The 144,179-nt window shown below is 34.8% G+C and overlaps 3 protein-coding genes across 3 annotated transcripts; all 3 read right to left on the minus strand.

Moving 5' to 3' along the window:
- Window positions 1–9,905: 9,905 nt before the first annotated feature.
- On the minus strand, window positions 9,906–15,987 carry DEFB110 (defensin beta 110). Its single transcript, XM_054492592.1, has 2 exons — window positions 15,952–15,987; window positions 9,906–10,058 (listed from the first exon to the last, which is right to left on the minus strand). Exons 1-2 carry the CDS (start codon window positions 15,985–15,987, stop codon window positions 9,906–9,908), a joined length of 189 nt encoding a protein of 62 aa, XP_054348567.1.
- A 3,610-nt stretch (window positions 15,988–19,597) lies between these two features.
- Window positions 19,598–22,761, minus strand: LOC129039558 (beta-defensin 110). Its single transcript, XM_054493447.1, has 2 exons — window positions 22,647–22,761; window positions 19,598–19,881 (listed from the first exon to the last, which is right to left on the minus strand). Exons 1-2 carry the CDS (start codon window positions 22,699–22,701, stop codon window positions 19,733–19,735), a joined length of 204 nt encoding a protein of 67 aa, XP_054349422.1. The 5' UTR covers window positions 22,702–22,761; the 3' UTR covers window positions 19,598–19,732.
- A 15,215-nt stretch (window positions 22,762–37,976) lies between these two features.
- On the minus strand, window positions 37,977–44,264 carry DEFB112 (defensin beta 112). The gene is made up of 2 exons (XM_054493446.2): window positions 44,210–44,264; window positions 37,977–38,203 (listed from the first exon to the last, which is right to left on the minus strand). Exons 1-2 carry the CDS (start codon window positions 44,262–44,264, stop codon window positions 37,977–37,979), a joined length of 282 nt encoding a protein of 93 aa, XP_054349421.2.
- Between the last annotated feature and the right edge of the window lie 99,915 nt (window positions 44,265–144,179).

Below are 144,179 nucleotides of genomic sequence, written 5' to 3' on the forward strand. Positions count from 1 at the left end.
CCAGCCTGGGTAATATAGCGAGACCCTGTCTCTAAAAAAAGAAAATAAATAGAGAAAAATAGCTTTAAAGTTAGAATGTCTATGTTAATGAGAGACAAAGTATATTTTCAAGCAAAGAATATCACTGGGAATAAAAAATGTCATTCATAATGACAAAGAAGTCAATTCATTAAGAGGAAATAAAAATCCAAGACACTTTGGGAGGCCGAGGCAGGCGCATCACGAGGTCAGGAAATCGAGACCATCCTGGCTAACACGGTGAAACCCCGTCTCTACTGAAAGTACAAAAAAGTAGCTGGGCGTGGTGGCGGGCGCCGGTAGTCCCAGCTATTCTGGAGGCTGAGGCAGGAGAATGGCCTGAACTAGGGAGGCGGAGCTTGCAGTGAGCCGAGATCGCGTCACTGCTCTCCAGCTTGGGAAACAGCGCAAGACTCTGTCTCAAAAAAAAAAAAAAAAAGATTCCAAGACACTTATGCATGTAATCACAGAGACTTAAAATACGTGAAGCAAATAACAATAGAACTAAAGAGAGAAATAAAAAATTTTAGTTATAATTAGTGATTTCAATATAGCATTATTAATTAATGAAACACATAGCAGTTTTAACTTAAAAACCCTCAACAACTTGACCTAAGTTGAATTTTTAAATCGTTCTAACCAATAGAGGCAGAATACATTTGCAATAGAACAGAAAATATTTACCTAGATAAACCATATTTTGGACAATAAAATATGTCTTAACAAATTTAAAAAACTGTCAGTATGTTCTCTGATAATAATGGAATTCAATAAATATCAATAAAAGAAATATTTAAAATGTGCATACCTGGGTGGAAAAATTCAAATATTTGAAAGCTAAATGGTGCATTGATAAACAACTCATGAGTCAATAAAGATGAAAAGGAAATTAGAAAATATTTGAAAATGAATAAAAATGAAAGAGTATATAAAAGTGCGTAATGCAGCTAAACAGTACTTAGAGAAAATTATATACCATTAAATGCCTTGATTAGAAAAAAAAGTCATAAATAAATGTCAGCTTCCATTTCAAGAAATTAGTGAAAGAAAAGCAAATAAAAACCAAATTTAGCAAAAGAAAGGAAATTATAAATAACATAGGTGAAATAAATAAAACAAAATCAAAAAAGAGCAAAATAAATAAAACAGAGTCATTAAGAAGATTAATAAATCCAATAAACCTCTATCAAGAATATTCAGGCACAAAAGAGAAAAGTATAGAAAAGTATTCCAAATTCTCGATGTTAAAAATATAAGAAGTTTCATCATTACAGATTCTACAAATAGTGAAAAAATGAGAAACATTATGAATATCTTTATAATAAATTTAAATATTAAAAGAAATGGACTTATTATTTGACAAAATAAAAACTACCAAAGCTCACTCCAAAAAACACAGAAAACAAAAAACAGGTAAACTGCAGCAACCGGAAGTCTATTAAATAAATTAAATTTGTAGTTAAAACCTTCTCCTAAACAGAACTCCAGGTGGTGTCAATAAGAAGTTCTACCAAACGTTTAATATGAAAATATTAATATATTATGACCAAGTGGAGTTTATCAGGAATACAGATTTGTCTACTATTTGAAAATCATTCAGTATAATTTACCACATTAACTGAATAAAATATATTTATATATATATAAAATAATCTTGATAGATACAGGAAAAAAAGGTTTTGAAAAAATCTAAAGCTGTTCCTGACAAAGTCGCTCAGGAAATATAAAATAGAAAACATTTCCTGTACCTGATAATTAGCATTTATAATAAAACAACAGTTAAACATCCTACTCAATGGTTAAAAAATGGAATGCATTCTTCCAAAGTTGAGGAACCAGGTAAGGATGTCCACTTTCATCACTCCTATTCAACATGGTAATGAAGGATTTTATTCAGGGTAATAAACACAAAAAAATACATAAAATATATCCAGATTGAAACAGAAAAAGTAATATTGTTTTCATTTGCACATTGCATCATCAAATATGTAGGAAATCCTATGATATTTATGAGAAAGTTACTAGAACAAATAATTGAATTTAGTTAGGTTGTAGGACACAAGATTAGTGTGCAAAAAAATTGTATTTCTGCATGTTAGAACCAATCAGAAATATCTTTAAAAGAACAGCACTACAGTAGCACTAAAATATAAAATAGGGATAAATATAATAAATGATGACTTGTACACTGAGAAGTATAGAACATTGCTGAGAGAAATTTTAAAAGACCTAAATAAATGGGAAGTTACACCAGGTTCATGGATTGAAAGTCTGATCTTTAAGATATCAATTTTCTACAAACTGATCTATAGAATCAATGCAAATCCCAATAAAAATCCCTACAAAATATTTGTAGAAATTGACCAGATGATTATTAAATTTATAGGGAAATATAGAGGACCAAGAATAGCTAAAGCAACTTTGAAATAGAAAAAAGTTGAAAGATTTACACTATTTGCTTCAGGATTTATTACAAGCCTTTCATAATCAAGAGAGTGTGTATTGACACAAACATAGAAAAATAGACCAATAAGCCTCTATATACATGCTCAATTTACTTTTGGCAAAGGTGCTAGGGCAATTCAAGGGAGAATGAATTCAACAAATGGTAGTGAAACTATTGGATATCCACATATATACTTTAGATCTCACATGATGCAAAAAAACTGATTCAAAACTTGTAATAGTTCTAAATGTAAAACCTACAATTACATAAAATGTCTAGAAGAAAACATAGAAAAAGAATTCATAATCTTGGATTAGGCAGACATTTAAATACTAAAAGCAAAACTTATGAAAGATAAATAAAATAATATTTGTACTTCTTCAAAATGAAGTACTTTTGTTCTCTATCAATTATTATGAGAATGAAAAGTAGATCAGAGATGAGGAGAAAATATTTACAAATTATATTCTTTATAAAAGATTTATTTAGAATACATAAAATTTTACACACTCGATAATAAAAATAACAATCCAATATAATAATGTGCAAGAAATTTAAATAGGCACTTCACAAAAGATATGTGGTAGCAAATAAACACATGAAAATGCTCAATATAATTATTCATTTGGTGCTACCAAATTAAAACAACAATCATATACCACTACACACCTATATACTATTAAATTAGCTAAGCATAATAATGTTTTCTGGGTTCAAATATCACGTCTAAAGATTCTGAGGTTATTGCTATAGTTGTTCCATTTTAATAATGTTTAAAGATTTACATTAAAAAGGATGGATATGGAAGAATTAAAGATTTTCAGGCTGCTGACAAAAAAACAGTCCTACATTTTTTATACCCACGATGATAAAGTAGTGAATGTTTCCTGTATTTTCTCTCCTTACCTAAATTTGTATTTTCCAATTTATCCCCATGTAACTCAGTCCTTTCCCTTTTAACACTTTGTTAACATTTCCAACAAAGAACAGCATAGTCTCTTAATGAATACATAAGGATGCAGAGAGCTGTTGGTAGGAATGTAAATTAGCACAGGCATTATGGAAAACAGCATGGAAGTTTCTCAAAAAACAAAACTAGATCCACCATATATTTCAGCATTTTCATTACTTGGCATATATCCCAAGGAAATAAAATCAATATGTTTAAGTGATATCTGCACACCCATGTTTATTGCAATGCTATTTAATATAGCCAAGATATAGAATCAACCTGGTGTCCATCATGGATGAATGAATAAAGAAAATGTGGCATATATACAAAAATGGAACAATATTAATCCATAAAACAGAATAAAATTATTTCATTTGCTACAACATGAATGAACTCGGGGGACATTATGTTAAATAAAATAAGACAGACACAGAAAAGCAAGCACCACGTGACTTCACTTGTATGTGAAATCTAGAAAAGTTAATTTCATAGAAGTAGAGAGTAGAATAGTGGTTTACCAGAGATTGGGAAGGAGAGTAAGGAAAAGGGGAATCAAGAGAGGTTGGTCAATGACTACAAAGTTATACAGAAGGAATAAATTTTGGTGTTATATAACTCAGTAGGGTAACTACAGCAAATAGCAATGTAGTGTTATATATCAAGATAGCTAGAAAATAATATTGTGAATGTTGTCACCACAAAGAAATGATAAATTTTTAAAGTGATGGATATAGTAATTACCCCAATTTGAACATTATTCTATGCACACATGCACTGAAAAATCACACTGTACACCATAAAAAGGTAAAATTATTATGTGTTGTGAATAAATAAAAGATAAATAAATAAAACTCCAGTCTATCACTTGGCACAGATAACAGATGAACATATTTCTTTTGCTTATACTGGGTTTCCTCTAATGATAACTGAAGAGATGGAGTATATGAAAATAGAACAAAATAGGAAATTGTAGCACAGCTTAAACTTTAAATATTAAATCTCTTTATTCATCCTACAACTTAGTTCCAGAAGGCAGTGAAATCAATCCCACATGGAATCTTCTCAAAAGAAAACTTGAATAATGGACAATTTATTCAAATCACTGTCTATTTCAAGATACTCTATTTTAACATTATATATGACCATTCCTCCTAAAAATGCCTTTCTTAATTCTAACCTTATTTCAAATATAGCTCTTTGAAAACCTATTTTTCCTTTTTTCTATATTATATGCTTAAATATGAATAGTCTTCAAACTGAGGTCTTTGATACATTATTATTTATATATGCATCCATCTATCTACTCACTCATTAAATAAAAATGTATCAAGTATTTAATCTTGGTTAAATGCTGGGCCAGGCTCTAGAGATATTTAATAAGCCAAACATAAATGGAAATACTATTTCTTCTCTGAAATCTTCCCTGATCATTCTAAGAAAAGTGATAATAACCTTCATTGTCTCCTCACAGCATTTATATGCATAACTCATCTGTATTTACAACATTCTACCATAAAGTGTATTTCTCCAAAAGTACTGTTAGTTCTGATTGATGTCAGAACCACACTGGGGATCACATTTCCTATATAAACCTTTCAAGCCCACAATCCCAATTTTTGTTCTTTTATTCATCAAAGTGAAAATTTCATTGGGCAAAAGCAAACAGTCAAGCAAGACTTTATGACTGTTGCAATAGAGGAGACAGACTGAACTTTCCTGAAATAAAAGGCAGGCAGGTTTTTCAGGGCTAGGGTCAGCTAATGGAAAAGTAGTGGAAGACATTGAGAAGAGGTTAATCAATGGGCTACATTGAACACATTGAGTTATTTCTGAATTCTCAAATTCTTTTTTTTGTGATTAGGCCATCTAATTGGTAATTAAAGTTAGTGCCCTTTGAAGTTAGACTCAGCCTCCCACAGAGACTGGGAGATAGTAGTGCTATATCCTTCAATGTGTACATGTCAAAATAATGGTCTCCAGGTCTTTGAGAAAGAAATTTCTTTGCTTGTAATACCGACAAGAGGCTGGGAGAAGTTTTACATGTATTTCAAAGCTAGGAAAAAAAATTACAATAGAGTTTTCTAAAGTAAATGCAATCAAGTAAAGTGAGATCAGGGATTCTATAGTCAGGAAGAAACCTGTCTAAAATTTAGTGAAAGCTGAGGGAGCATTAGGTAGTCTTGGTCGTATCCTTCAGTGGAGCAGTATACCAATCTTGGAAGCTGCAAGAAAATTAGGACTGTGTTGTCAATACAACACTACAATATCCTGTGTTCAAGGAATGTGTTAGGCTTTAAGAAAAGTGGTTATTAGAACATGTCCTTTTGAACAGTTAAAATTCCAGAGAGAGGGAGGGCGAACAGAAATGCTGTTACTATTTTTGTGGAAATTTCCATACACAAATTATAAACATGTAAGAGGAAAATGAGCTTTTGTTTCTGAATTTTAAACTTGAATTTTTATATTTCAGAATATTAGATGAGAAATAAGCACTGAATAAGTAGAAAAAAGACACATATGGTTGAGTTTTTATTAATTTAGACCAAAGAACACAAATCCATGAACTATAATATGCAGGAAGAGTTCGAATTGCTTTATCTAAAAGTATATTTTAACATTTTTTTCTTTTGTATGTATCCATTCCAAAGAAAGGGTCATGTGACTTGGCATCTTTCTTCTACTACTTGAGTATATTTTGTCAGTAATGTCAAGGAGGTGCTAATAGTTTGGCCCAAGTTCGGTAAAAAATTAAACAACCATAATTTCACATCAAAAATTTCAAAGGTTAAAAGCATTTCTAGGCAATGGTTAGCAAACTCTTCTATGCATTTTCATAAATTGAATAATAGGCTAAACATAGATTGCTGGGACTCATCTCCAGAGTTTTTGATTCGGTGAATCTGAGCCCTACCATGTGCATTTCTAACAAGTTCTCAGGTAATGCTAAGACTGCTGCTTCATGAATTACACTTTGCTCTTGAAAACGTGACTGACTCTATCTACATAGGGGTTAGCAAACATTTTCTCTAAAGGGCAATTGTTTCAGGTTTGCTGCCCAAGATGGAAAACTGGAAATAGGCACACAGACCAATGGAACAGAATAGAAAATCAGAAATAAACTCAAATATTTACAGAAAATTGATCTTCGACAAAGCAAACAAAAACATGAAGAGGAGAAAGCACATCCTTTTCAACAAATGGTGCTAGGATAATTGGCTAGCCACATGTAGGAGAATGAAACCGGACCCTCATCTCTTACCTTATACAAAAATCAGCTAAAGATGGATGAAAGACTTAAACCTAAGACCTGAAATTATAAAAATTCTAGATGATGGCCAGGCTTAGTGGCTCACGCCTGTAATCCCAGCACTTTGGCAGGCTGAGGCGTGTGGATCATCTGAGGTCAGGAGTTCAAGACCAGCCTGGCCAACATGGTGAAACCCCATCTTTACTAAAAATACAAAAATTAGCCAGGCATGGTGGCATGCACCTGTAATCCCAGCTACTCGGGAGGCTTAGGCAGGAGAATTTCTTGAACCCAGGAGGCGGAGGTTGCAGTGAGCTGAGATCACAACACTGCACTCCAGCATGAAAGACAGAGCAAGACTCTGTCTCAAAAAAAAAAAAAAAAAATCTAGAAGATAACATTGGAAAAACACTTCTAGTCATTTGCTTAGGCAATGATTTCATGACCAAGAACCCAAAAGCAAATGCAACAAAAACGAAGGTAATTAACTGGGACCTAATTAAACTAAAGAGCTTTTGCACAGCAAAAGGAACCTTCAGCAGAGTAAACAGACAACCAACAGAGTGGGAGAAAATCTTTCCAATCTATACATCTGACAAAGAACTAATACCCAGAATCTATAACTAAAACAAATTGGTAAGAAAAAAACAAACAATCCCATCAAAAAGTGGGCTAAGGACATGAGTAGACAATTCTCAAAAGAAGATAAACAAATGGTCAACAGACTTTTGAGAAAATGCTCAACATCACTAATTATCAGGGGAATGCAAATCAAAGCCACAGTGTGATACCACCTTACTCCTGCAAGAATGGCCATAATCAAAAAATCAAAAGACAGTAGATGTAGGTATGGATGCAGTGAACAGGGAACACTTCTACACTGCTGGTGGGAACGTAAACTAATACAACCACTATATAAAACAGTGTAGAGATTCCTTAAAGAATTAAAGTAGAACTACCATTTGATTCAGCAATCCCACTACTGGGTATCTACCCCGAGGAGAAGTGGTCATTATTCGAAAAAGATACTTGCACATGCATGTTTACAGCAGCACAATTCACAATTGCAAAATCATGGAACCAACCCAAATGCCCATTAATCAACGACTGGATAAAGAAACTATGATATATGTATCATATATATATCATCTATTATATTAAATAGATGATTATATATCATCTATTATATTAAATAGATGATTATATATCATCTATTATATTAAATAGATGATTATATATCATCTATTATATTAAATAGATGATTATATATCATCTATTATATTAAATAGATGATTATATATCATCTATTATATTAAATAGATGATTATATATCATCTATTATATTAAATAGATGATTATATATCATATATTGTATTAAATAGGTGATATATATGATATATCACATATTATATTAAATATATGTTATATTAAATATATGCTATATATCATATATTATATTAAATATAATATGAAACTGAAAAGTTTTGCCTCTCTGGGGCTTATTAAGAATAAAAAGAGTTCTATACTTGGTTAAATAGTGTTATCATCAAAGGGCAAGTAGTAAGAAAGATTATTGTACTTTCACAAAAACAGTAAGATTTTTCTGTAGAGCTGTCTATCCAGACATTTATTGCTTGTCTTGATTAGATGGAACCTTATATCTCTACATCTATGTACAAAAATAACTTAAATATTTCATTTAGAGTAATCTAGACAATTATAAGCACATGGTGCATGTCACAACATCAATAATATCTTGTTGAAATAAATAACATCACCCCATCTCTGACCTCCACGGCACTACTGCTGGAAACAAAAAAGCCAAAAAACAAAAAACCTTCCTTAGTGAGGATTTTGGGGGTAAATAATATTGTCCCCGGGGTGCCCAAGAAAGTCCTCATTTTTGCTACTACACAATCTCTGCTTTTCCTGTATCTTCATCTTTCCTAGGATTACTGTAACATTTCCCGTTTTCCATATGAACATCAGCTGCACAGCCATGAGAACTCTTTCTGAAAATTAAATCACTCCTACAAATATTCCTAACGTTATCCTCTTAGGTAAAACTAACTCAGCTAGATTTCCTGATGGATCTTAGAAACATGAGTTATTCTGAGTTACGAGTCAGGTTTACTCATCAGTTAACTGAGCTTTGTTACACAAAACTCTCCATAGTTATGGGATTCTAACTCTTGCCTCAACCAAATTGAAATTTCCTTCATTAGACACATTCTCTGAGGGTAAAAAATTGAGTTGGCCAGACACCAGCCCTACCCTGCTGAAACAAAGGTACCTATTCCTGAGTTTCCTTATGAGATTTTCTTCGAAAAAAGAATCACATGGCTAAAAGGGGCTCTGTATCTCAGATCTTGTTATTTATCCTTTTGCCGTGCTATGAATAGTGTTTAATTACTCTACAGAGAGAGCATTGTTAAATTGTATCATTTCAAAAGCATTGTAATTGGTTAAATGTATGCAAAAACACATCAGACAGGTCAAAATTGATAGCTGTCATATTTGTAAGAAACACATTTTCTGTTAAAGAAGAGTAGACGGCTTAGAGGGATTTTGGTGTGGAAACCAGGATATATGAAGATAACCATAATCCTCATAGTAAATCTGGCAATAAGGTCACATATACATACATATTTAGAGAGAGAGCAGAGTAACTCAGATAAGTAATATGAATGTCTCAGAGTCAAAGTGGAAATAATGAGATTATAAACATAATTAGAGTCTGTTTCCTTGTTTTGTTAATGTGTTCATCCATTTGAAATACAAATCATTCTCAGCAAACTATCGCAAGGACAAAAAACCAAACATCGCATGTTCTCACTCACAGGTGGGAATTGAACAACGAGAACACATGGACACAGGAAGCATCACACACCGGGGACTGTTGTGGGGTGGGGGGAGGGGGGAGGGGTAGCATTAGGAGATATACCTAATGCTAAATGACTAGTTAAGGATGCAGCACACCAACATGGCACATGTATACATATGTAACAAACCTGCACGTTGTGCACATGTACCCTAAAACTTAAAGTATAAAAAAAAAGAAATACAAAAATCCCAAAGGAATAAGTAGAGACTAAATTCATTGTATGTAAATAGATATATTTAGAATTTAAAAGTGTATATTTTCATTAAATGTTGCAAACATTTTTTTTTACCTACTCTTGAGTGAAAAGCATGCATCTCTGTTCCAGACTTGATCCTCAATAGTACTTCTTTTCCAGAGTTTATACGCAGCACTGACTTCTCCATTTAATGCAGTATCCATAATCATACTCAACATCATCACAAAACGTTTTACATATTCCTCTCACTTTTTCGCATCTTTCAAATCTATACTTTGGTTCAAAATTGCTTCTGGCTGCAATCAAGAAAAATATCTAAAGTTATTAGTCTATTATTGATTTGGGGGTTTTCTTGCTAAAGAAAAAAACTGTTCCTGTTATGAGATCATGTGTGTGCAAGTTGGAGAGAATGGAATGCCAAGTTGTTTTGTAGCAGAATTTATGAATCATTTCAGAAAATGACTGAGCTACTAACATTATACTTGTACAAAATGTCTATGTCCTTATCTTGCAGCTCACATCCATACTAAGCGTCAGCTGGCTCAGTCTATAGTAACAATGAGAAAGTGACACACAATTTGGTACTTAATTATATGTATTTTTGTCAGACATTTGTTGTGATACTTTGTTATTGCAGCCAAAAATCAGCCCTTCTGTAATAGTTATAATTTATTTTGATTCTTTATCTCTTTCCTATTTGAACATAGTGGTCACACAAATAGTAATCATAGAGAAACTAGAGAAGACTTCTAATGTACTAACTTCACTGATAGGGCAACTGATCGAGAAAACTAAAAACTAAAGTACTTTAGATCTACATAGAGAAACATAATTTTGTCATACACTGCCTATCTAGCAAAAAGTGGAGCCTCACATTAGTATTCTATTATAGTTTCTTGTGAACCATCTAAGACAATGAAAAGAAAGATGTTCTGAGATTCCAAAATCACAGTTTTATATTCATACATTAAACTATAGTAAATGGAGGCAAATTATTTTGTTACTTTAAACTTTTATTGTGCCTAATGATTCAACTGTACTCTGAAAATGCCTTTAGGGTAGAAAAGAGACTTTGGAGTCAGGCATATTTTTATTTTTCAATTTTATCAATGTACTTACCTATCTTTGATCAGTCATTCTACCTATCTGGATGATATAATATAATCAACATAATTGTCAGAAATATATTTTGAGTATTAAATTTTGTTATGTGTGCATATATGTGTCAAGAAAAAATGAGGCAAAATAATTTTGTTAAAATTTAGAGAATGAATTGAATTGAATTCAGATTTAAATTATGTAATATCTGTTAATAGAACCTAATTGTCTACATAGAATTGAATTGGAATTTAGAAAAATGTTTCATTTCAATTCAATGGTAAGCATTTATTTTAGTACCTAGTATTCACCAGGCATTAGGTTCCGAAGTAGAGAAAAACTGGAGAAGATCTCTAAAGCACTTACTTATTGCCCTTAATGAACTTGGTAGAAAATAATTAAACGTAAGGTGGAAGAGACTGTCAGGTGGATTTTGACATGTTAAAAAAATATATATATGTATATATATATACACATACATAGACATATATATAGACATATATATGACATGTAAATATATATATGATATGTAAATTATATATTTTTGATGTGTATATATATATATATTTTAGTGAATGGTAAACTAATTTATAATGACAGAATCCCTACCATTGGTGAATTTTAGTGAAATCTGAAGTCATTTCAGAGACATGTTTGATATAATTTAAAGTCAGGAAGGCAATGGCACATAATTGCATATACTTTTTGTAACTGTTGCTAGGATAGAAACTTTTTAAGCCAATCAACATTCCTGAGCCATTATATTTTGTCAACTCTAAAATCACCAAAGTCTATGGTGGTTTTTAAGATATATTCAAATTAGAAAAAAGTATAGACTTATAGAAATAATAGTAATATTTAAAATGTACTAATTTTGTTCTGACTTTCTAATTATGTTAAAGAATAAGAATGTTTTGAGTTATGAGGAAATTTATAGAACCATATAAAAACAAAAAGCATGCATTGTAAAATTGGTTCTATTGCTTATTATTTATTTGCAAATTATGGCTCACTATAGAATCAAAGGTTTGCCATGTGTAAATTATGAATGAAAATAACATCTCTTTGTATTGTTATGAAAATTGATACATATCAATTTATAATACATATAGATAAATATTGATATATATATCAATATATAAAAACAATTTTAAGGTGTTGAATGCTATACAAATATCATCCACAAGTGCATGAGTATTTATGTGATATGAAACTGGGTGATACATACCACATAAAAACAAATTGTTTGGAGGAAAGATGCATAGTATCTCTTTCACTCACTTATACTTCTGCACATTTTGTACATCACTGGATAAATTGAGCTCATGATAACTATTTTTCATAAAAAGAGACATTCAAATGCTAGTTTGGGGCATTAGTCAGAAGAATATATTCCAGAAGATTTCTGGGAGTCTCATCAAGAGTGAGGTACCACAAATAAAGCGGAGATATGCTGTGGACATCAACACAATCCTGCATGCACACAGATGAGGACAAATCTTTTTGAAAACTAGAGCTTAAAAGCGCAGTGGTCTCCGTGACTCAATGTTAGTTTTTCCAAATGGTATGTGGAGTTTTTCACTCTCCCAAGCGAAGTGTCTGGCATATATCTCTCCACCTCCTCACAAACAACATCTCTGAGGGTGACTGTTTCACCTACATCATGATGCTTCTGGAAATGTCATCCGTAAGTGCAGAGTTGAAAGTAGAGGGAGGCAGTGTTGAAAGTAAAAAGAGTTATGTTTTGGAGGATATTTGCTCTTACTGGATAGAAGTTGAAGTCAAGGCAGAAGCAAGGCCGTGGGTCAGTTGAAAGTTTGAAAAGGTATGATCTTTCAAAATCAGATAGAATTAAGTTTCATGACTGGATATTTTATTTGTCATTTTGCTATATAGGACAAACGATTTAGATCACTGGATTTCAGTTTCCTCATTAAACTGAGGTTTTATTGAAATTTCAAAAGATACAATGAGATAAAATATGCAGGCTGCGCTTACAGTGTTAAAAAATTAATAAGCCTTCAAAATCAGGTTATTCTCACTCCCTTTGTCTCTATTTGCCTTTTGGATTTCACACTAAAACCTTATAAAGCCTTACCATAAGTGGAGCACTGTTACTCACTGTTTATGCCCTGCTATCACATTGTTACTAGTGTTTAATTCCTGCTATGGCTTTTTGCTATAGTTTAACCACAAACTTCTCATCTTAAAGTTACAGTAGGCCAGGCCCACTATATACCTCATCCACTGATTTATTTCAGCACAAAGCAAAATGCTTGAAACAAAATACTCAATAAATAAGATAAATAACTGAAAAAAAAGAGTAAGCGAATACATATGTTATTACAGATAGGGACCTAATTCATATTATATAATAAAAAAGCTCTCTATGTTTTATTACATGTTATTCATCAGTTATTTCCTGTCAACTTAGCAAATGACTTAGGCCCTATATTTGCAGCTTCCTTAACTGAAAAATGCATTTAAGAATACTTCAGAGAGTTGTGTGGCAATCAAATTAGATAATACATAAGGAAAACTTGTTTGGCCCATAATTTTATGAAGTAAGTTTTCATTGTCACTGTAAATGAGTTATTTATAGATTTATGGAAGATTAAAATAACTTTTTCTTAATTTACATATTGTTCTCTACTTTTACTGTTAAATGAAGAGAATGCTCTCTTTGTGATTCATACAACACACATTTAGTCAGCAAATATGTTGTGCTTGGTCCTGTGCTAGGTGGGGACAAAAATAAATAAAATATTTAAGCTCTTCACCTTCAAAAGACGACTACTATTTGTTGGGAGATGATGACATAGATGAGAAAAAAAAATGCCGCACTTTTAAAGGCAATTCTGAGATATAAGCAAAATGTCCTTGCATCACAAAATAAAGAGTTGTAAACTCTTCCTGGAATAGTCTATTTTGACTATTACTATTTTAACTGCTACCACCACTGCCACTACTAATAGCTATGTTTTATTAAGTATTCCCTAGGTTTCAGATTCTTTTCTAAGTCAGTTATATTTATTTTCAGATTTACTCCTTCAATAACTCTTCCCATTTCATACATAAGGATAGTTGAATTCAACTCTGCCTAAGGTTTCAGAGGGAGTAGGAGAGCAAGTAGCAAACAAAGCTAGGTTTGTTGGACTCAAAAGCAATATATGCTTCATTGCTTCACTGAGGAGATGACATGTGGCTGGATCTTTAAAAGATAAAAGCATATTTTCCTGAAATTGTGGAGAAGGTCTTACAAGCAAAAAGATGTATCCTAAACATAGATACTGTGTTTTAAAGAATGTGTGATCTATGCAGAATGGTATGAACTTTTAGCACAATAGAAATTATATGGATGTGAACTTTAGAAAGTCAAACTGTTCACAGGTGGCAAAAGTCCCTACCAAACTAAGGAGTTGAATATTATCGTGAATGAAGTGGTAAAACTGATGAGATTTTAAGCATCTTTTCAATTTTTTTTCTCTTTTAAGGGCAGAAGTAGAGAAATTTTGTAGCAGGAAATCTATGTCGAAGTTTATTAAAACAGTTTCAATAAGAATGATTAATAAGATAATTAACAAAACTTGAGAATAAAGAGGAGAAAGTGAACCTAGAAGATATTTCTGAATGAGACGTAGCCCAATAGATAAGTTTTGGATTTGCAGGGAAAGGAAACTGGGACATAGAGAAGCAATGACCAGAAGTGTTTTAGCTTGTAAGACTGCGTGACTGATTACAAAATGACAATGTTTTGGCCTTTAGGATGTATGTTTGATATTGAAACAGAATAAAAGACATGGAACAGATTTTAGCCCTTGCGAGTAATATGAGTTCATTTTGGACAAATTATGATTAAAGAATTTGGAGGCTATCCAGTAGCTTCGCTAAGTAGTAATAAATACAGTTTTGTGGTTTAAGACGGAGGTTGAGAAAAAGACTTGACAGGAGAAGTCATTGGCGTTAACAAGATTATATAGAGAAAGCACATAAAAATAAGAGGAAAAGGGATTCAGGGACAACACATTGGAGGCCACTGACATTTAGAAGACTATCGAAAATAGATAATTCAATTAATAATTGTCAAAATAGCAGTCGATTCTAGCATGTGTTCAGAAGTCCAGCAAGATAAATAATTAAAATAAACCTTTGAGTTTGCTTTCGGAAAACATATATAACATGAGCAAGAAGAGTTTCAGTTAATTGGTGTGAGTGAATTTATGGTGAGAAGAGTGTAAAAGAGTTAATGAAGTGGAGACTATGGGTATAAGGTTCTTTTCAAGAAATTTGATGAAGAAGAGAATAAGGCAGATTAGAAAGTGGCTTGAAGAAAAATTAAGAACAAAGTAAGGGAGGATTTTTGTAAGATGAAAGAGACTTGAGAATATTTGTGTTTACTAATTAGAACCACATAAGGTTGGTAAAATTTTTAAGAATATTTGATTCACAAAATGGCAAAGTCATATGTGTTCAAATATATAAGAAGAAATGAAATATTCAACAAATGACGGGAAAAAGATGCTGGAAACAGGACAGTTGTGAAGAATACTTACAGCCTACTCAACTTACTCCTTGAAAACACCTTTACAAATTCTCAGCTCTCCTAGCAATTTCAAAACATCCTTCCTGTCTTCACTCTCAGCTAATGATCTTGCTCCCTTCAATTCAGTGATCCAATTGAAGATTCCTGAGACTCTCCACAGACTTTCAGCACAAAATTAACCTGCCAATCAGCATCTACATCTGTGTATTCTACCCCTCCTGCTTATGAATGAAGAAAGCATCCCCATGCTCTAATGCAGAGCTAATCCCTCAATCTCTGCATTAGATGTCATCTGTCTTCCTAGCTCAAAAGATTACTGTCTCCACTCTCATTTTCTGTCTCTTCTCTTAACCACTTGCTAAATCTACTTGATATGACAAACTTTACATGTCCAAAATTGGATCAATCGTCCAACCAGAATTTGTTACACCTAATATCCTTCCCATTTTAGTCAATGGCACAGCTCAATCTTTCCAATTGCTCAGACAAGAAATCTTGGAGTCATTCTTGATCCGTCTGTCTGCCATAGCCAAAATTTAATCCCTCATGAAATCTAGCTAACTCTACCTTTAACAGATCCAGAATTCTACATCCATTCCTCATTGTTTGTATTATTATGGACTTAGCTACTATAATTTACCACCTATATTATTTACTACTTATATTATTTTAATAACTTCGAGAGACCTTTAAAATATTCAAATGATGTCTCTCCACTGGCTAAAACCCTTTGAATTGCTCTCAAAATAAAAGTCAAGATCTTTTCTAGCTCCTAAAAATCCCTGGGTAATCAATTTGTCAAGATATTTTCTCTCCAACTTCATCTCCCAGGACTCACCTCCTCAGTTACTCTTTTCTAGCAATTCTTTCCTCCCAGGTGTTCCCCCACACATTCCAGGTGTGCTCTTATGAACACTTTTTTCAGCCTTTACAATAGGACTCTATGACAAATCATATTTAAAATTACTATAGCCCAGGATTGTGGGCCACTACACTCTACTTTGTTTCCTTTTCTCTAACACTTATTGCCTTCTAATATAATAGATAATTTGCTTATTTTATTGACTGTTTATATTTGTATCCACTCACTATACTATGAGCTCCATAAAAACAGACAACATTGTTAGTTTTGTTTTTTTATGTGTCCCAGTCATATTGTACTCTGACACATAGTAGGTGTTCAATAGATATTTATTGAATTGGTAAATAAATGAGGGAGAATATATTGAATGTAATCTAACCTGTGTATTATCCATATTACAAATTGACATTGATCTTTTTGGAAGAATATTCCATGCCTTATTCATTTGTGAACTCTATCAAATTGACTATTACTTAAAAATCAGTTTGTAGTCAATCAATATCAGTTACTTAAGCCAGGAGCTATAATTTTTCAATCTCCAAATCCAAAACCCATGACATTAAGCCTGGGAAGAAGTAATCCATTTATGAAAAGTTGCCTGAATAAGTACATTGCTAATTGGAATTAGATTTTGTTCCTGCTCAAGGATATTGAGGTAAAATAAATACTGATATAGGTTGGGTTTGAATATATGATATCAGGTAGGAGTCTAATTTCTCTCTTCCTAGTTGGTGTGAGAATTTGATGGTGATAAATCTAACTTCAATATAGTATTTTAATTGATTCGTATAGGTATTGAACTACCAAATAACAGCAAAAATTTCGAACACTTGGTGGCATCTATTTTATCAGAGTCACTGCTCAAGACTCACAAGAAACTAAATGTGAAGGAAAATACACAGTGTCATGAAAATTTGTATTGTGGGCCATAGGAGGGAAAAATATAAAACTTTAACTTTTTTAGAACGAATTAGTTTAACATTATCTAGTTCTTTTTTAAGTTCATACAATAAAAATTACAATGTATCAGCAAGAAAATCACCAGAAATATTTCCATTTTTAAGCATTTTTTGCCTTCCTTTTGTTAATAAATTGCAAACTTAGACAAATGCAAATTCTGGGGGCAGAATAATTAGTAACACCTTTATCTTTTTAAGGAAGCAGGCTGAAGAACTTCATCAAAAGGGTTTCTAGAGTTTTCAGTCTTTTTTTCACACAGAAAACACTTCAAAGATTTCCTCAGGAAAAAAAATATTAATTTTGAGGTTGATGCACGTAGGTTCACATTCTCCTTCAATTTGTCCCTTGAGCTGAAGGCAGAGGCTGGTGGATTAAATGTACTGAACACAAGTAAAGGCCATCTTAGAAATTTAGATGGTTTTCATGCTCTCTGTCAAGCACTGAAACATACAGGGTACACCAGGAGTTTTAGCACAGCCTAGTTTATGTGCAGAGATGCCTCACATGTTTTTTAGAAAGCCTCTCATCTTCTTGGTGGCCCCTAACAAACTCAACTCTTATTCTCCCATATTAATAGGATATTAGGCCTCTCAATTCTGCTTTAGATGTCTTGATGGAGAGAGGGCTCAGTCTCTACTTAGGTAAAATAAATAAAAATCAAACTTTCATAACTTTCATTTTAAACATTTATTTTTTACTAATCTTTTTTTTGATGTAGCTAATATATTCATTATCCAAAAGTTAGGCCAATTTTTCCTTCTGGAGCCAGCAATATATCACCTCTAGCCCATATATAATATATAAAAAATTTAAATAGATAACTATTTCTCATAAAACACAGAAAATGTAATTGGCCACCTGAAAATCTCACTGATTTTTTTATTGTTTCCATTTTCATTTTTAAATTTTTGTGAGAATGGGTGCTTGACTTTATAAATCAGTAGTTCTCAGTCAAGTGTAAATTTGTCCCCTCCCCCAAAGAGGATATTTGGCAATATAGGTAGACATTTTTGATTATCACAATTGGGAGAAAGTGTGCTATTCGCATCTAGTGGGTAGGAGTTAAGGATGCTGAAAAACATATAATGATCAGAATAGCTCCCACAACAAAGATTACCTGGACCAAAATATCAACAGTGTCAAGGTTGAGAGACCCTGTTATAAATAACTATTGTAAAGATACTTTTGAAGATATTTACATTGCAAGAAAACACACCGAACAATCAAAGACTATGTAAATTTTATCTGAGTGGAGAAAAAAAATTTTCCCCATTCATGGCTTGTTGTAGATAATGCTTAGTATAAGCGTACTTAAATCTCATATCTGCATTTGAAGAATAGAATGGATCCACAGAGAGGCCATAATAAAATATCAAGAGAGTAGGAAGCCCCTGGAATTTTTTGATTTATCATCTCCTTTTGAGTCTAAGTCTGACCTATATGTATGATTTAATACGTTTTATTTTTCTTTAGTTAATTTGCCAAAATATTGTTTAATTTTATTTTGAGGGGTATGAAGAGAGGATTCTATTTTATTATTATGTTGTGGTATTGACGGTGTTTCTTAAGAATTTTGAATTAATATGGATTGTTAAATTGTATTCCTAAACTCATAAAATAACAGAATTAGCTCTTCTAAATGGAAAACAAATGGTACAGATGCATCACTAACATGTTTTAGTGAGGAATACTGTGGATCCTCAGAGAAAGTAGTAGAGGAACTGAGGCAGAGTGAAATTGAAAAGTGAAGGTTATTGCTGCTTCCTTTTGTCAGGTATCTCCTCAGACATAGTCATCTCTCAGGACTGAATAGCTGCATTAAACTATTAGTCATAATTTTTGACTTCTTTGGTCTAAATTTTCAGTTATTTTCTCCTCTTCTTTCTGAAATTATTCTCCTTTCTTTTTACTACCTCTCTTATCTCTTGATACACATTTATCTTTACAAAATAATAAATATGAGTAGAAATTGGAGCTGGTTGTGATTCTTCTCTGGTCTTCCATTCTTATACTCGTGATCCTTTCACTTCAGCTCTGTCTCTCTCACAATAAAGATCTGCCCTCTTAATGTCCAGTCTCCCAAACCCAGTGGATTTATATATTTACATGGGGGTAATCTGTGGAACAGTATCTAATAAAATAACAGTGCATTTCTACTGGAAGCTTGTATCTTAGAGATATGCTTACCCAATTATTTGACCTAGGGTTTCTCACAACCTTACTTATGGCAACTAACACAAGGCACATAAAACTTGTGGAACTTGTGGAACATGGAGCACTGAAAACTTGAGGAACTTGCATAAAATAAGTCCCGCTACTTCTGGTACCAACAAATCAGGAGAAAAGCGTAATGTAAAGGCACCAGATATGAGCGTGACATATGATCACTTCTGAATGGTTCAACATTAAGTTTTATTTAGTTCTTGTGTATTATAGAGACACACAGGCCTTGAAGGATGTGCTGGGAAAACTTAATAACGCTGGTCCTCTCTTCTTGGAGCTTGTGACTCTTTTCTTCTGTCATCGTTACTGCTGCAAGCAGCAATGAGTTCCAGGTCTTATGCAGTAAGCAATCCTAATTTCATTTTCATGACACTGATTTTTACAACGACCATTACCCATTCTGCACTCTCTCCTCAAGTCCAAGCTACCATACTCAGGATATTTCTTTTTGGCTGTAAGAAGGGAAGAATGACTAAAATTAGCCATCTAGCTAAGACACATCCATGTTTTAAAAGGAGAAAGTCCATGAACCAAAAGATTATAGAATGAAAATATCCACCTACCTACGGAGGAAAGTTTAAGTGAATTTACTGTCCCTTGGTGCAAGCTACATTCTAGAAATATAAAGGGTCTTGGACCTAAGTTAGGTGTTTCCACTTTCTGTCTTACAAGAAACTGGGCAGTGACCCAAAGATGGTTCCCAAAATCAATGGAAAAAAAGTGACCATAATTTATCTTTTGGTCAGGCTCTCTCTCTACAATCATCTAATTGCATTTGAGCTGCCTGTTCTCTGCTCTCACTAACATTATTTAGACTGAATGTTGTGCTTTATGTATTCTTCTTCAAGAGATTTTCACTGTAGCTTGATTTTGCTTCTCTAAAATGTCAAGAGCTAGGCAACGCTAGCGAATTTGTCTAAATTCCTGCAACTCCCCTGAATATTTGGGGTTTATTTCCCCGAAGAAATCACCTAACTCAGACATGTGTCTAATAACAACATTGATAAAGAAAAATAAAGTGGAGTCATTGTTAACCATTACATGATTTCTAAAATTACCAGTGCTAGCTTTTTTTTTCTTTTACCACAAAGTTTCTGAAATACTTTACAAATAATTTCTGTCAATTACTGTTTGTGTTGTTAAACCTTTTGACTAGGAATCAATAAACTATTGTCAGGGAGTCAAATCTATCCTGCCATGTGTTTTTGGAAATAATTTTAGTGGCACACAGACACACCCATTTGCTAACACATTGTCTATAACTGCTTTTGCATTAAAATAATGCAGTTGAGATCATAGGGTTCATAAAACCTATAATATTTGTTGTCTCACTTATTTCTAGAAAAAGTGTGTTAACTCCTACTCTGGCTTTATATTTTCTCATCAATCATGAAAGAATGGGTGAGGGATTTGTAGCTGGGGTCACAAGAAGACATGTCCAGGAGAGCAAAACTGCAACTAAAATTTGCACAGTATAAGAAACACAAAATTTGACACGATACAAAAATAACTTTGTAATAGTCAAAGCTGTAAGAAAAGATATATGTTTTGTTTTTTTAGCTTAAAGATGGACTCTCACTAGAAGTTTCTCATTTAGAATTGAATATATTTAGGGGGTTTGAGGACATTGGTTTGATCGGCTATGTGATCTATTCCAAGTCAATTTTTTTTATTTTATATTTTAAATTGTACCAAGTCAAAATTTTTTTTATTTTGTATTTTAAATTGTACCCTGGACGATATGTTTTCAGAAGTCATTTGTTTTGTAGCCTTTATTTTTTTGTATACACATGAAATTCTTGACCAAAGGACAGATTTAATATTTTCACATATGAAAACAAATAAATTATGCCACTGTTTCCTGCTGTTAATTATTGTTTGGTCTTCTCAAGGGCCAGGCCTTTTGGCCTAGGCAGTCTGTCTGCAGTTCCAACAGCTGAAACCTGATGGTGAGTAGTAATACCTGTTAGCTAATACACAGACTCAGAGCTACATTATCTATGTCATTGGTATAGTGGCTATAAAACCAAGTCCTACTATTAATATTGGCTTTCTTCTCAATGTAACCAAAGCAATTCAGAGTATGAAGCAACTTAAAGAAACAAAAGCATAGAAGAGCATCTAGTTAATCTGCACAATTTAAATATTCACTTCTAAAGATCATTACTTATTCTACATTTTCTGAGGAGTTATTATTATCAAACCCATATGTGATTACCAGTGACAGACACCTGAATTACACTCACTTTTGGCAAGAGTTCTGTCACATTTGGCACTGTTGTCCATGATTGCACCTTGGACTGACCCCACCCCTTCTCTTATTCATTCTTTGTCTTATTTTACCTTTCTAAAACATTATTGTCTTCTTTCTCCTCATTCTGACCTCTACATGTGTTCTTCAGCTTGTGTCCTTGGCTTGCTAATCTCCTTTGCAAGCATTCATCTCCTCATTCAAATAGTATCAATTAAATATACTCCCTGTCAATTGGATGCCAAGCTCAACGGCATGGCATCTCACTCTAAGCAATATTGACCTTTTGAATAGGACAATTCTTTGCTCTAAGGGGCTGTTCCGTGCATTGTAGGTTATTTAGCAGCATCCTGGGCTCTATCTACAACTGGCACTGTGCCAGTAGTACAAGTTGTGATGAGCTAAAAGGTCTCTAGACATTGCCTGATGTTCCCTTGAGCACAAATTTACTCCTCTCTGAGAACCACTGGTCTAGTGATACTTTGATATTTCAATAATTATTATTTCTGCCCTCAAATACATTGTTCAAGTCCAATCTGTCTGAAATCTGTGATCATCACTTTCAACAAAGTAAAATCTCCCTTCATTTCTCTCTCACATCACTTTTTGTTATGATATTATTTTAGATTTACAGAAGAGTTGCAAAGTTGGTGGAAGCCGGCTTCCCCTTACGTTATATATTGCATAATCTTGGTAATGTTAATTAAGATTAACAAATTAATATTGATGTAATAGTATTTACTAAGCTATGCTTTATTCAGATTTTGCCAGTTTTCATACTTGTTGTTTTTGTCTGTTTTTCACTATTGTCTTTATTATCTGTTCTGGAGTCCAATCTAAAATACCACATTACATTTTTGTGAAATGATGTTTTAATCCCTATGTTATTATCATATTTTTATCAAGAAACAACTTATGTCTTCTCAGATTTGTTAGTATAAATCCCCACAAATATTTGCATATTACCTGGTAAAATTGTGACCCAAAAGAGCAGAAAAAAGAAAAAAAGTTGAATCTTCATGGTAGAGAGTTTCTTAAAAAAAAAGTGTCAACAGACCTCCTCTTTCAAGTCAGTTGTTTTGAAATAAGGAAACAGAGATCCCTTTTATTTATAGATTCTCCTGGGAAGTACTTTTAACTACTGAGGCTTATCGAGAGCAAGAACATTTGTATGCTTGGTTGAATAGTGCCACCCTCAAAGAACATGAACTCAAAAAGTATTATTAAATTTTTCTCATAAAAGTAAAACCTGCTGTGTAACCTTAACTAGACTTTCATGAAAACACAGTTTTTAAGAGACTTTTATTTATAGGGGTATGTGTTTGGATTGCTAAATGTTATAGTAATCAGCTCCTCTATTCTATGTTATATGTAATATTAAACATTATAATGCCTTAGTATAAAATTGTTGAATGCCTGAATCATAAAATTTTATGGAAAAAATTTTCGTTGAGATCAGTTTTGTTTTGCTGATAAAACAATGAGAACCAGGGAGATTAAATGACTTTATTTCAATTAATATAATACACAATTATTTAAATAATCAGTAAATTCTGGATTCACTAAAAATGTGAGAAATATTCTATATGTCTTTTTTTTTTTTTTTTTTTTTTTGAGACGGATCTGGCTCTGTCACCCAGGCGGGAGTGCAGTGGCACCATCTCAGCTCACTGCAACCTCTGCCTCCCAGGTTCAGGTGATTCTCTTGCCTCAGTCTCCTGAGTAGCTGGGATTACAGGTGCCTGCCACCACGCCTGACTAATTTTTGTATTTTTAGTAGAGATGGACTTTCACCATGTTGGTCAGGCTGGTCTCGAACTCCTGACCTCATGATCCACCTGCCTCGGCTTCCCAAAGTGCTGGGATTAAAGGCATGAACCACCATGCCCGGCCAAGTCTTTGTATGATTTATAAATTTTCTATAGTCATCTGATTTCAAAATTTCAGGTTCAATGTTTTAATTCTGTTTATGGAACTGAAAATTTCATATCTGATCTAAATTGCATGCTTACAAAAACTAGTATTTTGGATATGTGAGAAAGAGCTGGAAGTTTTGCCCAGGACTCAGAAGCTGATGCTATAAAGAAAAACAATTGGCCAGGTGTGGTGGCTCACACCTTAATTCCAGCACTTTGGGAGGCCGAGGTGGGTGAATCACCTGAGGTCAGGAGTTCTAGACCAGCCTGGCAAACAGGGTGAAACAACCCCATCTCTACTAAAAATACAAAAATTAGCTGGCCGTGGTGGCAGGCGCCTGTAATCCCAGCTACTTGGGAGTCCAAGGGAGAAGAATCGCTTGAACCTGGGAGGCAGAGGTTGCAATGAGCCGAGATCGTGCCATTGCACTCCAGCCTGGGGTACAAGAGCGAGTCTTCCTCTCAAAAAAAAAAAAAAAAAAAGAAAAAGAAAAAGAAATCAATTAATCAATTATTTCCTACCATATAGTTAAGATAATTTTTAAGACAGTGGTTCCTAAATTTTAGCTGCATCAGAATCCCCTAGAAAGCTTGCTAAAATCAGATTGCAGTGCAGTGTCCCACCCCCAGTATTTCCAATTTAGTAGAACTGGAATGGGGACTAAAATTTGCTTTTCTAACAAGATCATTGAATGCTAATGCTGCTGAAAGGGACCACATATTAGCCTAGGAAACCTAACTCACTCATTCTATAATATCTAAGAAAAATGTTTCACAGTCATAGAATCTGCAGCATACATTAATAAAGAATTAAAAGCTGCTTAGAGTTTCTAATCAAATATACTCATATTACTGGTGAGAAAAGTAAAATCAAGATAGATGAACTTATTTACCTAGTAATTGTTATCCTTTGCAACAAATGCTTCATATTATAAAATAAAAATAACAACTTTTGGATTAAATCAAATATGGGGAACTTGATTTATCTGTTTCCTTTTTGGGAAAGAAAAGAAAAATTGAGAATACAGCATTAGTTGATAGGAGGAAGACCACTTCAGTATATCACTATGCAACAATTACTCAACAAATATTATTGAGCACTAAAATTAAGAGTTCAGTTATTGATTTCAAATTGATTTTGAATTGATTTCATCTTGTTGCAGTCAGAAAACATACAGAAGACTAAGAAAAGATTCCTATGAATAGAAAGTACTCTATTGACATAGGTTAAAAAGAAAAAAAAAAGACAACTGTATCTCTAATACAGAGCATTTATCCCTTACCAATTGGTCCAATTGATTTTGCTATTAGGATGGACAAATATATCCTATGCAAAAGAGAACTGGAGAGACTAAACTGACATAACAGAAAATAGACTTTAAAAAAAATTGTTACTAGAGACAAAGAACAACATTGTATAACAGTAAAATGGTCAATCCATCAAGAATATAGAGAAATTACAAACATTATGTACCTAACATAAAAGCTCTGAAATGCAAGAAGTAATACATGACAGAATTGAAACAAAAAATAGATAGACAATAAAAATAATACTTGAGGTCAATAATATACCACATTCAATAATGGATGCAAAAACTAGACAGACCAGTAAGGAAACAAAAAGTTCAGCAACCTTGTACACTAACTAGACCAATGGATACCTGTAGGACATTCCATCCATCAAAAGCAAAATACACATTCTTTTCAAATGAATATGGAACGTTCTCTAGGATAGTCATATATTAGGTCACAAAACAAGTGTCAATATATTTAAAACATTGAAATTATACAAGGTACCTTCTCTGACTACAATGGAATAAATTTAAAATCTGTAACTGAAGAAAAATAAAAAAAATACAGATAACTGAAAATTAAATAATACAATCTAAAATAATCACTGGTTCAAAAGTAAATCCAAAGATGAATTAGAATATGCTTAGTATGAATAATAACAAAACATAATGTGCCAAAACTTATGAGATACAGTGAATGCATATGAAAATGCAAGAAACCTAAATAGCAGAAATCATCTTGAAAAAGAACAAAATTGGAGGACTCACACTTCCTAATTTCAAAACTTACTATCAAGAAACTGAGGAAGGTTGGATGGAGCAAGATGGTGGAAGAGAAGGCTTCACTTATAGTCCCCTTACCACCCCCAACTGCAAGGGCACCAATTTAACAACTGTCTAAACAAAAAAGAACCTTCATAAATAAATCAGGTGAGCACTCACAGCACCTGGTTTTAATTTCATGCTGAAAGAGGCACTGGAAGAGGGTAGGAGAAACAGTCTTAAATCACAGATACCACCCCCCTTTTTCATCCCTTGACAGTAGCTGAGTGGTGCAAAGAAAGAATCATGTGTTTGAGAGAGGGAGAGAACAGCAATTGTGAGACACTGCATTGAACTCAGTGCTGCTCTGGCATAGCAGAAAGTAAAACTGGGTTGAACCCAGCTGATGCCCACTCATGGAAGGAGTATTGAAACCAGCCCTAGCCAGAAGGTAGAATTTGATTCTTGGCAAGCCTTGCCGCTATAGTCTAAAGTGACCTGGGCTCTGAATAAACTTGAAAGGCAGTCTAGGCCAAAAGGGCTGCAACTCCTACATGAGTCCTAGTGCTGAACTGGGCTCAGAGCCAGTGAATGTGAGGAACATGAGACCCACTGAGACACCAATTGAGGTGGCTAAGAGAATGCTGGCATCACCTCTCCCCTAACCCCAGGTTACATAGCACACGGATCCAATAGATACTTCCTTTCATGTGAGGGTAGGAGAGAGATGAGTAAGGAGGACATTGTCTTGCACAGTAGATACCAGCCCAACCACAGTAGGATAGGGAACCAGACTCATGAGGCCCCCTTTCCAGGCCCTAGCTCCTGAGTGACATTTCTAGACACACCTTGAGCTGGAAGTGAACCCACTGCCTTGAAGGGAAATTACCTGAGGGCCTTGGGAGAGACTCTGAGATATGCTAGCTTCAAGTAAGACTTAGCACATTCCCAGCAGTGATGGCTATGGAGAGAGACTCCTTCTGCTTAAGAAAAGCAGAGAGAAAGGTAAAGCGTGCTTTGTCTTGCACCTTAGGTGCCAGCTCAGCTGCAAAGGGATAGAAAACCAAGCAGGCTCTTGGGGTCCCAGATTCTAGGCCTTGGCTCCTCGGTTGCATTTCTGGACAAGCTGTTGGCAAGAGGGAAGAGCGCTGTCCTGAACGGTGAGTCTCAGGCCTGGTGGCAATTACCACAACCTGACTAAAGAGCCCCTGGACTTTAAAGGAACATCCATGGTAGCTGTTAGTACTCCCTGTGGGCCTGTGGTAGTAGTGCCCATGGGATGAGGCTCCTCTGCCTGTTGAAAGGGGAGGAAGAATGGGAAGAGCTGTGTATTGGGGTTTCAGTGTCAGCTAAGCTGCAGTATAACAGAATACCAGGTAGACTTCTAAGGTTTTTGACTCCAGTCCCTGGCACTCAGATGGTACCTCTGGATACCTCCCCACATCAGGGCTTTAGGGAACTTGCCACCCTGAAGGGAAGGACACAAGCCTAACTGGCTTCACCACCTGCTGATTGTGGAGACCCAGGACCTTGAGTGAACATAGGTGGTAGCCAGATAGTGGTTACAGAGGACCCTGGGTAAGACCCAGTGCTATGCTAGCTTCAGGTCTGATCCAGTGAAGTCCCAGTGGTGGCGGCGGCAGGGGTGTTTGTGTCACCTCATCCCCAGCGACAGCTCAGAAAAGAGAGATGCTCCATTTGTTTGGGAGAAGGTAAGAGAAGAGAAGAAGAGTCTACTAGGTAATCCAGAGAATTATTCCAAATCTTTTCTAATACCATCAAGACATAGTACAATAAAATATAAATGAACAATGAGAACACATGGACACAGGAAGGGGAACATCACACTCTGGGGACTGTTGTAGGTTGGGGGAAGAGGGGAGGGATAGCATTAGGAGATATACCTAATGCTAAATGACGAGTTAATGGGTGCAGCACACCAGCATGGCACATGTATACGTATGTAACTAACCTGCACATTGTGCACATGTACCCTAAAACTTAAAGTATAATAAAAAAAAGAAAAAGAAATAACAAAAATTTAAAAGCAGGAGGATGAAGTTGGGGTGTAGAGTTTTAATTCATTTTATTTTTGCTTGTTTAGTTTTTTTTATGAAAACAGTGTTGTTACCAGCTTAAAATAATGGGTTATAAAATTGTATTTGCAATCCTCATGGTAACCTCAAATCAAAAACCATATAACAGAGGTACAAAAATAAAAATCAATAAATTAAATCATACCACCAGAAAATATCACCTCCACTAAAAGGAAGACAGGAAGAAAGGAAAGACCACAAAATAACCAGAAAACAAGTAGCAAAATAGCAGGAGTAAGTACTTACTTGTCTCCAATCAAAATACATAGAGCGGCTGAATTGATTAAAAAACAAACAAACAAACAAACAAACAAACAGGCCAAGCGTGGTGGCTTATGGGCTCATGCCTATAATCCCTACACTTTGGGGATTGCTTGAGGTCAGGAGTTTGAGACCAGCCTGGCCAACATGATGAAACCCCATCTCTACTAAAAATTCAAAAAAATTAGCCAGGTGTGATGGCAGGAGCCTTAGATACCAGCTCTTATTCCCAGCTACTCAGGAGTCTGAGGCAGGAGAATCGCTTGAACCCAGGAAGCAGAGGTTGCAGTGAGCTGAGATCGCGCCACTGCACTCCAGCCTGGACAACAAGAGTGAAATTCTGTCTCAAAACAAAAACAAAAACAAACAAAAAAACAAGACCCAATAATCTGTTTTCCACTATAAGCACACTTCATCTATAATGATACACATAGACTAAAAATAAACAGATGGGAAAATATATACCATGCCAATGAAAACCAAAAAAGACTGGGAATTGCTATACTTACATGAGCAAAAATAGATTTCAAGACCAAAACTGTATAAAGAGACAAAGAAGGTCATTATATAAGGATAAAGGGGTCAATTCAGCAAGAGAACATAATAATTGTAAATATGAACCCAAAACTGGAGACCCCACATATGAAGAAAATATTATTAGAGCTAAAGGGAGAGATAGGTCCCAGTGAAATAATAGCTGGGTACTTTAACACCACACATTCAGCAGTGGACAGATCTCCTGGACAGAAAATCAACAGATAAACATCAGATATAATCTGCACTATAGACAAAATGTATCTAATAGACATTTACAGAATATTTCCTCCAATGGAGGCAAAATACACATTCTTTTTGTAAGCACATGGATCATTCTCAAGGATAGATCGTATATTAGGTCACAAAAGAAGTCTTAAAACATTCAAAAAATTAAAATTATATCAAGTATCTTCTCTGACCACGATGGAATAAAACTAGAAATCAACAGCAGGAGGAATTTTGGAAATTATACAAACACATGGAAATTAAACAATATGCTCCTGAATGACCAGTGGGTCAGTGAAGAAATTAAGAAGAATATTGAAATTTTTCTTGAAACAAATGATAATGAAAACACAACATATCAAAACCTATGAGATACAGCAAAAGCAATACTAAGAGAGAATTTTATTGCTATAAGTGCTTACATCAAAAAGGTGGAGAAACTTCAAATAAACAACCTAACAATGCATCTTAAAGAACTAGAAAAGCAAAAGCAAACCAAACCCAAAATTAGTAGAAGATACAATAAAGATCAGATGAAAAATAAATGAAATAAAATACAAAAGATCAATGAAACAAAGAGTTGGTTTCTTCAAAGCTTACAAAAATTTGACAACTCTTTAGCCAAACTACGAAAAAAAGAGAGAACACCCAAACACATAAAATCAAAGATGAAAATGGAGACATTGCAATTGGTAGTGCAGAAATTCAAAGGATCATTAGTGGTTACTATAAGCAGCTATATGCCATTATATTGGGAAATCTAGAAAAATGAATAAATTTCTAGACACATATAACCTATCAAGATTGACCCAGGAAGAAATTCAAAACCTGAACAGACCACAGACAAGTAATGAGATCGAAGCCGTAATAAAAAGTCTCACAGCAAAGAAAAGCCCAGGACTCAATGGCTTCATTGCTGAATATTACAAAACATTTAAAGAAGAATTAATACCAATCCTACTCAAACTATTACAAAAAATAGAGGAGGAGGGATTACTTCCTAATCATTTTGTGAGGCCTGATACCAAAATCAAACAAAGACACAACAAATAAAGAAAACGATAGGCCAAGATCATTGATGAATATTGATGCAAAAATCCTCAACAAAATGCCAGCAAACTGAATTCAACAATGCATTAAAAAGATCTTTCATCATGACCAAGTGGGATTTATCCCTGGGATGCAAGTATGGTTTAACATACTTGAATCAATGAGTGTGATACATCATGTTAACAGAACAAAGGACAAAAATCATATGATAATTTCAATTGATGCTGAAAAAGCAATTGATAAAATTCAACATCTTTTTATGATAACAACCTTCAAAAAACTGTGTATACAAGGAACATACCTCAACATAATAAAAGCTATATTCAGCAGACCTACAGCTCTCATACTGAATCTTCCCCTAAGACAGGGAACACAACCAGGCGACTCATTTTCCCCACTGTTGTTCAACATAGTACTGAAGTCACACAAATAGTAATGAGACAAGAAAAAGAAATAAAGACCATCCAAATTGGAAAGGAAGAAGTCAAATTATCCTCTCCTTGTTTGCAGATGATATGATCTCATATTTGGAAAGTCCTGAAGACTCCACCAAAAAAACTTAGAACTGATATACAAATGCAGTAAAATTGCAAGATACAAAATCAGCACACGAAAATCAGTAGCATTTCTATACGCCAACCATGAACAATCTGAAAAAGAAATCAAGAAAGTAATTCAATTTACACAAACTACAAGTAAAATAAAATACCTAAGAATTAATGTGACCAAAACAGTAAAAGATCTCTACAACGAAAACTATAAAGCATTGAGGGAAGCAATTGAAAAAGACATAAAAACATGGAAAAATATTCCATGTTCATTGTTTGGAAGAATCAATATTTTTAACATGACCATGTTACCCAAAGAAACCTACAGATTCAATAGAATCCCTACCAAAATATCAATGACATTCTTCACAGAAATAGAAAAAAAAATCCTAAAATTCATATAGAACCACAACAGACCCAGAATAGCTAAAGCTATCCTAAGCAAAAGGAACAAAACTGGACGAATCATATAACCTGACTTCAAATTATACTACAGAGTGATGGTAACCAAAACAGCATTGTAATGGCATAACTGCATGTAGATCACTGGTACAGAATAGAAAACCCAAAGATGTATCCATACATCTACAGTGAACTCATTTTTGAAAAAGATTCCGAGAACATAATTGAGGAGAAGACAGTCCCTTTAATAAAACATGTTGGGGCCAGGCACTGTGGCTTGCGCCTGTAATCCTAGCACTTAGGGAGGCTGAAGTGGGTGAATCACTTGAGTTCAGGAGTTCAAGACCAGCTTGGCCAACATGGTGAAACCCCATCTCTACTAAAAATACAAAAAATTAGCCGGGTGTGGGGGTGCATGCCTGTAATTCCAGTTACTCAGGAGGCTGAGGCAGGAGAATAGCTTGAACCCAGGAGGCAGAGGTTGAAGTGAGCCAAGATTGTGCCACTGCACTGCAGGCTGAACCACAGAGCTAGACACCCCGCATGGACGTTTGAACTGGCAGGGGCATCTTCCCAGAGATTAGAGAGAGATGGGGCTTCAGCAGGCACCAAGCCAGGGACGTTTGTGTGCGGGAGAGCTCCGGTTGAGCTCCGCTATGGATGCCCATCCCAGGACTCTCTGTCACTCTGAGAGGCTCTGTCCTCAGCTAACCACAAGAACGGGAGATAGCAGAGCCAGTTTCCCCGCGGGAATGGGGCACGAAGGTCCTGCAAGGCACGCCTGCCTGCCAGTCCCTCCCAGGGCTCCCGTCTGGCCACCCCACAGAAGTATAGACACGGCGCATGCTCTACTGCCCGGCCTGGGTGCTTTGTTCCAACTGAAGGCATTCTGGCAGCCTGGAATCCTTTTGGATCCCCCAAAACACCCAGAACCCAACCCTGAGGGTCCAGAGAAGGGAGGAGCCACAAGCAAGTCCTGGTGTTTCAGGGCTGCAGCCTGCCGCTAATGAGTGCTGGGGATGTCTGCCAAGCACTGGAGCCAGGGAGAAGCTCACATACACAGAAAACTACGAGGGGTGAGTTACCCAAGTTCGCGGGCTGGTGTGAGGCTTGGGCATGGCTCCCTTCACTGGTCTGGTCTGGTAAGCGAGCGGCCTGTTTCCCTGCTGGACCTCTTCTATGGGCCAGCCCCTCAGCCTGAAACTCTAACAATAACATCAAGGACAACAAAAATGCAGGCATAGTGCCAGTGATCAGAGGTGGCTTCCTGAAGGCTGAGGAGTGGATCTGGTGAGTGTGTCATCTCTCTCCACTTGGCACCGCAAAGTGCAGCTGCAAATGCAAGGATACACAAAGCTGAGTGGCAGTCCGTCTACCGCCCATTGTTGTCAAGCACCATCTACAGGACGCAGCGCAAACTACAATAACAAAAAACTAATTCTTCCTTAGCAAAACCAAGGGCAAGAAATCAACAACAGAGACGCTAGACAAAGGCTTAATCCTCTGAAAACTTACAGAAATAAAGCCAACTCAATATATATTCAATTTACACAACAGCTGAAGGAAGACCAACTTCCCAGATAAGAAAGAATCAAAACAAGAACTGTGGCAATTCAAATAGCCAGTGTCTCCGTAACTCCAAAAGAACCCATTAGCTCCTCAGCGATGGTTCTTAACTAGGCTGAAACGAATGAAATAACAGACATAGAATTAAGAATATAGATGGAAAGGAAGCTCATGGAGATGCAGAAGAAAAGTTGAAGCCCAATCCAAGTAAGCCAAGCAATTCAGTAAAATGATTCAAGAGCTGAAAGATGAAGTAGCCATTTTAAGAAAGACCCAAACTGAACTTCTTCAGCTGAAAAATTTACAACAATTTCATAACACAATTGGTAATATTAACAGCAAAACAGACCACGCTGAGGAAAGAATCTCAAGCTCAAAAGCCAGTTCTTCGAATCAGTTGTCAGACGAAAATAAAGAAAAAAAGAATTTTTTTAAAATGAACAAAACCTTCAAGAAATACAGGATTATGTAGAGACCAAATCTATGACTTATTGGCATCCTTGAGAGACAAGGAGAGAGAATAAGCAACTTGGAAAGTATATTTGACGACATAATCCATTGAAATTTCCCTAATCTTGCTAGGGAGGTTGACATGCAAATTCAAGGAATACAAGAATCTCATTTGGATAGCATACAAGATGACCATCCCCAAGGCACATATTCATCAGATTCACCAAGGTCAACACAAAAGAAAAAATCTTAAAGGCAGCTACAGAGAGAGGTGAAGTTGCATACAGAGAGGACACCATCAGACTAGCAGCAGACCTCCCAGCAAAAACCTTACAAGCCAGAAGAGATGTGGATCATTTTCAGAAACCTTAAAGAAAAGAAATTTCAACTAAAAATTTCATACCCCACCAAACTAAGCTTCATAAGTAATGGAAAAATAAAACTCTTCTCAGATAAGCAAATGCTGAGGGAATTCATATCAACTAGAACAGCTTTCCAAAATGTCCTTAAGGGAATGCTAAACATGAAATTGAAAGAATGATGCCTGGTGACACAAATACTCACTTAAACACATAGCTTACAAGACATTATAAAGCAACTACACAACCAAGTCTACATAAAAATTAACTAACAGGATGATAGGTTCAAAATCTCACATATCAATACTAACCCTGAATGTAAATGGGCTAAACACCCCTCTTAAAAGAAACAGAATGGTAAGCAGGATAAAAAAACAAGACCCAACCATCTACCATCTTCAAGGGAGTAATGTCACATGTAATGATACCCAGAGGTTCAACGTAAAGGATTGAAGAAAGATTTATCATGCAAAATGGAAAAAAAAGCAGGAGTCACTATTCCTATGTCAGATAAAATGGACTTTAAATGTTTTACAATTAACAAAAACAAAGAAAAGGGTTAGATAATAATAAATGGTACAATTCAAAAAGAAGACTGAATTATCCTGAGTATGTACGCACGCAACATTGAAGCACCCACATTCATAAAACAAGTTATTCTTGACCTATGAAAAGATTTAGACAGCCACACAATAATAGTGGGAGGTGTCAACACCCCGCTGGCTGCAGTAGATAGAACGTGGAGGCAGAAAACTAACAAAGACACTCTGAATTCTAATGCAACACTTGCCCAATTGGACCTACAGACACCTACAGAACACCTAACTTAGCAACCACAGAATATGCATTCTTCTCATTTGCATACAGAACATATTCTGAGATTGACTACATGCTAAGTCATAAAGCAATTCTCAATAAATTAAAAAAAATCAAATCATACCAAACACAGTCTTGGATCACAGTGCAATTAAGTCAGAAACCAATTTCAAGAATATCTCCCAAGACTACAAAAATACTTAAAAATTAAAAGTCTTCCTCCTGAGTAACTCTTGGGTGAACATCAAAATAAGGACACTAAGAGGAAAGTTTGTAGCACTAAATACCTTCATCAGGAAATTAGAAATATCTCAAATTAACAATCTAATTTGCACCTAAAGGAACTAGAAAAAAAGAAGAAAGCAATTTATAAGCTAGCAGAATAAAAGAAACAACTAAAATTAGAGAAAAACTGAATGAAATTGAGACAGAAATCCATGCAAAAGAACAAGAGTTGGCTTTTCAAAAGAATAAACAAAATTGATAGAACCCCTAGCTAGATTAACAAAGAAAAATGAAGAGATGATCCAAATAACACAATCAGAAGTGACAAAGGCAATATTACGACTGATCCCACTGACAAACAAAAGATCCTGAGAGACTACTATGAACTCAATGCACACGAATTAGAAAATCTAGAGGAAAGGGATAAAATCCTGGATGCACACTATCTCCCAAGATTGAATCAGGAAGAGGGTGAAACCACGAATGTACCAATATCAACTTCTGAAACTGAATGGGTAACAAAGAAACTACCAACAAATAAAAGCCTTGGGTCAGATGGATTCACAGCTGAATTCTACCAGACATACAAAAAAGAATTGGTACCAATCATACTGAAACGATTTCAAAAAATCGAGGAGTAGGAGATTCTCCCTACCTCATGCTGTGAAGCCAGCATCAACCTGATACCAAAATCTGGCAGAGATAGAGTGAAACAAGAAAACTTCAGGCCAATGTCCCTGATGAACATAGACACAAAACTCCTCAACAAAATATTAATAAACCGAGTCCTGCAGCACATCAAAAATTAATATACCACTATCAAGTAGGCATTATTCCTGGGATGCAAGGCTGGTTCAACCTACATAAATTAATAAATATGATTCACCATATAAACAGAGTTAAAAGCAAAAGCCATACGATCATCTCAATAGTCATGAAAAAATCTTTGAAAAAAGCTAATTTATCATCTGTTACCTTTGCCTTAAATCAAACAGAGACACATGACATCAAATCTCCTATCTGCCCACATAGATCTCAGTTCATGGATAAGATAACAAACTCTCACCAAAGTACTCTATCACTTCCTTTTCCTTGGAGCCACAAGCTGTGTGCTGTCTCTCTCTAATTACAAAGTTCTAGTGCTCACTGCTGATCCTAAATTCACATTTCAGGAGTTCAGGCAACTGATACTCAGAGTTTGGAAAAAATATTTACAGGAACCAAAGAAAGTGGCCAACAATTATATTTCCCTTTGCTTTTTTTTCCCCCTTACTTTCTGTAGAGTAAAAGCCTCACAACTATAAAGGACATTAGTGAAAAATTCGGACAATTTGAATATGGGCTGTTTTAGATAATATCCCTTTAATTATTTATGTCTGTAATTTCTATCCACAATATTTTGTAGCTTGAGATGCCATTTTTGTTGGAATTATTTTTAAATATCTAATAATCTAAAATGTGTCATGTTTTAAAATTTTGTTTTCAATTTGATTCTAGTACCTAGAAATATAATTTACTTTTTGTATTGACTTTATTTAGTGACTTTGCTGAATTGATGTATTAATTCTATTAGTTTCTGGATATTAAAAAAATGTAGATATCTAATCATGTTACATGTGAATAATGACAGCTATATTTCCTCCTGTCGACTGCTCATACTATTTGTCCTATTCTTTACTTATAGCACTGGTGCAGTCCTCTAGTATAATGTTATGTGGAAGTATTGATAAATTAACAACATTCTTGATTTGTTTCTGAACTTGGGTGAAAGTGTTCAATAATCCACTGTAAAATATGGTGTTTGATCTTGCTTTTGGTATAGGTAAACATTATCAATTTAAAAATGATTCCTCTGTCCTCATTTTACTGATACTTTTATCATGAGTTAATGTTTTATAACTCCTACAAATCAACAGGAAAAAAAGATACAACCACTAAAAAAAAAAAAAAAAATGTCACCAAGACTCAAATACAAATTCACAAAAGAGCATTTCTAATGGCCAGTATCAACATCAATTATGGAGAAGTTATCAACATCATTAATGGAGAGGAAAAAGGAAATAAGACCAAAAGACCAAGATGATATGCATTTACACACACAACAGAAGGGCTAAAATTGGAAAAAATGTGGACCAGCTGGAACTGTGGTACACTTCTTATTGGAACTTAAATTGGCATAATCATTTTTTGCTGTCAATATCTCTAAAAGATAATAATATAAACAGTTTATGTTGAAACCTCTCTACTCCTAGGTATATAACCATTAATAATGAATGCACACATTAATACAATTATAGCAGCTTTATTCATAATTTTCATCTATCCTACCACAGATACATTAAATTATAGTATGGTATACTGTGAGACCCCTGAAGTGGGGTTCAGAGTTTGGATCATAAACCAAAATCACAAGATGAAAATAGGATTATTTAGCTCCAAATTGACACTGGTCAGAGAGCATAGTATTATACATATCAGGAATATCGTATATAATTTGGACACCCAGATGCATTTTCCTATGTGCCCAGGTACTGTGTACAGGATATGTTTTGGCTATAAGATTAACCAAAGCTGACATGTGTATATGTCACAGCAGCATAAGAAACCTACAAGGTACAAGTAGCCTCAACTTAAATACCTTGTTACCACATAATTTTAAGTGACTTACTCCCTTTTCTTCATGTGGCCTTAGTCCACAGGTTGTAAGTCACATAATAACCAAGCCTGCCAGCCAAGGACACAGCCTAGAGGACATTCTTTAAGTAATACTTAGCACATACCAAGCCCTGCAAAACCATCACCTATTTTTAGAGTTGATATTTCAAAATGTTTGAATAAGGGGAAAATTTTTAATCTAGGTGAGATATTAAGACCAACTGCTGACCCTTTCCCTCAAGGACATATTTTAGCCTTTGTTAACATATCCTTGCCACATAAATCCTGGGTATGACAAAAATTTCTGTAATAGAAATTATATGTGTGTGCATGCATACACACATATATATTTTGTTACATTATTTTTTAAAAACTTAAAATTTACTAAGACACCAATAAGTAGCATGATAAGAATCATCTGATAACATGCAGAAACATTAAAAACATGAAACAAAGCAAAACAAAGCAAAAAAGTTAATCATAATTTCACATTATTATTATTGACACAAGCTGCAGGGATTTACCATTCTTCTTTTTCTTCCTCAACCTAGTCTCCCTCTATTCTACCTTTTGAGATTATTTAGTCTCCCTGTATTCTACCTTTTGAGATTATTCTTGGAAAAAAAATCAGTTATTTTTATTTCATAATTCTTTCAAAAAAGAGAGAAAAAGTATAACCAGGAAGTATAAGCATTATGAGAAAGTTACGAGGATTTCATAATCATTCAAATTTCTTTCAACAATTTTTACTAGTTCAGGGATCACATCTCTTTCCAACTATGTCCCCACTCCTGAGTCTCCTCAAAGAATTCTTGATAATACCTCACTAATGACTCATAATATGCTTTTCACACTAAATAAGGAATTGGCCCCAGAATCTCACTAAACTTAGTGGTCCCATCATGGATTTTCTTCTCCACACTGCTTCTATTCCAGAGTTCAAATCCCTGCCTTGTATTCTGATTCTTTCTTCCAAGCAAGCACAATGTTTATAAATATTTCTGGCTGAAATATATTTTATTTAATTATTTATTCATTATAGGTATGCACGCATGGAAATTATAGGTCATTAATGAAGTGATGAAATAATGAGAAGACTTCGTTAAGATGTGTCATCTTCTTGTGGATGGATTTCTTCAATGATGTGAGTCTTTAGGGTACCATTCTTGAGTCCCTACTGAGTCCTCTGGGATCCAATTATTTGGGTTCGTAGGGTCACATTCTGTCACGCAGCAACGAGTTGTAGGTCTTGCACAGTATGAAATCCTAAATTCACTATCATCACATTGATTTTTACATCGACCTCCAATCGCTGTACATGCCTTCCACCTATTAAAGGTGATATGGTGCCCTTCACTTCTGGCTGAAAGAAGGCAAGAACAGCTGGAATTAGTAATCTAGGTGGGAACTCCCAAGATTTAAAAGAAGACACGGAAGTAATCACAGACAACAGAGGAGAAATAAAGGAAATGGATATTTGCTTTAATTTTTTTGTCCATATCAGAGCAGATCAAGGAAATCAACAAGTATACAGTTCCTAAACTAGAGGTTCCATTCCTATGCATTTTAAATAATTTTGTAGTGACTCAATAAGGGATTTCTGAAGTGCTTGCAATGTATTAATCTTCCTCTGTCTGTCTTGCTCATTGACTAGAACCATTGGATATGAGTGGGATGATCTCCACCCTCTCACTTATTATTCATTCTTAGTACTGTTCTGTGGTAAGTGTTCTCTTCCTTTTTAAGATTCCATGGTTCTTTTTAACCTGACTTGAGCAGTTCTAAAATATTGAAAGATACAATTTTATTTTCCTTAAATATCTCATCTCCTCTTGTATCTGCATCCTAGAGCCAAGCATAAGAGAAGTTTTGCTAAAAAAAAATAGACACTTTGGGGTGATTAGAATAAGGAAATAGTAAATAACCACAAGCTGTGGACATAGTGAACATTTTGGCAAGGCTCATAATTTTGTAGTTCTACTTTGCCATTTTTCTCTTTCATCCTGAAGTTTCCAATGCTGTAGAAAATTTTTAAAAATGTCTCTAATCTCACTTTACACCATAATTTCTTTGACTTTGTAACTTCCACAATTATAAGGAATGATGTATGTATCTAGATAGAAGGTCTCTCTGTCACTAACAGAAGTTCTGATCTGTAGTTGCAGGTATTCATTTATTCTCTGTATCTCCACAGATACATGGCACATATCACTGGAGAGCCAGGTTTTGAACCTATATAATAATTTTTAAATTAATTAAAAAGTTTAATAAAAATTCTGGAAGAGACTGTCTTAGGAAGTACATATCTACCATTACTCGACTAATATAAGCATGCATTGCTGGACATATTTCAGAAGGTGGATAAAAATGAGCAAGTCCTTATCACTGATGTCTATAAGTATGCTTTCATCTTAAAAACCTTTTTATTCTATAATTAACCATTTTTGTGTCCATCTTTATAAATAAAATACATATATATCATTTTATATAAAGTAGTAATATTACCCACAAATTTTGCAGCAAGAATTTAAAATAACTGAGGATTTTGAGACTACACTATCAGAGGATATTCCTTTTGACATACTCTGGATTTGCAGTGATGTGTACTCAGTTATCTAGGAGCCAGCACTTTACGCAGTTATCTTTGCTAATAATTGTATTTTATTTGCAAATAGTAAGAGTAATATGAATAATGGTAATAATAATATTTCAAGCCCATATTTACCCTGAGATATGAAAGGTACATTTCATAATTTGATTAACCTCAGCATAGTTCTGTTCACAAAGCAACATATCACAAAGGGTATTTCCTTCTGAGAGAAGGAACACAAAATATAAATGCAGAGCCTAATGTAGCACTGTAAATGAAATAGCCATGAGATTACTACCTACATCAAGAAACAAGATATTACTAGAAGCTTCACACCCTCATGCCACATCATAACCCCCTCCCTCTTCCCTAAGAGTAATCACTGTCTTGAATTAAACACTAACTTTCTTACTTTGCCTTATATTAATATTTGTATCCCTGAATTATGCATTTTTTACGCCTGCTTTTGAACATGTATACACATAAAAATATGTATAAATCTAGATATACGCACTATATATATATATATATACACATAAATAAATGTGTACATATGTGTATACAATCAGGGGTCACTTAGGGACAGGGATATGTTTTGAGAAATGTGCCATTAGGTGATTCAGTCCTTGTGCGAACACCATAAACTGTACTTACACAAATCTAGATGGTACAGCCTATCACATACTTAGGCTGTAAGGTATAGCCTATTACTCCTGGACTACAAAATGGCACATGTTACTGGACTGAATACTTTAGGCAACTGTAACATAATGGTAAGTGTTTATGTATCTAAACATAGACTGAAACACTGTTTTGCAGCACATGATTGTTTATACTGATAGTCCCCGAATTACAATAATTTGACTCAATTTTTCATCCTCAGAATGGTGCAAAAAAGACATACATTCAGTGGATACAATACTATAAGTAGTCATACAACAATTCTGTTTTATGCTTTCGGTACATTATCAAATACATTCCATGATATATTCAATAATTTATTATAAAACACTCTATGTTAGATGATTTTGCCCAATTGTAGGCTAATGTAAGTATTCTGAGCATGTTTCAGCTAAGGTAAGCTAAGCTATGATGTTCTGCCAGTTAGAGTGTATTAAATCCACTTTCAACTGATGATATTTTCAACTCAAAATGTCTTTATCAAGACATAATTCCATCGTAAATTGAGGAGCACTGCGTGTGTGTGTGTGTGTGTGTGTGTGTGTGTGTATCTTAGAGAGAATCATACAGTTTGTTTGTTTCTGGATTTTTAAATTTATATTCATATAATTCAACTTTGCAGTTGGATGTAGTTTGCAGTACTGATTTTCATTAATACATGGCATTCACTTTATTTATCCAATAAACTTTAGAAGATCATATAGGTTATTTGCTACAGGGAGAATTTGGCTGCTCTTAATATTCTTGTACTGTTTCTTGAAGCATATTTAATAATCTTCTGTTGGATAGATTTCAAATTTTGAATGTTCTGTTGAATGTATGGTGGTAGTTTATCATGGTTTAAATTAGCATTTTCTTGATTGCAAGTGAGGATGAGCACTTTAAAGAGGTTGTTTATCCACTCTTTCAAGTGGCTTAGGTCTTTTTTTCATATTTCTACTGAATTACCTAGCATTTTGTTATTTATTTATTAGAATTTTAAAATATATTCTAGATTTAAGCCCTTTGCTAGTTATATATGTAGCAATTTTTGTATTCTACTCTATGACTCTACTAAGCTGATATACAAGAACTGAAGGAAATTTTGCCATTGAAGTGATTGGTAAAGTGGTGTAATGGACAAGAGGGAAGAACTTTTAAAGGCTGTGGGTCCTAAAACATAGGCTTGGAATAAAGGCGAGCCTGGGGTTACACGAGCTGGCCAGGTACTGAGTGAACCTGGAGCCTGTATCCACCGATGCTGGCCTCAGGGCTGAGTCCACAGGTCCTTACCTGATGACTATGGCTGTGGAGCTCACCTTGTTCTTGGACAAGCCTGAAACCTGGGGGTCAGCTTGGTGCTGGGGGGAAATCCAGAGCCCAGGGACACTGGGGCCAGCCTAGCTCTAGAGAAACTCTGGAAACTGAATGTGATTATTGGGCCTAGCCTGAGTCTGTGGGGCTTGAACTAGCACTAGGGCTACTGGACAGGCCTGGAGGGGCAGTGAGCTGAGACTTGATGGGCTGGCCTAGAGCCAGAGGCTGTCAGATCCGGCCTGGTGCCAGAGCAGACTTGGAAGCTCAGTCTTCAGGTACTGTTCTGAAGTCTTGAGGCCATGGGGGCCTTCTCGGTGCTCGGTTCTACTTAGAAAGGGCATCCAGTGTTGGGTCCAAGGCTAAGTTCTATGGTCATTTCCCTCTCTTTCCTTCACAGGAAGGGTATCTGTCTCCAGGCTGTGCTGTCTAGGCTTGGGAGAGAGGTCCATGAGCAATGTGACACTGTCTTTCCTACCGTCTTTAATGTGTTTTTTCTTATTTCTGTAATCTACCCAAGTGCTGTAATCTCTCACCTGGTTTCCTTAGCTCTTGTGAAGGCATTTTCGTGCATGGATAATTGTTCAAATTAATGATTCTGTAAAGGAAGGAGCACTGAAAAGTCCCATTCCAACATCATGCTGACATCCAGTGAAACTTAGTCAAATAGAATTCTTTTAAAACTAAGTTCCCAGACCCTTATCTAGACTTTTGTTGCTCAATTGCCTTTTTGAGTTATCTTAATTAAACCACGCTTTAAAATAAACAGAACACCTTCATCATTCTTTTCATATAACAATATACTTTTTATATCAAAAAATATCGGTATTTTGAACAGTGGTGATTGATAAAAATAGTTTTGCCTTGGCTGGGCGTGGTGACTCACACCTGTAATCCTAGCATTTTGGGAGGCCGAGGCGGGTAGATAACCTGAGGTCAGAAGTTCACAACCAGCCTAGCCAACATGGTGAAACCCTGTCTCTACTAAAAATACAAAAAATTAGCCGGGTGTGGTGGTGGGAGCCTGTAATCCCAGCTACTCTGGAGGCTGAGGCAGGAGAATTGCTTGAACCTGGGAGACGGAGGTTGCAGTGAGCCAAGAGAGTGTCATTGCACTCCAGCCTGGGCAACAAGAGTGAAACTCTGTCTCAAAAAAAAAAAAAAAATTGCCAGCTGTTGGGTAGGACGGAAACTGAGACAACAGTATAACTCCTAAGCACAATTGCATTAAAACATTTAAAAAAGTAATAATGTTGCTGAAAGCAATGGTTAGAAAATCTTTCTTCATGGAAATGATAAAAGGGCATTTGTCTAGCCAGCATTTTATCAAAAAAATCAGCCTCTACAACCTTAAAATAAGATTTCTTTCTTGTTTTAAACATGAAATTCAGTCTTCATAAAGCTATGAGGTAAAAGACAAGAACATATAAGTAAACAGGGACTGAGGTAGAGAATATACTCAGAATATTTACTTCATTTCAGTCGAAAAGTATTGATTAAAATGTGCAAGACACAATTCTACTTATTTTATTTTACCTGTGCTGATTTTCTCTTTCCCATGTCGGGCCTTTTCAAATATTGTGGAAGACGTATTTGTCTTTGAGTACATTTTTTCAAGCTTCAGTCTACATATGGTTGTCAATAATTTCATAGGAGTGCTAAGAGGTTGGTAAGAGCTCACTGTAAAGTAAAAAAATTTCTTTAAAAGTAGAAGGAAAAATATTTTCAGAAATAAGGACACCAATGCAGTTGTCTCTATTTAATGGTCCTATATATTATAAAAGGTTTTACAAAATGATAAACATATAGTACACGTTTAAAAATCCAGTTAAATGAATAAATGACTTGGCTATTAATAAGTTCACCTTGCATGGCTATTGTTAGGAAAAATAAATTAATACAGGCAAAAGGCAGAACAAATGCTAGCTATTAAAATCATTATTAAGAAGAAAACCTGTCAGTGTTTATTGAAATCTGTATAATTCTTCGTATCTCAGAAAAATTCTAAATATAGAGGGAATTATAATGAGCATGCTTTAATTAATTTTTATAAAGAAGAAAAATTATTATCTGATTTAAATTAACTCCCTTGTTGGTTTACATTATTAATTGAAGTTCATAGCCTTGTCCCCTTTTGGTGAGAAATTATTAGCTAAAAAGCTATTTATGTTTAAATATTAGGGCAGAATAGCAGTAAAAGAATGAGTTACTACAGATTTATTTTAAGGTTACCTCCTCTGATCTCAATACTGACAGATATCTTGATAATCAGAGAAAGCAGCAAGATAAAGAAAAAGGAGAATTTAACTGGAAGTGAAGAGTAGACAAGTGCAGCTTGTCTCAATTGTTAATAAAATACAATCTGAAACTTTTAGCAAGACATTTTATCTGATTAACCTCTGCTATAAATATCGCTGTAGGGGTCAATGATTTCCAATCATAACTCATAACTTTCCCAGTTTTTTCTAATCTATTAATAGATCAAATTCAGTTAAATTTGAGTGTTGAATAAATACATATTTCATGGATCTGTGAAATCAATGTAGCATTATTTTCTTCTAATCATTTATGTATATGCATAAATGTGAATGTGTATTTTCATGTAATTAAGGTGAATTACAGCCTTTTCTAGAATGTTGTGTTTGAAAAATTATTCAAATATTTTTACCTGAGAACTGTGAATAAATGTAACATGGTGATGGTATTAATAAAATGATTTTATAATGTCAATTCTACTTTAAATATCCCAGCTCCCCTACTTTAATGCTGGCCCCTTGACCCCTCTAGCAATAATATTCATATTACCTGGTGGAATAAGGACTCCAAAAAGCAAAATACAGAAAAAGAGAAGGATCTTCATTGTAAATGATTTCTTGGTATAAAACAGTGTACGGATCATCTGTCTGACTCAGCTGTTGTTGAAACAAGGAAAAAAAACCCTTACATTTAAAGAATTCTTCTGCATAGTTTTGACTACTGAAGCTTATTAAGAGCAAGAACATTTCTATGCTTGGTGAATAGTGTCATATTCAAAGAGATAGTGACTAGAAAAAGCTGCATTGTCACACAAAAGTTACATCTGCTGATTTCTCTTGCAGTCAGTTTAAGAAACTTTAACAGTTACAAGAATATGGGTATAAATTGCTAAGTTACCAAGATCAGAAATAGTCCTGCAGCAATTCACTTGATACCCCAGGAGTACTAGCTTTATATAATTCCATTCACTATTTTAATGGCCCCAGTATTAACAATGAATCTCAATGTAACAAGAAATCCAAACCATAGAACTTTAAGACTGAAATTATCATATAGAATATTTAATTTTACATATAAAAATGTTGAGATCCAGATTTGTCAGGTAATTTTATAATCCATACTTTCTTTATTTAAATTATGTATGAACATAAATCATGACAGTATTCTGGTGTTTATGGATATTATCCTGTCAAGTTTAGCTGTACCAGGAAGAAAGTTCTGTCCCCTCAAGTGGGATTTGTGAATGTCAATGCAAAAACGTTCAATGTTATAAACCTAGAATGCATTTCTCTGTTTGTTTGTTGTTATTTTCTACATAGTGAGAAGTTATTTCTGAGTTAATTTGTAAGTTTTCCAAAGTCGACTACAGCAGATATATGATAAAGAGTTGATTTTGTTCCCCAGACCCCATAAGGAATAATGATCCATTGAATCTCTCTTACTATATACTCATAGAGAGCACTAAGAATCTGGGTGTAAAGAAGCCCCAGTTAATATTAGTTATCCTTATTTTACATTTATAAGAATGTTATTTACAAAGGTGTTGCAACTGAAACATGTACAAATAATCAGAATTGTGGCAAGGTTTCCTGGGCAAAGTGATAAAGAGATATGCTCAATAATTTTTCCCTTCTACAACCAAATTCTTCACTGATAAAATATGAATTAAAAGTAAAGGACTTGACTAGGTGCAGTGGCTCATGCCTGTAGTCTCAGCGCTTTTGGGGGACGAGACAGACATTGCACTTGAGCTCCAGAGTTCAAGACCAGCTTGGGCAACACGGTGAAACCCCATTTCTACAAAAATACAAAAATTAGCCAGGAGTGGTGACACACGCCTGTAGTCTCAGCTACACTGGGATGCTGTAGTGGGCAGATCTGAGCCCTGGGAGGTCGAGGCTGCAGTGAGCCATGATCATGCCACTGTACTCCAGCCTGGGTGACAGAGTGAAACACTGTCTCAAAAAAAAAAAAAAAGCTAAGAATTTATACTAAAAGCTAAGAACTTACTGGGGTTCACTGAATAGAGGATTTAACTATCATTTGACATAGTATAAGATTATTTCAACCATCCCTATGTAAGATTAATTGAACAGATATTAACAGATATTAATCAAACACCTACCATATGCCTGTTACTTTTCTAGTTGCTGTGGTACAACTGTGAAAAGGGTAGGGCATTTGATTGTTGTAGATGAGACAAAGCTCTAATTGGGCACTGAAACCAAAACCCAAATTTCATTAAAAATAATTTACATATTACTATGCTTTCTCTGTTATCAGAACTTCTGTGAATAAACACAAAGAAAGAACAGCAAAGAAGATAAATGTCTCATTGATTTTTTAGTTTTAGCTCTTTCCAAAGACATGACAAAGTTGCAATATTTCTGCCTTAATGCAAGGACTGAAGTCGTTTAGAAATTTTATTTTGAGTACTTATTTGTTAAATCCAAAGGGTGAAAAATCAAACAGCAATATGACAGCATTAAAGGTGATTCACTTAGGGGACTTTGTGACGCAGGTCTAATCCCATGGAGAATGTGGAAACTGCTCCTTTTTTTTGAACAGGTTAACATCAATCCTGTATTATAAATGTCCAACATATTAAACACATTCTACAAGATCTACACCACAAAACAAAAATAGAGTATGCCTTTCAACATTTGGTATTTGGACATGAGAATACATACAATTTAAATTGCTTTTTTTGAATATATTAAGAATTTAAATCACAAACAATAGAATTATGCGGGAGTACCTGGATTCACTGATCTCATGGCCACCTCCTAGTAACTGTAGATGTTTAGAAAACAGATAAATAAAACATTTTCACTGCCTTAAGAAACTCAAATTATTTTCAAAAAGACATGCAAATAAGTATATGAAAAATGAATAAAATAAATGCTATGAATGTTTTATGACAATAGTTCTCATGTGTTTTCTGAGTATAGTATTTTTTTAACTGAAGCACAAATAAATCTCAATACGTTCGAAGCTTGCATATTATAAGGTTTCTGAACCAGAAATTTTGTTGATCTAATAAGAAATCTTGTCCTGAGGAAACTAAAGCTAACACTAGTATGCTGGAGAAAATATTTTATCCTTCTTTATTTTCCCCTTACTGTCTAATTCTACATTTAGTTACACAATTAGTGAGTGACTTGGTTTCTACAAAATTTAGGTTTATCAAAAACCTCATCACCCTGGACAATAAAGACACACAAAATATACTTACCCTCTGCTGGTCAAGGAATAAGAAGAGTAACTCCCATTGGACCACTAAGGGTGCCTCTGCATGAACAAAATATCCCCAGTTGTTTTTTGATCCTAAGAAATTGTTATTTTTCACTGCCTAAGAAAAAAACTTTCAATTTTCCTAAATATTTTAGAGGAAAATATATAGAGAGGTTGAATGCATTTATGCTTATGTTCATATTCAAATGTCTTCTTCGTTAACTACATAGCCATTTTGCCTCCTTGTCATTTATCACCTAAATATCGGTAAGATAACTCTGCTTGAAAAGACATATCTAGACAGTCATCAAATATCCTTTTTCATTTTTAACCTAATTTTAGTGATCACTGTGAAGAGCATCAGCGCCACAGAATATACATTCATGAGTCACCAAGTCCTCTTTTCTCTCTGTTTGTTTTGCTCATTTATTGACTGAAACCAGGAGTGGAGTGAAATTTAGTAAACCTATATGTTAATTAAGCCTCAACAAGCAGATAGCAATGACATCCCTGCCATCTGTATAGCTTAATTTTTACGTACATATTAAATATAAATTTGTTGCTGTGTAGGCTCATAATTAAGAGATTGATCAAATCTGTTACCCCATTTTCTAACTTTATGTTAAAGTAATGAGTATATAGCACCTTTATCACTGCAAAGGCATTCACTTTTAGAGACTATTTTTTAAAAATAACATTTAATTTTGTTTTTTTTTGTGACGTAAGCTTTAATATTTTCATGAGAAATAAGAATAAAACTAAAAATATACTTTTGGGATAGAGTATTTGAAATCAATAACTATAAAACAGAGAAAAAAGAAAAAAATTTTCACTGTAAATAATTTATTTATCAGGTGTAAAGAACCCACTGATGATTTTTTTTGGTTCAGGTGTTGTTTAAGTAAGGATACAAAAGAATCCCCTCATTTATAGAATTTCCTTAGTAGTCTTGATATTGAGTCTATATTGGGTTGAATAATGCCAAATTCAAAGAACTGATGGCCAGAAAAGAAAAAAATGCATGGTCAGCAAAGAAAAAAATGCATTGTCACACAAAATATATCATCTATTTTTTATAAACTCAATGAAATCTTCTTGAAGAGAAACTTTACAGTTACAAGGATGTATGTTTAAATTCTTAAAACCTCAGTTTTAAAATTATGCTATAACAATTTGACCCTTGAGATTTGTTTAAATAAACCTGTCAATGCTGAATCTTGATGTGAAAAGATATCTGAGCCATAACAAATTAATTTGAAATATTGTAAAGAATACTAAGGTTTATAGATGAAGACATTGAAGCCCAAAGAGGTTAGGTTATATATTATGTATTATTTATAATTTATTAAAAATAGACTCACCAATAGTTATAACTCTGCCTAGCTACCCTTAGACTATTTTGATAAAAGTTCCTAAAGTAGGACTTATCACAATTCAGAAATATTTCACTTTTTTTAAACTAGAATCCATGAATTTGATTTTTTTCCTAAATTACTGTTATTTCTAATTTAGTGTGTAAAATTTGCATAATTTATTGCATATTTATCTTTATTCCTCAGTTACTGGTCGTGAAAACAGAAATTGATTAGTTCTTTTTCACAACACTTCAAGCGTGCCCAGGAAGTATGGAAAAGTAAGATCTTAGCTCATGTTTATATGCAGAGTAACAAGATTATTAATCGCATAATCATAATAATTTTAGAATGTATAAAGATTCCAGGCAGATCCCATCATAACTAGAGCGATTAAGTAATTATCTAGGAATTGCTTCCCTTCTAAATATTTTTTCCCTGTATAATCTAAGATGAAAAATATACTATTATACTACTTAAATTGAGTGCTAGGAGCTTGATTATGACATGTGCCCTTGCTGGGAAGAAAGAAATGAGAATTTTCTTATCAATTGACATGAGGAAGACCATTTCAGCCAGTCTCTAGGTAAAATTAATGTACCTGGGCCGGTTCATGGTTCACAGTAATCAACACAGAAAATTGAATTTTATTATTAATAAGAATGATTATCAATTTGGATCACCAAGCCCACAGGTAAATTCATTAAAATGTACTTTTGCCTCCAGAACTCCTACGGACAAGAAGAGCAGAAATGAAAACAAATTCATTGATTTTTTTCTCCTATTCCTTTCAAAGAGATAAAAAAAAAATGAGATTATTCATTTACTGAGAGGGCTGCAGCCATTTGAATATTTGCTTTGAACCAACATTTTCCAAACTGGAAAAGGGAAAATGGCAAAAACAAAACAAAACAAAACAAAAACAAACAAACAAACAAAAAACATAGTAGTGCTGATTCACTAAGATGCTTTTTGAACTAAGCCTAAATTCATAAAATACATGGAAATTATTTTCCAAACTGAACATGATTATAAAACTAGGACTATAATTAAATTTGAGGTTGTGATTTTTAACTCTGCAATAACGAGCCTTTTCTTTTTTTCTCAAGATAATAAACACAATCTTTAATTTACATTTTAATGCATAAATGGTAATTATTGTAAAATTACCATTTTTGTATCATTTCTTGAAAGTATGAATTAGAGACTTTGCTTTAGAAATGTTATTTTAACTACTATCCACAACAACTTTATAAGATGGATATTGTTTTCTCCCACTTACAGAGAGTAAATAACTTCCCAAGATCACATAGCAATTAAAAATCTAGAATTCTTACCCTGGTATAAGTAATCTTAAGTATATAATCATAGTCACTAAAGTTTCCTCAAGTCTTATTATTTCCTTTTTTTCTCTTTTCTCATCTGTAAGATATCGAATTGGAAACTTTTAGCAATTTTCAAACTTTGTAACTTATGGATTTTTTTGTAATAAAATTGATTATAAAAATTAAGCTGCAAGAGAAGAAGTTGTAGGTCTCTAAATCCCCTTATCCCTGTAGTAAACTGAAAACAATTTGGTAATAATTTTGGCTCCTATGGAAAACTCACTTTGAGAACTATTATACTAGTGTCTTTTGGGGGGCCTATCCATACCCGTCCTACAAGTTCTCTTGACATTTCTCATTTAAAACCTGTTTTCATCAAAGAAACTTGTAAATCTAGTGAAGAATTTTATAAATACCACTGGGTTGCTGGGGAGAAATTGGAGATTAAGGGTCATTTCTATTCTAGTAACTTACTACACAGATAAGAGACTATATAGACTCCTTATTTGAGGACATTACCAAGGTCACCTCAGAGACAAAAAAGCATATCTTATTTGCTCTTGACCTAGCAGAGAGAAAGGTCATGTTTTCCTGCATAAAGACTCTTGATCCAGATAGCTTTAGCATTTCTTCTCATCTTGACTAAACTTTATAGACGTCTCTTTTTGACTCTAGGCTCCCAACTTCCTTTTTCTTAGATCACTTTCTTTCAAAATGTATAATTAAAAATTTTCTCTCTACCTCTTTGAGATGTAAATATTTTCCCAGGCAATTGTCAGTTTTGCAACCCAAGAACGTCTTTCTCAAGGACATTCTCCATGAATAGATGATAGCCAGAGTTTGCTAGCCTTTTAAGTCCAACAGCATGAAAAAGTGGAAAAATAAATACGACCCAGATTTTGTGATTTAAATAGAGAAGATAATATTTTCGAGGAAATAGACAATAAAGAATAAGATATATGTATAAGGTGGTGGCAAGTACAAATTCCAAATGAAATGAAGATACTTGTCACTTCATGTAACTTCACAAAATCTGCAAATGCGAGAAAAGGAACTTTCCTTAGGAAGAGGCTGGGATAGTTATGATGTCATTTGGAGAAAAGAGAAAGATGTTGCAATAGTAAGGTAATTCAGAGAAAAGGAAACCAAATGAGAAGTTCAAAGTGAGAGAAACCTTGCCTAGAATTGATGCAGCAGAAAGAGGTATAATTTAAGCAACATTGAATTAATAATGTTTTCTTGTGATCCCCAAACTGGAAACTGCTCACACAGAGTATAAGGTGAAATTTGTAAGGTTGAGGACGCAAGAACATCCTGTAAGGTCAAGAACAGATGATGAAATTAATTAAAGATGGTAGTTCTTGCTGAACAGAACCTAACAGTTCAACCCAACAGCATGTTCTATTTCAATAAGTTGAAATAGAACAGTTTATTCTGAAACAGAATAAACTGTTCATTAAAATGCTGCACTCCCTTTGATCCAAATCTATGCTCCACTGATATTCTAAGTAGTGTTAGTCATTAGATTAGTGATAAAATTTTATTACATAATGGAAATGATGAAGCTTTGTCTTTCTATGAGACAAAAAGGAAAAAAAAGTCAAAGCAACTAGTTCACAAGGGAACAGAGGAAAATAGAAAACGTGAAAATTGGCTTGAAAAGGTCATGAAATATTTTCCTACTTACAGATTCCACTATTTATGTAAGGAGTGAGAGGAATTTGGTTCTAGAGTAAGGTAGGGAACAGAGTTGAAGATTTTTGTGTGTAGCTAAGATTTATCTGAGAACCTTCTTTGCTCTCCTCAGTCACCACTGCAACTCCTCTTAGCTCACAGTCACAAACACATGTGGGAGTAAAACTGTTCACCAGTATGAAGCCCCAGAATGTTAAGGTAGAAGCAGAAGAAACATAGCAAAGATCAATGGTTTTCTCTTTCACTATATCACTACGGCTCGAGAAGTGGTTTCTTCTTCATCCTTGTAAAAAGATATGCAACAAAGTCGTTTCTCTTTTCACCTAATATAGACTGCTCTCAGGAGTTTAATGAAAAGCCTTGATGACAATTATATTTTTCTTAGTTATACCACATTAAATGTTCACAAATTTACTCAATAATTGTGGCCCCCAGAACACAATCTGTTAAAAAATGTAGTAATCCTTTATACATATCGATGTTCTCACTGAAAGAGGGAAAGTTGGCTAGAAAGAGTTCTAATGTGTCTTCTATGCTCAAAACCTTTCTAAAATTTTTTTTAAAAGCCTTTATTGAACACCGATATGCTCAGTATTATACTAGACACTTTTTTTGGTCTATTTATTTTTCACCATAACCTTACTGGATGGTTAATGCTATATTTATTTTAAAGAACGGATAATTTAGATTCAGATAGACCATATTATTTGATAATAAATGTTATAATATAGCAACCAAAACATGTATAAGGTTTCAAACATGAAATAAGTTTCTTTATTGCTCATATGTCAAAATGGATAACACTGATCTGTATGAATCTCTCCTTCAAGCATTTATTCAGGGACCCAAGTGATGTTCCATCTTAGCATTCTGTCATCTTCAACATGTGGTTTTCAATGTCACTGAAAAAAGGGGAAGCAAAACAGAATCTTGCATTGAAGTATTTTATGAACTGGCTCTGAAAATTGTGCACATCATTTCTACCAGGATTTATTTTATTCACCAGTGTGAACTGGCCTTGGTTATATGGCCACTCTTAATTATAAGGTAGGCTGGAAAATGTAGTCTAGTTTCTATACCCTGTGCTCTCAGGAGAAAGAGAAAAAAAAATGCATCATTAAATAGCTAGCCAGTCTGACGTACAATATCTTTTTTCTATTCAATAAGTATCTATTTAAATTTTTGTCTCAAATGTAGAACAACCTCCCTCCCTCCTCAAAGGAGACAGTTAAAAACTCATTTCAATGAAACAACCATCTAAGAGTCCAGGATCTTCTGGTTTGGTGCAGTTCTTTCTCTCTCTTCATGATGTGATGTATTAAAACATGTAATCTTTCAGGATACATGTATAAGAATAATCAAAACAATATTGTTTGTAGTAGCATATCACTGAAAACAAAAGTTCACAGAGGAGGATGAATAAATTGTAGTCATTCAAATAATGATAAATTCATGATGAGAATGAATTAACTCCAGCTACATCCAAAAATATAGATGAATCAGAGAAAGATAATGCATATGACTATATATAATTTTAGAACTTTTTTGTGACAATATGAATACAATGTTATTTTCTCAGAAACTGGTATTACTTCTCTCTAGAAGAAACATCCTGTCTTAACTGATTACCTTCTCTGAAAAGTCCATTCTGAGTATAAACAGATTCTCTGAGCACAAATATGAATCGAGATATCTTCATAAGAAAGACAAAAAAATGTATTGCTCCCAGGAGCTGAGATATAAACAGCTAGAATATGAGTAGCAGTCTACATGTGCCACAGCGCGAAACTACCCTATGACCACTAAATATTAATTAAATTTACTATGTGTAAATAGTATTTAAATGCAAGTAGAAAATTTTGAGTAACCAGAGCAGGGAGTGAATTTTAAACCTCAGTTAAAGGCAGAGATGTAGATGGATGAGTACAAAGATAAAAAGAAGAATGGGATGCCAGTTGTAGAAGGGTTCTTGACTCTTACAAGACTATGGAGGCAGAGTTCAGGCTCATTTTAATCACATCATGGTTGGACAAGTAAATTCTGTAGAACTTGTGGGGCATGCTGATTGACACTTGAACACAGAGTATTTCGGAGGCAGTAGAGTAATTATTTATAGGAATATTTGAGGATGATATTCACCATATTTTACATGGATGGCACAGCCAGGCAGTGACCAGGCAGAATGAATTCTATCTCTGAGGCTGAAGGAGGGTACTGGCGGTTCCCCATATGCCAAGCATTACCCCTTTTGTTACTAGTTCCTGGGAAAGTCTGGACATTTCAGGAGAAGGATGATAATTCCATGGTGACAGTGAGTGTATTTGGAGAATTAGCACAGTGGTTATTTACCAACAACAATAAAAGGGTTTCAATATTTTAACAACCAAAATGGTTATATCTATGTGTACCAGTGGCATATAACCACTAGGCATTTTGATAATAAAAGAAGTTACAGGTGAGAAGCTGAAAATAAATAAGGGAAGAAAATAACTTTTATTCTGTTCCCTTAACAGTAACTCATATTCTCCTTGCTTGCAATTTACCATTGTAACTCCTGGGAATAAGTATAGTGTTTTCCACCTAAGGAAGGGGGAAATATGATATACAGAAGTATCTCATCCTGACAAGAAGAGAGAGAAATCCAGTTCCTGCTAGTTTCCCCCCAAAATATGGAAAAGCGACAAAAGAGGCAGTAGAAGAGAGATGCCTGTATCACAGACTTCCCTCCAGAGTCTCCAGTATGATCAGAGAGAACATGGGCGAGATGGATTGATAAGATAGATGATCAACAGCTTGGAAGTTTTACCCCCACTTCAATACTTAAGGAAGATATCCCACTCAGGATATCTTTGTACCAAACTGGGGTCAACCATAAACAAAGGAAAAAAAAAAACTGCCACATAGGCTAGTTAGGCGATGGGGAAGTAGACACAGCTTTCCCAGCCACTGCAGCTGCCATGGCAGTCTCAGCTGGGATGAGACCCAGAATTTTTCATATGCACTTGGGAATGTGGAGAGGGACATAGAAGTTAGCTAATAGTCTGAATGTGATGCTGCCAGAAAAATGTGACCCTTGTAGGAACAAATTGATCCTGAATTCACAGGCTGTCAGTGCCTGAGGTTAAAGAGATTTGCAGTTATATTTCCAAAGATCTATAGTGCCAAGGAGACCTGAGGTTGGTCCTAGGAAGTGGGAAGAACCACTCAGCTCCAAATGAGAAAAATAAACCACTAATGTAATAGTCATAAAATTAAGACGCAAAGTCCAAAAGGGAAAATAGACCAGGTAGGTGCAGAACATCACTATGGAGACCAGAGGGACAAGAAGATGGTACTGTGAATCCCAGGGCCACTCCTTTCCTAGGATATGGTCACATGAGCCCTCTTTCTCCATACAGACAGATACAATCTTTGTGTTGAGCAGAAGAAAAGAGTACCACTCTGAAAGACTAAGCATTTTCCTACTGAGATATTCTAAATTACTATCTAGGGCTGAGTTACCCAAAAGGATTGGTAGAGAATGGAGCTCCGCATTATTCAGTAGAATGATACTTTTAACATATGCTATATGAAATATAAAGAAAATATAATATATTTGTACATCTTAGTGCAATGTGAACAAATGTGTGACTTTACAAGACAATAACAAAGGCATATCAGTGAACTGTCAAAGCTCAGAAATTTGTAAACCTTCTGAAAAGTGCCTTGTTATCAAAAATAGCCTAAAAATCTTTGAGCTTCCACATGTTAAAACCTACTATGATTATTATATTCAAAATATTGGTAACAAATTTCAAAAAATAAAATATGCTTGCTTGTCCAAGAATATAGGCATTATATAATTTATTTTATTTTAATAATACAATTAATTTAAATATTTAATTGTAGTTAAAGAGAAAAATCTTAGCTAAGGAGAATATCATTTTCAAGTGAAATTTCTGCAAAATAATTTCATATTATACTGTTTTATGAGAATTTACAATGCTTAAATAATTTATTTTTATTTCATACTCGATAATGTTTTTTCTTTCAGTGTTTTAAACTATGTTCTTTGCTGTTTCCAATAATTGCCATCATATTTTGGTTTCACCAATCTTCTCTCTTTTATCTTTAATGCTACTTTCTCGTTTCAGTATAACGCCATTTTCTTCAAAGTAAGAAAATCAGAAAATGATGTATTTAGTGACTATTCTGGGTAAGGAAGTACAAAAAAAAAAAAAAAAGAGGAAGGACTTGAGATTCAAATTAAAAAAACCTAGACCAAACTCTACATCTAATCTGTTGATGTTATGAAATGTCAAAGAACTTTAAAATAATTGAGAACAACACTTAATTAATATTCAAGGAAAAGCCCCAGATTCTAAAAACAGTAGGGCTGAATCTTATCAGTTGCTGCATGGAACTACTTATTATTTCCCATATTTAAAAAACTGCAAAGAAAGGCTTTTCGAAATGTTACTTATCATTGAAAACTTGACATTTTAATTTGCGAGACCCTGATCATATATTTTAAACAAATTATATAGTTTTGTAAAGATATTAGAAACAAGGAGGGAAGACTTACTGGATTGCTCATCTAAACTCAAACACGGAGTAAATAAAGCTTTCTCTAACATCTTTGACTCAAAGAAATCCATTCACTGACAAATGAGTTATTTTCCCTTATTAATAGGGGTAGTATGCTAATAATGGCTTATGAACTAAAAACAATCTGCTCAAGACAAGTTTGAATATCTAGAGACTCATAATTGTTACATGAAATGAGAGTCAAGCTGTGTATGCCCTTTCTTTGTCAGAAAGGTCAAGTGTCTCGGCGCATTTAATTTAAAAAGAAAAAAAATCCACAAAACACAACAACACTATTTCACCAGTGGAAATAGCTCTGGAGTCTTCCATCAACTTCAAGAATTAGTTTCAAAGTGTTGTCTGCTTTCATTCAGTCAGCTATCAGCATGGAGCAGACCACCTGCTGTGAAATAAGGGGGTAGCGACCAACAGTTATTATCGCAGTAGCCATAAGTTTATTGCTTATTGGCACTAAACTTAAATCTTAGTAATTTTGAATTACTGAGTTAGCTTAGATTTATGGAGATGCACAATCATTTAGAATGGCATTCATTCCAGAAGGGTATATTATCTAAACCAATTTTCTTATAGTGATGCAATTGCAATACCACAGTTACGGTTGTATCAGCATTTCCATTATAAAGTCCTATTTTCAGGGTTTTATAATTTGACCATAAAAATTCTCTCCTTGTAGAAACTTGGCAAACAAGGTCTGAGGCATATAACTGAGTTGTTGTGGGTTTTTAAATTTTTTTACTGAAATTAAAAACACACATACATGTTTGATCTGTTCAGCCATTTTATACTTTAACTCTACAAACAACAACAAAAAATACACCAACTATAGTAGACATATGAAAATAATTGGGGAAAATAACAATTAACCAAATCACTAAGTTGGTGGAGATGATCAATTTTTATTAGTTACACATTAAGTTCCTGTGAGAGTGAAAAAAACAATTGTTTAGAAGTAGGTTTGGCAGTGCATGTGAAAGTCTCACCAATGTTAATAGCAAACCAATGACAATAGCAAACCAATGACTGAGGCAAGTCCTTAAATTTCAAGTCTTAAGTTTCTCATCTGTGAGGTAGAGATAATTACACATTCCCTTATAAAGTTATAAGAATCTTGTGAGCATCAATAACGAGTTTGAAAATTTTAAAGTGCTCTGTAATCATGCAATATTATTTTTTAGTTTATAAGGTTTTCTTCTAAATGTATAAATCTTATTGTCCACACTATTTATTTAGATTTGTTACACATTCATAGCTCTTCCCAAATATAAACTCCTGAAGTAGAGTGTCTCTATCTTTGTTCTCAATGTGGTACACAAATATATGTTGAATCCATAACTAATTTATATTTTCTTTCAAAATTAAAAGTGTTTGCCTGACTTTATTTTGCTATCAGCATTTCTAGTTGGAATTGGTCTACCCTAAAAACATGACAGTCGCCCTCTTGTGGTCGACAGAGAGTGTGCACATTGAGTGCCAAGGAAGGGCCAGAATCCTGCCTTTATGAACCAGATCCGTAAGAATTTATCTAATATATAGAGTATAGAAAAAAAACATAGGTCATGAAAAATATAAATTATTCAGTGTAAGGGACAGAGGGCATTTCTCAGCATTGTACCATGGTAAGTGATGAAGAACACAAACTCTGGCAACAGACTGTTTAGGTTCAACCCTGCCTCTACTACCTGAAAGCTTTCTCTAAATAAGGAAGATACCTAACAACTCTACAACGCAATTTTCCAACTATGATATTGGGAATCATTGTAGCAATGGCTTCTGATAGTTATTGTAATAATTACATGAGACAATCCGTGGATATTCTGGCTCATATTAGGTATTTAGAAAATGTAGCTATCTTTATGCTGTTCTTTCTGCGGTCCCATATGAATATAATATTCTTTCCGAAGTTGTTTTTAATGATAAGTAACCTCTTTAAAATTTTTCTTTGTTTCAATAAGCTTAAAGAAATATATTTTTTTTGTTGGTTGCGTCTTGCGTTAGTAAGGTAGTAATATATGATAAAACTTACTTTCAAAAAGTTATAATTAATCCTTTCACTTATGATATAAAAATAAAATAAAAAATCATGTGCCCTGGGTTAAGCACAATATACAGAAAAAACAAACTTAAAATTTATATGGAACTACAAAAAACCCAGAATAGCCAAAGCTATCCTGAGCAAAAAGAAGAAAACTGGAGAAACCACATCACCTGACTTCTAATTATGCTACAAAGCCATGCCAAAATAGCATGGTACTGGCATAGAAACAGTCACATAGCCCAGTGGAACAGAACGGAAAACCCCAAAATAAATTTATACATCTACAGTGAACTCATTTCCAGCAAAGGTGTCAAGAACATACATTGGGGAAAGGATAGTGTCTTCAATAAATGTTGCTGGGAAAACTGGATATCTATATTCAGAAGGATGAGACTACAACACTATCTCTCACCATATACAAAAATCACATTAAAGTGGATTAAAGACTTAAATCTAAGACCTCAACCTATGAAACTACTATGAGAACACATTAAGGAAACTCTCCAGTACTTTGGGCTGGTAAAATATTTGTTGAATAATGCCCCCGAAGCACAGGCAACCAAAGCAAATATAGACAAATGGGATCACGTCAAGTTAAAAAGCTTCTGCACTGCAAAGGTAACAATCCAAAAAGTGAAGAGGCAACCCACAGAATGGGAGAAAATATTCTCAAACTATCCATCTGACAGGGAATTAATAAGCAGAATGTGTAAGTAACTCAAACAACTCTGTAGGAAAAAATTCTAATAATCCAATTAAAAATGGGCAAAAGATCTAAAAAGACATTTCTCAGGAGAAAACATACAAATTGGCAAACAGGTGTATGAAAAGGTATTCAACATCATTGATCATCAGAGAAATGCAAATCAAAACTACAATGAGATATCTTCTTACCTCAGTCAAAATGGCTTATATGCAAAAGATAGACAATTACAAATGCTAGAGAGGATGTGGAGAACAGGGAACCCTTGTACACTGTTGGTGGAAATGTAAATTCTTACAACCACTATAGGCGACAGGCTGCAGAATCCTCAGAAGACTAAAAATAGAACTACTGTATGATCCAGCAATCCCACTGTTAGCCATCTAACCAAAAGAAAGGAAATCCTTATATTGAAGAGATATCTGTACTCCCGTGTTTATTGTAGCACTATTCACAATAGTCAAGATGTGGAAGCAACCTGTTTATCAACAGACGAATGGATAAATAAAATGTAGTACATAGACACAATGGAGTACTATTCAGCCATTAAAAAGAATGAGATTCTGTCATTTGCAACAACATTGCTGGAACTGGAGGAAATTATGTTAAGTGAAATAAGCCAGGCACAAAAAGACAAACTTCACATGTTCTCTCATTTACTTGTGGGAGCTAAAACAATTAAAACAACTGAACTCATGGATAACAGAAGGTAGAATAATGGTTATCAGAGGTCAGGAAATGTAGTGAAGTCAGAAAGTGGGGATAGTTAATTGGTACAAAAGTATAGTTAGATAGAATGAATAAGATCTAGTACTTGATAGCACAATAGGTGACTTCAGTCAACAACAATTTATTGTACATTTAAAAATAACTTAAAAAGTATAATTGGATTGTTTGTAACACAAAGAAAGAATAAATGCTTGAGGTGATGGATACCCAATCTATCCTGATGTGATTATTATGCATTGTATGCCTATATCAAAATATTCCATGTACCCCATATATATATATACCAACTATGTACCACAATAACCACAATGAATTGCTTGTAATTTTCTCAATAGCATTCTGAAATCTCTTATTTTTATGGATTCATACATACCTTTCTTTTGCCTAAGATAGCTCTTCCCTCTGGGCATATTTCTGTGTATTAGATGGCTGGATCAAGTATTTTAGGAAAGTATTTTACATTTGATTTATAACTTAAATATATGTGTGTGTGGATATATGCATGTGTACATACACATATATTACATTATGTAATGTATATATGTTATGTATTGTATATACATCCTACAGTTTGTACTGTTTCACTCTTTTCAATCTTAAATTCAAGTTAAAATGTTAAATGGTCATATGGAATTACAGAATTATAAAAACTCAAGTTCTCTTTCTTCATCTTTAAAAGTATTGTGTTAATATTGTTTATTTTAATTGTTTATACACAGGAATATCTTGCACGTTGGGGTTGGAGACAGTGACTGCATTTGAAACAAGCTCAGATGATTCGGAACTGTTATAAACTTAAAGTGTTTATTGAAGGACAAGTTTTAAATTGGATGAGCAGAAGCTTGAATAAAATTTAAAACAGAATCTGTAGCAACTGCTTAGAAAGTAGATCAACAAAAGATTTTTTCAGTAGGGATATTTCATCACTAACATTGTTTAGAATCACTGGCGCATGGTGATAATAGCAAACAGGTTGAGCTTTGTTGTTTTTAAACAATCTGCAGGCAATGCACCCTTTTATTGACTGCACTTTTAATAACCATCACCACCACTACATACTTGGCATTCTACTGCACTGCCACTCAATCTTTCTCTCTTCCTGCTTAATCCCATTACCTAACTTTTAGATTATTTCTATTATATCTAACTTCTACCAGTTTTTCATATCACTACTAATTCTTATAGAATTTTTCCCTAAACTGAACTCCCTGAATAATACTGAAATAGATGCCTGATATTATAAGCTCCCAGATTCCGGCATACTCTATATTTACATTACAAGTCATCCAGCCTCTTTGTAATAGTCCATTTCCTAGTTTATTTTTTCCATAACACTACAAATTCTATAAAGACTGGGACTATACATTGCTCTCAGAAGTAGACAACCACTAAAGAGTGTTGAATAACTAAAAACTTCAATTCTACTTCTCCGTCAAGTAGTCCAAATCCTAACAAGTGTAGACTGACTAGCTAGTTTTCCTCCAGCACGTCATCAGGATACATCTTTTATACTCTGTGTTTATGAAAAGCCCATTGAGGTCATATTATACTGACATTTTTTCTCTAGGCCATCCAACATAAGGATGCATCATCATGAGTAATACTAATCCATAGCTATTTGTCTATACCTGAGACCAATCTGAGGACACAGCAGAGGGAAAACTTGGGGCATCCATGCTAACAAAAGACATTTGTTCATGTTCCCTATTCAGTCAGTAACATGTTCCCTCTTTCTGCAACTGATTAAAAATTGTTGATACCAGAAGCTTTAGGTAAACTGTCTTCACCCATAGGAGATATTTTCAGAATCCCCTCATATTTCTTGTCTCCCCTGAGTATTCTCAAAGTATTATTTGCCCACCTCTGTTAAAGCTCTTACCACATTTTATGAAAAGTACCAGATTTTTTTCAGTCTCTCCCACTAAACCATAATCTCTTTCAGAGCATGGATCTATTTTTAATTCATGTTTGAAGTACAATCCTCTATTCAATGTCTTTTTATAACATATATTAAAAATATGACCAATGAATTTGAAAAAGCAGAGTGGAAGATCGTCCACCTATAATGTTAATTGAAGTGACCCACAGTGCACACTAAACTATTAGGTAGGCAGTAATCTAACCATTTTCTTTACATGCCCATAGCTCTCTCATCAAGGCACACCCCTGGAATACCGCTCTCAAGTCAACACTACTTTCAATAAACTCTTCTTTCATTTGCATAACTTTCTTCCTCCCTGCATTTGTATTCCATATACACAATGGAGGACTATTCAGCCATTAAAAAGAATGAGATTCTGTCATTTGGACCAAAATGGATGGAACTAGGGGACACATCCCATAGCAGGAAATTCTGTGGAACTCGGACACTGAGGGCTTTAGTTTTAAGAAGATGACCCTTGCAAGATGGAGACAAACAACATCCCAGAATAAATAAACCTCTTTTTAGATGAGTTATTCATTGTGGCCTCTTCTTACATCTATGATTAAATTCTTGGCTCAGAATGCCATAATTATCGGAGAAGACAATCCCTTTTCAATTATTAGCAAGTATCCTGTAGAATGGCAATAACATTTCTTATTTTCCTTCTTAGAAAACATTCTTACATAGAATTCACTCTGAAGTTATGACTTCAGAATTTACTCCATAGATAAATAGATTACTAGAGAAAAAAGTCCACATTTCTTTATAATTCATAGAAAATAATTCTTTTTTCTCTGGAGCCATAAAATACGTCTCAGCAAGTTTAACATATCTTTGAGCTTGGTTTCATATAGGAGACTTTCTGTTCTGTGTGTGTGAGAGGACCCAGAAAGTTGAGATGCTATTGAAGAGTAGAACATTTTCTAGTTGGTCTCCTGTATGCTTTGGAGGTTAGCACTTTCCTGGATCTGGATTTTTCTCCCCCAGCAAAGAATGAACCTTCTTTCTCACTGATTGACTATCATGAGTAGGGTTCTGTATCTGCCGTGAGCACATCCTAATGCAATGGACTATTTAGACATCTGATTTTTCCATTTGCAAACTCAAGGAGAGCTTGGGTAGACAGCATTTATTTCTTTTTTAGCATTAGAATCCAAAACAGTGTGAAAAACAATGGTTATCACTGTAATGTTTAACATCTATTGAACATTTGGAATGTGCAAGCAGTACACTACATGTTTTGTAGGCATTCCTCAGTACAATGTAGATGAGAACATTATGGCACAGAAATGTGCAGAAACTTTCCCAAGTTCACACAGCATGAGTGATGATACCTTGTTGAAACTCACTTAATTATACTCCGGAGCTCACCTAATATGCCTCCAACTCTACAGTGCCCTCTTCAGTATATGTTATATTTCTACTAGGTAAATGTAACTTTCTGAACAGTAATGCCCGCATCTTCACTTCCATGCCCCCCTGTAGCCCAGGGCCCATGATTTTTTATTTTATATTTATATTTTCTATTTTTTCTATTACCAATGTTATTGGTATTTTGATAGGTATTGCATCACATCTGTAGATTGCTTTGGGCAATTGAACATTTTGACAACACTGATTCTTCCAATCCATGAACATAAAAAATATATATTTTTTTCTGTGTGTATGTCCTCTTCAATCATTTGCATTGGTGTTTTATAGTTTTCATTGTAGAGCTCTTTCCCCTCTTTGGTTAAGTTCATTCCTGAGTATTTTATTTTATTTTATTTGTAGCTATTATAAATCGGATTACTTTCTTGATTTCTTTTTCAGATTGTTCATTGTTGGCATATAGAAATGCTACTGATTTTTTATGTTGATTTTGTATTCCTGCAACTTTACCGAATTTGTTTATCAGTTCTAATAGTTTTTTTTTTTTTTGGTGGAGTCTTTTGTTTATTTCAAATATAACATCATATCATCTGGAAACAAGGATAATTTGAGTTCTTCCTTTTGCATTTAGATGTCCTTATTTCTTTTTCTTTTCTGATTGCTGTAGCTAGGACTTCCTCGGAGCTATGTTTTGGACTTTGAACTTGATCTGGTGGATGGACAACTGAGAGCCACTGAAGTTTTTCAAAGTGTATTTAGCATGATAATTTTCAGTTTCTGGAGATAATTTATGACAACATTGTGAGAATGGGTCATAGGAGTAAAATACATGAGATCAGTCATTTCATTGAAAGAAAATGGTGTTCTGAGTTAAGATGGTAGATAAAAATATAGGTGAAGAAAGAGGAGATAAAGTACTGCTAGCATTTTGACTTGGACAACTGAGTGAGTCAAAAATCCTAGTTACTGGGTTTAGGAAAACACAAAGACAAGAGATTCAGGAGAACGGAGAATTTTGGTACATTGTGCTTAATCTGCCGCTGGGGTATAGAACCAGAGGTGTCTTAGAGGTAGCAACATGTATTGCCCAGAGGCTGAAGAAAGACCTAGACAGATACGTAGAATTTGGAATCTGAGAATAGAGATGGTTAGCTAGTTGAAGCTTTTTGACTGTGCACTCCCACTAGCAGTTCTATGTCCTCAATGCCTGGTGGCACACATCCTATCGCAATCACCACAACCTGCATCACCATCTTTTATTAACTCTATCTCCTTAGTCAGACTATTTAATTTTGCTGGGCTTTAATTATCTGTAACACAGCAAGTGCCATACATTAGGGGGAAAATATATTTTGAGAGTTCTTAAAATTGGTCCACATTTTTTGTTTCAACTATCTAATAAGCTGTGTGATGTTTTCCTAATTAGAAAGGTTTTTTTTCCTTAATTTTGGATTATTGACATCTTTAAGAATTTCTATTTAAAAGCAAATTGTATTAACCAGTAATAACAGTAAATAAGCAAATCATTCTCACCGTGTGCCAGACACTATCTGAAGCAATTTACATGTTTTAATCCATTCAATTTGTTATAAAACCCTCTAGGTAGGTACTATTGTTTCCACTCATTTAACAGATGAGGACACTGGGGAAAAAGGGTTGATATGGTTTGGCTCTGTTCCCACCCAGATCTCGAACTGTAGTTCCCATAATTCCCATATGTCATGGGAGAGACCAAGTAGGAGGTAATTGAATCATGAGGGCAGGTCTTCTCCCACACTATTCTCATGGTAGTGAATAAGTCTCACAAGATCTGATGGTTATATAAAGAGAAGTTCCACTGAACATGTTTTCTCTCTTGCCTGCCGCCATGTAAGATATGGCTTTGCTCCTCCTTGCCTTCCGCCATGATTGTGAGGCCTCCTCAGTCATGCTGAACTGTGAGTCAATTAAACCTCTTTCCTTTGTAAATTACCCAGTCTCAGGCATGTCTTTACAAGCAGTGTGAGAACAGACTAATATAAGAAGTTAAGAAAATTACTCAACATCCCACAGCTAGTGGCAGAAATTGAGCCCAGACAATCTAACTCCAAAGTCTGTGTTAATTATCATTAACCTATACTACTGTTAATTTCTTAACTTGGATGATTTGCTAATGAAGAATTGCTTTAGTGATGTTAGATTGTGTGATAAGTGCAATTGCTTATAGAGTAAAGGTTTTTCAGAATGGGATTCAGTGTGGGTGAACTTTCATAGGTTGGAAACAAAGGTGTAGCTTCTTAAGCTGTTTTTAATGCCCAGGTCAAGCACTGAGACAGGCACTCTGTTGACCTTCTTTGCCATTCAGATGTGGAAGAGGCCAGCACATGACTGATAGAGGGGATATAAATGGAGGTGTGGTAGTTACTAAAGCAGGGCCCATCAAAGACACTTTTCAGACACTTTATAACAGCACCTGTCTTTCCTCAGTTTTTTCGCACAACTACATGTTTATCCATCTGTATTTGTGCAGGAAAGTTATTAACAAGATGTAGTTCAAAATTCCTGATTAATTTGATGAAAAGTGAGAGAGTCTTCAGGTACAAATAATTAGTAAAGCATTTCAAATATTTTATAGTAACTTCTCCCTGCCTCCACTTGTTTTCATTTCACTCATTTTATCTTGATTCTGTTGTAACAGATGCCGATAGAGCTTTTGACACTGAGAATGCCAGATCCATCATTAACATGTTGCCAAACTGGGAAGGATTTACTAACAATGTGTTTTGCCTGCATCACTTCACTTCTTTTAATAGAGAAACTCATTTGAATAACATCTGAATAAAGGAGTTAATAATAGTAGCCTAAAAGCAGAAGCCAGATTGGAATAAGAAACAACTGACCAGAATCTTCACCCTGAATGAAAATTAAATGTCATTAGAGTAATTTTGAAGGCACAAAATAACCTGTCAATGCTTAACCTTTCTTCCAGCCTTTTCCCACTACCCTTCCTGCTACCATATTTTTAACATAGTGCTCACTGTTGCCCCTCTTGGCTTTACCTAGGATTTAAGAAAATATAGATTAGATTGACATTAAAGGAATTTTGAAGTATCAGCAAGAACATATTATTCTGAAATTTGTTACCAATTTTAATTCTTTCTAAATTATGTATCAATTAGTGCATGCCACTATTTTCACATATATGCAATAACAAAATTGATATAATGCATAAAGAAAATATTTTCCTCTTTTAAATTTCAAATATCTAAAAATGCTATAATGTTATATTACACTAATATGTGTTCATCTTTGTGTGTGTCTGAGAGAGCAGAGGGAGCTAGAAAGAACAAGAGAGAGAAGAGAGAAAATTGAATTATTGGTAGTATGGAATTCAGACTCATCTATTTATAATAGTATTACAAATTTGTTGTAAGAAAGGATGATTGCTTCATATGACAACAGTAAGATGAGCATGTCCCCATCTACAAAATATAAAGGGTAGAGAGCTCAAAAACAGATACGCATATGGGAGAAGCATTTGAAAAAGCTGTTTTATTTTATGGTTAGTTTACCTGAAGTAAACATATACGTTTTGTTTTTGCTATTGTTAATTGTTTCTGTAGTATTAAATATGAAATTGCTCATAAATTCTATGTGTACACTTTGGTGAATGTACCCATGTAACGAGTACCCACAACAAAATTAGAAAATTAGCAGCATCCCTGTCATTACCCATTACACCTTTTAAAAAGGTAAACATTATGGGACTTCAATTGCTATAAATGAGCTTTGTGGTTATTGAATTTCACATTAGAAGAAGCATATAGTATATAATATTTGGAATCTGGCTGCTTTTATTCAACGTCATATTTGTGAGATTCAACCACACAGTTTTACATAACAATAAGTTGTTCATTCATTTTCTCCTATGTATAACTATACCACCATTTACTTATCCATTTTAATGTTGAACAAAAATTGTATTTTTAAAGTATATAGCTATTGTAAATAGTGCTGCTATAAATATTTTGTATATGACTTTTGATCAACATATGTGGATTTTCTTAGGCATTTAATTTTTAAAAAGAGAGCTCCCACAAACCTAGAAAACCATTCATTGTTCCTAGACCTGTACTTGACTGGGAATCTCAAGTCACTGCGCATAAGCAAACATTTTATGTGTAATAGCCTATTTTTTTTTGTCATGGATTTGTTCATGTCAAAATTTCAAATTCTTCCTGGAAGCACTTCTACTTCTTATGTAAAGCTGCATTATTTTCCATGTTCTTCCATTTTCCTTGGAAAATGGCAAAAAATAAATTTTACTTAGTATAAAAACAGCCATTAAGTGAAATTTTTGACACGTCAAAATCAATAAATCAATATGTTTAAGAGTAGTTTGAAGAAAATTTGGAGACAAAACAGCAAAGAGTTAATAGTCATCTTCTTTAATTGCTATACTAAGCAACCAAAACAAAATTTAACTCCAAGACAGTTTTTATAAAAGAGGTTGTAACCTTCAGTAGTAATCCTTGCATTTATCTCTTTCTGTTTAGTTTTACCTGCCCTTTCACATGAGCTAGTGTTTCTTCAAGGTCTTCTCAGAAAAGCACTTTTACATTGTAAAGTCATCATTATATATATAAAAAAACCTTAAAGACTCCACCAAAATACTGTTAGAATTAATAAACAAATTCAGTAAAGTTGCAAGATATAAAGTCAACATACAAAAATCAGGATCATTTCAACAATGAACTATTTGAAAAAGAAATCTGTAAAACCATCCCATTTAAAATGGTTATGAAAAATTTAAATACTTTAGGAATAAATTTAACCAAGGAAGTTAAAGCCCTTTATGCTAACAACTGTAAGACATTGATGAAAAAAGCTGAAGAAGACACAGATAAACAGAAAGAAATCCCATGTTCCTGAATTAGAAAAATTAATATTGTTAAAATGTCTATACCCCCAAAAGCAATATACATATTCATTGTAATCCCTATGAAAATTTCAGTGACATATTTCAGAGAAAATATGACATATTTCAATGACATATTTCACAAAAAAAATTAAAAAATTCTAGAATTTATATGTAATCACAGAAGACCTCAAATAGCCAAATCAATCTTGTCCAAAAAGAACAAAGCTGAAAGTATCATACTACCTTACTTCAAAATATACTACAAAGTTACAATGATCAAAACATCATGGTACTGGCATAAAAACAGGCACATAGACTAATAGAGCAGAATTGAGAGCCCAGAAATAAATTAATATACTTACAGCCAATTGACTTTTGACAAAGTTTTCTAGAACACCATGGGGAAAGGACAGTCTCTTCAATAAATGGCATTGGGACAAATGGATATCTGCATTGGAAATTTTAATTAAAAGCCTCAAGTCACACCATATACAAAACTTAATTCACAATCAACTTAAAACTTAAACCTAAGACCTGAAACAGTAAAACTACTAGAACAAAGCATAAAAGAAAAGCTCCAAGACATTAGTCTGGGCACTGATTTTTTTGGGATATGAACTGAAATGTACAGGAGAGAAAAGCAGAAATGGATCAATGGGATTACGTCAAACTAAAAAGCTTCTGCATAGCAAAAGGAAATAATTGACAGAATAAAGATATAATCTATGGAATCAGAGACTGATGCCATGCACACATCCCAAGGCTATATCAAAGTCTTATTAATTAATTGCATAATTAAAGTCCATGAGGGCAGCTGGAAAGGCCTCCAAAATGGCACTTCCAAAATGGCTTGAGAGACCAAAATAAAGGAGACTTGCTGGGGTTTTTAATTGTGAGTAGAAGCTGACATTTGGGTGAGGGTTTCCACGCATGGGCAGTGGCTGACATGGTCTGAATTTCTCACTGTTGTAAAAGTGGACATTACCCTGGCTTTTTCATCAGCTTGTCCAGATGTGAGTCACAAGGGGAAGGAGCAGATGTGAGGTTTAAAATATGTCAGCAGCCAAAATTTTAAAAATGGAGTCAGATGACATATGACACGCACATTCTGTAAGCCAGGCATGCATAGTCACTTAGGATATATAAATGGACAAAACAGACACCTAATGTCGCTGAGATTTCAATTCTATTTAGGGAAGACAGTAAATGCACAACACATATAATACACGAGTGAAGCAAATAGTATGAGAGATTCAGATGTGTGATGTGGAAAACAAAGGAGTAGACTAGAGGAAGGAGGTTCAGAGATGCAGAGTATGGGGAAGAGTGCCATTTTAAATAGGATTGTCAGGTTGGGCCTCTGAGAAGGGGACGTTAAGCAAGTACTTGAAGCAGATATGAAGATGTTAGCCACACAGAACCCTGAAGGTGGAAGGGACAGCCACTGCAAAGACCCTAAGGAAGCAAGGTACCTGCTGGAATGTCTGAGAAACTGCAAGGAGGCAGGTGTGAAGGAGGGTAGTGAGGGAGGGGAGGAGAAGCAGGAAGAGATGAGGTCATAGAGCTGAAAGGGACACAGACTATAAAAGGTATTACAGACTATTGCAAGAAATTCCAGTGAGATGGGGAGCAGTGAGAGAGGCTGAGCATAGGTGTGGCATGAGCTAATTTATCTTATAAAGAGATCCCTTTAGGTGCTGCATTGAAGATACTAGAAGGGAAAGGGGAAACCCTCCGAGTTAGGAGGCTCCAGTTAGGAGGCTATTATTGCAATCAAGGTGAGAAAAGATTTTGACTCAGACCAGAGTGTAAAGAATAGTATATGGATTTTAGCATATACTTTGAGAGTAAAGTCAACAGGATTTACTGTCAGATTGGATGTGAATGTGAAAGGAAGTTAGGGGTCAAGGAAGACTCCAATGCTTTCGGCTTAGGCAACTATGGGCACCCGGTGCAGGTGAAACAGATTTTTATAAAAACACATGAATTAAGCCAAGTTTCTGCCTTCCAGCACTCTGTTCAAGGCACAATTCTATAGAAGATTATAATGGTAATTAACAGTGGAGAGCACTTTTCGATGTGTATATTTTCTGTTGAGGTCTGTTTATCTCCCATAGCTCTGTAGTACAACTGTGGTCATAAAGACTGACTGAATGCTGTTGAACATATGAAGTCATTTAATACATATATGTGTTGGTGGGAGTATATATTTGTTTAATCACTTTGGAAAATTATTTGGCCATCTATATTAAACTTGGATATAATGTAAAAAAAAAAGAAGATTATAATGGTATTATAGGTAAGGTGGAAACATACCTTAAAATATAAATAAGCAATGAATTGAGACACAATTGAGGCAAAATAGGTAATGATTCAGCATATAAACACTAGTGTCAACTTCTTGGTTTCAAATCCAGACTCTGCCTCTATATTTCAAAGTGATTTTCAGCAAATCAGTCACTTTTTTCATACCCACGTTTCCTCTTATACAAAATGAAAATGAGCATATATATGTATTATGGATAGGATGTTGGAGTGTAGAGATCATGGACTTTAGCTTTTAAGTTAATTTGAGTCCTTGCTAAATTCCTTAATAAATTATAATGCTATCTTCACCTCTTTAATCTCAATTTCTTTCTTTGAAAAACAAGAAAAATAATACCTAACTTGTGTACTTTGTAAGGGTTAGAAAGTTCTATATTTGGCACAAATTAGATATCAATTTATTGGAAACGAATTATTACTTGCCATTTTTCTTCATTGAAATATTTATTTTTCCTCTTCAAAAGTGACTTAAATAAGCTTACAGATTTCCATTCCATCTCCTTTTTCTTCTTACTTCTATTAACAAGTGTACATAGAACAGAATGGTCTTCAGAAAGCAGCATTATCCTTGAGATAGTGGAAAGATGGTAAAATAGAAACTAACTGTTTAAACTACTTTTTCTTTGTTTCTGCTTCAAAACAGCCTAATAATTATACCATCTCAACTAGGAAATGTTGTGAATTAGATAAAGTTTATGTTTAATTTTCTTCCAATCACTTTTATTCTACCATGTTTCTACTTTCTGTCAGTTTTTCCATCCCTAATAAATCCTCAACTTGAAGTCTTCAAAATAACATAAGTAAATAATAATTCACATGTAGTGGATTAAATCATAGTGAATATGCAACACTCATCAGTTCATTCTCCATGTATTGAAGGTCTTTGCAAATTAAATAGTGAAAACTTCACTGTGTAAGCTGAGGCTGCCTTCTGTGTGGAGTACTATTAGACTAGTCTGCCCCACATGGTGGTAATGAATACCCATACATAGTGGTTGAAGTCCCTGGTTTCAGATGCTTCTAACACTAAAAAGGGAGCATTTTATTTCAGGATATTGATACATATGTTAAGTTTTCAGCTGCAAACTATGATAAAATTCATATTAAACCATGTTCTCTATGCAGGGCACCTAATATTAAGCATTAACATGTGTAAATATATTACTAAAATAAGTTTGAAAATATATATACATAATAGTTAGCCATAGTCACAATAAGGTATTCGGTTACACAACCAATCTTCTGAAGTCCAACATTTTTTAATGTTCCAACATCCTTATAAGAAAAGGTTTGATGCTAACCACTGAACATCCCTGTGGTAGAGATTCGTGTTTTGCATCAGCTATCTTGCATCTTGAGAGGTCTGTACATACCAGTTAGATAAAGTGCTGAAATTGTTGCTTTCTGTCTTCCTTTTAAATGTGAAAGTATCTGTAAAATACTGTTTATTACCTGCCTATTGTCTTTGCCTATATTTCTAATGGGGCAACAGGAAGACTTAAATCTCCCTAAATTCATAAGAGAAACTTACCTTTGGTAAAATGCTCATTTTGCAAATACAGCAACAAAGGATTTTAGACTATCACTGTATTTTTATGCTAAACTAATAAGCAAGCAAATGACATGAAAAACAATCAAAAAACAAAACAAAAATTAAATAAAGTTCTGTTAATTCTATAAGAAACTTTTATTATTCAGACTATTTTATTTATTATTTGCAACTCATTCTGGTACGCATCATTCATTCATTTTTCATCAAAACTTGATTGCCCACATATTTTTATTTTAGGTACTACGAACTTGGAGATGGATATGGACCCTGACAGTTAACTTTTTTTTTTTTTTTTTTTTGAGATAGAATCTCACTCTCTCACAGACTGGAGGGCAGTGGTGCCATCTCTGCTCACTGCAACCTCTGCCTCCTGGGTCCAAGTGATTCTCATGCCTCAGCCTCCTGAGTAGCTGGGATTACAGGCATGTGCCACCACAACGGGCTAGATTTTTGTATTTTTAGTAGAGACGGGGATTTCACCATGTTGGCCAGGCTGGTCTCGAACACCTGACCTCGTGATCCTCTCGCCTCGGCCTCCTAAAGTGCTGGGATTACAGGCGTGAGCCACTGTGCCTGGCCGATACTTTACTCTTGTCAGCAATTTTTTGAAACAATTGGGATTAAAAATTCCTGATGTCTGTCCCATTAGATGTCACTGTTATATAGCTTTGTGCTTAATCCAAGCCTCAAAGCTTCATTGGTATGTATTGTGCAACAAGATAAATAAGTAAATAAACAAACAAATAAATAAATGAAAGATGTAATTCCTGCCCTAAAGTTGCTTAAAATATCATAAATGTATGGATGCAAGTATCTGAGAAAAGCCTGATTAGAAAATAAAGTTACCAAATAATATATTAATAGGCAACAGGAAAAACATCCTACTTTACTGAAATTTATTTCCACCTTGATTTGGTAATTCATTCATTCATTTACTCAGCCCACATCTCAGGCTTATACTGTGGTCTAAGGGATGCGCTTCACATCGGAGTATAGAAATAAATGAAGTTTTATTTATTTCTATATAGCAAGGGTTGTCGATAATCAAATAATCACTCTGCAATATGATAAACATGAGAGAGAAGTGTAGACAAATGTAACAGATTTTAGGAGAAAGAATAATTCCATCTAAAGTATTGTATAAGATTTAATATAGGGTACTTTGAAGGACAAGTAGCAAGGACAGGACTAGGGTGAAGGAATTGAGGCATTATCCTTGAGTGCAAAATTTAAGGTGGTCTCAAAAATCGTTAAGTAAGATAAATAATATTTTAGTAAGATATTTGTAAAAACCAAGTTGGCAAACCATGGACCATGGGCTAGCCACTTATTTTTGTCAGTAAAGTTTTATTGGGGTTTCACCAAATGAGGATAGGAGGTAAAGTTTTTCTGGGACAGGAAATAGCATGAGAAAACACTTGAAGTTTTGAAAATGATATGTGACATATCTAAGAATAACAACTAGCCCTGTGAGATTTTAAAGAATACTTGAATGGAAGTGGCTTTGTTTTGTTTTAATGTGGTGTTTTGGATTATAGAGTCATTTTATCTTCTTTTAAAGTTTCCATTTTGCAGGAAGTAATTAATTGAATGTATTGACTTTGAACTGCTTGTGATTTGTTTGAAGACTTGATAGACCTGTAATAATATCTGTTAAATTGAATCTTTTCCTTACCATTTTAAGAAAGTTAGAAGGAACAAGAAATAGAGAGGGTAGGGGGATATTGAAAAAAAATGTAGAATAAAAAAGATAAGGACTTAGAAACACATTTTCTTCTATGCAATGTTGCTGGTCTGTTACATGTGAAACAAGAATAGGTGTAAATAAGTAGAAGATTTGTAGAACCCATATATGTACAGAGTAGTAAGGTAGTGTGTAATAAGAGCAAAACTACATGGGGAAATATTTGTTTTCTTTTAAGAAATAAAATTCTATATATACTTTAAAAGAAAATATCTATGTTATGCCATGATTTTACAGATTGAATAAAGTCATATACTGTGGAAAAGTGGAGAGTATTAAATACCCAAAGGACTATAAATCATGCTGCTATAAAGACGCATGCACACGTATGTTTATTGCGGCATTATTCACAATAGCAAAGACTTGGAACCAACCCAAATGTCCAACAATGATAGACTGGATTAAGAAAATGTGGCACATATACACCATGGAATACTATGCAGCCATAAAAAATGATGAGTTCACATCCTTTGTAGGGACATGGATGAAATTGGAAATCATCATTCTCAGTAAACTATCGCAAGAACAAAAAACCAAACACCGCATATTCTCACTCATAGGTGGGAATTGAACAATGAGAACACATGGACCCAGGAAGGGGAACATCACACTTCGGGGACTGTTGTGGGGTGGGGGGAGGGGGGAGGGATAGCATTGGGAGATATACCTAATGCTAGATGACGAGTTGGTGGGTGCAGCGCACCAGCATGGCACATGTATACATATGTAACTTACCTGCACGTTGTGCACATGTACCATAGAGCCTAAAGTATAATAATAATAATAATAATAATAAAAAGAAAAAAATGCAAAACTTAAAAAAATAAAAATAAAAATAAAAAGGACAAATAAAAGATATATACAACAATAAGAAAAACAGACACAGAAATGTTCAAAAGGACAATGCTTACCAAAAGCAGTATACCTAGTTGTGTACCATATGAGGATCACAATGATAGTTTTTCTATTTTATGTAAATGATATCATACACATGTATATTTGAACTGCACGTACATCAAGATTTGATTACATCAGGGCTCAATTTTCAGCGTATTATTGGCTCTTCCATAAAGCTCACCATTAAACGTCAAGGTCAACAATGAATTCATTCATAATGTAGGAAACTCATGGACCCGAGGAAAAACCCTTAAGTACATAAGGACATGACAGCCTAAAATCCAGCTGGGACACCACTTAATGACCGTGTACTAAAGAACTCTAAGGATGTGTAGACCTCCCATCTGGCAACTTGGATCACAGATGCAATGCTGAATTAGAGTGGGTCAGGCATCTCAACTTACCTATTGTGTAGCTTTTGCTAAGTCTGCCTACGGCTGATACACTTTTCTTTAAAATAGAAGTAATTCTTACAAGCAACTTCAAAGCTATATCAAAGACACTAATGAATAAACTAGTAATTACCAAGCTCCATTATGTGCTGTCTCCATTCCCAGGAATTTACAATAAAAAAGTAAGTTGTCATCAAGTATGGCATCAAAACATAAAGTATAATCATATCAGGATAGTTCTTTTGCCCCCAGGTTCATCATTATTTTTAGTCACAGTCTTGACTGAGCAACCACTAAATATGAACCACCAAACTGAGAGAGGTGGAATAACAAAGCGAAAGATGCCTAGAGCAATACACGGATTTTAATTCTTTTTTTAAGCCTCCATCTCTCTAGTGTCCATCTGTGATAGATGGTTTGAGAGAAGACATCACAAAATGCAGCAACATAAACAAAAATGTGATGCTCAGTACCTGAACACATGTACTTGGCAGGGTCTTCCTCAACGAGAGCTTAAAGTACTTCTCAGAAATATGGCAATGGGTCATTTGGACAGAGTGGTCACTGTGACCATGTCTCGTGGCAATGTTCATTTTTCTTCATTTATGCAGAAGCTATCTGCCCTGGCTAATTATTTTGAGAGCCTGAATGTCCGTATAAACACTTACTTTTGCCATAATATTACAAAATTCCCTTAGCAGTTTATATTTTCCATATTCAGTTATATTTATTACCTTATGCCATGACAGCCTTATCATATCAGGAAGTTATCCACCATGATGATTGCAAACAAACTGACATGTCCAAAATGAAAGAAAAATAAATAAATATTGTTATGTCATTAGCAGGAAGTGAAAAACTTTCAGGTTCTAAGCACAGTCTGGCCAAACTATATTCAGCCAAGAATTATTCACTGCTTTGTATGCTGCTGCTCTCATAACCTCTGGATTTATCACGCCCTCCTCTCTCCTGCCTTAACGATGCCCCTCTCTTAAGATGTACAAATAGGAGATATATATATACAATATATTTTAGTTCATTCCTTCTTCCGTCAACTTCTCAAAAATGCTTGTACTAGTCTTTCTTGTTCAACCCTTTCACTTCTTCTGAACTCTTCCTTCAGTTTTGACCAAATCAAACTGATGGAATTTATTTTTGGATAAAGTTCCTTACTTTAGGAATTTCTTTCTGACCTACTGTGTTCCCTTATGAATTCTGAGTCCAGGTATTAATAAAGTTCCTGTCACTTTCTTCCGTTTATCATGCAGACCAGTGTCAACGTTAAGTATCTGTCACAGAATTTGAAAAACTGTGAGTCTGCTGAGACCTGCATTTAAAATGTTATGTAACAAAGATGGCATTACCAGTGCATCTTAGCATCTGCATCAGGGTATATTGTGGGTCAAATGCCCACTTCAGAGGTACCAGGAACTGAGAAAGAAAGGCATCAGAGTTCATATTATCTATTCTTGAAGAACTATTAATTCCCTCATTCATCCATTTCATTTAAATTTATTTATTTTAGTTATTGTTTCTCAGCCTGCTCATTTCTCTCTATTATCTACTAGAGTCTTAGAGCTGAGGCATTATACAGCATTCTTTCCAAGCCAGAGGAAAATCATTTAGTAAGGCTCTTTGCCCCAATAGTAAACAAAATTAAATTTACTCTGCACTCTCACCCATGGGAGATTGAGGTGCCAAAATAAAAGGAAATAGTCTGACAAAACCTGGGTACAAAGAATCTGATGCTAATTAAGGTAACAAATCACATAGTTGAATGTCATTTTTTTCAGGTAACCCTAGGTATACTGAATATACTTTCAAGACAAAATCCTGAAAGAAATAAAAGCATGTAAATAATTCCAGTCATACAAAATCAATGACAGAGAGACTATTTAAAAATCAAAGAATAATAAGGGAGCTTTTCAAAAACTCTTAAGGGTTATTTTTATTTTACAAAATATATAATTATGATAAATCTGGATTATGTTACATATTGAACATGCACTTTAGATGTGTAGGGAAAATATGGCTCCTGGAGAGAGGCCTGCTAACCTAACACCAACTCTGATAAAGACAAAAGAAAGAAAATCTACAAAGCACACTACGAAGAATTAAAAATAATATAGAGTTCTCATCCTTGTTGGGTTGCACTAAAAGACCAAAATATCCTAGCAAGCTTTTTAAGTATCATCGTATCATAGGTTATCTGTCAGCATTTGGTGTATAATAAACAGTCCTCAAACATAGCGGCTTAAAACAATAACTTATTTAGCTCACAGTTCTGGTAGGCAGTTCTGGTCTGGCCAAACTTATCTGATCTGAACATAACTAGTCAGTGAGTCTATAGGCAGCTGGTGTGCTTTCTAGGGCTGGAAGATTTCAAATGGCTTCCCTCCCATATGGGGAAGTTGGCTGATCATCAGCCAGGGCAGCAGAGGTAATTGGACCATGTGTTTTCAATTGTCTAGTAAGCTAGCCTCTATTTATTTATGTGGTAGCATTTTTTTCCCAAGACCAGCAAAAAAGGAAATTATAAAGCCTTTTGCTATTTAGGCTTAAAACTGACACAATCTCACTATTGCCAGTTTCCAATGATCATAACAATTCTCAAGGACTGCCTATATATGCTCACTGATTATGATCACTGCTCACTGACTGCAGCCTCGACATCCTCCCAGGCGCAATTCTCCCACCCCAGGTTTGTGCCACCATGACCAAGTAATTTTTTTTTTTTTTTTTTGTAGAGACAGGGGTCTCCTTATGCTGCCAAGGCTGGTCTTGAACTTCCTAAACTCAAGTAATCTATCCGCCTCGGCCTCCCAAAGTGCTAGGATTACAGGGAGGCCACCTTTCAATAATCTACCACATAGAGGATAGTAAAATAGAGCTCAGAATATCATAGGGTAAAATAAAAAGAAAAACAGAAAAACTCATCTGTTTACAAAACTATTTACACATATTTCTTAAGAAAGGTTTAGAATAACAGATAACTTTGGACTTAAAGCATAGCTTAGCTATTGCTATGACTATTAAGAAACTAATGAGTATAACAATTCTTTGTAAGTTGTATAGCGATCACCAACAGTAAGCTGGAATTATTATCATGTAAAAATCAGTAATGTGTCACAGTCACTTCCATGGCAATACTGAATAAATGAGGTACATAATTTGTGCATCTAACATACACCATATTCTGTGGTTTATACTGGGTCTGAAATGGTAAACAAAACAATCTCAGTTTCCATCCTTAGGAACTATACAGACTAATGGGTGAGATAGATAAAAAAAGAGGTAAATATTTATCTACCACCACCAATTACTAGTATGATGAAAACAAAGGGATCAGTTGTAGAAAATGAAAGGAAGGGGATCATGCCTGTTGACATAAGATGCTCAAGATGACATCTGTGAGGAAACCTCATGGTGGCCAAGGCTTAAATAAGGATCACAAATATAATTAACCCTACATGAAAATATTATGTTCATGTGAATATTAGACTTATAGGTACCCACAGAGATTATCTAGTCAACTCCCTTTCTTTACAGAAAAAAATAATTAGAATTCACAAAGGAGAAATTATTCATTCAAGTCTTCCCAAGTATTTGGGGAAGATTTGTGGCCAGATCTAATTCAGTATGTACCTTTATACCACTTTGTATTTTTTGTCAAGCTTATTCTTTTTTATTTCCAGCTTTTATTTTAACTTCTTGGGTACATGTGCAGGATGTGCAAGTTTGTTACACAGGTAAACATGTGCCATGGTGGTTTGCTGCACAGATCATGTCATCACCCGGGCAGTAAGCCCAGTGTCCATTAGCTCTTCTTCCTGATGCTCTCCCTCCTTCCACCCCAACCCTCTGACAGGCCCCACTGTGTGTTGTCCTCCCTGCCACCACCGTGTATCCATGTGTTCTCATCATTCAGCTCCCACTTATAAGTGAGAACACACAGTATTTGGTTTCCTGTTCCTGTGTTAGTTTGCTAAGGATAATGGCCCCCAGCTCCATCCATGTCGCTGCAAAGGACAGGATCGTGTTCCTTTTTATGGCTGAATAGTATTCCATGATGTATATGTACCACATTTTCTTCCTTCAGTCTATCACTGATGGGCATTTAGGTTGATTCTATGTCTTTTCTATTGTGAGTAGTGCTGCAATGAACATATGTGTGCATGTGTCTTTATAGTAGAATGATTTATATTCCTTTGGGTATATACCCAGTGATGGAATTGCTGGGTCAAATGATATTTCTGCCTCTAGGTCTTTAAGGAATTTCCACACTGTTTTCCACAATGGTTGAATTAATTTACACTTCCACCAACAGTGTATAAGCCTTCTTTTTCTCCATCAGCATCTGTTGTTTTTTGACTCTTTAGTAATAGCCAGTCTCATCAGTGTGAGATAGTATCTCCTTATAGTTTTGATCTGCATTTCTCTACTGATCAGTAATCTTGGGCTTTTTTTCATATGTCTGTTGGTCTCATACATCTCTTCTTTTGAGAAGTGTCTGTTCATGTCCTTTGCCCACTTTTTAATGGAACTGATTGTTTTTTATTGAAGCAACATACCTCAAAATAGTAAAAGTCATGTATGACAAACCCACAACCAATATCATACTGAATGGGCAAAAGCTGGAAGCATTCCCATTGAAAACTGGCACAAGACAAGGTTGCCCTCTCTCACCACTCATATTCAACATAGTATTGGAAGTTCTGGCCAGGACAATCAGGCAAGAGAAATAGATAAAGTATAATCAGATAGGAAGAGAGAAAGTCAAACTATCTTTGTTTGCAGATGACATGATTCTATATCTAGAAAACCATGTCATCTCAGCCCAAAAGCTTCTTAAGCTGATAAGCTACATCATCAAAGTCTCAAGATACAAAATTAATGTGCAAAAATTGCTAGCATTCCTACACATCAACAACAAGCAAGTTGAGAGCCAAATCACAAAGGAACTCCCATTCACAATTGCCCCAAAAAGAATAAAATACCTAGGAATACAGCTAACAAGGGAAGTGAAGGACCTCTTCAAGTAGAACTACAAACCACTGCTCAAAGAAATCAGAGAGGACACAAACAAATGGGAAAACATTCCATGCTCATGGATAGGAAGAATTAATATTGTGAAAATGGCCAGACTGCTCATAGCAATTTATAGATTCAAAACTATTCCCATTAAACTACCACTGACATTCTTCACAGAATTAGAAAAAAAACTGTTTTAAAATTCTTATGAAACAAACAAACAAAAAGACTGAATAGCCAAGGTAATCATAAGCAAAAAGAACAAAGCTGGAGGTATCATGCTACCCAACTTCAAACTACACTACAGGGCTACACTAACCAAAACAGAATGGTACTGGTACAAGAGCAGACACATAGACCAATGGAACAGAACAGAGAACCCAGAAATAAAACTGCATACCTACCAACCTGACAACAACAAGCAATGGGGAAAGGATTCCCTATTTAGTAAATGGTGCTGGGATACCTGGTTAGCCATACGCAGAAAATTAAAACTGGACCCCTTTGTTATACCATATACAAAATTAACTCAAGATGGATTAAAGACTTAAATGTGAAACCCAAAACTATAAAAACACTAGAAGAGAACCTAGGCAATACCATTCAGAACATAGGCATGGGCAAAAATTTTATGACAAAAGTAACAAAAGCAATTGCAATGAAAGCAAAAATTTACAAATGAGATCTAATTAAACTAAAGAGCTTCTGCACAGCAAAAGAAACTATCAACAGAGTACACAGATAACCTACAGAATAGGGAAACTTTTTGCAATCTATCTATCCAACAAAAGTCTTATATCCAGTATCTATAAGAAACTTAAACAAATTTATTATACAGAAACAAACAAACAACCCTCCCGTGCATTCTCACACTTTGTTTTCAAACACAGTTCTGCAAATGTTTTTGGTATCCACTTGTGAGTTCAAGAAATCTTGATACAACAGTAAGAACTATTGATTTTAAGGATGTTGCAGCCGATATCCCTCTTGGGACAAGTGCAGGCTAGTAACACGTGTCAGGGAAGTTTCAGAAAAGCACAGTAGTGAAATGATTTGGATCTAGGAGTCATTTTGACCTGGTTTAATCCAGCTCTGTTACTTAATAGCTGTGTGGTCCCAGGCCTCTTTGTGCTTCAGTTTCGTTATTTGTAAAATGCTGATGAAACTATTGGTACTTAATTCATATAATTGATTCAAGTATTAAATGTGTTAGTGATTGCAAAGCACTTAGAACATTTCATGGCATTTAGTATAGCCCCAATAAATGTCTGCAATTATTATACGAATATTTATTCATGAGGCTTGGGGCTGGACCACACCACCTTTTCATAACAAGCTTACTGGGCCTGGGCTGGTGGGTAGAGGGAAATAAATGAACTAATGGAGATATTAGAATTGAAAAAGTTCTGTCATTCCAAATAATAGAATACAGTAAATTGTCAAACATTTTCTCTTTGATATTCAGGGAGAGCAAGTGTAATTAAAAATAACGATAACATCCAAAATGCTTCTGTTTCACGGTTTTCTAGTTGAAAGTTCAGGAGCTGAGGATAAGAATTATGCTAATGAAGATTCTTCACTTTTTTTCATTTCCCGGTATCCCATCCTGTTTACTCTTCTGATTGCTGCAGGACATTCAGTGTGAGAAAAATAATTCTATAGATAAACTACCGACAAACCATCGATTTCAAAGCTCTTTAAGAACTGAGTGATTGATGCCTGTCATTAATTCATATCCTGATCACAATAAGGACGTTTTGGCTGCCATATGGAGTGTGGGTGGGGCTCAACAAATCCTCCCCACAGCACATACACTCAGAAGCTGCAAATGCCCTTCATGTATGCGAATGTTTGGGAGCTGTCACAAGTACATATTCAGACGTTATACTATTTTAGATTTATGTTAATATGCTACAGGGTTAACATGAGAAGTCAGGAAGTGTCATTTATATATGACTTTGGTAACAACTTCTATCACCCCACCACACGTCTTGTCACATTCCATGCTGTTCTGGAAGTGACTTATGTTGCCACCTGATCTTAACACTCCAAATTACCATCAGATTCCTCTTGTAGCATCCCCAACATCCCTTAATTTCTGAGTTGTGCAGTCCACGTCTGGTTAATCATAACATATATCTTCAAAAGCCTCGACTCAATTTTGATTACCATCTGCTGCATATTTGAATGTCATTCCGGTAATGGAGTGGCCAGACTGACATGTGTTATACTCAAACCTTCATGTCAAAGTGCAGAAGCTAGTTTTGATAAATTTAATTGAAAGGCATTCTTTTAAAGGGACATTACCCTTGACTACATATATGCATTATTTTAATTAGCATCTTTCTTTGTTCTTTTTAGTAGTTTTTATTTCTTCTCAAAACTCTTAAATGAATCATGCTCTCTTTATGAAATGTCTAGAGAGAAAAGATCTACAGTGGCAACATAAATGGTCATCTGTTACCCCTGGAAAGTTATGGAAGCATTATAGAAATGTAGAAAGCTTGAAAGGCTGGGAAACAAGATGCTTGAAGAAGATAATGAGATTTTTTACATTTATTTATCCCTTCACCCCCTCATACACACAAAATTCCAGGGTCATTTAGTTATTTGACATTGCAGTGTGTGGAGGAGAGGAAGATCCATTTTTTCTCTAAATTATTCTCATCTTAAAGGTATCACCTCTCACAGCTTGAATGGTTATTGTATCTACAGTAAAACAATAATTATTATCATTGTTATTTACGAAATGTGTCCCAGACTCTATTATACTTGCCATTGCTAGTCTCAGCATCAACCTGGCAAATAGAAAGCACTCAAACATGAGTTCTCCTGATCATCCTCCCCTAGGTTTCATTTAGGTACTACAAGGTATAGAGTACTGTGACGAGCCTGGGAGATCATATAGGAGGATACACAATCATTTCTATTCTTAAAGAATTCCTAATCCTAACTGAAAGGAGAAAATCAGTTCAAACACATTGAAAACAACAAAAGCTGTTCAGTGAACATTCAATCAGAAAACATTTATGAGTTTTATAATAGAGAATAAATAATAAATAAATGAATAGAGAACCTCCTCTAGCATCCCGTCATGAGTACTCTCAAAGGTTCCTTTTAGGGTTTTTCAATATCTCTATAACTCATATATATTTATTGAATGGCTATTATGTGCCAGGTCTCTGTGAAGAGTTCCAGCCCTTCCTAGCTTATGAGGAAGCCTTTACTTAGGGTGAAGTCACTCAGATCCTAGAACATGCTAAGCTCATCTAATAGGGACTGCCAATGACTCTCTTTTTTCATGAAGTACAGAGCCCCAAGAATAATTTACCTCAAACAATAATTTCCTTGGCCTCAAAAGATACTCGCACTATATGAAAATGTGTGATTTACTTGAGGTGAGAATTGAATATGATACATTTTTACAAATGACTTGATGTCATTTCCCTATTTTTATTTTTTTATCCCTTGATGTCTCTTCAAATGCTGATTCTTTAAGTCATAAAAGCTGGATTTCTATGTTCAAGGGCAAATCCAGCTACTCAGAATTTCCAGTGTTATGGAAAATAATTTTGATATGCTGCCTCAACTCTTATTTGGAAGAAGGTGTAGAAATATATTTTTGGCCTGTATTCAATCCCTGTGGCCTTGTCCATGCTGACAAGTTTGTATTCCAAATTTTTTGATTGGCCTCCTCTACCAGGATAGAAAGCTGAGATTGAATTAGCTGGAAAGTTACGTTAGTTTATTTGAGAGTGAAATTAATAAGGAAAGATTCAAGGATGACATTTTTGTATTTTAAAATTTAAAATTTCTGTTGCCTTTTTGGAATTGGGATAACTCTAGAGCTGAAATTTTCAGAATGCATTTAAATGCCTATCTAGCCATTAGCAAAATATTAGAACAAGGCTCATGACATGACTACTCTTGGATAGAGCGATCATCTACAGAAGCATGACATGGAAGCCAAATCAAATCCTTTTTGAAATAAGGAGGTTTGTTCACTAAAAATAAACATCCAAATTGTCATCTAGGTATACATTTAAAGAGTATAAAGGAAGTATGATTTTCTTGTAAATGTGATGCATTGCCAAAGTTCTAATCATAAACCCAAAACTTCTAGATTTATTTAAAATAAGTCCTAGTAAGTGAGTGAGGTTTGGCTTCAAAAGTATTGTGTTTTGAATTTATTATAATTAACCTCATTTTGTCATTTGTATGACACATTTTCCCAAAGGATATCAAGATATTAAAGCAAAACTTAGGAGTAATGGCAAAATAGCATGATAATTGGTGTTAAATAGATCATTTATAGAAGTTTTCTATCACAGTATGTCATCTCTCTCCAACTGCATTCCTTTTTTCCTTACTCCCAAATGATGCCAATTATCTAAAAATTTGAATAATAATTTGTTATGTTTCATTTGTCAGCTTATTAACTCAGTTCATCATCTCTTTTCCAACTCCTTTATCACATAGTTATCTTACATTCAGCTATACATTTAATCATAATATTATTATAGCCCATGAAGGTATTTATCAATGACTATTACTAAGTGAAATCTAAATACTAATTTGGCTTTTACAGATTCTTTAAATAGAATTTTGTGTTTTCTGTCCTCTTTTTAGCTTCTCAGAGAAAGTACATTTTTTTCTCATCTTTGTACTAATGTAAATTACTGTATCAATATATATGGCTTTTCCACGAGGTTTGGGAGAAAGTTTAGGGTCTTACTTTGCCTGTACTCCTTCTGATCACATTTCTGCCACTTCTCTTAGAGTTTGGCTTTGCCTATATAAAGTAATATTCTGTGTTTACAAAACATCCTTCCTTCAGAGGCTATTATTTAAAAAGATGTTTAATTCTCCCCAGTGACCTCTTGTAGGTTTGTTTCTCAGGTACACTTATCTTTAAATTGATTAATTGATTTATGTTTTTGAAAATAAGTGAATTTTTATTCAGTGCATTATATAGTAACAAGAAGTGATAGAAATGTAAAAAATCATTTGCCAAAGAGTATGTGAACAGTATAGTCATTTTTCTATTTCTACAGCAGGCCTATGGAAACATAACCTCATTTATCTACTTGGAATAAAAGCTTGGCCAGCCTACATAAAGTAGGCTTTTTTGGTGTCCCAACATTTATAGCCTATACAGATAATGAATGTTTTTCTGAGTGCCTAGGTGATAACCACTAATTTCCAGGTTACAAGTTCATCTATACAGTACCATGTATCCCAGAAAAGCCTATCAGTCCTGATTTCAAATATTCAGCCGCATCATATCCATAGCTTCGATTATACTTTATAAATATATTTACTTGTTTTGGAGTTGGAAAAGAATATAATCACAATGCAAGTGACTTTAAACTTGCAATATTCAAAGGTTAAGGTTTCTAGGAAAAAAACTTATGCATTGTTGTTTTGAAAAATCATGAGCAAGTTGAAAAAACTTCTCACTTCCAGTTTTAATTTTGGTTACTGTGTATTTTGGGTTCTCATAGGCATATTTCAAAGGAAGCTGGGATCATGTGAAATACCCATGGCAGCTGAGGATGCCAACCTAGGTCTAGTCATGGCACTAGAATGTACAGTGAGCATATTTGGAACACTTACTCAGCATTGGCTGCATGTCGGCAGTATCTTTTAGTGTAAGGCTGAGGATGAGTCTGATTGGGAAGAATTCTCATTATGCAGATGAGGAAATAAACATCAGAATGTGATAGAGTTAAGATTTTAATCCAGATTTATGTGATTCTAAAATTAGGACAATTATTCCTATACTTTAATGCCTCTTTTATCAGTTTCCTAGGGATGCTGTAACAAAGTACTAAAAATTTGATAGATTAAAACAGCAAAAAATTATTGTCTTGCAGTTTTATATGCTAGAATTCTGAAATCAAGGTGTTGGCTCAGTCATGCTTTCTCCAAAACCTGTAGGGGTCAGTCTTTCTTTGACTCTTCTGGCTTCTGGTTTTTGTCAGCAATCCCTGGACTTCTTTGGGTTATAGATGCAGCACTTCAATCTAAATGACCAGAGTTTATGTATTTTTTAATCTTCCAAAACACTTAACCTAAAACAAATTAGACGCTCCATACATACTCAGGTATTTGAATTGAATTGAATTGCATTACATTGAATTCTCACCGAGGGACAAAGTAGAACAATAGAACATTATGTAGGGATGCCCCCATTGACTTCTGCAGATGAATCCATTGGCTGTAATTTCTTGATGTAACACGTCTTAGAAAGTCTGGCTGAGTCTGTGATGAACAGGGAGTAATGCTACGTCTTCCACACTGAGCTAGAGGAAAATGTTGGCTATACAGTTTCATGAGATTAAGATAGTCCACTTGGCTCATGCTGGAGAAATCTTCAGTCATGATTTACTTAGAAATGAAGTTAAAATGCAGTATTAGTCTCAGTTCTCCCAAGAAACAGAATATATGGACACACACAATATGAAGAGATTTTCAAGAATTGGTTTATGTGCTACTAAAGGCTAAGAAGTCTCGTGATCTGTTGTCTGTGAGCTGGAGACTCAGGAGAGCTAGTATTCTAGTTACAGTCAGTGTTTAAAGGTTTAAGAACCAGAAAAACCTAAAGTGTAAGCTCCAGCGGGAGTATAGCAGATCTATGTCCCAGCTCAAAAAGAGTCATTCTCCCTTCTGTTTTTTTGTTTTATTCACATCCTCAAAATATTGGATTGTGCCAACCCCCATGAGAAAGGCCAATCTACTATACTCCATTTCCCAATTCAAAAAGATTAATCTCATCCAGGAATACTTTCACAGGCACACTGAGAAATAATGTTTAATCAAAATATCTGGGCATCCGATGGTGCAGTCATGTTGAGCATAAAATTAACCATTACAAATGCTTTTCCTGAATGTTAGTGAGAATGATTCTACATATTTAAACACTCTTTAAGAGGCACATTTCCCCTTCCATGATTGCACCCTACCCTCAATTGCGTAGGCCAATTGTAGGTGATTAGTGTTAGTGAAGGCAGAGAACCCTGTGTTGTCAAAAGAGGAAGCAATTCTGTTGGTGAATAGCAGTTTTCCCTAAATCATCCATAATGGTCACTGCACACCTCCCCATTTTCTTTCTCTTTATGTCCTCTGGGTTCCAAACTTGGCTTAGAGTTTTATTTCAGAAGTAAACGAGAGTTATAAGCAACATATCATAATCAAAAAAGCTGAAAGCTATGAAATTATACAAACTCATATTAGAATCCCAGGTTTACTTCTTATATCCTAGGAAGTCTGAGGGCTTGACCTCTATAAGCCATCAAGTTTCACTTGTAATATGAGGAGATTAATGCATTACACAAGGGTTATTTTGAGAAATAATTGAGATAATAAAATGAAGTATGCTTAGCATCACACAGCTAATGGGCTGTAGAGCTGAAATTTGAAATCGGGGATTGGTCTAAAACAAGGGCCAGCAAACCATAGCCTGCAGATCAAAGTCAACCTTCTACCTGCCTTTAGAAATAAAGTTTTATTATAATCATGCCCATCTTTAAAAGGGCATTACTTATATGTCTTTTGCAATGGCAGAGCTGAATAGTTGTACTGGAGACAAAAATCTAAAATATTTACTGTAGGCATGTCTTGTTTTATTGTACTTTGCTTTATGACACTTCACAGATATTGTGTCACTTACAAATTGAAGATATGTGACAATCCTGCATCAAGTAAGTCTATTACTACAATTTTTTAGGCAGCATGTGCTCGCTTTGTGCCTCTGTATCACATTTTGGTAATTCTCACTATATTTCAAACTTTGTCATTATTATTATATCTGTTATGGTGATCTGTGATCAGTGATCTTTGAAGTTAGTATTGTAATTGTTTTGGAGCACTGCAAATCACACACATATAAGAAAGCAAAGTTAATTGATAAATCTTGTGTGTGTTCTGACTGCTCCACTGACCAGCTACTCCCCAATCTCTCTCCCTGTCCTCAAGATTCCCTATTCCTTGATACATAACAACATTGAAATTAGGCCAATTAGTAGCCCTACAACAGCCTGTAAGTATTCAAGTAAAAGAAAGAATCAGATGTATCTTACTTTAAATCAAAAGCTAGAAATGATTAAGCTTTATTATGAGAAAGACATGTTGAAAGCCAAGCCAAGCCAAAAGCTAAGTATCCTTTGCCAAACAATTAGCCAAGCTGTAAACACAAAGGAAACATTCTTGAAGGAAATTGAAAGTGCTACTCCAGTGAACACACAAATGATAAAAAAGTGAAACAACCTTATTGCTGATGTGGAGAAAATTTGAGAGGTCTGGATCAAAGATCAAACCAGCCACAACATTACCTTAAGCCAAAGTCTATTCCCTAGCAAGGCCCCAACTGTCTTCAATTCTGTGAAGGCTAAGAGAGGAGAGGGAGTTGCAGAAGAAAAGCTGGAAGCTAGCAGAGGTTGGCTTATGAGGTTTAAGGAAAGGAGCCATCTTCATTAAAAGCACAAGGTGAAGCAGCAAGTGCTGAGGCAGAAGCTGCAGAAAGTTATCCAGAACATCTAGCTAAGATCATTGATGAAGGTAGCTGCACAAAAGAATAGGTTTTCAAAGTGTAAGAAGCAGCCTTATATCAGAAGACACCATCTAGGATTTTCATAGCTGGAGAAAAGAAGTCAATGCCTGGTTTCAGTGCTTCAATGAACATGCTAACTCTCCTGTTAGGAGTTAATGCAGCTGGTGACTTTAAGCTGAAGCCGACGCTCATTTACAATTCTGAAAATCTTAGAGTCCTTAAGAGTTATAATAAATCTGCTCTGCCTGTTCCCTATAAATAAAACAACAAGGCCTAGATGACAGCACATCTGTTTGTAGCATGGTTTGCTGAATATTTTAAGCCCACTGTTGAGACTGACTATTCAGAAAAAAAGATTCCTTTCAAAATATTGCTTCTCACTGACATGTACCTGGTCACCCAAGAGTGCTGATGGAGAGACACAAGGAGGTTAATATTGTTTTCATGACTACTGACACAGCATCTATTCTGTAGCCCATAGATCAAAGAGTAATTTTGACTTTCAAGCTTTATTATTTAATAAATACACTTCATAAGGCTATAGCTGCCATACTGCCATAAATAGTGATTTCTCTAGTGGATTGGGAAAAGGAAAATGAAAACCTTCTGGGAAGGATTCAGAAGGTCTACATGCCATTAAGACCATTCATAATTCATGGGAAAAGATCAAAATATCAACATTAAGAGGAGTTTGGAAGAAGTTGCTTTCAACCCTCATGGATGACTTTGAAGGATTCAGGACTTCACTGGAGGAAGTAATTGCAGATGCAGCGGAAATAGCAAGAGAACTAGAATTAAAAGCAAAGCTTTCTAATTCTCTTCTTAGAAGTGAAGATTTGACTGAATTGCCAGAATCTCAGGATAAAATGAAAAATTGAGGAGTTGCTTCTTATGGACGGGCAATGCAAGTGGTTTCTTGAGGTGGAATTTACTTTTGGTGAAGAGGCTGTGAACACTCCTGAAATAAGAACAAATGATTTAAAATATTTTGCAAACTCAGTTGATAAAGCAGTAGCAGGTTTCAAGAGTATGGACTCCAGTTTTGAAAGAAATTCCATTGTGGATGAAATGCTATCAAACAGCATCACGTGCTACAGAGAAATGTTTCATGAAGAGTTACTCCACATGGCAAACTTTATTGTTGCCTTTTTTTTAAAGAAATTGCCACAGCCACCACAACCTTTATCAGCTACCACCCTAATCAGTCAGGAGCCATTAACATCAAGATGAGACCCTCTACAAGTAAAAAGATGATAACTCACTGAAGGCTTCAATGATTGATAGCATTTTTAGCGATAGAATATTTTTAAATTAAGGTATACACACTGTTTTTTAGGCATAATGCTATTGCACACTTAATAGACTGAATACCATATAGTGTAAATACAACTTTTACATGCACTGGGAAACAAAAAAAAATTATGTGACTCACCTTATTACAATATTGCTTCATTCCAATATTTGCTTTATTGCAGTGGTCTAGAACTCAACCCACAATATTTCCAAGGTGTGCCTGTATTTGATTTATTGCATAACAAATTTGTCAGATCCTGGTCTAAAATATCACAATCTACTTCTGGAGTTACTTGTGGTAATGTTTGAATTTTTAAAAAATACATGAAAAAATAATATAAGGCTTTAAAGACATATAAAAATTAAACTAAAAGGCATAATAAAAAGTCTACCTATTTCAGTAAATTAGACAGTATCTGTTTTTGTTCATTTTCTATAATATAACTGGAAATCATATTTGGCAGCAATTCAAGTAAGTAATGCTACCAGATACATTCCATTTTTCTAGGAGATATCTATTCTAACAATAAATTATTTCAATATGTCCCTACTGGTATAAGGGTATACCACGTATGTATGTATACCACTGTGTGTTATGACATACTATCTAATAATAATACTTCTAATAATAGTTATATCATTATTAACAAGTTGTCACTCTTAGTTTGACAAGGATTGCTCTGTCAGGGACAGATGGACGATATTATTCAGCTAACCAATTGCTCTTTCTTTTTGTGCCATGTCTAAGACATATAGCATCCTGTGGAGGACTGGGCATTTCTAGTACAGCCAGCTACAATTTAACTACCTTCTAGTAATCTGAGCATTGTGTCTCATTAAAAAATATTTCAAAAAATGAGCCACCTGTAGAATTTATGAAGGATGTTCCTTTAAAACATGAATGTACTTTAAACTGCTCACATAAATAGTTTCTAACACATGTATCAGAATTAACAAGTTAAGGCTATCCCTGTAATAGTCCACTTTTGACAAAATCACTTGTGAAATAAAAAAAAGAAAAAGAAAAAACTCTACTTGCTGAGTTCCTGCAAAAGATACTGTTTAACTTGTCAGAATGATTTTTTAATCAAAATTCAAAATAATGGAATAAAAATTTAACAGCTTAAAGGTCAAAGTTAATGCATATCTTCAAATTTGCAACTGATTTACTTATAAGTAAAAACATCCACAAAGTTTAATTGATTTTCCACCTTATATACTGAGAAATAGTATTTTGTAGCTCTTGAATAATTCACAAGTTTGAATCCTAAGGCATACATATATATATGTGTGTGTGTGTATATATATGTGTGTGTGTGTGTGTGTGTGTATATATATATATATTTATATATATACTGTATTTATGCCTAATTATTCTGGCTGCAAAGGTCAAAAGGACAAAGTGGCCACAAGTTATAATGGGTTGGAGAATTTGGATGGAATGTGGATCTAAATTACTGTGTTACGTTACCTTGTTGAAATCTTGTTGCTAAAATTTTGCACTGCTAGGCAGTAAACCAGAAGAAAAAAAAAATAAATTGAGAAAGTGTTAATTTTTAAGCAAGTTTGACAAAGATTGAGTTTCATATGACAAATATTGTCAGCAAGACAGGATTCTGTCAGTGGAAGAAGTTTAAACATTAACAATTTCTGTCAGGCTGTTGACACAATCATGGCAGACATTTCCCAAGATGCCGAGATGACTGCTGGCATTTGTCAACAATCCTGTCATAGTGACAGCAATAAGACCATGTCTGGAAATGTGACAGTTTTGGCTTTGTGCTCCCCTGAGCAATAGCCCAGGTGTTCAGAGAAAGTGTGGGAAAACCCATATTTCTGCATTGTCATTCGAACACAGAAAACACAGGAGAAAAATGAGCTGTCACTCCAATTCCCATGATGCCTTGCTGCTTAGCATAACTCTACAGTGCGGCCCTGGGTCCACTGGTCCATATTCTGACAGATAATTAAGAAAGCAGCAGCTTTTTCTAGACGGCTCTTCCTCATGATTTGCATTTTAGCCAGAGGCGACCAGTTATAAAAAAAACATGATGGAAAGATGGTAAGAAGCCAATTAGATGGATGGATGGCTGACTGACAGCTCTCTGGTATTACGACTCCAGATTTCAGACTACATAGCCTGGCAGTTTTCTACAAGAACCAACTTTTTTGCAGGTTGGTAAAGCTGTTAAATGTGGAACTATATATAGCGCTATATAATTTTTGCAAAGTTGTACGTTTTCCTTAAATAAGCATGCATTCTTTTCAATCAGGGTTTGCATTAAACAAGTTTCAACAATTTAATCACAATTTGCATCACTAAATTTAGCAATATTAAAATTCTAGACAACTTGTAGGCACATTAGCTGTGCCAGTAGAGAAGTGATTAAAAAGCTGAGAACTACTTTGAGCCAGCAGAGATAAAGTGAGCTAATAATTACAATGTCTGTGCAAATATGCTTTGGAACTTTGAATTGTACATTGTTTGCTTTTAAGCAAATAAAAACATAGACCCTAAATTTCCTCTTCATCTTGAGATCTTGCACACATATATTTGGTTATTATCCCTGTTCAGGGTATAATATATGCTTGTGTTTCTGTTATTTTAGCTAATTTTGAAATTTTAAAAAAATAAACTGTTAGTGTCAAGCTTCCAGTTTGGCCGTGATATTCTATAGCTTCTAGCCAATAGGAGTCAACTCTTCACAATATTTTAAAATTTGGAAGCTTCACCAATGTTTCCTGTGTACTGCATGCCGTGTGTGTGTGTGTTGTGTGTGTGTGTGTGTATATATATACTTGTCAGATATATATATTAATATATATATCAGACACACACACAACACATACATTGTTAAAAGCAAACAATTTGCTATTAGTTTGGCATGTCTTCATTTGTAGTTTGAAATAAGAAATTTTTCTTTCAAATTGTAAAGATACCTCAGATTTTATTTTAATCTTGAAATATGAAGGGTAGGCAATTATTTCACTATATATTGAAGTTCTAGTAAAGAATATTAACCCAAAGCAGAAACATGAGCATATTCTCTTACTGTGGGTAATGAATCTTCTACAAACTGAGGATAATTATTAAACTAATGGTAGGTCTGAATGTTTTTAGTTGCTTAAAACTAAACAGTATACATTCAAAATTCCATGTATATCACTCAAACTACACTGATGTCAAAATCCACAACACACATAAAGCATGAGGGATAACCATTTCTTTTTGTTTTCTTTTAAAACTGTACTAATATTTGTCATTTTGCTCTGTTGAAATTAGATATGCTCAGTATACTAATAACAATTCTAAAAAAATTCTAACTGCACATACTTAAAAAGTTTAAACAATTACTCCTTTAAACAAGTTCAAAGGAGTAATTTTTCTCCCATAGACATAATACAATACAAGTAGAAATAGAAATCATCCTGAAGATTTTTTAAATGATTTTTAAGGAAATTTGTTTTTTTTCAATACCCAAAGCCCTTATACAATTAAAATACTTTTACTATTTAATATTTTACTTTTTCCTCATTTTCTATTTTAAGGGGAGAAATGCCGAATATAAAGTGTCCTAGCAAAGAAATTCTTTAAATAAGGAAAGTTAAAAAGCTTTGAAACATTTGCCTCTATGGTTGGATATTTATGCTTGGAGTCTAGCAGTTTTTTTTTTTTTTTAAATTTCCTCATGTCTTCTGCTTTCATCAACTCCTCATACTTTGCATTGAAATTTATTTCACTGTTGGATTGTCTTATTTATTGCACAATGGCAATACATTATATTTTCACAAGGTCTTGAGGAAGTTGTGGGTTTTTAGAAAAAAATAATTAGAATTGAAATTTGAGGAACTATGTATTGTATACAGATTTTAAAATAACAACTCCTTGCAAATTTTGTTTTGTTTCAAACTATGCATTAAGAGACAATTTTTGTTTAAGGGACAATCTGAAGAGCAATATTTGCTGAATTGAAATGGTTCTGAAAAAACTCATTTTGAAAGTATCATCACTATATCACTGTAGGTTAAAGAGACATGTTTCTAAATAAAAAACAGAGTGTGTCATCATCAAAACAAAACTACATCTCACCACAAAACTCATGAGGATGTGCCTGGAAAATGTAGTAGAATTCATTGGAGCCTATTGCTACCATCGTTTTCATATTAAACTTTGCAATTTGAGTGACTGGAATTTGAGCTTAAACAGTGAAGGAAAGCATATAGGCAAGTTTCTTACAAATTGTTTTTCTTCAGTATATCTATATTTCTAATGGAATATTTGGTTGAAGATTTCCTTTCCTAGTTTCAAAACAGAATTATTTTTGAGACACATTATGAAAATGGCTAATATTCTCTTCAGTGCATTTTATACTGCAAATTAAAAACTTAAGTAAAAAACATTTAAGATGCGAATGTTAAAAAATGAAGGAAAAGGTCATTTTCCTGAGGTTTTTTTTCTAGATAGTTTATAGAAATATAGCCTCATTTTATAATCCTATAAAAATCAAATTCTTCATTCAATATTTATAGGCACTTTCCCTAAGTAATATAACAATTGACCTCAAACATCTTTTAATATCTTTTAAACCATGCCATCAAAGAATAATATTGTTTAAGGAACATTTAAAAATCATGTCATTAAGGAATAATGTTGTTTATGTTGAATTGCTCTTTAGCACCTCATACACTTTTCTAACTTTGTAAACACCCAAATGACCCTGCAAACCACCAGTCATAACACACTGGTGAAATATTTGCCTCCTTTACTTATTGGATATAGAGCAGTTTCCAGGAGCCAAGGGATTACATAAAATCTGCTCACTTTCGCTGATTTGGAATGAAGTCTGGCAGTTCATTTACATGTTATTTTGAGAGAGAGAAAAAAAGAGAGAGCAGAGAGTATTCAAGAGACAGAGACACTGAGAGAAAAAGAAATCAGCAACAACTCTTTGTTATACTATGTTCATAAATTGTGCAGAATTTCATTTAAATGAATGGTTTGAATTATGTAAGAAATTCAACCAATAACAAGGCATAGATATAGAAACCACAAGCTTCCTAAAGACTGCAAATGTGTATTGATCCCAATAGTCAAACAAATCTTTCTCTCTTTCTCCCTACCCTCTGAGAGTCACTCTTAAATTTCATTTTAAGCACATTACTGCCTGTCTTGTGTAACAGCTATCTGTAAGCTTTTTAAAGGCAGGGGCTGAAGCTGACTTGTCTTTTTTGTTTTGCTGCACCAACAATATCAACTTATAGTAGAGTCTCAAAAGTGATTGAATTTAGTGTAGACTTTCACCTGGCTTTGCAGCCATTGGTTCTCATACCTGAGGCAGGTTAACAACCCAATTGACTAGTTAGTTCCGTGGGCCCAAGTTGTGACTGAGCCAGTCAGTTTTGTAATATTTCTCAAGCACAAGCCGAGCGAAGTTGAAGCACATGCCTTGGTTGCAAGATTGGATGAGCAATGATGCTCAAGACTGAAGGAGCAATCCATGTTCTAGTCATCATCATCACATCATTCGATCACTGTAATCTGTCATCTGTCTAAGGCTGACCATTGTTAAGCATCTATACTATAGAGAATAGTTCTTATACCTATGACTTGTTAACTAGTTAATGGGTTAGTTTCAAGGCAATAGTGACTTCCATAAGGAAAACTATCCTGTGTCTGTAGATAAACATGATAGAATATTGGTGATTTCTTACCATTTAACCCAATTTTATTGAGTTGATCCTTCAAACATCCTTGAGAAGTAAATATTTTAATCCTCATTTTGCATATTTGATATCCAAGGAGTTACGTGACTTTCTCTAGGTCTGATATCTAGTGTGTGGCAAAATAAAATTTGAACTGAAATCTTTCTGATTTTCAAACTTCTCTTCCTTTCATTGTGCCTGACTTTCTTAAAAATAATTAATATCATAATTGTTAGTATAAAAATAAGTTCCAGTTTTATTGTACGCATTTCTGGAGAAAAAAAACTTATGAATAAGAAATTAGTAGTGTTGTGTACCTTTGTACATGAGTAGCAACTTTATTTATTTTAATTATGTTATTCTCATGTTCTCAATACAAAACAAAAATTTTCTTATCATCTGCAGAGTTTTGACTTGCTAAGTAGGTAAAAATATTTGGACACTAATCTTGTTTATAAATTTAATTTAGGGAGGTAGAAGAATAAATGTAAGAGAATAAAATCATAAAGTCTTTACCTTTTTGGATCTCAGAATCTGTTAGAACAAAACACAAATAATTCTAATACAATACTTGATGCACACGTTATAATGTCTTTGTGCTCAATCTTGTTAAGTGATTACACTGACCAGGATAGGAAAGAGAACACTTAAGGTAAGAAGAACAGCATGAGCCTGAAATATGAGTGAGACTGTCAAATTATCACAAGCATCTAGAGCATAGGGTGAATGCTATGAGGGAGGCTTGTTGGGGGATGACTACGTTGAGAAATAATCCTGGAAAATCAGGCTAGGACAAAATAAAGGAGTCACTTTCTTACCAGACTAAGACGCTTACACTTACTTCTAATGGGAATTCATCTCCAAGCCTCACTAAGATGTGATCAGATTTGTGAATTGGGATAACTTTAAAAGCAAAATGGAGCAGGGATGGAAAGTAAAAAGTTTGGTGACAGAGAGACCAGTGTGGGGACTGTTTCAGTGACAGGAATGATGAGTAACTGAGCTAAGACTGTGACAGTGAATTATAGAGATGAAGGTTTTATTACGGCCAGCCCCGGTTGGTAGCATATCAAAAACACCTGAATTCTTTGCTGATAACAGCTTTACTTTCATTAGATTTAGGCCATAAATCTGCTGGTAATTGCCCAATTTGATTGTTAAGCATAGTTCTCTGTCATCAGTGAAGAGCTGGAGCAGAAGTAGAAAATGTTTAAGTATTTTCTTCTTCTAGGGAAACAGTTCATTACATTAATATTAATTTTTTTCTATTTTTATTTTTTCAACAGAAGGTCATACATATGCTATTTGAGAGTTCACAGCTAGCCCCTCACTACTCAAATTGTGGGTGTTATTACCAGACTGCGGGGATGCACAAGAATTGACTTGAGAAGCAAGGAGATTATTCATGCTCCTGCACACTCTGTTATCTCTGGGAGCTCTTAATCAATGCAGGGTGAGAGCCAGTTAGCGTGACTGAGGTTAGGGTAAACGGGCTGTTCAGGGAAAGAATTAAAATGTGATTATTATTCAAATTGGAATATAGAGAACATAATCCAAGATGGAAGAGAAGGAGAATAATAGAAATAAATAAAAATTTACCCACTGAATCACTTGCTCTATTGAATCTAGTCCTTGAAATTCCAAAGACATTATAATATGCTTTGACTAAAGGGAATGATTTGGGAGATATACACTCTATCTTTATTGGCTCCTGCAGATATGCTGAAATATAAATTATCACATGCTGGAAATGTCTACTAAATATACCTTGATATACAAATTAAATTCTCCTATAGAAAATTGTACTGTACTCAAAAACCTATATATGAATAAAAAAACTAAATTCTAAATAACAGTTGATGGTTCTGTGATTATGAAGAAAATAGATGGTGGGCCAAAATTCTAGTCATAAACACTAGAATTTAGGTTACAACTTTGGAGCTCATTAGGGCTTTAATAATGTAATTTACCTAAAAGATTTTGAAAATACTTTGCTAATATTTAAAATTGTGATTTCCTTATTTAATAATAATTTATTCTACAGCTAATTTGAAGAAGCGTTAGTCATAAATGTGTTTACTTTGTCTTGTTCTTGAAGATATTGCTGCTAATGTAAAAGACCAGTGATTTAAATTCATGTATGTCTTAGTTGTATGAACCATTTTACTTTATTTTTCTTAGATTGTGCCTATAAACTTCTATGTCTTGGTGAGCTTCTTTTTTTCCTAAAAATGTTACCTACCATGTGTTTTTATTCCATATTTTTATCATATAGTTTGACCTTTTCCTTCACAATCTAGTTTCTAGATAGTTATGTTCACTACTGAGATTTCAGCTGTCTCTGGCATATGGCCTTAATGTTTGATAACTTATAATCAGCAATTACTAGAACTGATAACAGACCATGGAAATTCAGATAAATCTTGGGGAATTATTTTTAAAAATACCTTGACATTCTCTCTCTGGATAGATGCATTCACATACATTGCTTTATCTTCTTTTCACTTCCAGATATCCGGGTCAGAGCAGATAAAATTCAAGCCGCCATGAACATACTGTGCTTTGCTGTGCTTCAGGGGAGAACTTCTAAACCACTTTATTCAGAACAGCAAAATACCTGTGGTTTAGGCTCATCAAACATTGTCTGTCTTTCTGCTCTTCTCTATCTAGAGATAATAGAGAAAGCTAGGCTACCACATAAACACTTCAACTTCAGGGAAATTGGAAGCTATGAAGTACTTCAAGCATTACAAATTCACCCCTTCTGTCTTGTTTTTCTATCTCCCTTCTTTTTTCCCTCCTTTATTGTCATCTGTCTTCAAATTTAAATCTTGAAAATTAAGGAATATTTACATTGATAGAAGTCTTTGAAAATATCATTTTTATTATTAAGAAGCAAAATATAATTTTGTACCTTTCAGTCAATATGAAATGGCCAATTATGTTTAATTTCACAAACTGAATAAACCACATATAAAAAGTGTGAACTATGAAAGGAGCATGGCATTTATCATTCATTTTTTGCAATGATTTAATTTAAAAGTAAAAGTATTGCCGTAAAATATATGATCTTTCAAAATGAATTAATTCACTTGACATTTTTGGTGTTGTTTGAAATTACTTTCAGGTGATGCTGTGATATTAACTATTACATGTTCTTTGATATATAACACAAGAGATCTTGAACTTATTTTCATGATACCTAGACAGACCCCTTTCTGTTCATGATGGCTAAAATATCAAGTTTTTTTCCCCACAGATCATTTAATTTTTTATATCATGAGTATATTACAATATTGCAGTTTTCATCAAACTTGAATAAAATTTTTACCCATTAAAAAATAACTAATTCTCAAAGATGTTCAATTTTAACATGAATCATTTTATTTTAATTAAATATGTGTAAACATAAAATTGGTACAAATTCTTTATGATGGATACTATTATACAACTCTAAAAGCCAAACAAATTTATATGTTAAATGCAAGTGAATTTACAAAAGAAAAAATAGAAACAAGAAAATTTATTTTATATGACTGAAGAAGTCACTTTTCTGCAAAACAATTGCTGCCAGCAATATGAATATAACACAGCTATCACACAAGATCATGCACTGAACCCTATGTGATAATGCAATTCTCCCACCACTTGCTTTCCATTTACATAAAAGCAACAATAACAACCAAAACTTCTAGTTCTTATCATGTGTCTTAACATTATTTCTCATTCATTTATTGTAACAAATCATTTGTGTATTAAATATTTTCTGTCCTATGCTTTCCTCATTAGCCCAAGGTCATTGATAAAGTATTCTTTTCCTCTTTGTGACCTTAAGCACAAATGAGAATACAGATACTGAAATTGCATGGCACTAGCAAATCATGAAGGGGCCATTAAAATGATCAAAAATGTAAACATTTTCTAGATTATAATTTTAAAAACTAAAACCCCCCAAAATATAAAATTTTGTTTAGGTTACTGATAGCTCCTAAGACACATTATTTGAACATCAGAGATATGTTTACTCTTATTTGAGAAATACTAGAGAGAGTTGACTGGTAGTAGGTTGATCGTTATAAAATCATTCCTTTTCTAATGTCCATATTTTTTCTTCAAAATGTTTATGAGATAAGGCACAAAATAAGAAACTTAACCAAAATTTTAGTTTAAGAATGACAATATTAAATGTTAAAATCCATGATTTTTGTAAATCTTCGTAATTCTGCTATACAGACTGAATTCTGTACTTTTAAGTTGACTTGAATGAAAAGTCAAAGACTTTTAAATAATTAAGTTATCTCATGCATTCAGTTAGCACACTCAATAACAAAAAATTGCACTGAATAACAAAAGAGGCATTCATTGATAAATACAAACTTTTGGGAAACCCAGAGTAAATATGAGTTAAATTGGATTTCCTAAACCTATTCTATTAATGTCTCAGCACAGGACCATAAGAATTCATCTTCTAAATGAGAACTGGAGCACATCCACCTCCAACACAGGGTGGGCTTCCTTTGAGTTAATGTTGTGATGCAGTTGGTAAAAGGATGAATGTGGGCTTAACTGGCTTTTCTAGATAGAGCACATTCCCAATCTGATCAGACAAGGTTCCTAGCTGTTACTGCTCAGGGCCTTTGCATTGGCTTTTACTTTTGTGTGGAATGCTCTTCCTCCAAATATCCAGAGCCCCTAAAAATGTTGTTTTCTCAATTATCAGCTCCTCAGAGATGCTTCCCTGAATTTCCTATGTAAAATAACACTACCTTTTTTACTTCTCTTTATTTATCTATTAGAGTCTGAAGATACAACAACATAGTCTCAACCGACCTTGAAGAGTCTTTTGGGAAAACAACTTCTTAAATACATAAAGTCAGTATACAAGCAGCACTCATATGACAAGATAAAGGCATCTTTAGGGTACTTTAGGAACTCAGAGCAAGAACCCATTGTGAAGGTTTGAAGAAGATTTTCTGAGAGAGATGGTGTTGATCTGGTTCATAAGAAATGGGTCATAGTCAAAGAACTAAAGTAAGAAGGGGTTTCAAGTCAGAATAAATATGAACGAATGAATGTATAGATTTGTAACACAGCCTGAGGAAATTACATTGATTGGAAAAGCACAAAGTTAGAAGGTAAGAAAGTTGGGAAATTACATTCCTGGATAGGTTTGAAAATACACGTGTAGATATGTTCCCCTTTTTTGGCAGTTGTCCAAACCTATAGCCCTTGCAAAAGCGGCACTCATCAGGGACCATTTTAAATTATGATGTAACTTTCATCTTCCCAGAGTTAGCTAGAAACAACTGATTGAATCAGGAGACACCAAGGAGCTCTCTCATTAGATAATGATTGACCAATCAGATTCTCATTCTTAGTAATTCAAACTGTAAGGTCTAGAAAGAGGTCAAAATTCATTTAGTGGCAGAGTTTGAATGTAGGTGATGGTAAAGCAAAGCCATTTACAAGCAGGCACCAAGGAGGGAATAAATTATGAGTCATAAAGGAGAATGGCAAGCAGTCATAAGAAGACAGAAGAAAAATAAGACAATGCAGAGAGAGGCAAATGGGAAGAGAGATATCAGTTTCCAATTTTCAATTTCTTACATCCAGTCTCTTTAGTTCTAGCTAATCTTTGCTTCTTGACCAGAGATACTCATTGGACTATAAGTTACCTTTTTCAAAGGGTATTTAATAAATGGAACTCCTTCTGTCCAGTTTTTATTGGATCCAAAGACAATAAGTACCGACCAGTGCTGCAATCCAAAGCTAGGGGAGAGACTGGACTTTCAAAGAGGTATTCAAAATCTGATTTTAGTCCTTAGCACCTCACATACTGTGAGTATGATGAAGTTGAAGAGAGGAATTTTTTTGAGAAACAGAGAGGATTATCAACGTATTGGAAGGGCTTTCTCTCCATGGAATAAGGATGGGACATGCCTCCTCCTCAACTAAAGTTTAGTGGAGTTTCAAATACCTTACCAGAAGAGCTTGATTTGTGTCCTCTTCAAGTCTGATGAACACAACCACCTGGTGTAAGAGTCATGTCTAAAAATTCTACAAATGAAAGTCATGAATGGAGCTGCCTTTTGTTGGTGAATAAAGAGGCCTCAAATGTCAAGTAGCTGTTCTTTCACCCAATGTTGGTCCAGAGTACCTGTCTGTCAGGGCCTGTTGTGGAAACTGTGCTAAGGTGTAGGTCTCAGGCGTAGATGTAGCACCATTGAAGAGAGATCATTCGGCACCTGAGGTGATGAAATTTCTCAGGACCTAAAGGAGGACCCACACACAGGTGAAGAGAGTCCTTACCAGCTGTCAGAAGGCTATTATGCATAAGTCTCTGTGGAGTTATAAGACAATTAGGAGATAGTTGATCAACTTTAAATAATTGCAATAGTCAGAACAAAGAAATGAGACATGATATCTGGATCAGCTGAGTACGATTTTTTTCTGTTTCTTATCCCTTTTCTCTTTCCAGCTCCAACCCTGGAGGGGTCAGAGGACTAACTGGGGCCAAAAGCCACTAGTGAGGCACCAAGAAGCACAAGCAAAGAAAGAAGGCAGATAACTCATCTATCTTCAACATGGTCTCCAGAATGAAAGAAGTTCAAAGTTTTGGCTTTTACTCAGGATTAGATTCTTCAGTTACTAAAATGAAGCTGTTATTGGGACTAAAAATTAACATTTGTTTTCTGCAACAGCAAAAAAGCTATAGATAGTAGTTAAAATTGTCCAGGATTCTTTGATCAAGTTCCTAGAAGCAGCGCTTAAGACAAGGTTCTTGTTTAAGTGATTTTTGATGAGATCTCTCGGAAGAAAGTGATTGGGGAAAATGGAATGGGGAAGCCAAAAGCTAAGCAGAGAATGATCTCTGCCGGAGAGCAAATTCAGTCTTCAGTCTGGTTCCACACGGAAATTCTGGAGCAAATCACAGCACAGCATTGGACTCACCTCCACCCACTTGTTGAATTCTATGGGGAGGTGGGCAGGGTGGGGGTGGGAGGTTTGCCATGCATGGCCTGCCGGGGTTAAGTGGCAGGTCTGTACGGGCACCGACAGAACCCATTATATGGGAATAGCGATAAGGAAGAATTTGTCTCACAGAATAAATTTGAACATAGAAAAAAGTAAAACTGCATTCTGGTCGAAGCTAACTAGCCTCATTCATGCAGTAACCATTTCAGTCACAATTACTCATCCTTAATTTATCTAATGTTGTAAGTTTCTATTCTTTAAAATCAAAGAAGATTGCCTGGACCAAAATTGGGACATTACATAAGGATCGTTCTATCTCCAGCAAATGGGTCTAGGGAAATCAGAAGATATTCTGTGCATATTGGTGCCACAAGTAAAAAGATGAATACAGATTAGAGTCACCTCCTATTGTCAAGCTCACTGTTTCTATAATCATAGTAATGAACTTGATATCTCAAAACTGATTTTTTAATTAGGAGAAGGACTAATCTAAGATTCATATGTTTGCCTTACAGATTTCGTATTTGTAAGCAATGAAAGAAGCAAAATATTTCAGAGATTATGATATGCTATCCTTCCACATCAAATTCACATTCCACAAATTTCAAGTTCCTATGAACATTGAATGATAGGATTCAATTGAGCCACTCTCTTGGGTAAAACCCCCATCTTCTAAAATTCACTCAGAGAGGTCATATTCTGGCTTAAATTTCAAAACATGTGGCATTTGCTATTTTCCCCTAGTCTAGAAAAGAGAGCTCCTCGAGGTTAACAAAGATTTCTAAAGTGTTTTATCTGTTAAGAGATTCTGCCTTAAACTAGGTACCCGGCTCCCCTGATAGAAACTTGTCATGGTGTCTAGTGCCACAATAGAAACATGTTTGTTTGTTTGTTTGTTTCATTTTGCCATGAAAAGCCAAGCAACTCACAATTCCCAAGCCACAATAATGTGTTATGAGAAGATAAATGAGAGTGATGAGAGACCCTGTATTTCGTCCTGGTTGCTAACACTATTGCAGGTGCTTTGTTGAACAAAGCTCTTAAGACAAAGCCATAGCACCAGTAGTAAGCAAAAGAGTCCAACACAAAGGTCAGGAATTGTCTGTCCATGGGACACAGGCCAGAGAGTGACTATTTTAGGCAGGAGAGCTCCTGCTACAGTTTCTTTTCACACTTTTATACAAACACTGGTGAGGGTACCTGAGCTTACATAGACAGTCTGAGTTCGAGATAAAAGTCATCCTGTTAAGAATATTTGGGCTCCAGCCTGGATCACAGAGAGTCCTCAGAGTGGCAAAAGAGGATCACACACAAATCTTAATTGGATGACCCGACTGAACAAGAAGAAATCCAGAGTTCTAAGAGCTCAGAGAAATAAGAAGGAAAAAGACCAAGGAGGCATTGAAATATGAAGATAAAATCAATACAGAATTGCCTAGGAAATCAATAAGAAGGATAAAGGATGTGCAGAAGATGTGAAATATGTGTTCTGTCTCCTGTACAAGTGAGAAATCTGGCAGCATGTTTTGAACGTGCTGCAATCCTGTAATTAAAGCTCAAGGGAGAACTGCAAAAGGGAATCTTAATAATCAAGTGAAAAGATGTCCTGGTAATAAGTGACTCCTTGTCAGGAAAACAGTTTCACAGGCAAATCTGAAGTTAAATATGAACTCATGTACATAATCAGAAAATAGATTGATAATTGTGTCAGTGTGTTTATGGTAGAGACTGGAGCTTCATTTTAGAACCGTAACCAAGTAGCAGCATCCATCTTTCAACAGGCCAAAGTTACTAGCTCGTACCATTACCACAATCCTGATAATCACAGCCTTGTCTCAAGGTATGCTTCAAAGTAACAGATTATCCCCTCTCAAATGCCCAGGTTTTCTGTCAAAGGACAGAAAGTCCCCAAGAGTCAGTCTCACAGTTAGATGCATTTATGAAAAGCTAAAGATGGATGTTTATACTTTCACATACCAGATATGAATAAAGCAATTAGAAGAAAAGCTTGGAAAAACCCTCAAAAAACAAACAAAATATCTTGGTGCTATGGAAGGAAAATACATATGATAATTGAAAACAGTAATACTAAGAATCATGTTTGATCACGTGAGAAGAATTTTGGGAGACCATTTGCTTAAGAAATGTTATGGTATTTTTATTATTCTCTCCTCATCTAAGCAGAGGTGAAGTATTTTACAAGTCCAAGGGAGATCATACATACCATAATCTTTGTGAAAGTCATTTTATCTCAAATTGTTCCCAGAGGTTTGTTTCACAAAGCCTACAATATAAGAATGGTTCCATTCCAGGATTTGTTCAATATGTACGCTTAATTATAATTAAGTTGTTTTGAACATAGGACTACAAAAAATATAGCAAGTTTTCTCATTTTTTAAAATAAAACAATCAGAACTTGTAGATTGAAATGATAGTTCTCTCCTTCAGAGGTCTTTCAAAAGCAATTCATAATTTTTTAAAAAATGCTACTGCTATTCCAGTTATTTTTGCATATCCTCAAATTGCCAATATTTTCCAAGGGGGATATTTTTATAGCTGATGACAAGCAAGAATTATTTGAGAAAAATTTTCATGTGTTGTAGATTCTAGAAAATGGCAGCAGAGGCATAACTTATTTAACTCAACCAATTCTCGTGTAAAAACAGGGAACTAATTAACAAAGTCCAAAACACGCAACAGGATTTACAACAAAACAAAGGTAACAGAGTATCCCCAAATGTGCCAAAGACACAAGTGCAGAGGAGAGAAAGTATGAACAGCCACAAGACCTTTATGATATCAGTGTCTGTGCTGAAGGAAGCACAGAAGGAACAGGCATCTGAGGATGCTAGAAAAGGAGAATCCTTAAGTAGACAATAGATATTTCCTGGATAATATGGAGGGCTACTGTGGAGATGTAGTCTGAAACTGAAGGAGGTTTTTGCTTTCTCCAATAGTGGGTGAATGCAAGGGGACCCATGGTAGGAAGGCCTGAAGGTGGCTGGAGCAATGTGGCCACAGTGAGCTTTAGATATAAAGTAGCCAAAACAAGGTTCTGAATGGAAAAGCAACTGCTGAGTGTCATCAAAATTGACTGGATCAATAATGATTAAAGAAAGAGAAGGTGCACATGAGTGTGGGGAAGATAAACAACCAGAATACGTCAAAGAGCACTGGGCCATAATTTTGAGCATTACCTAAAAACAACAGAAAAGAAGCTCTGTGAGGTTAACAAAGATTACCTGAAACCCGTTTTCTTCTAATTTTCTAATTTCAATAAAATAATGATAATAAAAGTGAGCAGCAAGAAAGCATTAAGATCAAATGCATTTCCTAGCTATAAGATATAAAAAATAACACTAAAAAGCAGAATAGCATTCCTATAAATGATATGAGCCCATCAGAAATACATGTCCACAAATACTTAGAAGGCATTCAATAATGTGGTGATCAAACTTAGGAAAAATTAGAAATTAAAAAAAAATTCCAAAATAATGACTAAATTAGAAAGATAACAAATGTGGCTAAAGCTAACAGGTAATGCCTAAAGGAAATACAATAGGAAAATAGAAAAATTTTCAAATAATAAAATAAACACATTTGGGAAAAAATGACACATATTAAACACAGGCACATAATATCCAACATATAGGAAGTGGGAATTCCTGAAAAAGAAAACCAAGCACAGAAAGAACCAATGCTAGAACATGCAATCTAAGAACAGTTTACCAAAGAAAACAAACAAAATGGAAAAGAAAGAAACCTCATATTGAAGATAACACTACACTGCAAAAAATGCCATGCTAAAGTGATCAACAATGAGACCCATTCTAATAAAACTGTTGCATTTTAAAGAAAGGAGAGAAATTCCTTTGGATATCTTTATAACAAAAAGAAGAATAGTACAAATAAAGGGAAGAAAAAATAGATTATCATCAGGTCTTTGTGGGGCTGTGGTGCTTTAGGCAATATATATATATATATATATATATACATACATACATGCAGTAATATATTTGAGTTACTAACGGAAAGAAAATGAAACAAGAATTTTACATCTAACGAATCTGTCCTTGAAGGATAAAGGGCACAAACTGCTATCTACATGTAAGGATTCAGTGAATGAGATTCATGTTCCTCAGGCTGTACTAGAAAACAAGTGTTAGACAAACAACAGAACTAGAAAGACACTGATAGAAGGACTGGGGCTAGCATTCAATATGTAGCTACTTACAAAATGAGACCAAATGAAGGTTTAGAAATTGGAGAGAATATTATGTGATCACCATATGCTCTGATAAAGAAGAAATGGTACAAAAGTAAACATGAGGAGAGCAGGGAGGGGAGGGCATTAGTAAAAAATGTACAAAACTCTTTTTGGCAATTGTATGGAAGATGATAGTATTACTATAATTATTCTTAGGTTGTTCCATACATAACGTGAAATAAAGAAAATTAGTAATTATGGAATATTCTATCATCACCTGTGTCTTTGAAAACCAGGATTCCTTATATGAAATAAAAGATATAATATGGATTCTGAATTTTAATTGAAAATATGAATGTGTGACATATTTTATCTTTAAACACCTCACAATTCTTTTCATTGGAAAGGCCTAGAAATAATCATCCATCCAATTATGCAGAGGGCATTTAGCATTACTCATAGCTAGACAGTGTTCTCAAAATACTTTTCCCATCAAGATAAATTAGAGTTTCTAGATAAATAACTGATTCCAGATTTTACATGGGAAATATATAAGATCTGACATACCAGGTAGCAAGGAACCCCTTGAAGACTATTATGACACGTTGAAAGAACTCAAAAGCCAGCTTGAAAAGGCTTCCATTACTCAAATGTGGGTCAATTTAAACTTCAACAAGAATACTCATTGCAATAAATTGCAATCTATAAGGTATGTTTATATTCATGAATGCAAAATATTATTATTTTTAAGAATAGTCACCTTCAGAAGTTGATACAGAGATCAATTTGTTTTCTTGAGAATTTGTAAATCAAGTTAAGGAATCAAGCATTTTTCTTGTCTTTCCAATAGGAATTGAAACACTGGGTAACCAAACAATAATTTAAGGGAATAATGTCTTTAATAAAGAGTTCTAGCCTAATAAGTGAAAATGAAAATAAAAGATATGACAAAATATCACAATTGTGCAACCCTCAGTGATTAATAGCTATAGGCAATAAACTGATGAAGAGCTGAAACATTATATAAAGACAGAAAACCAGGCAATATATGCTGCCTGATAACACACTACATGTATGGTCTTGCCAAAGGGATCAAAGCTGAATTTGATCAAACCTCTAGATTCCAATCTGCAGAAAATACAGAAGACGGATATGCTGATTTTCACCATTAAGCGTTGACAATTGGCAAAATGCAGAGTATGGGAAACTACGTATCAGATGGCCGATGTATGATGGATAAATTGTAATAAAAATAGAGGGATAAGGGGAAAATCTATAGAATTCAAAAAGACTGAAAAGACATATTGGATTTCAGAATGAGTAAGAATAAGCTATAGTTCTAGAGTTAGCATCAAAGTATGCACATTTTCAGGATAAATATAAAGAGACACAAGAAATGAATCTATGAAAGTCAGGAAAATAGTTTAATTTAGGGAAGGACTAGGTTCTAATTACCATTGGAAGTGCAAATAGGCTTTTGGAGTGGCTGGAAAAGTATTACTTCTTGATCTGAGTGTTCATTGCAAGAGTGCACATCTTAAAATAGGTTATACATGAGATGCATGTTTTTATTATATAATACATATTGTATCTATAATATATAATAATTAGCTACAGAATTGTCAGTGTAATTTTCTGTATCTGTATGTATTTTATGATAAAAATATTTTTAAGTGTTTTCTGTTAAAGGAGGTTTAAATAAAGTCATGTTGAATATTTTGAGGTTAAAAGTAAGTATAATAAAGTAATAACCCTGATATTTTGCATAACTCACTACCTGAGTGAAACAATTTCAAAAGAGTTCTACAAATGTTTGAGTAACGCTACCATTGTTCAAATAAAGGTATACCTTAAGTATATCTTAATATACTTTAAGCATATATAATATATTGTAAGCATAATCTTATATATGCTTATGTATACTTAATATACCTTAGTAGTGATTTTTAAGATAAAAGCTTCCGTTTAAGTGAATAATTTCCAGTACATTTTAAATTTCATTGTACTTGAATTACTTATGTATACATTTGTGATTGCGGGGATATCAAGTTGGTGAGGAATTGTGCAATATCACTCATCTATCTCCTTTACACAGAGTAGAATTATACGGAAATTTTTTCAAAGCAGTAATTTGACTTTTTTTCTTTCCCTTTCCTCATCTCCCTCATCTTTCTTTTTCCTGAGTCATCTCTTCTTCCTTTATACTCTATTAAAGTACCAGGAAGCTAAGAAAGTTAAAGCTTTACAGGCTCTACTTGCACAATCCACTCCCAAGCCTTGAGTTTTTTTTTCATTCCAAGAAATGTGTTTATACTGGCATGTTTTTGTAAAGTTTGAAAAAGTGAGAGATTTTGACCACAATTGGTCAAGATTGTCTTTCCCCTTGGTCAAATATTCTTCAATATCTTGTATTGAGTAGCTATAGCCATTTTTAGGATTCCGCCACAAGGAAACAGTTTAGGAATACTGCAGGTTAGATTAATGGGGCATATTTATTGGTTTACAGTTTCCTCCCTGGCTAGGTAAGTTATTTCTCCATGTCCTGGTAAGGAATAGCTTCCACCAGAAAAATGGTACCAGGAGTACCAGGAGTACTCCACTGTTCTGATTCATCACAGTACTGTGAAGAGGCAGGCCTCGAAGTCACACTATTCTGTGAATTTTCTTATAGCAATAAGCACTAAAAGTATATAGTGTGTAGGTGTGTGTGTATATATATGTATGTGTATATATATATGTATGTGTGTATATATATACACACACGCACAAATGTGTACATGTGTATATACAGTATATATACGTGTGTGCATATGTATATATGTGTACTATATAGTATATGGTGGAGAAATACAAATAGAGACTTCAGTTCTCATTCGTGCCTAGTCAAAATAAGAGAAATATTCTCAGTAATGCAGACATGGAATTATATATTCAACTTATTCCCTTTCATGAGAATCATACAAAATTTAATTTGTCAGAATTCCTGTATTCATGTATGTGGTATTAGTTTTCTAAAAAATATAGTCTGCTGTGATTTTCTCACTAAATAATTGTTTTTTATATCCAATATTGTATTCTAGATTTAATATTTTACCCTTTAAAACAGATTCCAAAATTGCTAGATTCAGGTCCCACGAAGCCTAGATCTGCCCCTCTACTCACTAGACATCAATTGGTGAATGGAAGGCATGTTAATTTTCTGTACTTACTTTATTCTTTATTGTTAATGAACAGAGGTTAAAAGGATAAATAGAGCTTTTTTTTTTTAATGACCTATGTTAATGCCTTTCCAGTCCTTCACTGGAATTCTACAAGCAATTATGTTCTACAGGCAAATATGTTCATATTCAGGCCAAGACTGACTTAATTTTTGCAAAGAAAGATTTGTTCCTTGATTACAAAGAATGTCATCTTTAAGTTGAAAAGGGCCATTGCCTGGAGTTCAGAAGTTTCTGCTCTACAGAAAAAAAAAAAAAAAAAAAAAAAAAAAAAGACAATGTTGGTTCATACAAACATGATCAGAGTTTGATAGACAGAATCATTTTTAGAGGTTTTTTTCATACCCGGTGCTATTCAATTGTCTCAAAAGTCTTGTGTGGTAGGTACCATCGTGCACACCTTTTAGATGAGAAAATAAGCTCTAGGAGGTTGTGCGTCTGCTACAAATTAGTGGCAAAGTCCATGTTTGAACCCAGGTTATCCTGACACCAAAGTCTGTGTGTTATTCTATGCTTCTGTAACTAATTGGCCAGTCATTTAACTCTCTGGTCTCAGTTTCGTTTCCTAATCTGGACAAACCAGATATTTGCCTAGAGAATCTTGCAACTCCTGGTATCTGTGATTCTATGAAACCAAGTTAAGCAAACTTTATAATATCCGTTGTTAGCTGATTCCCATGTCATACAACAGAAAATTCATCTCGATTTCCTTGTGCCTAATCTAAATTTGGAAATAATTAAAAATCCGTCTCCTCTCGATCTGTCCCTTGCAGAGGTGTGGAACAGCTAGTTTGTCACAATCTTGCATAATACCTTTCTGTTATGATGAGAGGAACAAAAGCAGTAGGGAAGGATGAGGGAAGCTCTTGAAGGAAATGTCTGGTAAGGAATGTGGACATGCTAAGGCTTCATCTCATATAAAATATTTAAGTAGGAGACTTGACCTCAACAAGCAATAGGAAAAAAATCCACAAAGATTTATTTATTTTCCTTGCCTCTCCCGATGAATGTTTAAATGACATATAGAGAGATGTAGGTAATATATAAGTAATGTTTTTAACTAGTTCATTTACAAGGCATGTGGAAAGAATATGGGTTTCTCCCTTTATCTGTGAAAAATCAGAAAGTGTTCTTGCCTATCTGGAAATAAGGATCTGGACCAGACAGACACTGAGGTTTGGGGGTGGTGTGGGGGCTTCCGCTATAGGGAGCTCTGGCCCTGTGATGTCTTAGTGGGCTATGGAGTGCTTTCAGGCTGCAGCTTCAGCTCTGCTGTTGTCATTATCACATCTGTTTCCGACTCTGTCTCTTTTGCCTTGTGGTGGGCTCTGCAACTGCTCTCGCTGCAGTTCCTTTGTTAGAGATTTGCCCTCTTGACACCTCTGAATGAAGAAGTTGCAGTACAAAAAGAAGATTGGTGACAGACCCTGCGATTGCATTCCCTGTAGTAGGTCTTGAAACCTTATCTACATGTCATCTGGCTAATCAGAAGTCCATGGTGAGATCTGTCAGAGATTTCTGTTTTAAAAAAGAAATTCAGACACTGTTGACAGGAGAATTGGAATGCTTTTGCCAGTCCTGTACCAGCACTGTCTATTATTATGCAAGTGCAAGCCTGAGGCTGTGGTGACAGAGGAACCTCAGGGTGGCCTCCTAAGGACATCAGCACAGGTGGGCAGAGCCCCTCCCCTCCCTCCACAACAACAGAAGCCAAACAAAGATGAACCCCTCACCAATAGCAAAAAGCAGAAGAGAGGTAAAAATAGAACAGCTGAACATCACTCTAAACTGGTTTGTAAGAGAATATAATGTTACTCATGAATTACACAATCAGTGAGACAGACAGTGTCAAATGGGGTAACTACATCTTCCGAAAGTGTTGGAAATTCATACATGTAACCAAACCAATACAATTCCCAAGCAGAAAATGCCCCTTTTACTTATGGAATTTGCAAAACCATGGAAATTAAGTAATTCACACCTACAATTCTTGGCCCTTAAAAGGCAACTCGATTCTTTGGAAATGCTTGGTTCTTTTTCTGTTAATAAAATACGAAGTGTAATGGCCTCGGAGTCAAACTTTATAAGAGATGAGAATCTAGACATTTATTAAACTCGTTGCCAAATCACTCCATGATTTTAAATAATTAATCATTGAAATTGCACAAGAGGAAGTAAATCTCAGTAGTTAAGACCACAGGCTTCAAGGCTGAATTGTTTGAGTTCAAATCCTGGCTCACAAGTTTTTGTCATCTTAGACAAGCTGCTTAGTTTCTTTCTGTATCTCTTTCCTCGTCAATAAAAGTGAAACAAGGATAATAATTTATGAAAATCATAGATTTATTAAGGGGATTAGAAGCATCAACACAAAGCGACACATAAGTATTTCATACATGCTGCAGCTATTGCTGTTTTTATTGTTATTGTAATCATATCAGTCATGATAGGCTATATTAAGCTATGTAACAACTATCCCCAATATCTCTAGCATTTAAATAAGAAAGGTTCATTTCTCACTCATGCTGTACTTCCATTTGCAGAAGAGCTGTATTTATCAGAGTCATTCATGGATCCTGGCTGATAGAGCAACCACTGTCTTGGAACTTGATGGTTGATGTACCAAAGAAAAGAGAACTCTGAAGTGTCTTGAGTCAACATTTAAGTACCCCAGCTCATAAAAATGCACATTACTTTTGCTCATAATGCATTTTCCAGAAGCAAGACACTTGATCCTATTAAATCACAGGTTAACAAAGAATGAGAAAGAACTACATTATTGTTACCTGGTGGACAATATTAATGCATAGCATTATTTTATTATTATTTTTTTATTAATAGTAGTAGTAATATATTTCAAGACACAAATGGCCTACTTATTAAAGTTTAATATTCCTAACAAGAGAAAATTTTGAAAAAAATTCTATACGTATGCATTTTATTCTCATCAATACAATATTTCATTGAGGACCAAATAATTTCCATTGAGCATGTGTATATAATACACTACTTGCTTTCACATGGCTTTTCACATAATTCTAACAACCCTAGAAGATAAGCACTTTTAGCCCAATCTTACAGATGAAGAAGCAGTGGCTAGAGAAGTTACATAACTTGGAATCAGCTCTACCTGATTCTGTGTGCAGAGTCTTTATGTTATGCCCCATTACACATTAAAAAGGTTAATCTAGTACGAATAAGCAAAAAATGAGGCCCTGGAGTCCCTATAAGAATTCCACCTAGACATAGACTGGCCTAAGAGAAAAGTAAGCTTTTATTCAGTGATTTTGTAAAATCTTAAACCACTTTTTTTGATTTTCTAGTAGTGGAAGCAGAAGTTTTGACTGGTTAGCAACACAGATATCTATTCAGCCTATTTTGGGATGATTACTCAATTTTAAGTTAAATAAAATACTTCATTCACATTATCCTGGTTTTCACACCTAAAGCAAAATTTGAACTTGGATCCTTAGCCACAAAAGGAGAGTAAGGCATATTAAAAAGTACTAGTCCAGTGTAGGTAGTTCCACCGGACATCAACCATCCTCATCTGCTCCTCCAGATGGGACCTCTTTAGAAAATGTATGGGCTAGACGGAATAATGGGATGGACTGGCAGAGCAGGGAATGCAGCAATTAAAGTACCATTCAGGAACAGTGATTTTAACAAAACTAACAAAAATATGAGAGGGGTTGGGAAACAGTACCTATCATTTTGTATTGGGCTAAAAAAGAATAGGAAAAGAAAGTGATTATTCCTCAATTACAAGCCTCTCATGGATTATTCAAGATAATTACTCAGCTAACTTTGGGAAACAACACGTGAGGCAAAAATTATTATGCTTTAAGGAAAGAGCAAGACCACCCCCTGGACTTTGCATTTCTGGATAGAAACCATATTCAAACCGAGAGATATTCATTTATCTTCTTCCTAACTTATGTTTAGCCCTAGGAATATAATGTTTGACAACACAGAGTGTCATTGTATCAGCTTTGCTCTAAATAAGAGTGTCTCTCTAGGAAGTTAGTTATGGAGCTCACCAGGGAGAATAATCGTATATTTTAACCTGTAATATCTCTTTCATTTGATCAATTTGATATACATGTATTAGAAAGAAAAAAAGATAAAAGAATAAACAAATGCAAGACTTCAATCTGGCATATATCTTTCTGGATGAGATTTACTCCTGCCTACCATTTCTAACTTCATTGCACCCAATTCTCTGCCTCACATGTAGATATTTGTGGTAACCCAAATGTACCCTAATTGATCATTCACATGTGAAAAATACAAACAAATCATTGTATGATGCTTAGACTTCTCCAGGTGCTTTATGCATATTATTTTATTCTCATAATAATAACCCTTTGCAATAGGTAATATTATTACCCCTATTTTGCAGATGAGAAAACTGAGGGCAAGTGGTGGTACATAACTTGTTTGAAGTCACACAGCTAGTAAGTAACAATCCAGAATTCAAACTGGGCAAATCTAGTTTCAGAGTCTATCCTCTTTACCTTACCTTATGCTTTTAAATTTGATAACATCTTTATCTGGAACACTTTCACCCTCTTATGTCTTGTCAGCTCATCATTCAAAACCTGACTTAGATTTCACCTGCTTAGGGAAATTGTCCTTGACCCTTCTCTGATCTTTGTTACCCAGCCATCCTTCACTAGGCTAGGCATCAATCCTCTGTGCCTAGGAGCCTAGGCATAATGCTATTGCAGTAGGGATCACAGTGTGTGTGATTCCCTTTTTAATTCCTCACCTCCTCCACTAGGCTGTGAAAGCTTGTATGCTGTGTACATTTCTACAACCTTATTACCAAGCCTGATGTATGGTACACAATAGGTGTGAAGTAAATATTTGTTGAATTAATTAATATGATGAATAGATTGAGGAAACATATATGGAGATTAGAGTTGCCTTTCACTTAAGTGGCCTGGTGATCTTTGAAATTCAGTTAAAATCAATTTGGGGTGCTTTTTAAATAAGCGCACCTCAGAGCTTCAAGTACCATACACAAAAATCAAATAAAGAATTCTGTTGACACGCAGGTGCTTCTCAGAGGAAAGTGAGCACTGCCTATTTTTAACTACTCTACCCTGTTTCCAACCTTAATCCACAAAGTGTCAAATTTCTATGTCTCTTTCTCTAAAAGGACAGCTACTCCTGGGATCTAAAGAATGCTCTTTTTAGTTTTTACAGAAAGAAAGAATATCAACAAAACAAAAGCAGATGTTTGTGCCAATATTACATTCAAGGAGAGGGCTTGAGAGACCTTTTTTTTTTCTTTTTTTCCAGATATGAGTGATTCATATCTCAACATCCTTAAAGGAATTCTTATTTCAAGTTTGAAATAAGAACCATCCTTTGTGTGGATTCAGATGACAGAAGTCAAGGTGATGGTTTTAGACTACATGACATTAAGTCAATAGCTTGTTTTGAAAACCATGCTGATGTCAATGGTTCCTTTATAGTAAGCAGGGGATCCAGTGTGAGTTGCTATAGAAGAGCCTGTTCTCTATGTGGCTGCTCCTGAAATGTCTCCTTCGGAAGTTTCTTCCCTTTAGTTCCCTACTGGGAGTGGGAAAGCCACAGTGTCCAGTAGTCCCAGGCTGGAGGCTTCTTCCTGCTTTTATTATGCAGGTGTCTTTGGAAAAAGCACAGGCTTCAGTGTCAAAGCTGCAAAACCCTGAGTTTGAATCCCACCTGAATGGTCTTCAGAAAAGCCTCCTTCCGTTCCTCATCCTCTTGTGCTCCTGCTCTTTCTCTTCCTCAGCTTCCTGCTTCATCACATGTATTAAGCCTCTAAAAATAGTGTTTTTTCCTATAAAATGAGAATCACAACATGTATCTCATAAGGTTGTTACAAGGATAAGAAACAATAAAAATATGTAAAGTGCCTGGCACAGTGTGGCATATGCACAAATGCAAAAAGTAACTTACAATTATCATCCACCCTGCATTGCCTGAAGTGCTAAAGATAGGGTGGCCAATATATCAAGGGATGCTGATTTTGTTCCGTTGGATGAATGTGGACTGGAATATTATTCTAACAGAAATCAGTGAGTTGGAATTGAGGGAAAAAAAATAATAATTAAAAAAAAGATTCATAATGCACCAAGCAGGCTGCAGGGCATTGTCTTGAAACTTCACATATCTGTAAGAAAAGACCAGAGAAACCCACCTGTACTCACAATTATAGTAAGAGAACATCCTTTTCTACCCTAGGTTAGTTTCAAGAGTTTTCATTCATTGCAAGGGAATACTTTTTCCTCTTTAATGGATTTAAAAATTTATATCCTGCCTAGGCATGATAGAGACTTTGTGAAATAAGCAGCATGTGGAACAATGAGAGAAAAGCTGGAAGATAAGCAAGGAAGAACATCTTCTGATTTTCATTTTAACAGTTTAATTCCATAGTCCGTTTTCTAACAGAACCAATAACTCTACCTTCCCCCAACCTTTTCTCTATCTTCCCCCATATTTATCTTTACCATGTTTGAGCTTGAAAAATTGAAGCAGTAACTATGAAAGTGATCATAATTTTTTGTACAGATCAGGTTACATTGGAAACCTATCATCTCAGAGTATACATAGAAGTCATTGGCCTCCTATGCTGCTCCTGTCCTCCCTCCCTTCTCTCTGTGTGGTAGGTGATTTCCTCGTCTAGGTGCCACCCTCTGCCAGTCTTTTGGGTTCTATGCCCTGGCACCTCTTCAAGATTCTTTCACAATCCAATTTCCTCCATCAACTATACTCTTCGGTTGATGTAAAACATGATTTAATCACTCCCCTATTAAAATAACAGAAGGACAGGGTGCTGTGGTGTGTGCCTGTAGTCCTAGGTACTCAGGAGGCTGAGATAGGAGGATCATTTGAGCCCAGGAGTGTGAGATTCATTTGACTTTTCACCTCCAACCTGTCCAGATTATGTCATAGTTCCTCAGGCTTGAATCCTAGTCCTTCTTACTTCCTATTCTGAGCTCTCTCCTTAGGAGACCTCATTAGTGTACACAGCCTTAAGTTTAAACTACATGGTAATGAATACCCAGTCAAGCCTACATTTCTCTGATTCCTAGATGCACAAAAATGTGACTCCCTTCCTGCTTCATAGCTCCACTTAGAGATCTCTAAAGTACTCACACTCAATTTTAAAGTACAAAGTTTATGTTCTTCTCCTGTCCACAGCATCTTCCATGGATTCTATCTCAGAGACGACATCACCAGGCACTGAAGAGTTGCCCTAAAGACCCTTTCACTCTTCCATACCAGGCCCTAAAAGGAGAGCATGCTAAATTGCTTTCCAACACATCCCCTTCTGGCCCTATGCTATCATCACCATAATCTAAACCATAATCATTTAATTTTGCTGTGCTACAGGAGAGTTTTAACTAGTCTCCCCTCTTGCTGTCTCTAGTCTGTTTTCCTTTTTTTCCCTCGAGAAAAACACCTTTCTCAAATATATTTATAAATACTGTCTACAGGTTGGATCATCAGGCATCTTATTTCTTCCATCTCTGTCTGCCCTTTTCCTGGGTAGACCAAGCATCTCAAGAAGGCTGAAATTACCTGCACATGAATTCTAACTCATTGACTTCTTTGGTAACAACAGATCATTTTGTTTGTTTAAAATTGGTTATATAATTCATATGAGGTAAAAGATTTATTACACATAGAAATTAGTAGATTTTTCTAAAAATGGAAGCAGATATCAATGTTTATAAAAATAATATACATTTTTGTTCTGTCCTGAGGATTACTTTTAGACTTTTCCAAGTATTATGCTAAATGAGTTGAAGCACTTCCATAGTTATTACTTTATCTTTAGTGCAAAATTTACTTTTTCCGTTTTCATCAGAAAATACATATTAAATGCTACACGCGAAATCTTTATTTTCTACACAAAGGGTCTTAAAAAATTGGTAGGTCAAACTTACCCATAATCAATTTACCTGAAAATTAGCCTGAGTGAGTGAAACAGGATTTGGATCACCAATTCACTTATTCTCAATTGTGAGCTTACTGAGTCCCATAATAGTCTGGGAGAATTGTATGGGGATAGTGATGGGAGATAGAATGCTAGAAAATCAGACAAGAAAGGAATATGACATAGATACCATACACGATCTACTTGGAAGACAAAAACATACATATAAGAAATATTCATCTAATTATAGATAGACAGACACTTGAAGGAAGGAACAGAGTTTAATGCCCAAGTGGATGATGTCAGATAAACACAGCTTTATATTTCAGTGGAGGGAGAAAATAGAGAGTCCAAGAAAGGTTTATTAAAGAGGCGGGATTTAACTGGGCATTAAAAAGTTTAGATAAGCAGTTGAATTTAGAGCTGACAGAATTTGCTATTGGATTAGAATATGAGGTATTATGGAAAGACAGGTGTTAAATTGGCTCCAAATTGTTTGGCTTGCACAACTGGAAAAAGAGAATTTCATTTACTGAGGAATAAACTGGGAGAGAACTTGTTGGGAGTGAAGAGAAGAGCAGTAATTTATTCCAAACTTATTACATTTCAGATACTTGTTAGGCACTGAGGAAGAGATGTCAAGGAGACAGTTACACTTACGAGACTGTGCTTCAGGAATGAGGTCTGGCTCAAGATACACGTTTATGAGCCATTCACAAAAGATAGTTTTGAAGTTGTGAGACTGGATAAAATTGCCAACAGACGAGAACGGATAGAGTCAAGAAGAGATTGGAAGACTCAACCAAATATAATTCAATACTTCAAAGGCGGGAAGATGAAGAGGAACCAAGAGGAGAAATTACGATCTATGAGGCTGGAGAGAAATTAGGAGAATTAGGTGCCTCTGAAGCCTATTACAAAGAGTATTTTAGAGGTGAGGGGATGATCATCTTTGTTAATGGTTGTTGTTGGATCCAGTAAGATAAGCATTAATAATTGGCCATTGGGGTTAGCTACACATAGGCCATTGGTGACCTTGATAAGATCAATGTCATTGGAGTGATGAGGGACAAAGTCTGGCTGGATGGGATGCAAGAGAGAAATCAGAGACAAAAAAACAAGCACAAATCTTTGCAGATGTTTTGCTGTAAAGGGGAGAAGAGAAATGGGGTGGTGGTCAGGTGAAGAGATGAGATCGGAAGAGTTATGTATTTGCTTTTTTTAAGAAAGGAAAACTCACTGATGAGAATTATGAAGTAATGAAGAAAAAATCATGATGCAAAGAGAGAGAGAGAATGACTAGATTTACATCATTGCATAGATAAGAATAAGCTAGGTCCAGCCATACTTCTACACATTTTGGAACAAGTCGAAAGCAACCATATTCCTTTGGCATCTTGAACAAATGTTTAAGATGGCATGGGAACCCAGATCTCTCCTCTCTCCGTTAGTAGAATATTAAATAACCTCCTACTCACCCTGTACCTTAGAAAGGAGTAAATAAAGACCGTTGAGAGTTAAGAGAGGAGCCCTGAATTGAAATACTTACCCAAGTGGTGCTGAGCTGAATTATGTTTTAAGTTTACATGATGATTAAGTTAAAAATCTTTCATTGTTTCCTTGCTTCCTCCCAAGTCCACATCACTTCTGTTAGAGTAATAAGAATCCAGTATGTGACTGGCCAGGCACGGTGGCTCACGCCTGTAATCCCAGTACTTTGGGAGGCCAAGGCAGGCAGATCACGAGGTCAGGACATCAAGACCATCCTGGCTAACACAGTGAAACCCTGTCTCTACTAAAAATACGAAAAAAAAAAAAAAAATTAGCCGGGCGTGGTGGTGGGCGCCTGAAGTCCCAGCTACTCGGGAGGCTGAGGCAGGAGAATGGCGTGAACCAGGGAGGCGGAGCTTGCAGTTAGCCGAGATCGCGCCACTGCACTCCAGCCTGGGCGACAGAGAGAGACTCCGTCTTAAAAAAAAAAAAAAAAAAAAAAAAGAAAAAGAAAAAATCCAGTATGTGATTAAAGAACACTCAAGAGGTTTGCTCTTCAGAGTGGTGACATGTAATATCTGGCCTCTACTATCTCACTTAAACTTCCCAGCACCCTTTAGAGCAGCTATATATTGAACCTTTTTTTTCTTTTTTTTTAATTTTCATTTTATTTTATTATTATTTTACTTTAAGTTTTAGGGTACCTGTGCACAATGTGCAGGTTTGTTACATATGTATACATGTGCCATGTTGGTGTGCTGCACCCATTAACTCGTCATTTAGCATTAGGTATATCTCCTAATGCTATCCCTCCCCCCTACCCCCACCCCACAACAGACCCCGGAGTGTGATGTTCCCCTTCCTGTGTCCATGTGTTCTCATTGTTCAATTCCCACCTATGAGTGAGTGAGAACATGCAGTGTTTGGTTTTTTGTCCTTGCGATAGTTTGCTGAGAATGATGGTTTCCAGTTTCATCCATGTCCCTACAAAGGACATGAACTCATCAATTTTTATGGCTGCATAGTATTCCATGGTGTATATGTGCCACATTTTCTTAATCCAGTCTATCATTGTTGGACATTTGGGTTGGTTCCAAGTCTTTGCTATTGTGAATAGTGCCACCATAAACATACGTGTGCGTGTGTCTTTATAGCAGCATGATTTATAATCCTTTGGTTATATACCCAGTAATGGGATGGCTGGGTCAAATGGTATTTCTAGTTCTAGATCCCTGAGGAATCGCCACACCGACTTCCACAATGGTTGAACTAGTTTACAGTCCCACCAAGACGCATTATAGCTATATAGCCTCTCCAATTATATAAGGCTAGTAATAAGCATTAAAATCCTGTCTAAGTCCATATTCTGTGATTCAACTACATGTCATACCAGGAGCCCTAAGATGAAGACAGTATAATGTGAACCTCTTCTAAAGAAAAACAAAACAAAACGAAAATCCCTATTGATATACCAAGATTTTAGACATTGATGTAACACAAGAGTGCTGCTATTTAGACCATCTAAAAGCTGTCATTTTAGAAGTAGTGATTGCTTGTAAGGGAATTTACCTTAATTCACCTTTCTGGACACAATTCTGGCCATGTTCCTGATTCTCTCCTACTTTCAGGCTTCCATTTCTCCACTGATCTTTTCATTATGGATTGCATCTTCCCAATCCATGCTATACAGGCCTGGTCCCCGATCACTAAACTGCTACCCTCTTGTCTGCTTTGCTAAGTGTTCTTCTGCTGAGCTCTGGCTCCCTGTGCCTGGATAGGTTTATTATTACTCCCTTGTAATAATAACAGTTTCCATTTCTATGACACTCACTATGTGTTAGGCACAGAGCTATTTTAATAAATATTAATTGAAACTTTTACAAACACTTAGCCAGGTGAATATCATCATCCTCAAATTAGAGATGAGAAAACTTCAGCCATGAGAAGTTGAGTAACTTTCTGAGAATATGGAAAGGTCAATATTCAAAATTATTTCATACACCTACATTTTAGCCACACTAACCTGAATTTCTGCAGATTTGTTTAGTTTATATATGACCAACCCCACTAAGGTTTGCTCTTAATTATTCAAAACCAGATCATGTTTACGAGTTAGACTTGTTGCAGCCTCACAGGGGAGACTTCCTATGAATCTGAGCCTTGTCCTGCTGTTGCACTTGCCAGTTCTGTCTTATGTGGGCATAACACTAAGGAAAGGGAATGTAGTGGCCCTACACAAATTTCAGGGCCTACACAAATTTCAGTTGTGTATTTGGCCCTACACAAATTTCAGTTGTAACAGTACAACTATTTGTGTGGAGTAGGAGAAGAAGGAATAAAGTATTTTGAGTGAGAAGAATGTGAGTTCATGGAGCAACAGCTTGGCTTAGAGGTGAAGGCTGTAGAAGCAGCACTTGACCTGAACCTCAGCTCTAAAACCTACTAGCTCACTGTGCTTCATTGCTCACCTGCAAAATGCAGATAACATTAAAGAGTAGCACATACAAGTGTGACAAGGATGAAATAAGTTACCACAAGTAAAGTATTCAAAACAGCACTTGACACATACATAGGGATTTATTTTTATTATTATTTATTTCACTGTCTTGGTTGCGACATTATTCTGGGCACTATCATCTAACTCTCAAGAACTGTGCAGATCTCAGGACTATTAATGGCCTTCTTCTTCACTACTGTTGGAACCAGAGTGTGTTTCCTGGTCAGGAAAAGTTTTAATTGAATCAAACTCTACATGATGTGTTATGTCTCTGGCAAGACAATTTCATAATAGTGATATCATTTAGAAGACAAAGAAACAGATTTTCAAATATGGTCCCACTTGTCCTAATTTCAATACAATCTTTCTTCAGCTTTTATTCTTTTATAGCAGTTACATTCATCCTGTGCTGTTGCTTAGCCAGATTTTTACATTTAGGCTTAATTGCTTGACTATTTGAAGGTCCCTCCTCATCAGTCGCTTAATCACGGCATTGCATTTCTTCTGACTGCTTCCCCGTTTGTCTACATTATTTTTCAAATGAGATGTCTATAAATAAATGGGATTCTGGAAGTAGAATTTGTTTATCATTAGACAGGAAAATACCATCCTCCTGATACACAGCCTGATAACTTTATATCTGCACCTCCAAATAATTTTGGCATTTTCACATTCAATATTATGTGTCTAAATGTTGCAGTATCATCCTATAAACTGTGCACCTTCCTGCTGCAGTTTCTTTGACAATATAGCTTTCTGCATTTTGTTCTTCTTCTTATCTACTTGCCAAATTTGCAAGCTTGCTTTTTCTCCAAATGGGAGCTCATTTTGTCATTTTCAGCTCCTACTTAAAGTGACATCTGATGGAGAAAGTAATAAGTTGCTCTTAATACTTTAGTAGGTTACCTCCTTGCATCAGGATAAGCTATCCAGAGCTTAGAAGAAACAGATTTCGCACATATATATTTTTTTCTTTTTTTTCCTAAAATAAACTGGTGCCACGTTTTAGAAAATGACCCAACTTTTAAAAATGCATGTTGCAAATCTGGTCTAATTGTGGAAGTAGGTGGCTCACACCATTCACTCACCAGTTTGTTTTACCAGGTACACAGTTTGATAAGCATCCACAGGATGACTGATTTATATTTTGTACTAGAGGAATCACTTGCCTTCGATAACTATGGACATCTTGTTATATCCCATTCCCAAATCTGTCAACCATCTAATGACAGCCATAGCACAAGATGATATTTTTCTTGTTCATAAGTAACAAGGCCCATGAGTAGTGATAGCTATTTTTTTCTAAGTGTTTATATGGTAAGGGGGCAAGCTATAGCATATATCCATCTTCTTGGGAAATTATAAAATATTATACCATGTTCATTTTCCATATTTCTAATCAGTAAGATTGTATATACATGGTTGCTATACTGATGATATACTTCTGAGAATAAACACTTAGGGAAAGTTAAATTCTGATGGATTTGTGTCTCATAATACAATCCAAATGCTCCAGGAAACACTTTCATTATGCATCAAGGTTAATTCCCACAATCTGAAAACCAACATCTTGTCAATTCAAGTTTTTCAGCATTTTTTTAAGAACGAGAAAAAAGATTTAGAATGGGCCAACAAGTGCAGCCCATTTCTCAATCCCACCACTATGAGCACATTGTGTCACTAATGTGGGCTTTGCATCCTTTCGACAGTGATGTAATAACAGAGGTAGGGGCATGGAGGCATCATAAGGGACTGAGAACTCACTCCAAAATGATCTTCACCATTTATTTCAATCAGAAGAATGTTTTCATGAAGGCCGAGATGAGACTGCTACTTATGGTCCAGTGTTTCTGTGCAGAAACTGATTATAAAACCCATTGAATGGGTTGACAATTTGCCCCATGTACAACCAGAGGAGCCCCTTTCCTCCACATTGCCACACAAAGACCATTATTCTATTCAGTCTAAGTAAGTAGAAGAAATCAGGCTGACCCAAATATAGAAACATTTAAGTTCATGGATATTTCTTGTATATTTAAGTTACTTTTAAAGAAAACAAGCAGTTTCATAACTTCTAGAGTTAACTGTAGGATCACTTGCTTCCTCATCTTTTTGTCTTCCTGGATCTCTGAAATCTAATTTTCCCTACTCCCAAATCCTTCCTTCTCTCTTTTGGAATAATGTTTATGTTTTATGTGTCTGGTCTGCTACTCTGTCCCCTTAGTCTGCCTGGGGAGAAAACTATGCCTATCTTCACACAAACACACACACACACGCACGCACACACACGCACACCTATTTAGGATGCAGGAAATATGGAATAAGAAACTTTTAAAGCAAGCACAGAAGAAAATATAATTTCAAATAAGAATCAGTTTAGATTGAATCTTGAGAGGATGTTGAAATACACATGCAATGAAACTGGAAATAGTAAGTGAAAAGCCAGACACAAAGGATATTTGGGGGTTACATAAATGAAAATTATTACAATGAAAGTAAATATGGATAAGAATTATAATTAATGGAACATCTATGCCCATGAAAAAAGATAAAGAAAGATGGTCTTTTTTTACTCATTCCTGGAGAAAAAGACTTAACTAAAGCTATTAACTCCCAAATGCAGGTAACATTTCTCTATGCCTTCTTCCAACAATTAGAAGAACTTCCTCAGCTAATGCTGTGTAGTAAATTTCTCATTATGCCTTGCGTTGAAACATTGTCAACACTAATGTCTCTTACCTTCTATTTATAATCCAGTAGTTTCTAGGTAAGTTTGTGATCAGATGTATGAGGGGTAACAGTGAGGAATAACGTTAAGTTCCCAGTATTGCTATAGACCTTACAATTTCTGGCACAGAGCAAGCATGTTATACATATTTGTCGAAAAGATAAATAAAAGAATATATATATATATGAATTCAAATGCTTAGCAATTCAGACAAAAATCTCCGAATATCAAGAGTCCAGATGCTGTTGACCCTGAGCTGCATGTTCATCTTTTAAGTGAAGGACAAATAAAGCACTCACTATGGTTTAAAAGAGACCATAGCACCAATTATCAGTCCATCACTTTCAGTACTTGATGCTCCTAGTTATCCATGTCCTAGTGACTGACATTTAGTCATAGACAGGTTTTTAAGTATAGGTTATGGACTCATGATTTTATATGTACTTTCAAACTAGCATTCATTATTATTTTTGGAAGTCTTTAGTCTTCAATAGTTTATTGTGTTTTGCCCCATGGGTTTAGATTATCTTTGCTCAATTTACCGATGTCATCTTTTTAAACTACTCTTTCATTCTCTTTTGACTGATCATCACATTCCCAGATAAAAGAATTCAAATCACCTTTTTTGATAACCAAGTGAACATAAGCCTAAGAAAAAGAGTCAGATGTTTTTATATAAGCCTAGTTCCCTACTGACCACTTCGCAGGCAGTACAAACACACACATCCATCTCCAGACGTTTTCCCTTACTTTTTCCCCACCTGGAGCACTTTCACTCTTCTCTCCATCTAGTTTCTACACAGCCACCAATGTCCATATTTATAAGCACAACTTTAAGCTGTATTGCCTGTCTATCTATTTGACACTTAGCGGATATATTATGTCATCCATTTATTTTTTCATATAATTGTGAGTGCAGTTTGTTCAAATGCTATGTTTTATATAAATTGTAGCTTACAATATTGATCATGGTTCACTATGAAATTGTCACTCAAATGTTTTTGATCAACTGATGAATTCCTGATAATGTTATATCTTCCATGATGTCAGTTCTTTATAAAATATAACAATCAATTATTTCATTGCTGGAACTTATTCAGGTTAATGTGCCTGGAGGTTTAATTACTATAATCTGAACTTCTACTTCTAGACAACTCAAGATGATTTTCAGCTGCAAGTATTACAAAGCCCAGTGACTAATGACTTAAATTTTTGTTTCTTCTTTCACATAACAGGAAATCTGGAATAGGTGTCTGCTGGATTTAATTCAGTAGTTAATTGTATCGGAACTGGCATTTTCTAAAATTATCTTGGTCATTCTGTAACAGATTTGAGACAGCTGCTAAAGCTATGGGCATCAAGTTCATCTTCAAGGGAAGAAGAAGAGAAGAAAGGAAAGATAGAGCCAGTAATTCATTCAGTCCTTTATAAAATAACCCAATGCTTTCCAAGAAGCACTTGGGGTTCCTGGCATGCTTCTGTAAGAAAGGTGAGCAAATGAGAATGAGGCTGGTAATATATTGGGTTAACTAACAGCATCTGCCACAAACTCTCTCATGAATATGCTGTGTATCTCACCTTCTTGGATCATACACTAGGCATAAGACTAACAACACATTATGCAAGAGGAGGCTGAGGTTGTGTTTAGTATAAAAATAAAAGAGAATCCCATTTATTATCTACAAAACTTGAGGAATTAAACATTAGATAAATGAAATATAAGGTAATACTCAGTTAAACGGAATGGGAGTACAAGTAAACATTTGTTGAGCATATATTATGTGCAAAGAAAAGAAAAGGAAGTCTAGTGTTTATTATTAGCCTCTTTTATTTTGGTCTTAATGCAATTCATGCCCCATGAAGCAGTGAAATATCACAGAAGAGTAGTCAAATAATTTCCTGCTCATGTTCCTAGAAAGTATTGAGCTGTTTCTATGCATAATGGGAAAAGGAGAGTTATTTTAGACAACAGTTTGAAGTGTTCAGGAAACAAAATCCTAAGTCATTTAAATTTGAGCTTTAGTTGCCTTTCATAGAGAAGTAGTTACCCTTTGAACAAATATTAATTGTATTAACAAACTTTGAATGCTTACATTGTAAGTATATATTTGTAACTAGTTAATAAGTTTTGTAAAATATTTCCTTTTAAAGTTATTTTAGAAATACCGACTGTAGAATGAATTTGTGACAATTTTGACAAACGCTACACTGAAGTTTATATTTGTATTACTTTGCCATATTATTAAAAATAAGTGCTTGTATAAGTTTAAACCTCATGAAGAAACTAATAATTCTTAGTCGCCTTAATTGCCTAGATCTGCATATAGAAGAGTGATTCTAAAAATTACATCATTTCCAGACATTTATTATACTTTCTTCTATGTTAGTGCATCTTGATAACTATATATAAGAATCTATTATTTAAAAATAAAATTAAAAATTACAATTCAAATATTTCATTAATTCACAGATATCATTTCCTTAAATTCTAATTAAATAAAGACAAAATTTCACTATAGTAGATTAATTTGACAAGTTTCTTATTTTAGATAAATAATTATGATCAAGATGCAATTTTGTGCCTCTAGAGTGAATAGTCCTATTCTTCATTAAATGAGAAATTAACCTTTTTCTATACTAAAAGGGCTATAAGAATTTTAATAACTTACTTTTGAGGTTTTAAAAAACAATATTTTCTCTTTTGCTCGCATTTAAAATGTCTAATATTAACCTGTGTATGAATAGAGGCTTATTATTTGCAGCCAAAATTTAAATTTTTATTTTATTTTGTAGTTTTAGATAAAACACTAGGTGGCAGTGTTGTCACAATGAAAAACTGCATTCATCTACTTCATACTCGAAATAAGCACCTTCTTTTAAAGCTCTTAAGACTTCACCATTGCTTTCACTTTTCCAGTTTGATTAAAATATATATGTAATAAACATAAAATAGAGAAATTAAAATTCATTGTTAACATCTGCTATTCACTAAGAGGTGTGAAACATGATAACTTTTTAAGAAAGTGTTCTCTAAATTCTAGAGTTTAAAAAATTTTTTGCATAAAGACGTAGCTATTATAAACAAATATTCTATTTTCTTTGTTCGAAATCTTTATTTCTTCATTTAATGTAGCAATATTATATTAAAATAGTTTTAAAAATTCTTTCTGAAAAAGACTGCCTGAAATTCAATGGGATGCTTAACAATCAAAGATAAAATATTTTTAAATAATTAAACAAATAATTATAGAAAATATTCTTATTCTGCAGTCAAAGTAAAGGGAGAAAATGAGTAGATCTCAAAAATATCAGTTCATATGTTTGTGTGTGTGGAAGCAGGAAAATACTGATACAAGAAAAAGGAGAAAAATTATCAGTGAAAGGAAAAGTAGTTAATCTTAAAAAGAGACTGGAAAGTGTCAGGTAAAGGTTTGAGAAAGAGAAGTGGAGATAGAATGTGATTCTTACAGAACCAATAGGCTACCTTCCATGAGGTCTACCAAATATCAAAGTGAAGATATGCTTCTCTCTGCTTAATCTGAGTTTAGGTTATGTATGCGGGGAAGTGAAGAGGAAGGTTTGCTAAATGCTCCCAACACTCATAACACCTGCTGATAGGAGTCAATATATTTCAGCCTTTGCCCAAGGCTGCAGTTTAGTTGGGTGGGAATGAATACAGATCCTGAGCTAATGTGCCTGTATTTGAATTCCAGCATGCTGGGCAATTTATGAAATTTCTACATCTTGATTTTCTTATCTAGCAATAAGGGTAATGATATTCTTTTGAGTTGATTTGGGAACAATGTTAGAAAATTCATGTAATGCACAAAGCCTGACACATTGATAGGCTTTAATTGGAGTGGTGGTGGTGGTTGTACAGGTTGTGAGTATTAACACAGTCCTGGAACTGTAGAGGTGGTGTCATTTCCCAGCTGACATGCTGCCTGCAGACATCAGCAGTTTGATCCAAAAGGCTGTGTATTTTGCAGAGATTGGGCCTGGGGTTCAGGGGCATTAAGAACTTTGGTTCTCTTGTTCACCTTTGCTTCTATAGAGCACATCCACTAACTGTAGAACCTTCAGAAAATTACATAATCTCTTTGATTCTCAATGTTCTTACCTGTAAAATAGAAATTAAAATAGTGAACCTTCCATCAAAGGAGGTTTTATGAGAACAACTATATATACTTATTACTGTAATAAATGTGCAAGAAGAGCTGAATTTATATTAGTTATTGTGGTTACTGCTACAACATCTACTACTACTGCCATGGATGATCCCCTTGTGACTGCTCAGTCTGTGAGAGTTTTTCTACCTTTGAATTCTTTTTAACTTGGAAAAGCATTTAAAGACTTCAATAATAGCTTCTATGCTGACCTCTCCACTAATTCTGAAAGAAAAAGAATTACCAATAGCAAATGCATTTAGAAAAATTAACAACAATCCCAGACAAAAGACTCATAAAACAGCACAGATCTAAAATGTAGGAATATTGTGATTTGCAAATCAGAATATAACACTAATTTGCTGACCCCACTATGTGAACAGCAAATGCTATATTTTGACCAAGTTAAAAAACTCTTTCTTTCTAAATCACTTGTTTTGAAAACAATTGAAAGATAATCTAAATTGTATTGTATAACTTACAGGCCTATGTTATTTTATTAAATATGCCTAACTCTAAATCCTTTTCTTCATTATATTAAAAATTGCATGATGATAAAGACTGGTTTCACGCTGTCAGCATTGATCTCAACACCTGAACATAGTAGGCACTGAATAGCCTTTCTTAAGAAAGAACAAATGAATGAATAAAAAAGAATATATTCAAATATTCTGTCAATTAAATCATAATGTAACAGCTTTTTAAAAGCTCTTTCTGGCATTTGAGACCAAAATTACTTCTTACATCTTATCTGGCAGCACTATAACCTGTGGACCTTCAAATGTTGACATTCTGAAAGTGTGTAAATGGATTACGGAAAAGCCAGCCAGATTCATACTTATTTGTGCTACTCCACCATTCCCCAATAGACCCCAGAAGGTCTTACTCTTTCGACCTTCAGGACTAGCTAAATAATATCAAATAGTCCCAAATGAATTAGAAGCATCGGGGCAATTTAATACGTGAGGTCATGTATTTTATCACTTACTATTAACATCTGCTGTTCTAATTTGCATATTTAAATTAAATGTTTCATCCTATTTATTATTCTAGCAGGGATTTATTTTCATACATTTTGAATTTAAATAAATAATAGTTATTATAAAAGTTTTAATACTTTCCCTTAGATGAGCAGGTTTGGAGTGCTATGCGTGATGTGAAATTTAAGAACACTAATAAGTATCTTTGCGTGAGCTCTCCTGTGCTGTAGGCACTGTGCTGACCTCCTGATATTCTTGCAATGCTTAAGATACCCTGAAAGCCAGATGTTACAGATGTTACTACAAATGAGAAAACTGAGTATCAGGGAGGTTAAGTAATTTCTTCATGGTCACATGGCTAATAATCTGGGAGCTGGAATTTAAATCTGAATACCTCTAACTTCAAAACCTATACTTTTCTCACAATTTCATCGTCACTAGAGGTGTTTGCTGAAAGTAACAGTTTCTCTACAGAAGGACAATTAAAGTAACTAAGATTATATTATTTGATATGCCAGCTTTGGATGGTACACCTAATTTAGTAAGCAAAAAGCAATTTCTGGAAGGATATACATGACTTACGTAACCTACATAAGGAAAGCAGTAACTCATCTATACAAAAGTCGTAAGGGAGGATTAACACTAATGAGCAGTGCCAGTTCATTTAATACATATTCATTAAACATCTACTATATGTCAGGCACTGTGTGAGAGATCTGCAGAAATGAAAGCAAACACACATGAAACAGGTTTCAGTGAGTGAGAGCTTACAAGTGAATGAGAATCCATGGACCTGTAAACTTGTGAAAACGAGGCTTGCAGGTGCCTTTTTCACTGCAAGAATGAACATGTGGGTCTTGGTACTTCACATGAACAAGAATGGGAAATAACTAAACCTATTGAAATAAAGTCTTGAACAATCAGATGAGAATGAAATAATTCCATCAGAGGAAAAAATTAATCAAAGTGAATGAGGTAGGTTAGATTATTTTGACTCTGGCTCCCACAGCATATGTCTAAGCAACCTGAATGTTTTCCTCCATATATTCTCTATTCTACTCCATCTTTTATCAGCTTCATCGGTCAGGAAAGTAAGTGGTTGTTGTATCAATATATTTCTTATATTAAGACCATCTGCCAGCTCAATTACTGGAATCCATTCTCACAGTATGGAATTTCTCAGAGGAGTAATTCTATTGTAACACTGCAGAAATTATATAAATGTCCTATGAGACCAAGAGCTTAGAAATAGTCAGAATGACAATCGTTTATATCGTAAAGAGATCCGAAATGTACTGTTGGTTTTTTTTTGTTGTTGTATTTTTTTTTCCCTAGACTTCAGAATCTTGTTTTGATTTTGACATCTTAAAACTACATTTTGTACTTTTGTTTATTCAATTTAATTTTGATGACATAATGAATTCACATTGTCAAAATTATAAAGGCACAACAACGTATAGAACACTTAAAGGTGGTATTATTTAACGAGATAAGTAGTGGTAGAAGCCAAGAAAAATCTATTTCTGTCTCCTTTTTCTCTGTGACCATTACCTCTATAAACCTAAGTTTCCTCATCCCCAACAGGACAGAACTAATTGCAGGAGTTGTAGCTGGGATGTTAATGTCAGGGAAGGCTTTTTTTTTTTTTCTCAATTATTGATCTACCTGATGCTTTTCCTCCATGTACAATATTTTTAATTCAAAGTAAACTGTTAAAAAATGCGAATACATTTAACACTAATTGTGTGACTTAATACCAAGAGAGAAAATAAACTGTAAGAAATATAGTTTTATGCATAAAAGTGTATGCTTGGTAGAAATTCTCATTTAAAAGAATGGATAATGTAGAAAATAATCATTTTTATCCAGAAAAGAAAATACGCCCAAAATATAGTGTCAGAGATTTAATTTAAAGACAACAAACTATTATTGCATATATGAAACCCTGGTAAATATACTGTTGGAAGCTATGAAATTCTTTTATCTCAGAGTCTTTACAATTGTTCTTGTTCAAATAAATATTGGATCAATTCAGACCTGTTTCAGAAAGCATATTTCTTTTGTTGTTTTTCAAGAAAATGCAATCTTCACATTTAAGTCAAGTGGTAATATCCTTTAAAAAAATTTGTGTTTCAGCAAAAAAATGAGTTTAATAACTATCTGAGTTCAGCAATTCTATACTGCATATTGCAGGTTTTGGCTAGGAAATCAGTATATGCCCAGGTTTTTAGGAGTAGGTTTCAGTGCAGTCCTGCGGGGAAATAGAGATAAAAAGCGGGTGACCTCTGGTGCTCTCTCCCATAGCTGAAAGTCTGTTAGTTTACATTCATTAAGCTGTTGATGTGTTCAAAGCACTCTAACTGATTATATGCTTTTTTTCTCCTGGGATGGTGTTCTCTCTGGGCAAAAGTGAAAAACAATTAAATCCAAGTCGAGACTCTATTATTTTTCTCCTGAATTCTCTCTCTGCTCCAGTTGACACCAGGCAGCAAAGAACATCTTGGGAAAAGTCCACTGAGCAACCTCTCTTTATTCCATGGACAAGAAACTGGCTGGAGAGAGGTCACAATTCTTTTTTTTTTTTTTTTTTTTTTTTTAATGTGCCCAGTGTGAATGTATGCAGTTAGTATTTATTTTGTGAGGGTTAAATCTGATCGCAGAGGTTGATGGGGTCATGTTGTTTTGCCCTGGGCAAAAGTCCAAAAGCCGTTGGTAAGATCTGATTCCAAGGTTGAGGAAAAGAGCATGTTCTTCCGAGCCTTAAGAGCTGCCATTCTTGGCCGGGTGCGGTGGCTCACGCCTGTAATCCCAGCACTTTGGGAGGTCGAGGCGGGCGGATCACAAGATCAGGAGATTGAGACCATCCTGGCTAACATGGTGAAACCCCGTCTCCACTAAAAAAAATATAAAAAAATTAGCCTGGTGCCTGTAGTCCCAGCTACTCGCGAGGCTGAGGCGGGAGAACGGCGCGAACCCGGGAGGCAGAGCTTGCAGTGAGCTGAGATGGCGCCACTGCACTCCAGCCTGGGCGACAGAGCGAGACTCCGTCTCAAAAAAAAAAAAAAAAAGCTGCCATTCTTACCTTTGCTTTAATGGCAGATCTCTGTTTTATTAGAGAATATAGTACATAACCAATTTTCTGAGATATCAGGAAAATCTCCCTGGAAGTGTGTAAATGAGTACATGTACATGAATTTTTCTATAAACTGTGATAAAATATATAAATATAAGGGATTGCTATTGTTTTAGTAATACGTATAAATATAAAAATTATGAAAAGTCTGCCACTTGTGGATATAGCTTTAAGTGCAAGGGGCCCACTCTATTCATAATTACCTAGAAATGAAAAGAATATTTCAGACACCTAGAGTAGACTAGTTCTGTAGACAGCCAGTCTTGAATGAGTTTAAGATTCCAATATTCCTAGATTTACTTACCAAATGCTGTGCTTTTGAAACCATCATTATTATGATTTTTAATGGGTTAGTTCAAGAAAACTTTCCTAAGTGATAGCACACGAAGAAAACGCTTGTGTTTATAAAGTACCATGGGCTTTACAAACAAGGCAGGACAATTGCTGCAGGAATTCTGGCCACTCCTGGCCTCTGCAACTACCCCAAAAGATTTAGGTGAATATTCATCCAACTTGTAACCCACTAGGAGCACACAGGTGTGTTAGTCAACGAAGTAAATCATTGGGAGAGTATAAAAAACTGATCATTATCTTTCTTTTCATCATCAGGGATGCATTGCCATTTTAAACACTGTCATCAAAGAAGAGTGAGCAGGAACAAACAAAACTTTTGATGATAACTGAAAATCATGTACAAGGGCACTGGAACAGGCAACCTTCATGTATATGATGAGTTCTAAAATGTATGTGCTTCATTTGTATGGATGTACTTGTTAACATAGATTTTAGGGGGGTGTGTGTGTATGTAGGCATTGGAATTTCAAAATGAGGGAAAAGAATCCCAATAAATGAGACCTCTATTTTCTTTTGTTTTGGCCCAGCCCTGGTTTCTGTACCCACCTCTAACATGATTAGAGGTTCTCCAGCACCATATAAAGACATCATAATCATTCCTGAAGCTGAGTCTGAGCAGAGTTTTGAAGCTGATGAGTAAAGCATAGACCATTCTAGAAAAAGTTAAATAAAATAAAAGAAATATTATGTGGCAGAAATGGCTGGAGCTAGGACACTTATAAACAAGGGCATTGAGAATGTCAGGAGAAGGAGGACAGCTGAGATTAGATGGCTCCTCCCTTTGGCTCTCCTCACCATTAGCCAGAAACTTTTAAGTGGGCATGAGACTTATTCATGGCAGACCTTAGTCTCAATATTCATTAGTGATAGCACTAAGGGTTACTGAAGACAGCTTTATAAACCTACATTACTTTCAAGGATCCCACAGAGGATTGCAGACATTTTAGAAAATGCTAAAATAACAATAGGATAAATGCAGGATTCTGAAGACAATATACAGCATCTTCACATTTGAAGAGGCCTTTGACAACAGAAGTTTTTAAAATCTTGGTAAAAGACAGATTTTTTTCCCCTAGGCCTGCTGTGCTGCAAATTTTTTCGGTCTATTGAAATTTACTGCTCTTTTCACCTAAAATCACTGTAAATGTTGTGACATGTCTAAAAATGTGTCTGCTTCTCTCCTGTTTCTTCTAGCCTCAAACTATTTTTTTTTATAATTTGACCATGCACTTACAAAAAGTGTATTACTATTTTTCTCACTGGGGTCTGTTATTTATTTTTCATATGAGAAATAGCTTTTTACTTGGCTTGAGTGAAATGCCATAGATGGAGATAATCTGATCTGTAGATGAAATGCTTTGGTACGTTACTGAGGTTTTAAAAAAATAAAAAAACCTACCTAAATAAATAAACTTACTTGAATCAAACAAATTTGGATAAATAAAAAAGTATGAGCCAAGTAGCATTTTAATTACAATTGTAATGCTAAAGTAACCATATAATATTCATGAGGCTGGTTCAATCTCAGTTTATCATTATTAATTCTCCATAAGTAATACTGTTTCCTTCAATATTACTCATGCAGGAATAATAAGTATAAATTGAGATTGCCCAGACAAACTGTGAGATACAGTCACCTTATTCATAGTCTTTATCTTTCTCTGCCCTTAGCTGTGTGACCTGGGCAAGTTGCTTAACCATGATGTGAGTTAACCAGTGATTTAGAATGTGAACTCTGGTGCTGGACTTAAACGTTGGTTACACCATTTAATGGTGGTGTGAGCAAAGGCTTCCAGGTAGAGTTGGGTATACAGTGAGTTTACAAAGAATAAAGCAAAAGAAATTGATACTAATAGAAATGACTTATTCTGCCTGGGTTTCACCTCCATTAAACACTGAATATAATTATGGAAAACGTTCCTGGAGTTGAATTCCAGGAGACAATAGGTCACTGATTTTTTCTCCTAAAACCACTTCACCCTCAGAATTAAGAAAGGACTAAAGATGTTGATGAGGTGATAAAGTTTACATCAGTCCCCTCAACATCATACCTACTTTCGCAACCATTTTACCCCTATCTTCACTTCATCCAGGCTAAGCTCCTGGGGAAATAAAAACTATGATATACTTTTGAAGCTCAAAGAAATGTCTATATAATTCCCTTTTAATATCATAAGAATACACTATTTATTAATTTTTAAAAATTCATCATAGTGTTGAAAGCCATGCAAAGTTTCCTTCTATCATCCAGACCTAAAAATTCTTTCATTTCTGTAGAGCAATAGTGACCATGTAAATTTGCTTTTGATGGAAACACTTCATTATTTTAAATTGTGTGCTGGGAGAAAAAAAAATTTGAAAGTTCTTCTCCTAAAAAAATGGACTTGTACAACAGAGACATTAGAAGAAAGAAAATATAGATCAATTTTTGTCTTCTAGTTAGGTCCAAGTTTTCCAATAAGGGGTTACATTTTCTGAGTTTTCTCTCTTTTCATTAATGTGACAAGAAGCCTTAGCCTTGCTTGTACATATCAGAAAAATAAGTTCTTGGATTACATGCGGGCCTGGCTTAAAGAAGTCATTCAATCAAAAGGAAATGTTGCCTTTAAGTTTTAGTGCTTTGTTATGTTCTGTAAGAAGCCATAACCCACTTCAATAGATAAAAAGGAAGCAAATGGAGACATTGCATGAGCGTGTGTATACACGTGTGTGTCCATGTCTGTGTGACCCAAAGCAGCTTCCCTCTCCTACATTGTGAGTAGGGACCAAGGAGTTGATACAGGTTATTTATGCAAAAGTCTCCCAGTCATACCAAACTATTGAGTTTAATGAGGCCAGTTCACAACCTAAAAAAGGGGTTTAATTTTTCAAATAGCCCATGTGAGAAAGTTATATAGTAAAAGGAGGAAATAACAATCCAAAAGGTGATTAGATGAGGAAAAAAAATCACTTTCAAATATTTTTCTCCCCCTAAACATCCACCTGTAGACGTAGTTTAAAAGCCTAATTGCTTGCAGACATTTAAAGTTCAGATTTCTGACACAAAACTCAGTGGCCAATGTGTGATATGTTAAACTTCAGAGGGAAATCCGAATTAGGCTTCGCAGAGGATTAAAGAAATGTCTCATGCTCCAATATGAGTGAGTTCATGCCTTGATAAATTATCTAATGAGTTTTCAACATGCAACAAAGTTAAATATAGTAATAGAAATAGTAAGCAAAAAATCTTTTTTTAATATTTGGTTATAGGGCATTGAAGCAATAACTTCTTGATTAGATATACTCATAAAGGGCAATACAAAATATAAGACCAATAACTCAAAATAGTGTCTGTTAATTTAAATACGTCATACATATTTATTCAAATGTTCTAGATGATCACATATTAAAATAAATAAATAGGGTACAGTATTGCTCAGCTTCTCAAGTCAGGTTCACAGAATGGGACTATCTTGTAAGATACAAGTATTCTAAGTTTTATAAGACTCTACAAAATACAGTCAATTATACTTTTATTCAAATATGAGAAGAAAAGGACAAACCTAAGTCATAAATGGGTTAAATGGGCTACCTATGTGATCAAACACTTAGTTTGAGTCTCAGTTCTACTTTTTTCTAACTGTATAACGTTGGGAAAGTTGTCTAACTTTTTTGAACCTTAGCTTTTCCCTACATAACTTGTCAACTTCTTATAAAATTAAATTACAATTATTAATAGAATTATTGACCTAGAAAATCATTTTTTACATCATCTAGTCCAACAGTTCATTTTATAGATGATAGGTCTAAGGTCCACAGATTTAACTAATTTTCCCCAGGTCACACATAGCATTATCCACAGTGCTGGTGTGCAGCCTGTGTTTTCTACATCACCATGCATTGTGCTTTCTACTCCAGCATTCTGTCTTATGACACTTTAATAATTACAACTCTATGTTCAGTTTCTGAGACATACATGTTAAAACTTACCTAATATTTGGTTTTTAAAATATGTTTTCTATCAACACATTTCCACAATTTGAGATGCTAACCACACTAAATGGAAGATCCCAAATGTAACTAAAACTGTAGCTAATTTTAGTTGCATTCCTTAGTTATTGCAATCTGATAATGTATCACAGAAATAATATCAGTGGTTTCCGTTTTGTCTAATGAGTAATTTTCTGAACTATAGAATTTAGTAAGTATAATTACATACTGTGTTCTCATAAACTTTAATATAAAAATGTCAATTTATTGTATGATAAAATTCCATAAGTTATATTTCTTTTTTATTAAGATATTAGGCTTAAAAAGTCAATGATATAACAGATTCCATTGAAATAAAAGATGTTCACAACACGGGAGCAAGTTGTTCAGTTTCCATGTAGTTGAGCGGTTTTAGCATTTGGAGATATACCTAATGTTAAATGACGAGTTACTGGGTGCAGCACACCAACATGGCACATGTATATATATGTAACTAACCTGCACGTTGTGCACATGTACGCTAAAACTTAAAGTATAATAAAAAAATAAATAAATAAAAATAAAAAAATAAAAAAAGATGTTCGACTGTTTTGGATTATCCTTTATTTCAAATGATTTTTCTTTCTTTTTTGTTTTTAGTTTTTCAAAATAGGTGTTATTTTAAAGAGCAGTTTCAGATTCACAGCAAAATTGAGCAGAAAGTTGAGATTTCCCAGGTACCATGTGTCCCTAAACATGCATAGCATAGCCTCCCTCATTATCAACATCCATCAGTGGAGTGGTACGTTATTGCGACTGATGAGCCTATATTGACGCGACGTTATCACCCAGAGTCCTTAGTTCACATTAGGGCTCACTCTTGGTGTTGTACATTCTATAGGTTTGGACAAAGGTATAATGACATGTATCCCCTATTATAGCAGATATGTTATTTTATGTCTTATATTACAGAGTTCAGAGCAGTTTCAATGCTCTAAAAATCCTTTCTGTTCTACCTATTCACCCCTTCCTTCCCCCAACTCCTGTAAACCATTGATCTTTTTACTGTCTCCATCAATTTGTCTTTTCTAGAATGTCACATAGTTGGAATCATACAGTCTATAGCCTTTCAGACTGACTTCTTTCACTTGGTGGTAGGCATTTACATTTCCTCCATGTCTTTTGTTTTGTTTCGTTTTTTGTTTTTGAGATAGGGTCTCTCTCTGTCACCCAGGCTGGAGTGCAGTGGTGTGGTCATAGTTCATTTTAGCTTCAACTTCCTGGGCTAAATCAATCCACCCACCTCAGCTTCCCAAGTTGCTGGGACTACAGGCTTGTGTCACCATGCCTGGTACAGTTTTTCATTTTTTCGGACTTTTTTTGTACTTTTTATAAAGTCAGAGTTTTGCCATGTTGCCCAGGCTGATCTCAAACTCCTGGGCTCAAGTGAGATGCCCCCACTTGGCCTCCCAAAGCGCTGGGATCACAGGCATGAGCCACCATGCCCGGGCCTCCTCCATGCTTTTCATAGCTTAATAGTTTATTTCTTTGTAGTGCTAAATATATTCCATTGTCTGGAAGTACCACAATTTATGCATTAACCTACTGATGGACATCTTGATTGTTTACAAGTTTTGGCAATTATGAATAAAGCTGCTATAAATTTGTGTGCTGGTTTTTGTGTGAGCACAGGTATTCCATGCCTCTGAGTAAATACCAAGGAGCATGATTACTGGACCATATGGTAAGAATATGTGTAGTTTTATAGGAAAGCACCAAACTGTCTTCCAAAGTGGCTGTACCACTTTACATTCCTACCAGCAATGAATGAGAGTTTCTGTTGCTCCACATTCTAACCAGCAGCTGGTGTTGGTGTTCTAGATTTTGGCCATTCTAATCACTGTGTAGTGACATCTCATTATTCTTTTAAATAAACAGTTTTGATAAGTAATTTAGAAATAAAGACAAGTTTGGGAGTTGAAGATATCAACATCTTGAAAAATTCTTTATAAAACATTTATATGTATTTATATAATTGGAGCTTGAACTGGTGCTGGCCAAAATACAGAACAGGCATTTTTATAGGGCTACCCATAATATTCTATATGTGAAAAACAATACTTCTTCTTTTATTTTTTTTAGAATGAACAGATGTCTTTCAACAAGAAACATTAAGAAAATGCATATTTGATGTCATGAAATTTGATTTCATGGAGCATCAGAAAAGCACAGGTAAATCCTCACAATTTATCAGTCTTTTAGATGTTATTTGATTTTAACTAAATAACCAAAAACCAAAATTAATCTTAATTATATAAATTCATACCATCTCCATCATCCAACTTTTCATTTCTGTAAGATTTATTTTATCTGTAAAACATTAGCAAATTAACTACATTTCTCATTTCACTCTCCAAGTTCCTATGACGTATAAGTATATAAGACATACCACTAAAACGATGCACGAGTTTACACTTTGTCTTTGTTTGTTTTCTAATTTACTCATTAAATATATATATATTTATATATAGATTTATAAAATTTATATATATATTTTTATATATTTATACATATATTTATAAAATTTATATATATACATTTATATATATTTATATATAAAAATATATATTTATAAATATATATTTATATATAAAAATATATATTTATAAATATATATATTTATATATAAAAATATATATTTATAAATATATATATTTATATGTATTTATAAATATATATATAAATATATATAAATATATGTAAATATATATTATAAATACATATATTTATATATATTTATATATAAATAAATATATGTATTTATATATATATTTTTATATACATATATATATAAAAATGTATATGTTTTCCCCATAGTGAACTTTGAAATAGTTCAATGGCCAGAATTATATCTTATACTTCCTTTGTATCTTCTTTAGAAAACAGCACAGTAGGAACCTTATAAATGCTTGCTGGATTTTGGAGTTAAATGTAATCATCAAATGATTTTTCAAATTAGTCATTCTGAAACCTGTTGTGAGGAAAAAATATATAAACAAATTTACATAAAGTTACAAATTACAGTTAGTAGCTTAATATATTAGCCTTTCCAAAGTTTACTAGGCAGAAGCAAGCCTTTAGGTAAAGGAAGAGCACTATAATGATTAGGCTGTAAAGAGGAAGTTGAAGCCAGTGAACACACCCTTTGACTCATGCTGCAGTGTGACTGCCTCCACAACCCATAGCCTGGACCAGTGGTTCTCTTACTTTAGTGTATATCAGCATCCCTGAAAGGTGTGTTAAAACACAGATCACTGGATCTCACCCTCAGAGTTTTTGATTCAGGTCTCAGGTGATGCTAAGGCTGCTTGCTGGTCAGTCAGTGGGCCAGTTTAAGAATCATTGGCATACACTGGTCACTGAGTCAAATAATAGCATGATAGTTAATGTGACATTAGCGTTACAAATATCATAGTATATTAATAGCATAGTATAAGCATTATAATAGTAATGGCATTAGCATATTAGCATATATGGATCACAGATGTGATACTAGAACCTAGGATCGGGATGTGTCAGGATCAGATCTGTAAGACTGTAAGAAGCTGGCTGGTGGCCACAGAACCTATAAAGTATCCCCAATCAAGTGGAACATAGGAGCAAAGCATCAAGTCAGAGAACAGGAACAGCAAGAGATCAGAAGTGAAGGTGTACATAGCAGTGGAAAATAGAACAGTTGTACCAACACTGGGTAAGGCATACAAACTGATTCAATAGAAATACCACTGGTACATGATGCTATGACCTGAGTTATTAAAGCACAGAAGGTGAGGAGGCAACATGACCACGTGGTGGGGATATAAAAACCCATGGTACAAAAGCCACTTGTTCTAGAACCCTATATCTCCAGTTGCAATCTCCTTTCTTGCTCTCTTGATCCAATAAGCCCTCACTCACCATGGAACTCCAAGTTTGCACTTCCCGTATGAATTCTATTACTCTATCTTATCACCACCTTCAGACCTCAGTTATTAACCCTCCCAAACTTTAGCAAGTCAAACTCTAAATCAAGCACCCAGAGAGTGTAAGAATATGTCTTCTTTTCTGTGCTTGAAAGGGAAGGCAAGCAATGATTCTCTTTAAGGTCTCTAAGGTGGCAAGCCGTAAGAAATAATGAAAGGGAATATCTATCCATGACAACGAATGATGTGTAAAAACTGACCAACCCCTACACACACACACACACACACACACACACACAAACACAGACACACACAAACACTCTACACCCAGGGCTCCAAAAAAAAAGCTATTATTAACTTTATGGGGAAGTGAGAATATAATCCAGAATAAAGTGCTAATAATGGATTTGTGAGATAAAACACTTTTCCAGAGAGACACAAGATTAGCTACATACTTGGAGAGGCTTGAGTGCTCTGAGTTTCTTGGAATATTAGATGTTTTCCATACTTTAATTTTACAATGTTCTTCAAAGATAATTTTTTTCTTTCTTTTTTTATTTTATTATTATTATACTTTAAATTTTAGGGTACGTGTCCACAGTGTGCAGGTTTGTTACATATGTATACATGTGCCATGTTGGTGTGCTGCACCCATTAACTCGTCATTTAGCATTAGGTATATCTCCAAATGCTATCCCTCCCCCCTCCCCCCACCCCACAACAGTCCCCGGAGTGTGATGTTCCCCTTCCTGTGTCCAAATGTTCTCATTGTTCAATTCCCACCTATGAGTGAGAACATGCAGTGTTTGGTTTTTTGTCCTTGCAATAGTTTGCTGAGAATGATGGTTTCCAGTTTCATCCATGTCCCTACAAAGGACATGAATTTATCATTTTTTATGGCTGCATAGTATTCCGTGATGTATATGTGCCACATTTTCTTAATCCAGTCTATCATTGTTGGACATTTGGGTTGGTTCCAAGTCTTTGCTATTGTGAATAGTGCTGCAATCAACATACGTGTGCATGTGTCTTTATAGCAGAATGATTTATAATCCTTTGGGTATATACCCAGTAATGGCATGGCTGGGTCAAATGGTATTTCTAGTTCTAGATCCCTGAGGAATCGCCACACTGACTTCCACAAGGGTTGAACTAGTTTACAGTCCCACCAACAGTGTAAAAGTGTTCCTATTTCGCCACATCCTCTCCAGCACCTGTTGTTTCCTGATTTTTTTAATGATTGCCATTCTAACTGGTGTGAGATGGTATCTCATTGTGGTTTTGATTTGCATTTCTCTGATGGCCAGTGATGATAAGCATTTTTTCATGAGTTTTTTGGCTGCATAAATGTCTTCTTTTGAGAAGTGTCTGTTCATGTCCTTCGCCCACTTTTTGATGGGGTTGTTTGTTTTATTCTTGTAAATTTGTTTGAGTTCATTGTAGATTCTGGATATTAGCCCTTTGTCAGATGAGTAGGTTGCAAAAATTTTCTCCCATTTTGTAGGTTGCCTGTTCACTCTGATGGTAGTTTCTTTTGCTGTGCAGAAGCTCTTTAGTTTAATTAGATCCCATTTGTCAATTTTGGCTTTTGTTGCCATTGCTTTTGGTGTTTTAGACATGAAGTCCTTGCCCATGCCTATGTCCTGAATGGTATTGCCTAGGTTTTCTTCTAGGGTTTTTATGGTTTTAGGTGTAACATGTAAGTCTTTAATCCATCTTGAATTAATTTTTGTATAAGGTGTAAGGAAGGGATCCAGTTTCAGCTTTCTACACATGGCTAGCCAGTTTTCCCAGCACCATTTATTAAATAGGGAATCCTTTCCCCATTGCTTGTTTTTGTCAGGTTTGTCAAAGAGCAGATGGTTGTGGATATGCGGCATTATTTCTGAGGGCTCTGTTCTGTTCCATTGATCTATATCTCTGTTTTGGTACCAGTACCATGCTGTTTTGGTTACTGTAGCCTTGTAGTATAGTTTGAAGTCAGGTAGCTTGATGTCTCCGGCTTTGTTCTTTTGGCTTAGGATTGACTTGGCGATGCGGGCTCTTTTTTGGTTCCATATGAACTTTAAAGTAGTCTTTTCCAATTCTGTGAAGAAAGTCATTGGTAGCTTGATGGGGATGGCATTGAATCTATAAATTACCTTGGGCAGTATGGCCATTTTCACAATATTGATTCTTCCTACCCATGAGCATGGAATGTTCTTCCATTTGTTTGTATCCTCTTTTATTTCATTGAGCAGTGGTTTGTAGTTCTCCTTCAAGAGGTCCTTCACATCCCTTGTATGTTGGATTCCTAGGTATTTTATTCTCTTTAAAGCAATTGTGAATGGGAGTTCACTCATGATTTGGCTCTCTGTTTGTCTGTTATTGGCGTATAAGAATGCTTGTGATTTTTGCACATTGATTTTGTATCCTGAGACTTTGCTGAAGTTGCTTATCAGCTTAAGGAGATTTTGGGCTGAGACAATGGGGTTTTCTAGATATACTATCATGTCACCTGCAAACAGGGACAATTTGACTTCCTCTTTTCCTAATTGAATACCCTTCATTTTTTTCTCCTGCCTAATTGCCCTGGCCAGCATTTCCAACACTGTGTTGAATAGGAGTGGTGAGAGAGGGCATCCCTGTCTTGTGCCAGTTTTCAAAGGGAATGCTTCCAGTTTTTGCCCATTCAGTATGATACTGGCTGTGGGTTTGCCATAAATAGCTCTTATTATTTTGAGATACGTCCCATCAATACCTAATTGATTGAGAGTTTTTAGCATGAGGGGTTGTTGAATTTTGTCAAAGGCCTTTTCTATATCTATTGAGATAATCATGTGGTTTTTGTCTTTCGTTCTGTTTATATGCTGGATTACATTTATTGATTTGTGTATGTTGAACCAGCCTTGCATCCCATGGATGAAGCCCACTTGATCATGGTGGATAAGCTTTTTGATATGCTGATGGATTCAGTTTGCCAGTATTTTATTGAGGATTTTTGCATCAATGTTCATCCAGGATATTGGTCTAAAATTCTCTTTTTTGGTTGTGTCTCTGCCAGTCTTTGGTATCAGGATGATGCTGGCCTCATAAAATGAGTTAGGGAGGATTCCCTCTTTTTCTATTGATTGGAATAGTTTCAGTAGGAATGGTACCAGCTCTTCCTTGTACCTCTGGTAGAATTCGGCTGTGAATCCATCTGGTCCTGGACTTTTTTTGGTTGGTAAGCTATTGATTATTGCCACAATTTCAGAGCCTGATATTGGTCTATTCAGAGATTCAACTTCTTCCTAGTTTAGTCTTGGGAGAGTGTATGTGTCGAGGAATTTATCCATTTCTTCTAGATTTTCTAGTTTATTTGCATAGAGGTGTTTGTAGTATTCTCTGATGGTAGTTTGTATTTCTGTGGGATGGATGGTGATATCCCCTTTATCATTTTTTATTGCGTCTATTTGATTCTTCTCTCCTTTCTTCTTTATTAATCTTGCTAGCAGTCTATCAATTTTGTTGATCTTTTCAAAAAACCAGCTCCTGGATTCATTAATTTCTTGAGGGGTTTTTTGTGTCTCTATTTCCTTCAGTTCTGCTCTGATTTTAGTTAT

Source organism: Pongo pygmaeus, chromosome 5, assembly GCF_028885625.2.
Source record: "Pongo pygmaeus isolate AG05252 chromosome 5, NHGRI_mPonPyg2-v2.0_pri, whole genome shotgun sequence".
Classification (NCBI taxonomy): Eukaryota; Metazoa; Chordata; class Mammalia; order Primates; family Hominidae; genus Pongo; species Pongo pygmaeus.

What these genes read in the sequence shown, in the direction of transcription:
- DEFB112 (XM_054493446.2), bottom strand. Translation starts at nt 44,264, where the DNA reads ATGAAGATCCTTCTCTTTTTCTGTATTTTGCTTTTTGGAGTCCTTATT. An exon ending in TGGAGTCCTTATTCCACCAG is followed by an intron (nt 38,204 to 44,209) that starts GTAATATGAATA and finishes GCCTTCTTTCAG; the next exon opens with CCAGAAGTGAAGGGCACCAT.
- DEFB110 (XM_054492592.1), bottom strand. Translation starts at nt 15,987, where the DNA reads ATGAGGAATGGATGTAGAATTCTGGATCTGTTAAAG. An exon ending in GAATTCTGGATCTGTTAAAG is followed by an intron (nt 10,059 to 15,951) that starts GTAGAGTTAGCT and finishes TAATAACTTTAG; the next exon opens with ATATTTTTCTTGATTGCAGC.
- LOC129039558 (XM_054493447.1), bottom strand. Translation starts at nt 22,701, where the DNA reads ATGAAGATTCAACTTTTTTTCTTTTTTCTGCTCTTTTGGGTCACAATT. An exon ending in TTGGGTCACAATTTTACCAG is followed by an intron (nt 19,882 to 22,646) that starts GTAATATGCAAA and finishes CCCTTCTTACAG; the next exon opens with CCAAAAAGAAATATCCTGAG.